General features: G+C 34.9%; 3 protein-coding genes and 1 long non-coding RNA gene across 5 annotated transcripts; 2 read left to right on the top strand and 2 right to left on the bottom strand.

Moving 5' to 3' along the window:
* Positions 1-11,205: 11,205 nt before the first annotated feature.
* Positions 11,206-24,024, bottom strand: LOC112691838 (protein lin-32-like). 2 transcript variants are annotated; one of them, XM_025566250.1, is made up of 5 exons: positions 23,826-24,024; positions 19,624-19,767; positions 16,094-16,391; positions 12,230-12,332; positions 11,207-12,083 (listed from the first exon to the last, which is right to left on the bottom strand). In XM_025566250.1, the coding sequence occupies exons 2-5, from the start codon at positions 19,736-19,738 to the stop codon at positions 11,940-11,942; spliced, it is 660 nt and encodes a 219-aa protein (XP_025422035.1). In that variant the 5' UTR covers positions 19,739-19,767; positions 23,826-24,024; the 3' UTR covers positions 11,207-11,939. The 2 variants fall into 2 exon arrangements, with proteins under 2 accessions (XP_025422036.1, XP_025422035.1); XM_025566251.1 differs by lacking the exons at positions 19,624-19,767; positions 23,826-24,024 and adding an exon at positions 17,308-17,551 and having other exon boundaries at positions 11,206-12,083.
* Positions 24,025-60,615: 36,591 nt separating this feature from the next.
* Positions 60,616-105,333, top strand: LOC112691839. Its single transcript, XR_003149355.1, has 3 exons — positions 60,616-61,167; positions 61,236-61,312; positions 105,199-105,333. It is a non-coding gene; the product is annotated as an uncharacterized LOC112691839 (long non-coding RNA).
* On the top strand, positions 100,957-102,541 carry LOC112691837 (phosphatidate cytidylyltransferase, mitochondrial). The gene is made up of 2 exons (XM_025566248.1): positions 100,957-101,150; positions 101,456-102,541. Exon 2 carries the CDS (start codon positions 101,461-101,463, stop codon positions 102,421-102,423), a length of 963 nt encoding a protein of 320 aa, XP_025422033.1. The 5' UTR covers positions 100,957-101,150; positions 101,456-101,460; the 3' UTR covers positions 102,424-102,541.
* Positions 105,334-109,621: 4,288 nt separating the features above from the next.
* Positions 109,622-123,224, bottom strand: LOC112691844 (ets DNA-binding protein pokkuri-like). Its single transcript, XM_025566257.1, has 6 exons — positions 122,681-123,224; positions 111,733-112,104; positions 111,156-111,605; positions 110,841-111,065; positions 110,521-110,770; positions 109,622-110,452 (listed from the first exon to the last, which is right to left on the bottom strand). The coding sequence occupies exons 2-6, from the start codon at positions 112,082-112,084 to the stop codon at positions 110,131-110,133; spliced, it is 1,599 nt and encodes a 532-aa protein (XP_025422042.1). The 5' UTR covers positions 112,085-112,104; positions 122,681-123,224; the 3' UTR covers positions 109,622-110,130.
* Positions 123,225-144,179: the final 20,955 nt, after the last annotated feature.

The following is a 144,179-nucleotide window of genomic DNA, read 5'->3' as shown; positions in this document are numbered from 1 at the left end:
CAAATTTGTTATTATGATTTCGGATTTTATTTCAATTACAATCGATATCTTTTAATTTTTTAAAAATATCCTTCGATGTTATAGATATCCATTATCAAAACGTACGTAGTTTTATATTAGATGTTTATGCGAATATACAATTAAATACAAGTGTTCTACAAATCGATATCCGTTTATCGTGGAATCGGGGAAGTTTTCATATTTTTTTTTCCGTGCAAAATATTTTAAAACGTGGATCGCGTCCCTTTCTGTATTCGCGTATAATATATTAATACTAATACATTATAATATATATATACACGTAGAGTTGAGTCAGCATGACGGCCAATGTGCATACGAACATATTACATATACGTATGGGTACGGTTTGTGTCGCACACATCCTTTGTCGATTTCGATCCATTTTATCTTGTACACCGCGGCGGTCATTACGGTTTTATTCAACAGCGCACCCTTCAGACGTCCTTTGCTCCGCAATACACAACATAATACATACGCGCGCACACACACACACACATGTGCATAAAGACAGAGTGTGTATATATATATATATATATATATATATATATTATATTGTACACGTACGTTTTGGGTGACACGCGCGATGGACCGTACCTATATACATGATGCATATAGTCATTTAATATATATATTTCAATATAAATGTACATAAATTGTATGTTCTCCGCGATATGGAGTACAACGGCAGTGTGCATGTAATACAAGCACCGGAGCACCGGGCGGTTGTACCAACTGGCCGTACTACTGTGCGCCGATCGTACGATGTCATACCGCGTTACAATGCATCGTTTGTCGCCCGAAATTTATCGCACATGACTTGTACGCCGTGCAGACCGCTCGCCGCGCGCGTTCTACACTTCATACGTACGAGCGCACAACGGCTTATTAACGACGCGTATTCCATAATACTTTTAGTGCGCATGGACAGGGGCGTATACAATGATGGGAGGGGTCAGATCACCCCTCCCCACCATAGGTATTTTTAAAATTGTATAAAATAGTGTTCTTAAGGTAAGAAAATTATAAGGAAACAAAAAAAAATATTTTGCGAGGATTTATTGTAAATTATTATTTTGACACATTCAATATATATATATCTTTTATTAATTATTATTTATATGTGCAGGTACTTAGGTTATAGGAATTTTCCTTCCATAATAGTTTGTTTGCAACTGATCCCTCCCCCCCCCATACAAAAGTTATGTATACGCCACTGCACATGGATCCGAACGACGGACGAGCGTAGTGCATGCATTGATATTAAGTTGTATTTTCGAATTTTCCACACGTTTATTGTACGGTGAAATACTAAAACAAAACCGCACAATTGCGCGCGCGATATGTGTAAATGGGTAAACGAATGAATACGTAATATCGATAAGTAATCAACGATTTCAGTTATTATGTTGTAAAAAATTAAATATTAATTCTGATTTTTAGAAATATTCCACGATTGGACTCGATAGAATTGTGATACTCTCTCAGTGCGCTCTTGGCAGAAAAAAATCCCTCAGTAATTTCGAGATACAGTTGTGTAGTGTAAACAATTTTTGTTTTTTTTTTGCGCAACTCGTACATTGTTCAAATCGGTTTTTCATACGAATGATGGTTGACAAAAAAAAATTAAAAAATATTAGCTTCGGAAAGCGATTGCTCCGTTACTCCCTCCCCTCAAAATTTGTTCTTGTTGTATATACATACTCGTGATCAACGTACGTGATTGTAGTGATGCGAGTAAATTTGAATTTTTAATTTTAAAATAATGATACTATTATTTTTAACGTATTGTTCGTGTTATTCGTTCGTGGTGTATAACGAAATTTACTCACACACACATACATGTACGTGTGTATACGTATATAATTAAACACATTTGTCGCGCGGACGAGACTTTCCTGACCGCGAAAAAAAATACACACAAATATATAATATACTATAACACACCCCTTTGCAAACGGTTTTAAAGGGATAACATTAAAATGGGGTGCGACCCTTTTGCGTTTTCATACACCAATATGCACGTATGTGTATTGTGTACAGGTATAAATCCCAAAATGTTATGCGCTGTATATGAGCGTTTCTTTGATTTTTCACATGCACACGATTTCAAAGGATTAAAACACGTAAAATACAATAAATAATATATTCATAATAACATAGTAAATAATAGATAAAAAAAAAGATTAATAACAACTTTGAATATATATTATATATTTCAAATTAACAATTTTTTCCATCAACTCTCAATACCAAAATGTCTGCATCATAGAACTATTAGAAAAAAAATATTTCCAAAAATAAGAAAAAGAAGTGACAAAAGACTTCTATAGGAAAAAAAATGAGTTAATTGTTATTGGGTTTAAATTATAAATCGCAATAAATATAACACGGAATAAATACTTAAAAAAGTAAATAAAAATATCAAACATTTCTAGAAGAAAATTCTTCAAATGTACTGAAAGCCAAACATGAAAATTATCCATCTGTTTCAAATGAAAATAATATGTGAACTGAAGCATTATATTCAGATTCAAAAATCAATATAACCAAGTTAAATTTATTAAATGTTAATAATAAAAACATTTTGGGAACCAAACTCAAATAAAAGGATACCAAATTTAAATTTTGTAAAGGAAATCGTTCAATAGTTATTGAAGAAATCAAACTTAATAAGCTGAAAATGATAACACTAGAAAAGAAATTGGAAATATTTTTTAAATAAAGTAAAAAGATGATACAATTCAAAATCAAAAATTAAATATGACAGTTAAATAGAAATAAATATTATAACTGAATATCCTCATCTTTAATTCTTTCAATATCATGTACCAATTCATTATTTTTCTTTTTTTGCTTGTCATTTTTGTTTTCCAATATATTTCTAATGGAAAAATGTTTATATTTTTATTCAAAATATAAATGTTCAAGTGTTGTATATCTTCCTTTAATGATTATTTCTAATTCATCGCAGTTTCTGAAAAAGATTTTATTTTTAATAAAATATTATTGATCATTTTTATTTATAAGTTAAACTCACCAAACAATTGATTATAATTCTTAAGAAGTTATAGGTTTTTAGTATGAACTTTATTCACATAGAATTTTAACTATTTCACTTCTTTGTCGTGTGTCTTAATAAGTTATTTTTACATTTTCTTAGTTGATGAATGTTTAGAATATTCTGCACCAATTTCTAAAAATTCAAACTTAAATGACCTTGTTTAATAGGTTTGTTCTCTCTTTTTATTAAATTGTGTCTTTAAGTCTTGCAATGCAGATAAATAATCAAAAGATTGAGACACAGTTTTTAATATTTTTTCTTCTATCCTATTTATCTCAATTTCTTTATCAATGAAACTGTGGTTTTCAGATTTTAGAATTTCTAATTCTAAACAGAATTTCACGTTATCGTTCTCTAATTGTTCTTGCCATTCTTTTCCTTTCTTAATATTTTTTTTGGAATCGTATAATTTGATCCTCATACTCTCGTTTTTCCCTACTATGGTCGTTAATTAAATTAGTTACAATTTGCTGTTCTTTTAACAGGGTCTTTTTACCATTTTTTAATTCTGAATCAATGTTTAAACTATAAAGAATACATTTTTTTAGAGCCTGGTTATGCTCTTCAAGTGTCATACATTGAATTTTCACTTCATTCAATTCACTATTTAATTTGCTAACTAAAGAATCTTTTTCTTTCAAATAATTTTGCATTAATGCTATATAATTAACTAATTCGTTATTCTTATTATATAATTTACTCACTTGATCTAGAAGTTCGTTTACGTTATTTTCTATATCAGTTTTAGTTTTAGGAAGAGTGTTTAATAAATCCGTTTTATCTTCCAAAATATCAATATTCAAATCAATTCTAATATTAGGAGATATTAGAGAAGATGCACAGCTTTCTCTTCTAATTTCATCATCAGCTGGTAATATATCTTCTTTAGCCGACATTATTTTTGTTCTAACAACACTTTGATTTCCAGATATTATAGTTGAATGAAGTTCAGAGAGTTTTAATTTAACATGAAGTATATAATCAATAAGTGGATCAAATAATTCATTGCTTACATCACAACTTTCCAAATCATTTTTATTAACTTTAACATTAGATTTTGATTTGAGACTACATAACTCATTTTCAATACAATTTATTTTAGTACATACATTTTCATATTCTTTTTTTGCACTGTACAAATTACTTTCAAAATGTTCAACCATACTTCTAGTTATTTGTATATGATGTTCTGCTTCATTAGAATAATATTCTAAAGTATTTTTAACATCATTACAATAATTTAATTCTGTTATTAAAAAATTAATAACTGAGACATAATCTTCTGTTCTTTTATCGTATAATGAAATTTCCTTGTTAAAATTGGAAATTTTTTCTATGAGTTCATTAAACTTACATTCAAGATCGATTTCTTTCTCCAAAAAATGTTTTCCGTACTTTTCTTTGTTTGCTATTTCTGATTTTTTTGAATCAAATCCTTCACTTATGTTCATTATCACATTATCTTCTGACTCATTAACTTTTGTTTGAAATGAATTATTTTTCGAAAATAAAATTTCAACATACTTATTATACTCTTCTATTTCAATGCATTGGGACTCGTCATTTATTTTAAGGAGTTTTTCATTTACAGTTTGGGTAAATAACATTGATTCAAGTTTTATAATTTTCCAAAGTGCTTCATCACATTGACTTGATTTCAACATACATTCTTGTTCTAGTTTTTCATATTCTAACTGTAAATTAGATTCATGTTTTTTTAAATATTCAATATCGGTAGATTCAAGCAGAACTTTTGCTCTCAAATTAAATTCCATATCCATACGCAATTTCCATAATGATTCAATATCGCTAGATAATTTAATAAATTCGCTATTTAATTTTTGGTAGTTACATACTTGTAATCGTAATGCATCTTCTAAACATAGTTTCATATCTTCATGATGTTTTAACAACTCTAAATATTTTTTGTTTGCCAAATTTAAATCGGTATTTTTTTGAGTAACGTCTATAAATTGATTTTGCGCATTTTCACAATCATTTTCCTCTACTTTCATGTTATTTAACATTGTTGCAATAACTTCAGTATATTTCACAAACGATTCAGAATTCATAGTTTCCAAATTAGTTAGTATTAATCTGATCTCATTCGGGTAATTCAAATTCAAATGTTTTCTGTTAAGATAATGATTAATTTTAGACCATTCTCCATAGTTACAACGTATATTTAAATTTAATTTCACAATATTCAAAATCATTCAGCTATATTGTCTTTTCGCAAACTGCCCGAAAGTGTATAACTTAATATTATGAATAATCAATAATAAATACATTTTCTATAAAATCTTAAGAAAATGTGAAATTATTTATTGTAGGTACACCCGGTATTTGATCACCACACCGCTAGGGTATGCCTCTGAAACAATTTTTGTCATTCGGAGCTGATTTTATGATATTACCATTTGCCAATAGACCATAAATAGCAATTTTTATGAACAACTATAATGAAAATATTTTTTTGGACAATTAAGTTAATATGACATCACTTTTCTTAAGTATAAAACAAGTAATTTTCCATTTGTTTTTATTTTTTATATGAATAATAATAAAGAACTACAATATTTTCCGTCCCCTAAATTTGGCCGTCCTAAACAACTACCAATTCTGCGTATTGGGAAATCCGCCTCTGCGTGTGTGTGTGTATGCGCAAAATCCGGTGCAACTCGTTTGCGCAAATTCAAAATGTGTTACCAGAAAAAAAAAATGGAAAAACGAAACCCGTTGTTAAATTAAATGTGATCGACTCGTTGACCGAGTATTATTAATACTATAAATAAAACAATGATTCTGAAATTAACAGATGGATATTTTTTTGGATTAAGTTATTCACCTCCTCGAAGAAGTTTTAGATGGATTTTGTAATTTTATGTAGATAACATTTAGTAAAAAGTCTAGTACTACTTCTTTATTTTCCGATTATATTTTAGAAAATTTCCTAATATCAGATTTTCTCCAAAATTATGGGCTTGCGAACCTATTAAAAATCCTAAGACAACTAATGAAGCGGAAAGTATTCTCGAATATTATACCAGTCAGTTTTACACAGCTCGTCCACGCATACCTACATCAAGTAATCGATGTGTAATTATTGAAATTCAAAATGAAACTGTTTATTCAACTCAATTTGTATTTTTAATTGGACACAGGGACGTATTTAGATAGGGGTCATAGGTCCTGTTGCCCAGAGCGGCACATTTTTAAAGATTTAGAGGGGCGGAAAATTTTTATTTCGTACTTTACACAATGATACAACTTACGCACATGATTTAACAACATGTTTTCTAAATGAGTGTGTACAATTTTAAGGCTATATAAAAAATATTGAAGTTAAGCTTACAACAATACAAATGTTACAGTTTATAAGAGAACATAATTTTACTAGTGTTTATCTTTATACTGGAGTAACTTTACGTATTTCGTTGTGTACACCATCTACAAATTATAGTGCAGAGCGTTCTTTTTCCACACTAAAAATAATAAAAAACTTTTTTTGCTCTACAATGACACAAGACCAGTGCTTGGCTTTAACGGTATTAACAATTGAAACTGAAAGAACCACTTAATTAGATTTTGAAAAAATAATTAATGATTTTGCTAGTTCTGAATCAAGGAAAACAAAGATTTAAATTTTGTATTTATATTGTATATCTACAGTTAATAGAGGTTTTAATAAATAATATTAATTAGTAACAAAATTTTTTTTTTTGACTGGGAGGAGGGGCAAAACATGTGTTGCCCTTGCCCTGAAATTCCTAAATACGCCACTGATTAGACATATATATCACGAGAATCAGAAATTTTATGCTCGCTAATACTATATGAAAAAATCGTCTGTCCGTTTATGTTACCTACTCTATTATTTTTGTCAACACGGCATCCGCTCAGCGTGACCGTATTTCCTAGTGTATTAGGACTTTGTACGCGAAAAATCCATAAACAAGTAAGTCCATAAATTGGACTGCATTATTATTATTCGCAAGCCTTGTACAATGAAATATAAAACGCTGTTGAAATCTCCCCGGGTTATGTTATTTATCGCGACGATAATTATTATAACCGTAAGGTGAACCCGCGGGACTTGTTGATGCACGAGCACCGATTTTTGTATTCTCCGAGGCGGAGGGAGTGTTGTCGTTTCACCGGCGCGCGCGTATGTCGCACACGTGACACGGGACGGAGGTGTTGGCCACGAGGACTGCGGATCCGTACGGTTATCACGCTATTTTTAGCCCGAATGATTTACGGTTTCTTTCACCGAGCACGTCTGTCGACCCGGGTAGAAAAGAAATCGAGACCAGACCGGCAGTCGTGTACCGACCATATTGTACACGTTTGTGTTGACGCGTTAAAAAAAAAAAAAACCATCGATATCCTCCAAATGGCATAAATCGTATCGGTTTTGAAAAACGTCTCGACACCGCAGCGGAAAAAGTCGCGCATCACATTGTTTTCTCGACAGTTCGGGGCGATTGGATTTTACGGCAATCAGATTTCCATGTCCATATCCTTTTTTTTTCAATATTGATTTTTTTACTTTCTGAAATACGCGTCGTTTGCGTAAGTCGATAAACATATAACAATATATATTTTATAAAAAAACCATCATTACATGGTTTTTTATGAGCGCCGAAAGTCGTTCTACATGACCTGACCTAAACCGTAACGAACACGGTAACCGATCTGTACCAGACGCACGTGTATCGCCAAGCGAGGATTACCTCCCAAGCACTCCCCTACGAAATACTTAAACGTTGGGAACGGCCCTGATGCACTTTTCGGGACCGACTTTTGGCAAAATTATTGTTTTTCCCCAGTTATAAACCGCTTATGCGCGCCTGCGTTCGGTTTCGAGTCACGTCGCACACGCGCGCATTGTCCTAGGTTAGTAAATGTGCGTAATTAACATTTTCATAATGGCGCATTATACTACGGTGTACGACGTATAATACCACGCGAGTGAGTGTGTGTGTGTGTGTGTGTGTGTGTGTGTGTGTGTGTACACCTATAGATCGTCACGTATTATATAGGAAGGGGGGATCAATGCTCCGTGTCCCTTATATAGTTTTCGGGAATTAATTCAATCTCCGAAAAAGAGGGCGATTACACTAGGTTGTATACTGCAGGGGCCGTTACGTGCGAACGTATAAACTCCTCTCTTCGTCCCCTAGCCCGGGTCGATTTAACCGACGTGTATTATTATTATTATTATTATTATTATTATCGTTGTCGTCGTCCGTTGTTGTAAAAAGAAATCCATTAATTTTTCGCGGTGCACACGACAAATTTATAAATTATTTCTACATGAGTTGCGCCCATTGCTCACGCTCGTCGATACGTGGTATTCGCAGTTAAATCTACGCGTGCGCGTTCATGGTGTACAATGCGTGGTAATGGTCCTTTGACCGGACTGGTACAGTATTCAGTAATGTAAACGTTGAATGCGTTTAATGCTGGTTCATACCGCGCTCGGTAACCTGCAGTAATATCGCAGTGCATGTTGTGCGTCTAGTCCTTCGGAATTGTTTCGGTTATCCTTTTAAACTTTACACCTCGCACATTATTGATATGCAATCGTTCCGTAATACGTACGGGAATTATTGATACTTTCGTAACGGGGTACATGGTCTTGCGAGTTCGCAGTTAGTGTTCGTTACACGCGCCATCAATACAGAAACCGTGGTGTACGAAAACGATCGGCCCGGTTAATACTATAATTGTTGCGATCAGTTCGGTTTCCGACGAATACCCGTCCTTCCGCCCTTCGTCAGTGGCACAGACTGATTGATTTATTCCCGTCCACACCGGTTCCTGCCATGGCAGCGAAGAACCGCAATAAAAACACACGCACTCGTGCAGTTCGACGGAGCTGTGATGAACCCCACCAACACGTTGGCGCGCGCAACACCTGCGTCAAGGTTTTTTTGAAAAACCGATTACGGATACGGAAATCAGCCGGTCATCATAAATACGTAGAAAGAAAATGATTAATTTTAATGGCGAAAACGGTAAAACGTTATCCGGGGTTCTATTTTTACTTTGAACCGTAATCGGGTAGTGGATTTTAATACAATTCCAGTTCGTTTAGCTAGGCAGTTTTTTGGTTTTTCGAAAACGCGCACGAGACCACAACATTTGCATTTGATACAGATGTAACTGAATGCAAATCGACTTTTCGTGGTTAAAGGAAAATAAAAGAATCCGTACTCAACGTATATTGTGACGAAAGCATCTAACATAGTATAAAATAATCTAAATCAATGTTTAACGATATTTCAACGTTGCACAACATCGGAACGAATAAACAATTACGAAACAATCGATATGATGTTTTTTTGATAGTAAAAAAAAAAAAACGACCTTCGTCGGACAACATCCACTGAACTGTTTATTATTTTTGCGCACGAAACCACCGATTGGTGGATCACCCCCACTTGGCTATTCCCTCCATTTTGTATTTATAATATGCATTTTTTTACACGCAGTTGATTATAAACATTTTATTATTATTAATATTACGACGTGGCATCAGTATTTCATATACGATCGTTAAAAGTATTCGATTTCATTGAATTTTGGTCCTATTTACTTTTGTGCTCGTGACCGTTATAGTATGTCGTGTGCTCAGTCGTCGCGGTACAATAGTATTACAATAAATTGTTGTGACAATCGGCATACTGCTCTGTGTTGGAATTTCATACCGGCCCGACCAGATAATCCTAAACGGAAGAATATAATATATTGGAAGAGACCCTAAAATAGTTAACAATCATTATACATTATTACGAATCCCTCGGCATTCATCCGATATATTGTGTACGTTTAGCGCGGGATTTCGTACGAACGACCGTTTGTTGTTGTCGCACAATAATAAACGTTCTGTTGTATAATTTCACTAATACGTATAGGTAGATACAATATATCATATAGAGTTTGTTGTGTAACGCTTAAACAAGCTTATTGTCGACAGCTGTAAATAGTTAATGGTACGGATTCACCATAAAGATATCGTCGATAAACTATTAAATCACTACGTAATATTTGAATTGTTCAACGAACGGTCTTCGACAAACAATGATGGTCACAACTTTTATTTTTTCTCTTCCCGGTCAAATATTACCCAACATAACGTACCTGTCACCTACCGGCAGGATTAGAAGACCCAGGGTTTTATAAACGGTCGCCAGTGGCCAGGGAAAAAGTTACGGAATCCAAATCCATACATATTTGCGCATGCACGAAATTCAGAACATGTTTATTATATTCACAGTTAGTGTTTTGTTTTGTTATTCAATCAGACAATCACGTGTAAGATATTTTTATGTTTTACGTCAGTACGGATGGAGAATGGTTTCAACACTTTGTTAAATTTACGGTCGTGTACTACCTCCTCACACCAGTCGATGCGGTCCAGGGTAAATTATTTTTCATTATTTGTACTTGGAAGTTAGGAATCAGAAATACATGGTGTAACCAGTTCATTTAAATCGGTCGACTAATTCGAGCTAAATAAACGCTTGGCAAACACACCTGAACGGCGCAAACCAACTTCGTGATACCGGCGATCGTCTTGAAATACATTTTTTGAAACGCAGTGTCATGGTTCATTCAAAATTTGGACAAACGAAGCGGAAACAGTAGACAGATTATCGGGACGTCAATGAATGATACGCAAGGTTTCGTTATGTACAAAAAAAGTATATTTTTTATAGTAAAAATATTTTACAATATAAACTTAACACTACAATTATAATAAGGCACTTAATAAATAATATTATGCCTTTGTATAGACAGGAGTGTAATATTAATCACATAAGTCAACAAGTCATTAAAAAAATATTTCAACTGTTTATATCCCTGTAAACGTGACGGTTTCAAAATGAGCAATTTCAAAAGTCAATAGTCATAGCCTAATCATATAATAATAATAATAATAATAATAATTATAATATGTATTTATTAAATACTTAGGTCGGTAACAATATTTTTAGAAAAGTAAAAAAATTCGTTAAAAAAGTTGTTTGCTAAACTTAATACGTAAAAAATTAATTTAAATTTCATTCATGTAAAAAAATAAGAATATTATAACTAAGAAATTATACATATATATTTTGTAATATATGTGTAAATGGTAAGATTTGGACGCATTTATACAATATATTATATTGAAATCTGTCTAAGACGGTTCTGAATAAGCCAGAAATATGAGTAAAATTAATTTATAATTAAGTCCAACCACAAGAGTTAGTTATATCTACGTTGTAGATATAATTATAACGTACTGGACTAGCTGGCAACTTCTCTAGAACGGAAAAGGGTTTTAAGATCCCACTCAATTCCGTCTTGGACAGTTTTCATCGTAGTTCGAAAAATAATGATGAAAAAAAAGAGAAAAAAGTGTATCTAATTGTAATCAACTTAATAGCGTAATGACTAGACTTTAAATGTACAAACAAAAGTTAACAAAAACATCATAAATATTATTAAGTTATAAAAATTTTTTTTTTTTTTTTGAAACTCGAATACAACAATTCTTAATCATTACAGCATTTGACCACCTCAATAATTATCTGCTTAAAGTGGAAATAACACGTTTAGAAGAAGATTTACCGTGACAAAAACAACGCAGTATTGTCTAATAATAGTAATAATAAAAATAATAATAATAATAATAATAATTGAAACAATAAATGAACCGGCATTCATATATTAATATGTTATCTGATCGTATAGATTGATTTTAAGTATCCACGCGGTACGAATATTTGTTATTAATGATTTAAATAATAATAATAATAATACGCTAGTTAAAATGAAAACTCCCGTATGTCGTTTTTAGGTGTCAGTTTTGATTGTCAGTCAACAGTTGTGAGTAGAAATTGGGTGGCATGCGGAATTGGAGTTCGCCGGGTTCAAGTTTGTACTGTACGTCGGAGAACAGATTGATGTCGGCGGTCGTCAGCAACTGGTGATGGTCGGGTTCAGGCTGTGAAAATAAAAAAAATCTACATTAATATACAATCGAATGGCTACAGAAAACGTCATATAATGATGACAAAGGATTAAAAGGACATGCGTAAAATATTATTTCATCATTATACGCATGGTTTATTTCGTTACATTGAGACTTACGTGATTGTGCACAGGGCTGTTCTGCAGCGAGAGCACGCCTTGCAGTTGGTTTATGTACTCAATAGCTAGTTGTAAGGTTTTTACTTTGCTCATTCTCTTGCTTCTGAAACATTAATAAACGATTGCGATTAATAACGGTTGTTACGCGTTTTCAGAACGTTCAATTGCAATAAAATATGATCCATAAGTATCTCCGAATAATAAGTACTCATACAAGTGTATACACACTTAGGACGAAAAGAATTCGTCCTGAGCTTAAAATCGAAAATTGAAATCGAACACATTCATTTGTATCGTTCGCGTATATTTTCTACAGGTGTGCAGAAAATATTAAACTCAGCGGTCGGTGAAACGGATTAAATCAAAACGCTAAAAGACCGGAGACGGTGGTATACTCTGCCACTAGGTTTTCCTTAATGTATTCACGTGTGCACGCAACGTGTGAGCACGTTTTACGCGTTGTTCACCCCGCGAAAACCGATCGGCAACGAGACGAGCGGTGGCAGTGGGGGTGCGCGTCGCAGACGGATTGAATTGGTCGTGCCACGCGAGACGCGCACAGGAAGCTCCTAACGAGGGTGCCGAAACACATCTGTGCGCCGCGAGGCTGAGCAGGGTAAATGGGCCGAGACAATATTTGGCGAACATGTGACACGTATCAGACCGTGTTCGGTTACCGGTCCCGGGTGCGGGCGCGTAAATCGTGCGCCTGCCACGTGAAACTTCCGTGTGCGCCCCCCCCCCCCCCGCCCACTTCGATCAGATTAAAACATGCACGTACACGACCGGCATAGGAGCAAATAGGGTTTTATCCCCCCCCTGGACCAAGAATTAGCCTCCCCCCGTATATATTCTATGTTATACACTGCATACTGCATACAGCGTACTTAACTCACAACAGTGTCACATACGAAAAAAGACACATTGCAGTAAATCTAACTCGGCTCTGAATCTAAAATATATGAACATGGTATACAAGAGTAGGGGTAATCTACAGGTTATTTTAAGTTTTGGTAGGAGGGCTGTAGCCCCCCCAGATTTTTTACCCTAGTCGCGCCTATGGTCGTACAACGGATTTTTGTTGTGTGCGTTGAAGTCTCCGATGAAAAATAAATTTTTTTGCCGTAATAAGACGATCGCGTGTTTTACTTTTATTAAACATTTTCATGGGAAATTCAAAACGAGAATCTCTTTTATTCTGGGAAAATTTGGACTCGATAAATCAACCCTTTCCCGTGCTTCGACAGGGTTAAACTATGGCCAAAAAGGTTGTATTTTAGTTTTATAATTATTTCAAAAACCAAAACATTTACAAAAAAAAAAAAAAATTGTAAATTATAAATGATGTATGCGTATAAATATATATGCACCATCGCTGTTATAAAGTACGAGCGGCACGTGGCCCGTTGTACGATCGAACGCGTTTTTGCGTATTATCATTACAGCACGAGTTGGCGACGAAGGGGTGAAGAGATTTCGGAATCCACGAGCCTCGGCATCACCCGCGGGTCGACGGAAAACGTGCGTGTACAGTTATCGAAACAGAAAAATATAAAAAAAAAATCAACGAAATCGAGCGAGGCACGCGCCCGACGCGCGTACTCGTCGTGTACGTATGAACCATTAATACACGGACGTCGTAAAGTAGGTGCGATCGCCAATAATAATTGACTGGTGTCGGCGGCGACGGCGGTCCAGAAGCACCTGTTTTTTTTTTTTTTATCCGCGTTTTTTCTTTGGTGGCACACGACTATAAGTGTAAAGATAATAAAAAATGAAAAAGAAAAAAAAAAACCAGTTTGCCGAAAAATTCTACTACGGCGCCGGCGGAGGGCGGAACAACGGCGGCGGAGATGCAATGAAAAGCTGGTCAAAATATTATAACGTGTACGCGCGCGTCCGTCGCCGCGTACCGGTTCCAGCCGAAATGTTTTTTAATCTCTTCCTCTTGCCCGGCCAACGCCTCTTAACGTTATATATATATACGTACATATTATACGGATGAGGCGTGCGGGTAATAATATTAATAACGGTCACCGGCGGCGGAGGAGTAGACACGCGATTAGGTCTCGTGTGTACTACGTATATACGTATACGTACAAACAGGAGGACTAGGACAAGGAAGAAGGAACGAGTCGAACGGCTACCGACGACGGATTCGACGTCGACGACGACAGTGCAGGTGCTTTTTTTCTTCTGTTTTCGGGCGGCTCGTGCCACGGGACACGCCGAGCCGCGCCGCATCACCTGCCCCTACGTCGTCTTCGTAGTTTGACCTCAAGTGCAGCCGAAAATATTACGTTATTTGTATAAAATAGCCACCGCACGCGCATACTAATTATTGCGACCAGTTTTTATTTTTATTATTATTATTTCGTTTTATTATCGGTGGCGGAAGATGGTTCCTTTTTTTATTTTTTATTTTTTGCTCTATTATACATAAAAATATATTTTTGACGACGGAAAAATAGAGACACGAAGATCGGGACAGGAATTTTCAGCAAAACGGTCGAACGCCTGTGTGGGGTCGTTAAATTTGTTTCTGATAATTTGGAGACGGCAATTTACTACAAGCGTTCTGCCGCGAAATCCCACAATTATTCGTGACTACGCACAGGTATTTTATAAAAACGCATTACGGGTTGCAAACGCAGTGCTACCGGCCTATATTCATATAAATGATATATTACAAAAGCGGAACACAAATTTAGGAAGAAATATAGAAAGAATAAAGGAGGGTGTTGGACACATATTTCGATTGCAAAAAATATGATTATGTTCCGGATATCCACCAACTAATTCGTACGAAGCGGTGACGACGATCGTCTTGTGTGGTAGGAAACCTGTCCGTCTTAACCTACAAGGAAACGAACTTCCGAGAATGAAGAGTACCGAGTAGAGGACGTAGAGGATTTATTTTGTTTTTTGTTAAACCGTTGTTTTAGATATAAACTGTTTTGTAGCGACAGCAATAAACGCTCCGTGAAACGATTTTTACAGCCTCTACATACCCTAATAGTACGTGTAATATTATGTATAATCTAAAAATATACTTAAATGTGCGGGAACGGTCGTGGCAGGGTAGATTTAATTTTTAAACAAACATTTCTGTCTACCGCATTATTCAGTGGAGAGGGTTAACGACGACGGTTAAGAGGGCCTTGACAACAAAAATGAGATATTATACATGCTCGTTGTGACGGGAAGATGTTCACTATTACGCTACTAGTTGCCCGTTTCGTATATGGTACTTGAACGACTTATAAGCACTTGACAACTGTCATTGAAACTCAATTAATCATTGTGTCGCATATTGGGGGAGGATAATACATTAATATAACGAACGTTGATTCAGATGCCGATTTTTGTTATTTTAGTTTTATAAACATAATTTAACTCGACCGTTTTGCGACCCACAGTCTGTACTTAAATGTTTGTAAGTTCATTTCTACTAAAATATGCATTCAAATGAATTTATTCTGTACTATGCTACAATGTAAATTAAAAACTCCGGTATATACTTGCTTGACTAACTCATATAAATTGTAAAGATAATATTATTTTAAAAACCGATAGGAAAAGGGTATGTGTATTGTGTTGGCGCAAAATGTCAATGGTTTTTTTCTGATTGATCGATGATTTTATTAGTATTGTAAATCACATCACTAAGGGTGGTATATTCGTATACATTGAAATACATTTCAGAATTAAATTGGAAACTTCAAATAAATGACAAATTTTTTCTTGGATTAATTCTCTGGATAAAAATTCAAAATATAATTAGATAGGAGGAATCGCGAGGGGTAAACGCATAATCGGATATATATGCAATTATATATAATTTACGCAATGGTAATAACTCACTTGTTTTCTTCTAGAGGAACGACTTTGCGGAGTCTGGAGAACGCCCAGTTGACCGCTTGTACTCTGCGTCTTTCGCGGGCGTTCCGCCTGGCGACCACTTGGGCGGGCTTCTGTCCAGCTGGCGTGTCCTTAGATCGGGCCGCGCCTTTTCCCTTGGACGAGCCGGGCTTTTGACCACCACCCGTAGACGTGGAACCCAACGAGGGTCCGGGAGACGAACTGGTTGTACTGCATATGATCGTGTTCTGACTATCTGAATCCGATAGCCAATCGGCCTTGTTGTTGTGCGCGAAGGCTTCTAAAAAAAAAGAAAAAAAAACGTCAAAATAATAATAACATCGCAGATAATAATAACTCGGTTTTTAAAACTCGCTGTAAGCATGTAGTGTATATACAGAGAAAGAGATAAGAGCCGCTATTGTGTCACTACTGCTATCTTTCCCATTTTGTATACGCGGCTTAAGAGCGGCGCAATATATGTATAAATATACCATATATATATATATATCCGTAAACGCTGCATTTGCATACAAACCGACCGATTAAGTGCTCTACTACAGTTGTTGTCGACGTCCCATTAGGAAACCACTACTTCTCCCAACCCACCTTCCACCTTTCTAGAGTACATCTATAACGTACGTGTATACGTTTTTATTTGGTTTTTTATAACGGGGCGAGTAGTCGTCGCCATCGTTGGTGGTTATTTAGTGAGCCCAGAAACAGGAAACGCGCACACGGCCCTTTTGCTGCGTCAAACAATAGGCTCGCACTGCGCATTCTCGTTTTATTCCATTGAAACGGCTCGCAGTGAAATGAAAACTGCATCCGTTGAAGAGTTAAAAAATAAAAATAAAATAAATACGAACGGAAAAAAAATTCCGGTATACAATATATGCGTATTGTAATGAACGCGTATGTATAAAACGGGGCGACGCGTATAATATTATAATCGTCCGTAGCGGGTAGTACGATTTCAGGCGTAACTGGTTTTATAATAATTCATCCAGTCGCGGTTGTTGTTATTATTCGATTGAGTGGTAGTTGCGAAATGATCATTATTTATACAACGTGTAGGTTTGTCAGTTAAAAACATCGCGTGGCAAAAATTATGCATACACATAATTCTAATCACATACACACACATAGAATTAAGACTTGGACAAAAGGGGATGACGGTTTTACATAATACACGCACGACACCGTTCGAAACTCACCCCGTTGTTGGTCGGACAAGTCGCCGCTCGGTGACGACTGCTGCAGCAAAGCACTCAGCCTTTCCATTATTGCAACGTTTTCCACTGCTCAGGTCGCGGAAAAGTTATTTTTCTCACGTTCGCGCACTATTTTCTCTGTCCAATTATACACGTAATAACCGTAGAATAATAAAAGCACGTCGTAATAACTGCAGAGCAAACGTACCGGCGAACAATATGGAGGCCGGTACGAAACTGGATCGGGTACAAGCGAGCGAATAGGTATTTGGGCTGCTCTGAAGAATTCCGAGATCGCATTTTATCGTACAAATATCGCGGGCCAGGTACCTACCTTACGTACCTTTTGTGTTTTTAAACCAGTTTTTTTTTTTGTGCGTTCCACCACCGTCGTACATACGCATATATTGGAAGGTACACTGCCGTACATAGGGATGATGTACTATATGTAAAGCCGCCTAAAGGTCTGGGCGTCGCACAATAGAGAGTACCTATGGATTGGTGTGCGTGCGTGTGCGCGCGCGAGTGTGTGTGTGTGTGTGTGTGTGTGTTCACGCGATTGCCGCAGGGATTCCGTCCCCATAAAGAGCGTCGGTTAAGTACGATATTTCATCGTATACATAATACACACGCCAGAGGGGTAAATGTAACAAAATTTTAGTTTTTTCCAAACGTGTACCCTTCGCGCAAGGGAATTCGAGATGGGCAGAAAAAAAAGAAGAGCACACAATAGACACACAAACGACCAAGCACCCCGATTACGCAACACCGACGTGCCATACCTGCAGCATCACTACCGGAGTTACACGTTTGCGTCGGCCATTATATTCTGTTATGGGCAGTAACTATATATATATATATATATATTTTCTCATTCTCGTGGACCTCACGTGGCTCTGAACACATTATTACGAACTTATAAACGTCCGGAAAAAAAAAAATAATAATAATAATAAATGTGGGCATCTCTCGAAAATAGAAATAAAAGAACTATCATACGACGGGTCAACCCGTCGGAATTCGTGAATTACACCGACGTATACTTGTATTGTACACTCGTTTTCGCCCCGATTTTCGCTCTCACGTAACATTATTATGTACTTATATCATTACGTTCTACTAACTTTTCGGACACATGAGCTGCCGCGTACAACATACAGTGTATATTATAATAATACACGCGCGAGATCAATAGAAACGTGAAAAACAATAGCGTCTAGCGGGTAGACGATTTTTTTCTTCTTTTTCTTCCGACGAAAGGCATAACATAATACATTTTATACATAGTAGATTACTACTCGTTCACGCATTCATACACCTTATGTCGTGGCCATATGACGTATATACGCGTTCGAATTCCTTGGGAACAGACCGCGCGTATACGCGGCCCATATGGTCTCCGTTGCAGCAGTAGACTAGACGCGGACGGTATAACGCGACGCGATGCGCGCAACATATGGTCGCCAAAGACGTTAATGAAAGGCGTTCACCTTTTCCACCCTCTTGATCTGTCTGGTAACGGTAATGTACAGTCAATTTTGCGGACCAACTCGCACATTTGGTCAAAACATACGCACCGTCTAAGTATATCCTATAATAATATATCGGTTTTGCCGGACCTTTTATACGTGTATATATAAACACACACGCACAGACGTGCAGACGTGTAGTATACAATACGTGCGCTATACATAATATTATATTTAAAAACACGTATGGAATACGATGTAGCAATGAGAAAACAAAAACAACAGTTGCACCAGTGGTGGGTGGTGCCACCTGAGCCGAAAAACTGACCAACCGTCAAATTAAATAATTTCACCCGGACCGAAACTACTTCCGGACTCGTTGGATAATCTCGATTTTACGCGCAGAAACCCTGTCGGACATGCATCTCTATCATAAAGCAAACCGCTATAAACCAACTATATACACAGAAGGGTTGTTGCGTAGTAATTGCGTCGCGCACCTGAGCGAATTATATGAATTTTTCACCCCCAAACAACGAGGTCCCTGCATGTGCACTGCACTAATACCGTGGAAAGACTAGAAAAACATTCACGGTCCGTGAAGCACGGTAACAACTCATTTCCTAGTGTGTGAGAACCAAACCGGGGGAAAAAAAAGAACACAAACCTCCGAGTTCCGGTGGTTGAGCGGTTGTCTCGTTATATATTGTGTTGTCGCTAGGCAAAACGGACAAATCTGTAACGAATTTTCGTTTCCCTCCCTCCGCACATAACACTCTCGTTTTATTACATTTTTATTCTACTAAAATGTATATACACTAGTATTATTATAGCGGTAGACGATCCTTACCAGCGTCGGAGCCGGTATTCCACCAGTCTTCTTGTACGTTGCCTTGATCCACTCTGGAACAGAATTGCATGAAGGACGGCATGGTGGATTTGAGTTCTTCGCCAATGCTCATCATTGCATAGCCTTTCGTCAGCAAAACGTGTTCTGCAACGATAAAATAAAAAATAAATAGTACTCAATGGACGAGATCTGACGGGCGAAATATATATCAGCGCGCGGTACACGATGTATTTTTTTTTTTTCATACTGTCGATGCCGCGGCGTACACCCCACACACACAAAGCACGCGGCACCTTGTTTCTAGGGGTTATACATTGTTTCGACCACCTCGCCGGGGCGCCACCGGTTCGGATTATTAATAATTATCGTCTTCAATCCCAATATTTGTACTGATAAACACGCGCGCGATACACGTTGTCGTTTCTTCTATTATATCACTACCACGCGTGCCGGTCGCGCATCTGCTTTTTTGATAAACAAAAATGGAATAATCGCCTGGCTTCGAAGCGCGCCTGTTGCTTTGCGCGCGCTGCAAGCTGTGTATGTGTAAGTCTACCCTCTCGCCGCCCGCACGTGGTTTTACGACGGTCGTACCATAAATCGATTTACTAGTTTTCCGATCAACCCTCGAGCGCACACGACTATAACATAACCCAAACAGTAATGTACATAGTACTGTAATACCTAACCGCGCGCGGCACTATTATAAAATTACATATATATATATATACACAGATATTTTCCTCGAAACACGCACGTACTATTTTATACGTATGTAAGATCTATATGGATTATATATATATTATAAAACACACCACTATTGCTGTGCGTCCGATAGTATATGTATTAACGTGTGTACGTCTTATCGCAAACCAAACAATTTGTCTCCGCGCGACGGAGTACTGGTTATACGTATACATATGTACGGTTTATTTAAAAAAATAAAAACCAATTGCCCAGTATACGTTATAAAAAATATGACAACTGGTTTGACAAGCTTTAGAAAAAAAACAAAAAAAGTTAATCATAAAGTTTTCGATCAATCTCCGTGCGCGTCGTATTTAAAACTTGACATTTTACTTCACGAGTTCGTTCATCGGAACGAACGGTCGTCGATGCGATTACAAATTTCGAAAACACTAATTACACGCGATTAGAACACACGTACACGATGTTCGTTGCTTAGTGACCGCGACGTGTAAATATATTTTCTGGGAAAGTCGACGCGACAACACACCCGATTGTCGCGTTTGATTTCGTCGGAATATCAACGAGACGATGACGGTTCTTTTTTACGAATGCGCAATAATTCGTTTTTCTCTTATTTTTTTCGTACACATATTATTATACATATTACGTAGGAATACGCGGCGGTACTTCGGCGAGTACGGGATTTGTGTGCGCGCCCCTCCGAAACCGGTTCTACGCATTCTACGGGGGGTTGGGCGTGCGTAAAGGGCTTATTATAATAGAGGGTTGGTTTTATATATATATATATATATTTTATTTTTCAGTTTCATGCTCGAGTGCGACCACCATCCACCGCTGCTGTTACCCTCCACCGCGCGCGCCGCTGCTGTTTCTTCGCTCTCTTTCTGTTTTTCTATTGCTCATGCACCAACGGCAGCGCGGAGGTAGAAGTAATATTACGGAAACCGTTTGGGGGAATTCACTAATACACACTCGCACGTCGTGCACATAATACACGCTCGCACTCGTACACTTGCACACACACACACACACACACACACACACACACACACACACACACACTCATACACACATACAAATACGCAAACGCAGACATTGCCGCAACCCCGCGACTCCCGCTTTTTGCAAGGGTGGTAGCTACATCGTTGTTCACGGCTGACAATAATATAATACTTAAACGGTTTGACGATATATACATGATGATTTCGGTTCTCGCACAGGTCTAAACTGCGTGCATTGTAAGTTTAATATATTTTTACGGTCAAAACCGATTTGCTGTATTGATACGATGCGTTAAGCGATGCAATTTCACGCGACAATATAAGATTATCGAGCGTTCGACAATTTTGTCGTTTAAAAAAATTTCGTTTCAGATATGTTATACCGACAATTAACCGGATACGATTTTAAAACGTACGAAACTGTTGTTGAAACTACCATTGGACGTATTTCGAACGGTAAATTCGACTTTTACGTCTGTCCGAAATAAGAAAATCATATCTCTTGGTAACTCTACTTCGTCGGTATGACGTTCGATAAAACCGAATCGTGGCGTGCACGTATATTATTTTTTAGTCGTTACAATTAACGTTATTCGCGCCGCGCGGAGGGGACACGGACATCGTCGTCGTCGTCGTCGTCGTCGTCGTCGACGACAACTGTTGTAGAACGCCAAATAACAATGGTAATCTACATGTTTAGCATAACGACTACCTGCATGGACTTGGAAAAAATGTGTCGACTCGGCGGTAACCCTATTAAAACGAATATATACCGCACATTATTATTACTATTACACTATATTTATATTGTTATTCATAACCGAACGTCTTACGTACCAGCATGAAACGTGCATATCACATATCTGGATCCCGTATCCTAAAATGTTCGCCGAAGGACATGATATATATATATATATATGAGTATGATAAACATTTGTATTTACATTTGTATAAATTTTTTTTTCTTTCTTTCCACGTCGCCGCCGGTTAAGTAGTCATCCCGTCGCGCGATCACATGTCACACACGGTACCGTTGTCGCGCACGCGTTATTAAAATATTTTCTCGGGCCAATAACGTTATTACGTACATGTCGATGTTTGGGCGTGCGCGCGCGCGTGTTCCGTGTACACGTACTGCGTATCATACGGGACGCACACGGGTAATTTACACATAAAGATAAATGCGATCTATAGCGAAATGAAAAAAAAAAAAAAAAAAGAAAAAAAGAAACACACACGTACATATCAAATACATAAATGTTAATGTTAACTACTAGTGATGTGTCTTCTGTTTGGAAGCCGGACCCGCATTGTGCACACAAAGGAACAGCCACTTGCGTACAGACCATCGCGCGCACGCGGCTCACGGCGACACGACAAATTACCCGAACGATTAACAACGCGCCGGGGTAACATGCGGCGATCGTCGCCACCGGAGAGCGAAGTCTCGTTGGGTCTCGTACGCGTTATTGTTATCGTTAGCCGACGCGACTTTGGGCGGACGGGAGAAATGGGAAACCGTCTCGCGCGCATTATTACGCGTCACGCGTACCACGTTGTAGACCCGTACGTGTCCGAGGGTGCACCTATCGAAGGTTTTACGACTGGGAATACGTGTCGCGGTATAAACGCAGCGAGTACATAACATAATTAAAATAATAACATGGAAAAATACGTATTGTCATTGTTTGTACAGACGAAAAGTTAATCGATCCGCGTGTTGCGGTGCAAGTGAATGCAATCCCTGTGAGAGGGGGAGAGGTACTTGTAATACGGTACAGCGAACGTGCAACTCTACATACTCGTCGTAAACGCGCAGATGCAGGGCAGAGCTATAAATTTCGCGTTTTGAAATAAACACCGCATAACGTTATTACAGCGCGTACGCGGTAATACGCTGGTGGTTCGTGACCGCGCATGACATTATTACGTAGGCTCCTGCGCGCAGTACGTGTCCGGTAGGCCCGCATCGGCCTTATACGACTTTTAAATCCGTACCTACGCGGTAAAACGGGCGGACGCGGTACGTTTTGTGCGACAACAATGCGACGCGCACGTACAAGCGTGTACCCTTTTTTCCACGTACCCCTTCCTCGGTCGCTCTTTGTCGTAACAACGCCGGTGGCGTGCTCGCCGTCGGAACACACTACCGGTTAATGGCCAACGAGCCGGACAACCCGTGTGAAGCGGAAATTGAAAAATTGCTTTTCGATGTTCGCTCGCCCCCTTCTCGTGCGCGGGGTCACACGATATACAATTATAACGAGTGGATAGTTCGAGACTACGAAATTGAAAACGAAAACATTAGAAAAAAGGGTTACCGTGTCTTCGACACAACGGTTTTTTCATCGTATTTTCGCGACTACCGTCCCAAATCGTTAACGACCAAGCGTCGTTATATCGACGGGAAAACCGCGCGAACTCGATAAACGGAGGTAAGAATAAAGAAAAAAAAAAAAAAAAAAAAAAAATAAAAATAAAAAGCCTTACCTCAAGTGTTGCGGAAAAAAAAATTCGCCTCTTCGTAGAGAGAGAAAGTGTGTGTGATAGACTGCTGCGGCGGTCCCACGTTGAATTGTATCGCTGGTGATCGACGATGGAAGCCGGGATGGAGCGATAGTGTGTGTGTAGCGTGCGACGGTGATGAGGTACGAAACACGACTGACCGTGGCCAGGGGTGGCAGCGCCGGTGTGCGTGCACGCGGCAGAGGAGAGACGATAGGCCGACCGACGGGGGTGAGCCGCGCGCGCGCGTACACGGGGGGGAAACAGCGTGTCGGCGGCGGCGGCGGCGGCCCTTGTCATCCCCACCGACGTCGGTGGCGCGCGCGCGCTCGCGCGACCGGACACCTGGAGACGCGGCGCGCGGGCTGTACATATCGGAGGCACGCGCCATCCCCACCGCGCGGCATCGGCAAAGAGCGGCTTGGTAAGAGCGAGACGGACCGGACGGCAGTGCTCGTGCGACGGAGAGAGAGTGACGGAGAGAGCGAGCGCGCGCGCGCGCGCGCGTGTGTGAGAAAAAAAACAACCCGATAGACGAGTGTATTTATTACACACGCGCGAGCACTCTACGTAGTTGCTGGCGGCGGGCAGCTCGTGGGAACTTAAAACGCCAACCGGTTTTTTTTTTTTTCCTTCCTTTTTTCGGTCGTTTTTTCGGCGCACTTCGCTCTAGTCGTCGTCGCCGCCGCCGCCGTCATGCCTCCGGTTACCAGACTACCGTCGAAGGCCACCGCCACCGTCTCGGTGTATACGTACGTGTACACCTCCTGTATGTATACCGTCGTCTTGGACCGGCGAAAATCCTTTGTCCTGGGCACGGGCCGCAAGACCAAGAGTATATTTATTATTACTCTGCTCCACATACGTCGTCCGAGAGAAAACGCGTTTCGCCGTTGACGTTCTTCTCGTCAAAGTGTCTCTCTCTTTTCCCCTCGATATTCGGTTCCATCGTCGTGCGGCGGCCTCCTACGCCGCCCAACGATTTATTTCGTGCGAATTTCTTACTCCGTCGTCATCACCTCGGGTCGTTTCAGGGCGGTTTTTTTTTTTTTTGTTTCAATTGCTCTTTTCCCGAAAGTGCAGTAGGCGTCATGAGACCCGAAGCGATTTCTCCTCGTCCGAAAACCATGTCCGTAATCCATTTTTTTCCCCAACAATACAACAATATTATTACTATAAAACGGTACACAGACGTAGTTGTCTTACGCTTCGTGATGATTTCAGAGTTGTACGTGAAACGATATAATATAAAATATGAATCGAAACAGTTGTCAGTCAATTATCGACGATGGACGAGTATAAATCGTTGAGTAATATGGTTGCACGTTATTATTATGGTCGTGACAATCACACATTTATATATGCTTACAACAGTTGTAGTTACTCTATACACTATATTTACTAATGTGTTATCAAGCTATGAATAAATATAAATACAAACCATAAACGTCCGTCCATAGTCCATAGATTTTCATCAGAGGTTCTGTTCATAATCACTTCTGGTGCTTGGTTTTGAAATCATTCAAACGGAACCTGTTTTTGTTTGCCTGTACAACCTCACGCTTGACATGCACTCCTCATGATAAATAGATCATTTTTGGATAAACATTAAATAGATCTTTTTTAGCAACCGTTTAGACCGGTTCTGTAACCAAAAAATTAGATTACAGTTATAAGCCACTTCATGGGTTAAGTCTACTAAAACGTTAAGGTACTAATTTAATTTTCCGAAACTAGTTGAACTGTACTGACAAAAGGATTTTACGAAGTAGATATACAACTATGCAAGATACAACTAATATTATTTTATGTTGGTTATTTGATAAAGATCTTAAAGTGCTTCTATAACAGCTCATTTTTGATCGAAAACAACACATTAGAAATACTAACCCGTACTCTAAAATGCGGAGTTCAACATTAGTACTTGTTGCATCGGTCAGAATAGATTTTTAACCGTCGTAATTAATATTATTTTAAAAACTGTTGCAAAATTTAAAAAATAACAATTTTTCAAATAGATATAAATAATTAATTAAAAATATTTTCTAAATAGGAATTTCTTCTAACCGAACTGTTACATGTGAAATCGTGTCTTGAGGATAACATTTAAAATTAATTTTATTTTCATGGTAGTGACATTGAGCTGTCCTACGAAGACTATAACAACTTATTAATACTAATTTTAATTTACGAGTATAAGTAATAGGTTATTAGAAATTGCCTAAATATTGATCGTTAAATAAAAACTAGTGTAGAAGCCATTGAACATGGTATTTTCACGATTAAAACAATAGATAAGATAAACAATTTTCAATAATTTGCAACTACAAAACACTTATGTACAGCATTAAGATGTAATATAGATATCTAGTATAATATTATGGAAATAATGTTTAAATTTTTAAATGATTCGAATAAAATATATGACAAAATGTTTTTAATAAACTAAGCTTAGTGGTTCCATTAATTAAAGTCAGATTATATTCTTTATATTTCATAATTGGTATGTACGTTTTTAAATTGAAATATTTTAATTTATATATATATTTATATGTATTGAATAAATTAAAGTTTCCCCGATTTCAAATTTATTTTAAATGAACATATAGGTATACATAGGTATACGTCCGTCTTTAAAATTAACATATCTGAACAATTAATCAGTGGAAAGTGAGTCCAAGGTAAATAATGGATTTTTTCTGTTTATAAAAATACAATATTGTATATTAATTTATTCCGATTATAAAATGTATTAATCCGTGAAGTGTACTTTTATGTTAAGCCTGTTAATAAATTAATTAAATAATAAATAACGTATGGCATTTCTATACGTATATAACGAAAGAATATAATAAATAATGGGTATTTTTGTCTATTTGATAATAGTACAACCAATCCTACCATCAAACTATGGATATTTTTGTAAATTATAAAAACAATTCGATTTTATCATTTTTTATTATAGTGTTTGTTTTAAGTTTATATCTCATACGCCGAACTATCTATTTATCGGAGATTGATCTAGCACTTTATACAGCATTGGCTTAGCTTATATTTTATACTTATACTTTTATTTTATACATTAACATTATAATATTTTTTTATAACGCTTTATTGCACAACACACTTTAATTTAGAAACTAGTGAAACTAGTTAAAAAATCGATTCATTGCAGATAATATGTTGATGCGACTTTTTTAAATTTCTTATACACCCATACGATTATTTAATGCACTTCTCCGAATAATAAAAAAAAAACTAAATTACTTAGTGCACGACATCAGTAGCGACAACGCCGACGATTTAATTGGGTCCTCTATCATAAAATTGATTCCATATCTAAATATATTCTGTACGTTTGCAGTAATCCCTTAATGGACAATGGTGAAATAAATGTAGTGTTATAAAATATAACGTTCCACTCACCGGGGTGTAAAAGACCCACATTATTTGGCCGGCATTGTTCAAAAACCGATCTTAAAATCTTAAGTAAATATCTTGGCTCCTGCAGTAGCTTCCCGTCGTGGAACACTTTTGATGCGAACAACGACGCAATCGATCCCATTAACGCCTCAGTATACATCAAAATTGTATTGTTCGATTTTTAGAAAAGGCCAATACAAATAATGACTACAACACGTACGTCAACAAGAGCTCATTGTTTATTGGGCTTTTTTTTTTTTTTTAATGAATCTTCAACAGTGAAATTGATTTTATCTTTTTGGTGGAGAAAAATGTATTCGTTAACCGCCATATTGGATTAAATCGTGAACAACATTTTATACCGCATTATGTCCCACGATATTGAATACGCGGTGTAAAAAATATTGCATCGGTACAATATTGGATACAAGATAAATCATGAAAATAGAGATAGGAAGGGGGTGGTTTCAGATATATATACATTTCTAATTTAAAAACACACCGATTACGATTTACCCTTAAACAAAACGAAAAACCATTTATCGCGTTCGTTGTCAAAACATTTTACACAAACAATTATTTCTCATTACTTCGTATAAAAAAATATTATAGATAGGTACAACATTCATATATTTTATGATGTTCAAAATGCATCTGCCCTGTTTCGGAAGAGTAAAAAAAAAACTACCTCTATATAAAACCTACCAACAACATGAAAAGCCCGGGGGGCGGTGGTTGTGGTTATTTTTTATACGTATATAATATAATATTTAATATACATATATATATTTTTTTATCAAGATAAATGATGATTTAAAATTAGAATATAATTAGAAGATGTATAAATGGTCATCTATATAGTGATGGGTTTTTTTTTTTTTTTTTTTTTTAGTTTAGTTTATTCACCCCGACTAAGACGCGGCCAACCGACCACCCTTAACGCCGGACCCATTTATATTGCTTACTACACGGATAATGGTCGTTGTTTTTATTATTTTTTTTTTTTATTTTTTTTTTTTTTATGAAGTCTTATAAACAAAAAATACACTGACCGCCGTCGCCGACGCCTATTCATTAAACAACGGACTTAATAAAGGCGCGTGCAGGAAATCCTTATAAAATATATGTATGTAGTGACTTGAACGCCCGTCGGCTGTGACAGCGGCAATGATCTGCTACATAACAATATTATAAGAGGGCGAAGATGGACAGGGATAATTTTTATAAATATTATCATAGGTATAACAACGTTATTAACCCGCGCATAATAATATAAATATAACTTACAGCATACTTATATTTAACGGTTGAATCAATTTAAAAAAAAAATCCTTTGGTTTTGGTCAAAAGGAATCTCTTTTATCGCGTGCAATATTACACTGTATTGTTTTTTCAACAACCAAGCGTTAAAGTCACCTCGAAAAACATTTCAGGTACTGAATAACACAAATGGCTAAAATCATGGTCGAACATAGCATGTATTTTGTTTTCAGATTTCCCAGATGATTGAATAGACCTCGTGTATATTGTTATTTCAAATCCTTCAAAACACTGCATATTTTTCATGCTCCTGTGCGTAACTTAAAAACGTAAACGGTATTAGTCATCGTCATATAGGATATATGCATTTAATTAAAGGGTTCTAGTGCATTGTACAGTCTATGTTGTTTTTTCAAACAAAATCATTGTTTTGGGAAAATCATTTTTGTACACGGCCGATACGTATGTACAGATATAATATAGTCCCTTTATAAACGCAATTTGAGGTTTATTTGTCGTCATTATGATCATCTAAAATCTAAAAAACAAAATGTACGACAGTTGAAAATATACATATACTACGCTGTCTTATACGCACAAGCACTTACAATACACTTGGGTATCATCATTTTAAGACCCGTCCGCTGTGTATTTTATTAAACTTATATCCAATATTCGTTTACATAACGCTGCAACATATTGTATTATACATATTATACGTCGTTTTGAAGTTGAATTCATCGTTTTTGTAACGGATTTTACCCTATCGTGTGTTTTTATTTTATTTAAATATATTACAATTATTGATCAAATACACCGGAAGAAATATTAATCGTAATACCTTCTCTAAATAGCGCATATATTATTACAATCAGTCATATGAATGCGCGCGTGTGCTCCCGACGATAATATAACACTACTGTACTTATAATCGTACGAAACAGATAATACATAAATACAGGTGTTTTTTCTTATTTTTTTTTTTTACTTTCGAACTACTCGAAATGCCATAAATCGAGAACATTAAAATGTTTCTTTTTTCATTTTTTTTCGAAGAAACCCGTATTGAACGTAAAATTATAAAGTAGTTATTAATGTAAGCATTTCGATGCAACGCACGGTTGCGTGCCGCGCGCGCGCGCGCGCTCATATTTGTGTGTGTCTGTAGAACAAGACCTCGATTAGCTTTGCCCCTATAATTTTCAAACAAGACCGACATTATACACGGGTAGAAGATGCGATCAGGACTCTATTCGAATGTGTGTACTTACAGCTAGAATATATGTATACACATGCGGAATTTCTGGACTCATATAATTATTGAATGAAATCAGAAGAATAAATTCTGATGTTTAAATCGCATATTGAAACACAATATTTTTCAGCGGAAACGTACAGATTGAAAGATTTAATCACCTTTTTCAAAATGATTATACTACTGAAAAAAAAAAATATTGATCCGCATACTTACAGTAAACTATATATTATGATTATACAAAATTAAATATTATACGTTTTGAGGGAGAAAAAAAACAATAAACAATTTACCTATTGTAATTGCCTTCTTTCAAATTGGAATACGAATAGGTTGTTTAAAATATTGTCTACCTTTTATGGATTCTTTAATTGGATTCACTTTCGTTCTTTCTGGGTCCTGTAACTAATTTAAAAAAATGGAAAAAGGGTTAACATCAATAATAAGTTTTATAATACCATATATACGAAATTTATTGAACCAAGATTGAATTAAAACCGTTCCAATACTCGTACAATCGAGAAAAATAATTAACTTTTTGTAAATGTGTTATTTTTTGTAAAACTCAACGCTTAAATCTGATATAATATATGTATTGATTACACGAAAAAGAAAAAATATACAAATTATATACAGCACGTATAAAAAATTAAATTGGTATAATTTGCTTAGTTAATATCAAAGTACCTACTTACAAATATCTAAGAAAAATTATACCTAAGTAGTTTTATAAACGAATAATTAATTAAAGCTGGTTAGGCAATGGTTCTTTTGTTTTGACCAATCGCATTTTTTCGTAGAAATTATTGAAATTAATAATAATAAATCATCAGATCCAAAAAATAATTCTGATATAATGATTAGTGTAACACATACTATTTATGGTAAATATAAGTTTTTAAGAAGGAAAAAATTAATATTTAGTACTCCAAAAATAAATCGGTTTTGCTGTACTTTCGTTATTAAATAGTCTTTATAAAAAAAATGTTAAAAAAATAGTTTATCTAGATAAAAATGTTTGCGAAATATGATCAAGTTATATAAAAAATAAAATAATAAATTTTATAAAAAAAAGTAAATACAATCGTTTACCGGATAACGATTAGTTCAAATTTTATTTCGGTTCTGTTGAATAAAAACTAAGTTCGAGTCTAAATATGACAACATGCGGTCTCCCTATATCGTAATATTTCACTACGCAAAGTATTTTAATCAACATGAAAATGTAGGAAGTGAATTTATACAATCTTCATTCGACTGAGTGGTACAGTATAGGTGGTAAATACAGTGGCGTATTCAGGGGCTGGTTAGGGGGTATAACCCCCCCCCCCCGAAAATGTTTAATGTATGTATATTGTCTATTGATTATAATAAAAACACACACAATTCAAAAAAAATTTAATGTTACATTTTTTATAATCCCCCCCCCAAAAAAAAAAAATTCTGGATACGCCACAGGTTAAATATATGCATGCATTAAACATGTGACGCCACTGTACGTACGTATCCACTACCTGTAGGAGTGTACAAATACTGTAGAATTTAGTAAAGCAATGTAAATACGGTTTTTACTGTATTGCCGTAAATCAAATCGAATCAACTCTCTCGGACATTTGACAATGCGTCGAATTTCCAAATACAAATGTGCACACGTATTATTATTATTGGTCAAACGTATTTCGTGTTTGGGCTATCTAAGTTTTTGAAAAGCGATTCGCAATCGGCCTACATCACGTGTACATACATAATAAATAGTCGGATTCGGTGCACTCACGTTGTACGTGCACACCACATGCAAATATTGCAACGATAAATCAAACGGGAAATGAAGTGTAACAGGAGCACTGCTGCTGAGCGGTACGCACTCCGAAAACCGGACGAATAATTAACATTGCGAGCACGGCCTAAACATTGACGTATCGTGACTCTCGAATAATAATACGAATCGGAGCTCCGCATGCTCGGGATTCGGTCATCGCGACTAGGAAACGAAAACCAACCGTTTTCACGATTGCCACGGTCATACCGCACCCGCCCCGTCCGACGACTGGAATATTATCGTGCGCGTTGAACTCTCCGCGTCCAAAGGGCAAAGCCGTCCCTGCGCCGCGGGACGAGTTCTGAAATTTTTTGTATCTCAAGGTTATGCTCGTTCGCGCAGTTTATCATGCATCGGTCGACCATGTATAACACGTATTATACGTGACGTCACGCGAAATACACTTCAAAACACGTTGAAAGCAGAAAAGTTTTAAGATAATAATTTTAAAACGTTTTTGATATTCGTGTACAGTCGATTGCTACTGTATAGCGGCGTGATGGAGTAGAACTGTGTGTATTTCGAGCTGTGGTTAACATTGTGTACGGGTCCGGATCGATTCCAAAAACAATATCCGAGTAAAATAATTACCAATCAACGTTGAAAACAGAAGCGTCGATAGTAACAACAAATGTACACGTATCCGCAGTATTATTATTGCTGGACCATGCCCCTACTTCAGATCAAACGGACATCACACGCGTACATCGACGTTAATATTGTGCATTAGACGCGCACCGATACGACGAATATCGGTTGGCCGAGTAATAATAATAATATTATTCCTGCATACCCGTTTGTTGGTCGACCTTGGTCGCGGTACGACTCGAACATGCTTACAGCATCACAGGGGTTGCTGTACGGTACACGTTTTACGGTCGGCCCATTCAACATTAATTATTATTATCGTCGCCCGGTGGTAGTCGTCGTCGGCGAGTCGCCTACCCAGAGAGAGAGAGAGACTGTACACGTTCGCCCCGGGGTTCGTGTTGCGCATCTCTCCCCTTCTGGAGCAGCACAACAGGTTTGGAGGCGGCTCGAACACGAATCCGGGCGAAGGGACCGCCGGTAGCTCGCGCCCCGTAAGCGCCGATACATCGCCGCCGCGTACGGACGGAATTCGATAACCGCTGGTCGGAACGTGCGCGAACAAAAAAAAAAAAAAAAAAAAAAGGGTCGTCGATTATCTTCCACCTAAACGGTCGGTCCGTCCGACGACGATCGGCGTAGTGTTGTACGCGTCGCAGGAACTCGTCTCGCGGAAAACGTCCGAAAATCGGTACGCCGACGGTCACCGCGCAATAGGACTGCACGCGCATTACTTTGTCCGCACGATGCGCGGTTTAATACGTAACGATGTTTTACACGAGCGCGCGCCGCGTTTCGTATTCACTCGCACGGGATCAGCACCTGGTTTTTTTCTTCTTTTTTTTTTTTTTTTCCATTCCACTCGGCGATGCCGACGCCGGCGCGGAGCAATGATGCCGCGGAGAAAGATCGCGGCGGCGCGCGGGGGTCCCGAGACGCGTGTCTAGCGCGTGCGACCGACGGTGCAGCGGCTCCTGCGACCGCGCCGCGCCCCGCCCCCGGTCCGTTCCCGCAGCAGCCGCACCACGCGCGCGCACACAAACACGTACACGCGCGATCTCGTGTAAACGAAACACACGTACCACGAACTGATATTATAATAACCGACCGCACGTGTGTACAAGTGTGTAATTAAACGATACGACCGATTCGGGACGATCGTGTGCAGTCGAAACACGAGCGAGCGCGACGGCACTTGACGACGGTTTTCCGCGTTGTTCCGTTCGCGCGCGCGCGTATTTGCGACACCGCGGTACAGGAACGCGGTACGTACCGTGTCGCAGGTTCGACTAGAGGGGCGCGATGGGGTTTTTAGCACCCCTCGGTTCGAATGTAGCTAACCTGGTTTTTTTTTTTTTTTTCTACCCACAACTATATAATCTATGTACGTAATCACGGTCGAATACGATTTCATTTTATTTTCAGCGATTTCAGCAGCACCCCCAATATTCGGGCTCCAATTGCGTGTGCGTCGATCGCCGTCATCGACGACGGCTGTTGGATACGAAACCGTTCGCAGCAATGCTACGCAAATAATCCTTTCGCGCACGCACCAGCGCTGGAATCATACGCAAAACCATTGACAGGTATACTCGCGTACGGATAGTAAAACGTAATCGTACGTAATATACTTATTCTTAACGGAAAGAATATATTCGATTAGTACGTTAAAGTTAGTTTTTTTTTTTTTTAAATTCTTATTGTTTATGTGTCGGCGTGAAAAATTACACGCTTTTAGAAGTTGAATTACAAACAACTTCAATATGTTTAACTCTACAGTTGAAATATATAATGTTATTTGAAATGTAGGAAATGATTTTCTTGAACAATTAACAAAGAGGGAAAGAAAATAAATCGTCTGGATCTCATGCAAACGGTTGTTATATATTGACATTTACCTATTTTTGACGGTGGTCTTGATACTTTTTTTAAATTATTAAAATTATCGGAAAACTAATTAAAAACACTGTAGTTTACTTAATATTGATGCTTAAACTTAAATTTTTGTAATCTAATGTTTTAGTTATAAATCATTATAGAATGTTTTTACCCTTCATTAATAATAATTATTATAAAATATAGATTTGTATCAATTTACCTGTAAATAATCACATCTTTCAATCAGTCTGAAAGGGTTCTAACGTCTAAGGATTTATAATATCTAATGTTATCTACCAACGTGATAATAATCTTCAAATTATTACTAATTATTGTAAACTATTACAACAAACAATTAGTAGTCGTAATCCTTTTACAAACAATAGTGTTTTGGAATACGATATATTTATAGTTCAGAATATTCTTATAAAAGATAAAAAAAATTAATAATTTTAAATTATTTAACAATAAAAGTATATCGAGATTTTTTTTAATTATAATCACTGTAATATGATTCATACTACCAGCATTGTTGGTTAAACCCATAAAACAACATGATAAGTTAAAATTACAATTATTTTTTGGTAAATTGTATTCGGTTACCAAAAAAATTGTTAAAATCACAATAAATTTTTATGTACCCAATATTTATAAAGTTGTTGTTTTTACAAATATTGTCTGTTGCAGATAGTTAGAAGTTTTGTTGCGACACATTTACAACATTTACAACTAGAGTGATTTTACCAAATGTGCTGGGGTTATAATAGAAAACCTTACATTTTATAAATACGAAACTCATAAATAATAATAATTATTCTCATCTATTTTTCCTAATTCTAACCATTTGAATTAGATTTATACATTTTTCAATAATTAATTTAGGTAATAAAGTTAGGGAAACTTAAAAAATAAATAAATAATAATACGTTGTAATAATTAAAATGCTGCTTCTGAATGTTATATATCTACATAAATTTGCTAATATACTCATGTTATTTGGAATATGGGATACCTATAACTATATAAAAATATACATCCATCATCATCTAGTTTTACTTCATATGAAAATAAATTATCATAAAATACAACAATTAAAAAAAAAAAAAACATAAATATATTTAGTATACATTTAAATGTAAATATTTACTTTAAAATATTAAGAAAATGTTAGTCCATACTTAATAAAAAAATGTATTTCTAGATTCACGTTTCAAAATGTGCTTGTTTCTATGTGAATTCAATTAATATACATTCTTTATGATATTTTGTCAAATAATTTGATGAAATATTGATAATTTATGGAGATCGATGAAAGATATTATTTTGTAGATATGATATTATATTATATATGCAACAATATTTACCTAAAACAAGGGATGAGACCTTTTATAATTTTAAGTAAAAATATATGAATTATTAAGATACGTACGTATAATTTTATGTGACAAACTCCCCAAAAAAAAAAAAAAAAATAATGCTTTTATAATTATGATATAAATTTAAAAAAAGTTATTAAGCCTTAAGTAACGTTCAAAATAAAATATTAGATAAGATAAAATCTAAAAAAGAGGGTATATTTTTATGTGTTATCATACATTTATACATTATATAATAAACCTACATAGTATAATTTAGTTGTACATTCGTTATAGTCATACAGTAATTGGGTTTTGTTTTTTGAAATAATGATACTCAAATTATGTATTTTAATTTAATCAAATTTATACTTGATTATACTTTCGAATATTAGCTTCATATACTTCAATAGTTACTTAAGAATGTATCAAACAGCAAAAAAATATTTTAACAACTATTCATTTCTAAATGTTTTTTTTTTTATTCCGATAAACTAAACTATACAATGTTGGTTGTCTCATGTTTGACTATCTTAATTATTTAAGAAATTACTACCTATATTGAAAATTAAAAAACAAAAATTCAAAAACTCACTGTTTACATATTATTCGAACAAGTAATTTTTCGAACAAACTTTATTAAAATTAGAGATATGAATACAATAAGCATTTTACACCGAAAACCAGAATAATTGATAACATTTTCGATTGAGATAAGAAGAGATGACGACAAACGAGAATTTCCGTTTAAAAACAAATTATAGATGTAAAAGTGAAATAGAATTCGCATAATAAAACACGAGCTATCTCCACTGTTTCACTGTTTTAAAATTGTTTCTTCAGCTGTCTTTATGCATGGGACATTTATATACATTCGTTAACACATACATAGAATTATATGTGGTGTATGATCATTTTCATTAAACATACCGAATAATAGTGTACTAACTTCATATAATAAACAAACACATAAGGTGTTTCTGGTAGGTTATTTCCCAGACCTAACCTGAACATAGATTAATGATTATTGTAAAATTACATGTTACTACATCCAGAACTAAATTTAAATAATTTCACTGCATTTAACCCCCCTCCCTTCCGGATCCGGTTGAAATTATTTATTGGTATTAATTATACCAAACAACCGACAGCTTTTAGTTCGCGACATGCGTCCTGCGTACCGCATTGCATAGCCGCAGTATTAATACGTCTGTAAATATTTTTTCTAATTGATTCATAACATAGGTAACTATAATCATACACATATATCCGTTAATAACAACTGCTCTAATTACACAGTGATACTGCGCTCCTCGAATATATCATTCGCGTATGGTAACTATAATTCAGATGTAAAAAAAAAAACAGTTTCATCAAGTTTCTCATCCAAGCTGGTGAAATGTGTACGCACGTTACAGTTCAAAGCAATATAGAAAATTTCAGTCGATCGGCAGCGAAAAAAGTGATTTAACAAAATATTGATGGGATAATTCGGTATCGCAGTTCCAGTTTTAAATAAACATAACATACGTTTAAATGCGTCTTAATAAGTGTTGAAAAAAAATTTCGCGTTGGTGGAGTTGTGATTATATATTTATAATATATGCAGTGTATGGATGCTTTTTGAGTGATAAAAGCACATTTTGTAATGCAATCAATGTTCAAAGTACAAATACACTGCAGTTTCGATGTGCGTTCGTCAATAGTAATTCGACTTATTCGAGAGTTTCGGACAAACATGTAATGGTATACTCGTATAGTACGGTGTACGCGGTTTTTAATGATGCATTCGTATTTTTTTATCCGATACAAAAGAATAATTGTTTACGACTGTTGAATAAATAACATCTTGCACGGTCGGCATAAATAAACAATAATATTAATTGTATGTAAATAACATTTTCGTAGCAATAAAATGATTTATAACTCCATATTATTTGTCGGAGTTTACGCGATCGAGAATCGCCGGATAGACGGATTAGTTTCGTGTACGAACGGATAGTTAACAAATTATTGTTATTATTATAATATAATAATATATAATGATATGCCTCGAGGAAATAGCTGCAGAGAACGGCGGTGCTACGGCTATGGTATTTACGCTCCTGTGACGATGCACTATTGGAACAATCGAAAAGGATGCGCTATTGGAATTAAACGGTTTTACGGAAAATAATTAAAGGACTAAATATTGACGGGATAACAAGATCCTGGGACGGTAGGAAAAAAACACGGACAACATGCGATGATTTATGAAATATATTAATACCCTCGTTATAGTTTCATTTTTAATTAAAAAAGGTGCAAAAAGTGACGAGTCATCTAATCATTGCTATTACTTACCACCCTTAAAATCAGCGCCCGTCGAACGCTTATTATACATACATGATGCAGGGTACGGAGAACAAAAATTATAGCTATTCCGTTATAAAAAATAGCCTAAAGGTGGGAAAAATTAATAAAAAATTTTCGTTTTCACAGGATTATCTATTTTTTTTCCACAACCGTGAATACATTGTACTGCGGTACATTCCGACAAATATATATGTATATATAAGTATGTTTACACGTATAGGCACGCACACAATAGGATTTCGAATAGCCGAAGAGTCTGCCATATTCAACGGTTTCCTTTTGAATGAAAAAAAAATAATATACATTAAAATACCGAACGCAATACCAAAATGAAATTTTACTTAACGATTTATACGTATATAATGTATATTACTCAAACCGGCGATATTCACATTATTATTACACTACTGATATATGAACAGAATATATATATATATATATATATATATATATATATGTAAAGACATTAAATTACGTAACTTGTTCGAATCTGTGATTTTAACAACGTGCATATATTTTCGGATAATACAAAATTGTAGAAACTAAATTCGACGAAAATGAATATAAATTCGACAAGTATATTTGGTATTAATATTACTATTTTCATTATTTCGTCACCAACAACATTTGAAAATAAAAATTGTTTGACATGAGTGTTATTTAATTTCCATAAATACATATATGTATATATACGCGTACATACAATATATGTATTCGAGGTAATCTTACATTAGCATTTTTTCGACCAACGGAAGGAATACGTGCACGTTCGACGTGTACGATATGCTGTCAAACTGGCTACCACAAGAACCAGTCGACAGTAGCGCGCGCGCGTTCCCTCTCGTTTCTTTGTAACGACGTCAGATACAAATCAGACACGTCACAGGATAAACTGACGGATACAATCGCACGCCGTTGACAATCAAGGGATTTGTATGTGTTCGTACATGTATACCGGTTCCACGACCGTAAAGGACGTGGTCGCACAATATTATCCATAACGCTCGATCAATTATATAATACGTTTCGTGCGTCCATTATTGCAGCGGGCGAGGAAAAAAAGAAGAAAAAACGTGAAATTACTGCACGTATCTCGTATGTTATACTCGTATGTTATGATGTACGACACACAAATGGTTATTGATATTCGGTTTTCGAAAAGACGTTCGACGGAATGTATACTTTGAAAACCATAGGGATCCGCGGGCAGATTAAATTGTTCTGTATAGCAAACACACACACACACACACTCACACACATACATATATGTAAGTTACAAGTTTGCGACAAGAAAAAATATATTTTCAAACTAGCGGTACTACGAAGTGGCACGTGATCGAATGATTTTTAAATTTTCGTCACTTTTCCCCGGATCGTTTGAAAAAAAATACAGTTCGGGAACCCGTGTGAAGCGAATATTTAATAATAATATTGGACGAATAATTGCATTGCTATACGTCTATTGGTGTTCGAAAAAGTTCATGTGGTGTCGCCTGAAGTATGAGGGGTTTGACGGTATAACGTAGTTGGTGGAACACTATAGAATCCAAAGCTAATAATCGTGTTGTAAATGCTCGAAATGAACTAAAACCACGTGTGACGAGTACGAAAATAAGAATCACATAAGACGTAATTGTCATAACGTACATTTTTCCCGTTTTATTTACGATAATATTTTCTTTGTTGTTCTAGTGCAACGATCGTTACATTATAATTAGCTTATACGCATAGTATGTCAATATATGTATTCGCTGATTAGGCACTATGTCCCTCCTAGTCTATATTACCAGTATAAAGCCTAAGGCCAATATCGAACATATAAGAAACGGTAGTTCGGCCACGATTACTATTCGGTGTAACCAAACTCCGTATTGTTCCGATATCCATAGCCAGGAAGTTGTGTTTATGTATTAAACCTTAATAATCTAGATTTTTTCGTAATATTAAGATCCTTCTCCTTCATGCTTTTGAGCTACGGTTTAAAATATTGAAAACGATCAGAAAACCTTCTCTGAATATCCTATGTTTAATTGGTCACCTCCGATCACGTTACAGTAGTAATTACGTTAGCGTAATAATATAGGTTATGTAGATATTGTCAACAGTGATAAACTATAAAAATCGTGTATTCGAACCATTCGTGTATTTCTAACCGCAAGATTTTAAAGTCAAGCGTTTATATTTTTTCTCGAAATCTTTAAATAACAATTATTCGAGAGGACTACCGAAGAAACTATAGCATAATGATTGGTAGAAAATGTCACTGCGATGTTAGGGATGTCGGGTGAAACGCGCTGTGCAAAGTGTCGTAAAACCATATTCCATATAGAGTCATCGCCGAGTTGCCAGGCGTCCGGGTTACATGCAGGTCCGGTCCGTTTTGTATCCAATATTAAAGGCTGGGAGAAATATTTACGAAACATCAACAATATTGAACAGCGAACGGTGACGTAGAACAAGAGGATAGCACCAAAAATGTAACCTATGTATAAATTATAAGTTAATACTGTTTTACCTTCTAACCGGCACGAATTCGTGATCAATTATGTTTATCGACGCCCGTAGGACCGATGGAAATTAGCGTTTAGTTATAATTAACCGTTATGTCAGTGATGGTAATGCACATGGACGTGTATCGATTATAGTAGGTATTTGAGATCAAGGAAAAAAAAAAAAAGAATCATTCGTCCCGGGATTCGGTGAACTCGTAATGTGCCTACCCAGTGCAAACGATAACGGTACAGCCGGAGGAGATTGTTTTTCGGGATCGCCGAATCAACATGCCGACGCCGTTGTTTTCGCCGTCGACGGATAGTCGGGAAGCGCGCGGTCATGTCGAAAACGGAGTCGCGTTTTTCGGTCATAAACCCGCACGGAGCAACGGCAGTCGGCGGCAGCTGTTCTCGACGGAAAATACGACGACGGTAATGATGGTGGACACGTACCACGGACGACACGTGATTCTCATTTATATAGGTATCCGCGATCCGTTACAGCGTTCGTTTTTGCCGGATGAACGCAATCACGATCGTTCGATGGTTTCCGTGAGCCCGCGCGGATTATTGATTACGAATCGAACATTATCGATTTCGATCGGAAAGCTTTGCGCGCACCGATCACCCCTGCCCCTCCCATCCGCCATCCGCCGGCGACGCGCGACAATAGTGGAGTAGTGCAACACAGTAGTAATAACGATAATCATGGAACACAGATCTCCGTCTCTCCGTCCGTCCGGGCGTTTGTGATTCCGGTGCACGCGGACCGCGCGCGTTCATCCGCGACACCGAGACGCGCGTGACGGAGACGAGCGCCGCCGCGGAGAGAACGAAACCGATCGGTGGTGACCTAACACCCCCTCCCTCCCCCACACACACACACACACAGGAGAACACGGTGTATTAACGCCGACGATTATACAGTAGATTATTATTATTATTTTATAGTTTTCGGGCTCGCGTCGAATACCGTACGGCGTAGCTGCTGCACCTGTCTACCGCGACAGCCAATTGACTAGCTCACGCATATATATACACGTATTATAACGCGTACAAGGATTATAATATGATCGCCGCCGCTACTACCGCACGTCCTCGCGGTGATCCACCGAGATCAGATGATATACATTCGTGACTCCGGGGAAACACTTCACGGTCCGTTTCCGACAACGACCGTCCGTCAGACGGAACCGCGGTTAACGTCGTCGTCTTCATATAATTGTTGATCCGTACACGCCCCTTTTGTTCGTGGCGTACCGTCCGTCGTCCTACCGTCTCTCTGTGCGTATAACACCATGCAGGAGGTACCGTCGGTAGATTTAAGTATCCGTACGTCGTACACACACGTGTGAGCTGCCCGCGCGTGTTGATTTCATCCCATCGAACCGATGGGTATGAAAACGTTAAAGGACGCGTGATCGCCAAGAAAACAATGCGACTAAACCGAGAAAAACGATCGTCCCTGTTCACGGGAAAACTATACGTGGTAGAAAAGAACGTTAAAAAGAAAAAGAGAAACGCACGATATGTTAATAAATATAAATTGTTTATTATTTTTTTTCACTGGTTTTTTTTAAACGCCGGAATCAATAATCTCTAATACGAACATATTAACGTCTTATTTATTAGACATTTTTTTTTTTTTTTTTGTCAAGGGTAACTTTTTATTGTACTACGCTATTTACTCCTTTAACTCCTCTTAAAATGCCATGTGCGTTTGTATATGATCGATCAATCAAGTTTGAAATTTTTTGAATACCTAACTCTTGTATTATTCTGTTAGGGGTGATTTACATACGTTACTGTTCTTTAATCTATGAGCCAAGAAAATTACAGGTTTTCAAAAATTTAGATAATTTTAATTTTATATGCATTTTATACATATGCATTGTATTATGGTTATTTTAATTTTCATATTAATGTAAATATAGAAACTTGTTTATTCTAGCTTAAACCATTGTTAAGTTTGTTTTTTCTACAAATACAGTTAATTTTTGGACATTTTTTGTGCTTGAACATATTTTCTTGAATACTTTTTTTCGCGGAAATTACTTTTGAACACCATGTAGTAATACTTATGATAGTGTGTGAGATTGTGTGCGTGTTTGCTACCTTACTATCCAACTATATGATGTTAAACGGGAGGAGAGGATGGAGAGATTTATGGTTATTGTTGTCGTTGAATGGTGTGCAGATCGTTTCTATGGGATGACAAAACGCGAATAAAATTTTTATGAATTTTTAAAATCGAAAAAATATTTTACGAAACTATACATAAATACATATAGATATATAAACCAGTTCGCAAGAATCGTTTTATCGACATTCCCGGGGTGGCAGGATAAATAAATCATTTTTTCCACCGCGGAGAATCTTGCAGCCTGCAGGTGGGCGCGATTTGCGACATTGACAATAGGGTCCGCTGGTCATTCTGAAAGAGGAAAAAAGCCGATCGAATAAGATGAATTCGGTGTAAAATATATATATATATATATATATATATATGTATATAGTTCGGGTCACGTCGAATGAGTCGATGCGTCGGTGGGTTTTGAAAGGATTTTCCACAGCACATTATTTCGAGTTCTCACACGATCAACCCTTTCTTTTCGAAACACATACATATACACACTCACTAGGCGTGCATACTTATATATGTATATAGGTATTACATGTATTGTATACATCAATTCGTGCGAAGTCGAACGCTCGATTAAGATTTATTGAAAAATGCACCCATATATATGTAAGTTATTGTAATATACTTTGGACTTAAGATTTACATTTTTCCCACACAACGATATCGAATCGAATATTATCATTTATCAATCAAATAAAAATAAATACCTAGTATTCATTTATATATATATATATGTGTGTGTGTGTGTGTATGGGTGGGAATCTTCGAAGTACAGATACAATAGAACTTAATGTATACGCGTAGTATAATATGTGAATGTACAGGTGTGCAAAGTATAGAGCGTATTGCGTAAATACCTACGAGAATTTATTCAAAACGAAAAATTATAAAACGGGAAACCATAATAGAATACAAGTGTCACAAAACCAAACGGGGTGACAATGTTTAAGAAATGAATGTATTATAATACTAATATGATACTTTAAGTGTATAATTAAAAATTGGTAAAACGGTGTTTCGCGAATAAGTTATATATCTATAGACTTTAGTGATGCAATGTGTTTTTAAGAAACGCAATGTGTTATCTCGAAAGTGGATTTAACACATTACGTTAATATTAAATGTTAAGTTTACATCTCGAAAGTGGACTTTGGTTATTTTTTATATTTTTTTAAATTGTTTTCGAAATTATCAACACGTTATTATATAAATTTACGATTGAATATCTTTTTTTGAGCATATAACTGTACATAATAACTATAATGCTAATAACTCTTGATGCAGATTCAGACGCATAATCAATCGTTTGAAACTGCGGTTTAGGTATATTTTTCGGTAAACGTGCAATAGGCATATAGATAATAATATATGCTTTGTCGTCGGTTAATGGTACGGTTAGTGTCGGTCAGTGATCTCAGAATTTAGTCAGCGATCGTTGACGGCGATAATAAAATAGTACAACATACAGTATACATATAGTCTGGTTTGTTTCGATTATGTCTGTTGTAAATGTGCACAACGCACAGTAGGGTAAAATTATGAAAATATGTAGAAAACTCATAAAAGTTTAAATAAATGTTTTGGAATAAAAATAATTTTAGTAATTCATTTCATTTCAGAAAAATAATGATTATAAAACAATTAGAAAAGCTTATTTTTTATTCAATAGATAAATACAAAATATGTTTAAATTATAAACCCATAAACAAACAATGGGTTTTAATATTATCTAAACATTTTAGCATTATAATAATTATCATCTTCTCTATCATTTTCATTATCATAGCCATTATCCACAAGGTTGCTATTTTTTTAAAGGTAGTTTGTACGCTGAATGAAGTAGGCAATTTAGTATTTTTTTTCTAAGGAAATTCTGGTATATACCTTAGTAAATCCATTTTTTAAGGTTTACAATACCTGGTGGAACCGGATTCAAGATTTTTCGAAACTAAATTAAAACTATTAAAAAGAGAATATACAACATATTTAATAATAGATCTTGGAAAGATTTACAAAAAAATGCAAAAAAAGTTTTCACTCGTTGTAGTAATGTTTTCATTATTAGATCTCACGACTCATATGCACTCTCCGCGTTAATAGACTGCTGCTGCATTTAAAATATACGGCGAATAATAATAAACTATGTGGAAATACGATGATTCTTTATTTCCATAAGATATGATTATCACCACCGCGGTTTCTGGCTGAAATGGATGAAAATTAAATCCGCAAGTAAATTTAAAGAACAAACGATGAACAATGAGGTAAAAAAAAAAAAAATAAAAAAAATAGGGTCTCGAATTATCAACATTTTAAGATTTGAACATAATAAAAAAATACCGGAAGTCTTGAAAAAAAAAAAAGAGAAAAGTTTTTTTTGCATTTTTGCTCATTATTGTCCTGTTGAAGGAAAAATGGAAAAAAAGTTCTTACGCGCCATAAAACATTGTTGTATACTTCAACAATGAGTAAAATCAAAGTAGACTGCGAAAAAAACGAAGGGTGACTGGCAAGGGGGCTGGTCGCGTCCGTATAAGATAACAAGAAACAGGAACAGGAACGCCTTCTAATCTAGGTATTATATGTGATTCAGTGCCGCACATTGTTTAGTTATATTTAAACATATGTGAAAGAGTCCATCTCACCTTACACAATACGTCTTCACCTATCTGTACTGGTCCTTTGTGTATGTCCATGAAATATATTATATTATGTACAAGCACTGACACACTTGGTCTAGTATGCATTTAATAGGTAAACGGTTTTATTAGCATAATCTGCCGTTCGGTAAATCCCGCTTGTGACGGACCATGTATAATCCGTTCATTCGTTTTGATGGACATTTCATCACATATTGAAATGTGAATATTATTATAATCCATCGACCTGGATCCTACAAATTTGTATTATTTGATGATTTTTTGTCCGTCTTAGACAAAATTCCCCATGTTAATTATATAATTACTCGTGTGTGTCGTACATCATAGCGCAACGTACATCGTAACACCGGACGGTGTAATAATTTTAATGTAGAATCGCCGAGTTCTGCGCACACGATATCGATACTCGATGTCGAACATCCAATAGGCGAGTCTAAGATATAAGGATCACGTCCCCCTCCTTGTTCCTGTCGGAACTATAAGAACATTCTCGTATTTCAATAGACGACTCTCCGTAAAAACATACAATCGATTGACTAAATAATAATCGGCTTTATTGGATCCTCAGCATTGTTAATAATAACACTATAATAGTAAAACGGCGTAATTGATTGTACACGGTTAATTCGTTTACATGGCTGTAACTGTTAAGCCGAGCTCACGCTACACCGTGCCATCATGTATTTTACCATATCGAGTACCCTTTGAAACACGTTCATCATTAACCAGCTATCGTATAATCTTATCGTGAAACCTATTAACAACTCAGCGATCGAACGTTCAAGTTTTAAATGAAACTAACTTCGCGGTAACGTGAAATATAATCGTTGGGGGTGTCGTGAACATTACAAAAATGCCTGGTACACCGCACGGTGTGCTGCAAATGTGATCACGCGGTTCGGCAAATCAATGGAAACGATTTTGCACGGCTCGGCGACCGACGACGAGAACCACGGACACGCTTCGATGTACCATCATGGTGCGAGCGAAACGAAAAACAATAAACGACAATTGATAATCGAACGGTTTTCAGGTGAAGAGGTGACAAAAGTCGTTTCGCGATGCAAATAGTTACAGGTCATCAAACTTAGTGTAAAACGTAGCGATAATCATTTTTAAAATATTCTAGAAAATCTGTAAAAATACGGTTCAAAGAAACGTGAAAACGGAATTAAATGTAATACCTAAAACAGTTGGGTTTAAGGTTCTCCCGAACAGTAGTTGCGTTTGACCAGTGCCGCTATACCCGTCCGACAACCGGTGGCGAATATTTTATTTTCCCATCACCGGGTCCGCGAGCGGTCGGCGGAATATTTGGAAACGCACACTGCCCGCGCGCCCACTCGCACTGCGCACATCCGTTGGTCCGTACACGCCTCGTACGATCGGGGGTGTTTCGCCACGGCCGAGGGTGGATTTTGCCATGTAACGTGTACACACATGCGCTCGTACACGTTACGCGCGGTCGGTAGTACGTGCGTTGAAATGTATGCACGCGCGGCAGGGACGGGTAAGGCGAAAAAGTGTGCGGCAATGAGTGCGACGCGCGATGGTGGTGCGGTGGGCCGAGGGCAGGGGGAGAAATAATAATAATAAAAGAGAGAAAGAAAGAAAGAATGGAAAAAAAATAAAAACCGGTTCCGCGGGCGCAAACTCCACTGCGGAATATACCTATATCGGTCTCCGAGCGCTGCAGAGGGTTGATCGTCGCGCCGCCGCGTTTTCGCCTCCCCGGCGGCACAGGACATTCTTCCGTCGTACTAGTCGCGCGCACACAACACGTACGCATAACGTGAAATCGCGCGGGGCGCAAAAAGGTTTTTATCATTGTTTATTTTTCTCCGTCACACACTTTTCCCACTCTTACCCCGCGGTCCGCGCATGTACGCACGCACACGTGCGCACTCGAATTTCGTTCTCCCCCCCACCAATCGATCCCCCCGCGAGCGTTGGTTCATACATTTTTATATATCGTCTCTCGTGTTCCGTTTCAATGGCAGTTGCAGCGGCGAGGGGAGAGTTCACGCGGACGAAGTGGCTCGTTCCCCGGGGGAGGGCGAGGGGGAGTGTGCGAGTACGCGAAATATCTCATTGTCCGTCGCCCTCGGACCCCAACAACTTTTCGGCGCGAACACGTCTATTGTTGCCGTCATCCGACTCACGAGGGGCGAATATACATAATATATATTCATACACGTACTCTCCCGTCGGTGTTATATGTATACCTATATATTATATTATTTTTATTTCGTTCATTTCTCGCGCTCCCGGTCCGCGTCTGCTTGTCTGTTCGTCGTCCGTGTCTCTTTTTCTCCGTTTCTTTTTTTTTTTTTTTTTAGTTCCCGAAAAATCGTTTCGGTCATCGGTAATAAACATTTTTAATTTTTTTTTTTTTCTAATAATAAATAATAATCACCATTTTTATACACACATACGGGTAGATTATATATCTACGCGTGCGTGGATCCATACGTATATATTTTTTACGTGCGTTAAATTCCAAAGTCGTAAAAAGGACCGGTTTTAACGCGTCGAAAAGTAAAGTCAACTATTATGTATAGACTCGATAATAATATAATAATGTTATACACATATTATAATAAATATAAATACGGTTATTAAAATATTTCTAAAGCCTCGATAAACGAAAATTTTAATGCGTTTAACCCGAATCAGTGATATACCGTCCGTGACAATGTTAAAATCGTTATTTTATTCAGACACATAAAAATGAATTCTATTCATAGAATTTCCATCTATCCATATTTTATAAGCCGCTATTAAAAGTCCATGCCTACGATTAAGTAGTCTCACCAGATGAATGTAAAATTAAATAATCAAATTAATCAGAAATAAACATAAAACGTAATTATAAACACCTACTATTACATTTTTCGAACATATCCATATTTTCAGCGTTTTAAATCCATTATGGTATCATTTTCAGAGCTATGTTTTCGGTTTCCTTGTTTCGCTGAGAATACTGAATACATGAATGTAACCGAAAAAATGTAATATAATATTATAATATTTTTTTTGTATTTTATTCTATCCATTATTTAAAATTATTTGTAATTGACATTAATTAATATAAATATTTGTAAAAATAAATTACAATTATTCTGACCTACAATTTAAATACTTTAAACGATGATGAAATTAATTAATTAATTAATTTCATTTGAATGGGATATTACTCTGTTAAATAAAAATTGAATAAATATAATTTTTATATAACTTTATAAAACATAAACCATAAACCCATCATTTTAATATTTTTTACTGTAGAACGTTAACTTATTACCTCACTGAGTTCTACGTCGTGCGGTACAAATATCGGTAAGCGTTTTCCAAATCGACCCAACAATATTTTTTCTTATCCTATATATGGAACCAAACTTGGTATTTCCTATAAACTAAGTTTATAAGAAAAACCTGTATGAATGACACTGTGCAGGTCAACTGAAATTTAATCAAAACTACAACTGTAATAAATAAAAATATTTGTTAGGTATTGAAATCAATTCGCACAGCATTCATTTAATAGCAAGGCCGTAGATAAATCCTAGATATATTTGATTTATTCGATTGAATGACATGGCCCTAGGGATTGGGTAAACAACACTTATTTTAACTAAGAAATATTAAAATGTATAATAACATCTTGTTTACGAAATATTTTCAACGTATAACAACTATGTATGTTGCACGCGTGAGATATGAATAATATTATAATATCTCTCGTCTTAAACTAATACATCAAAACTCGTTAAGATATCACTATTATTTTTGTTCAGTATTCATATTTGTTTTGGAACTACGCGCACGAATTCCTCCGAGGCTATTGTAACAAAGCCGTCATCTACATCTAGACGCGTATATCTGACTTTTACATTGTTTATTGTTTTAATAATTCACATACATATTATGTACGATTATGTTTACAATGAAATAGTTATAATTCTTTATTGTTGAATTTCCTAGTCAATAATTGTAATATATCGCCAAGATAATTTGTATACGTTCCGGCATTCATGATTGTATTATTATTAATAGACGATTCTAGAGCCGGAGGAGTTGTTACTATACACATAATCGATTTTTACGTTATATAAGTGAGTGTAGCATTATCAATATTTGATGTGTTTTAATATATTTAGTATACTCGCAATACGAATCTAAATGCGTAAAGTATTATAATTTCTTATTATCATATTATATACTAGTTGGTTGAGGCTCAAAAGTGGTAGGTCGTCAAACATAAAATAAATTTACGACTAGTATTTTTAAATTTTTTTTTAAATTACTTGGCTCATGTAGCGTATCACTTTTTTTTTTTTTTTGATTATGAATATGTTATTATATTTTATACAGTTTTTCATTATCACCATTTAGATTTATAGAAAATTGCTGCAACACGTTTTATCTTTTTACATAAAATAACTGCAAAGCAAAATATTTTTTTTATCCACCTCTAAAAAAGATTACTACGATTGAGCTCATTTTAACTTTTTTCCTTCATAAAACGCCACACGTTTGCACTCCATGAAATATAGTGGTTTTCCTTTTACACATTTTTAAACGACCCAATAAAATTAGTAACGTAATTAATACAAATTAAAATTTACATTTTCATCATATCATGTTTTTATTATTATTAATACTTTTGCTAATATAAAATAAAAGAAGTCATAAAATTTGTTAGTATTTCATATATATATATATATATATTATATATACTAATGAGTGTAATTGTGTTACGTTTTTTTGTGTAAAAAAGTAAAACGGGTACAATCTTGTTAATGGCCGTTAGAAAATATTAGCTGTTTTCACGAAGTGTCTTATGCCCAATGCATTTACACGTCGTATACCCATTAAATTTAGTTTTCACTAATTTGCGGTAGCAAGATTTTTAATAAATAAATTATAGCTGTGAAATATTCATGAAATATAAAAAGGAACATTTATAGACATCGAAAATATTATACATCGATAATTGTTTAATTTTCCCAAAACCACCATTGACGTGTTGCACTTATAACTGATGATTTACCGACATTTACCAATATTTAATGGTGTTTGATTTAGCATCGTAGAACGCACTTGTTGGAATAGGATTCGAGAAAAAGACGTACGCTGAGCGCCATAATAAATATTAGCTTTAAGGCGTCAAAACGTTCGATACCATTTCGTGTCCTGAACTGTACAGCTTGTTACGAGTGTACGTATGTATGTATTTTGAATGGCGGTACGCGATCGTAAAACGTACGAATAAGCGAAAAAATAGAAGAAGAAAAGGGGTTGAATAACATAAATACATGTGTAATAGATAGATATATAATATATATGAATGATGGTCATCGGAGTGGTTCGGCTCGTTTGTAGATCTCGAATTGTCAGTGGCGGCGGCGGCGGCGGCGAATGACGATTAACGTTTGAATGGGACGCACCCTTCAACAACCTCTGAGGGAAATTAGTGATATGCGGGTGGATAGGAGGAAGAATAAGAAAAAATCCGGAATGAGACGATGAAACAAGACAGGTGAGACGTCCCTGCGGGATTCCAGACATAATTATATTATTATTATTATTGTTATCATCATTATCATTATTATTAGTATTATATACGATGAGACGCTCGTGTCCGCCGACGAACTGCGAACGGGCGGCGAATGGACCTGCGGGATTCGTATATATAATGACAACCGGGCAGGGTATAACGTGTAATTTAGGGAGGAATTAGATAACACGTATAATATTATTTCGTGATCCGTACATCTATGCGTTATTATTACGTTCGCGCTGCTGATAGATGATGATTGCTTTCGGATTTCTTTTCGGCAAGCCGGAAACGTCGAATCGACGGTGTAATGTAGTTCACCGAGTAAGTGTCTGCTCGTATTGTACGCGCGCGAGACGAAACCATGTAAATCCGACATCCGGCCACCCGCGGTCAGCAGCACAAACAACTGACGGCGATGCGCAGCGCATGAGTATAGGGTTTCATCCTGGCATCGAAAAATAACATTGGTTTTTGCGAGAGAATAAACATATCGAAATTGACGTGCAATAACATTATAACACGCGGGAGACCTTATGTATTAGATATTATATTTTTATTTAGATGTACGCCCGAGCTCTTGTTAGACATCCTTCGGGCCGTGGGCTTCATCGCGTTACCGCAAACCAGCATAATATATATGTATATATATATATATATATATATATATTATATATGTACAAGTATTCTGTGTTATTTTGAGAGACGATGACGACAAACTAAATCATTTAGCCGAGAGCATTCGTAACTGATAATGTTTACAATAACGTTTGTTTAACTCTACTCCATTCCACTGTTTTTTCGTCTACCATAGCTATACAGCTGAGTAGTTCAGACAACAACAAGTGTATGAATGATATCGATTCACAATGCCATGCATACGACCTGATCTATTAGAAGTAAATACCTAATAGCATTGTCATTCAACAGTATAATAATAGGATACACTGAACTGGTTTATCAATTACACAGTTATTGTTGGTGGAAAAATTATATGATGTCTTAAAGGTGTAACTATTGTAAAAATTGAATTTTCCCTCTATTCCGACAAGGATGTCCTCGAGCAATGTTGATTCTTTGAAATTTTTTTTAATATTATGTTAACGAATTATTAAAATCCACCGGTCAACAAAATTATTGATTTTTTTATTGTAAACCGATTGAAACTTGACTGTTCATGTAAACGTGCATAAACGGATAGTCTTATAGGTTGGTACGAAATAGCTGCGAATGAGTAAAGTTTTAAAATTTTCCTAATTCAGAGAACGCGGCGAATACTATTTTTCTCATTTGGAACCCACGACCACCAGATGTACGGTAATAACTAACGATAATAATAATATAATATAGTGCGTCAGCGAAGGGTTTTCGTCACCACAAACACGCGTCGCGCACGTACCTAATATACGTACATATGCGTCTTCCTTCGGCTGGGTAGGTACGCGCGTATAGTGTAATATCGTGGCGGCGGCGTACGGTACGTGTACGCACGTATACATGGGTACCCGTTGCACGGGGATGACGGCGAATACGCAATCTCCGACACCTTCCAAACGCCCCCTATACACAGTCTTATTGCGGGGCAGCTGTCTCGTTAAGGGTGTTATTTATGGGCGCACGTAGGTAGTTATTACCGGGCTATTGTAATAGGACGTTATTATCATCGCCGTCGCCGCCACATACTATCCGTACACAATATAATATGTATATGTATATATATATATATATATATATATATTTACGTGCACACGTGGAGGAGATGGTTTTTGATTTTCGAATGCTAGAGCGCTTAGGGTGAGGAATATATAAATATTATATTTTATTTTTTTTATTTTATCAAATACGTCTATCTCGTTGCCCGCGTACAGACGTACCTATATCTATATGCTGTGTGTGTAGATAAATACATCTGATTGTTTTTTATTTATTATACGGTTTTTGCCGCCGCCGCCGCCAGTTGACAACACGATAATATTCGGTCGTAGCAGCCGGCGCAAAAAAAAAAAAAAAAAAAAAATTCCAAACGAAATTATTAACAATAAATAAATACTAGACATTTTTGCTGTGCACAAACGTCACCGGGTCGACCTAATTAAAGGTCTTTTCTTTTATTTTCCTTTCGTCGGCAGGTAAAACACTCGGGCGTTGCGAACAACCATCGAATATCGATAGATTTTATTCGGCTAGGGTTAAGTGCAAATGGAACTGCAAAAAAAAAATGTATATTTATATACGTATATTTAATTCGATCCATTAACTGAGTAAACAGCGTGTTTAAATGAAATCCTATACTTTATGCTTGTTGTTTGAACAAGAAACCGGGTTTCCTGGGCAACTTCCGACCAATTTTGGAAGGTAAGATAATATATATTACACCTATATAAATAAAATCGGTACACGTCCGCGATGAATCCAGTGTGAACACTGAACATAAAAGGAAAGAAAAAAAGAAAAAGAAAACAACTAGATCTTATTCCCTGGGAACGGGGCACACACAAAGCCACCGGTACATAATCCACATTTGGGTGCGAGCGGTTCAGGTATACATAATGCAGGTACGGGCGGGCAGGTAGTACAGGTAAAATGAAAAATATTATAATATAATATATATATATACACGAAATATTGCACGAAAAACATTCATGTCTTGGGATGTATAGAGCATAATTGAATATTCGGGGATTCAGCAGTGCCGTGCAATAAACGATTATGTGAATTCGCGTCGCTCGCAGGATAATACGAAAAACGTACGGATAATGGTGAATATGACGAAACCCGTCGATATAACACGCATGAATATATAATGGTGTCTCAATGTCACAATGTCAAATGTACAAGAATTTATTAAAATCAAGAACGGGTCGAATCATTTTCGGAATCACAACAACGAATTGAACCCTGCAGACTATGACTGCATTAAAGTTTTGTATTCTTATAGGTAACGGTTTACCTATCTGCAGAGGAAACTGTCAATAATACAAAATCTCGATAATACAAAAACTCGACTTTGGTGGTGGTTTTTCGATTTTCTGATCCTGTCACGAAACATATCGCATTGAACCGAATAAAATACTATTTGTCTAAAACAAACCTACACTCGCATTTTGTGCTACGTGATTCCGTCTCGAACAGCTTTTATTAATGAACCGATTTATTGCGAATCGCAACGTCTTTATACCACGTGCGAATCCTGAATGATCCGTAGTACTAATAATTTTGTAAATCGATGGTGAAACTGAAAATGTTATATGAACGCGATCTCAATTAATGTACACTTATTGTATGTTTAATCATTTTTCATCATGTTGATGCGTAGTTTATATTGTTTAATAGAATACGACAGTTTAGTATTTTACGTAAAGTATTTTCTATAAGGTTGCATAATATAAGAAAAAATAATCGTGAAATCTAATACTACCGAAAATAATCGTAGGAACACGGATTTATTATCAAATTAATTGCATTCACTCGGAAATTCTTTTTTATCTATTAACAGTGGATGAACCTGCTTCGGAAATAAAATGATAATTATACAGACGATTATATCTCAGTTTTCGTGACTGCATACAATTATCATTCGTTATAGCTCTATAATTGAAAACGTTCATAGCTATAGTTTTCTGTTCGAATGTTTTTCAAATACCGCATTGCCATTAAAACGCATTATTGCTCGTTATAATTTAACGCGATTACTGTAATGCATACGAAATTCAAATTAAAATTAATAATATACTTGTGGAGATAAGTATTACGACAGTAAATGGGTTAAACATTTTTGGGAACAATCGAGTATTGGTGTGTACACGTTACGCGCAGTATCATTGAAATTAACAAACGGTAGGTATTATATTACCTTTAATAGTTTCTTATTATTTTCATTTCCTTCTTAAAAAAAATTCGAAGATTCGAAGGTCGATTGTTGATTTTCATGTGATTATTCAAAAATATTTTATGTTTTGATTGATGTCACGGTAAAATCGTGATCGTTATTATCAATGACAAGTCAACGAATAGCGAACACCGATGAATGATGAATACATTTGGAAATTCGTACTAGAGCAATTAACAAATGTTTTCGCCAATTTATATCGTATTACAGCGGTACGATTCATTGATAAGAACAATATCCGTTTTCGACACAACGGTGGTCTTTATGCATCGTACTGTTGCGGGTCTTGTGCGCATTATTATTATTTTTTTACCCCGATTTTTCTGTTTCGATTTCGGTCCCCCGTATACTGCGGACGGGTTCGTGCAGACAGAAATTACTGTTATAACATATTTTATCACATAAACTATCTGTTCGGGGGTGGTAGGGGGGAGGGGGAGGTAAATAATGTCTGAAATCATGTCGTATTAAAATGCTCACGAGCCAACACCTCCTGCTGCAGTACGCGCGGCACCTTATGGAGTAATAATTTTAAATTAATTTAAATCGTTCCATATCCGCGGGCGAAGTCGTAAATGTGCGCACATATACTCATTGTTGTAACTAACCACCGTCGGTGGTGTCGTGTTTTCAATAATAATAATGGTAGTAAAAAAAAAAAACATTACAGAATAGTTTTATACACTAATAAACGGTAATTTTTTCGAGTAAAAGAATTAATAATAATGATAAAAACAAAAGCCATAAATCTAACACTTTCCTCGACTCCACCACCGGAGAACAATATTATTAAATTTAATGTTTTCCATCGAAAAACCGAACGATACGGGCACCTCCTGCGCCGCGTCGACGTTGCGTCCGACAACACCTTTGCGCGCCCGCTTAACCCTTAAAATAATAACACACGTCGTGTGCCGTTCGATTAATTTGTATTTTTTATATTATAATATTAAATAATAACACGTCAAGGCGATGATGACATATGCGGCTGATAAGCGGTTATGGCCCGCAGGTTAACATGTAACCTACTCATCATCCGACGAAAAACACACTTAACCGTACGTTATGTACGCGCGTACCTAGTTTTAAACCACCCGTCGGTCACCTCAACCGTTATGTCCACGCGCTACGAACGGCCGTCGATGGGTCGGATATTACGTGTTTCCAACAACACCCCGGCCAACCCCCATTCCCCTCCGACCATGTTTATTTCATAAAAGTGTATATAGGTAGTGCCTACTAGGTACTGTTTTTCAACGAGTTGCACCTTGACGATTAACGGGACTCGACGATAGTATTGTTGACTTGAGCGTAGAAAACCGTTGTACAATATCTGAAATACGAGCGAGCAACAGGATCGATCGAAAGCTCGCGCGATAATAGCGAGGTAACGGTGGGAGGCGTTCGAAACGATTCAACGTCTAGTACAGCGTTTCTGAATTCTTTTAACGTCACGTCCCCCGAAATAGGTATACAATAAAACCAATCATCACATGACCTCCCCAAGTTCCTTTATAATGAAAAATTAACTAAGCTTTTATCTGTTCCACCAGCTACAAAAAATCATTAACGAAACAAATAACTAATTCAATTTAACTTCAAATGACATCGATAACAATTTAAATTCGAAAAGTCCTATTCTTTATCGTATGTTTAGGACATCATGAAAATATATTTGAGATAATTGAAAATTCGGTTACAGGAGTATTTCTCAAGTGGCTACGATAACTTTTCGAATAGTTGGGTTTTCTTAATCTATTTGAAGATAACGTGGTTGTGGTTGCCAAATTACAAGTTGAGATTCACAAATAACTTACATAATTATAGGTTGATAAAGCACTACAACTACAATTTTCAGCTTAAAATTTAAATACGGTTTGGCTCGTTTGATGAAATTAATACAGAAGTCTAGTAACAGAAGTGTTAAAAATATTGGTTCCATTTGTCACATCTTATCTATGCGAAAAAGGCTTCTCTTCTATAGTAGCATTAAAGACTAAATACAGAAATTGCTTGTCATCATTAGAAAATAATTTACTTCTATGTTTTCTCAATGTCGATTCACAAATAGACAAACTTTTGAATATAAATACATCATAAATATCACATTATTTTATACTTTTTACTTCATTATTCATTATTTATAGTGTCATTATTCTATAAACTAACCTTTTAATTTTTTTTCATTTTGTTTGTGTATTTATTTTTTTATTTTTAGTATAAATAAAAGATCGTTTTTCTATAAAAATAATTAATTATTTCTGATCGATAAGACCTCTCGTCTAAGGGATCATGACCCACCCTTCCTCAGTTTAGGAACGCTGGTTTAGCATGTTATACGTTATGTAAAATGGCTGCTGTTGACGTTAAATGATAAGTTTGAAATTGATAAATTATTAATTTTATGCATTCGTGGTATTTTTTTTTAAATATTTTTATGATTTTTAGATCTTTACATTTTTGAAAATATTTTTTATTATATTTTAAAACTAATTTCCAGTATTTTAGCACATATTAAGTTATTAATTACAGAACGTTTTCGAATGTCTTAGCTCCCACGATATTCCGATTTTTATTATGTTTGTTTGGTTGTTCTAAGACATTTTTAGTCGAATGAATCGAATGTCATGCTTAAATATTTTTATTTTTATTTTTAAAAAGTGTATTTCTATACTGTGATATTAATTATAATGTACATCTTCTGTGTACTGAGTATTATGTAGTTCGAAATATGATTTATATTTAATTATGTAATAATCTACATAAATAGGTAGGGTTATTATTTACGTCGCATCTTGTTGCCACGATACGACAGAATATAATCTTTTGTCGTCGAACGTGATTTAATGTTATAAGATATTAAGCATAAAAATTACTTTTTGTGTGAGTCCACTGTCAGCGCCATAATGTTATATTTATATTGTTGATAGTATTTTCTAAATCCGTGTCGTGGCAACAGTCTTAATTATGAACTTGTATTTCTCAGATTACTAATATAACGTTACACTTGGCAACTGGTATTAGTGATGGGGGAGGGGGGGGGGGGATGAATAGTGAAAACTATCTAGCAAATTTCAAACGTGTATAAGTTATTAACCGTATACACTACTAGTTTTATAGTTGGGACGGGTTTTTGGGATCCATCCAAACGCATCTTAACGCCCCCATCAACAGATATTCTGTTTCCCTGGCACCGCTCTGACTTCTATTTTAAAACTTATAGTTCACTAGTTGCTCGATTAACAAAAATTGTTCATTGCTATCCAAATAAAGTAAAACGCGCAAACATTATCGTACACACGTACCTATAACACATAAAACATAGGCGTATGACCGTACCGTGTTTGTTTTATTCAATACAAACAACAATTACATCTGATGACTCGGCTAAACTAAATCGTAAATGCCGTTGACTAATTCATCTTTTTTACATTACGTGTTATAATATGCATGGAATATGCTGCACTAAACATATAAAAGCATAATTCATGGTTTTGCAGGAAACAATTATAATTTGCTATTATTTTTAAACAGTACTATTATTAGTACTACGTTCACGCAATACATATTTCCAAATAAATTATTTTTCTTACAACAATATTTGTCATAACTACTTTTGGTTTCGTCAATTTTAAAATAACTGTTTGAATTGTCGACTATTATGAGTTATCTTACGATTTAGGGATACATATTATATTAATTTATTCATTTAGGGTCGTAAATGCAAAAACACTCGTTACTTTAAAATCTAGGTACCAGGTGATCTAGAATAAAACGGACGGATCAACCTTACCTAACACGCATTGATCATCGTTAGTGATTTGATTATTATTTATTTTTTTTTTTTAAACGTAACATAATGAAATATTTTGGATCTCATTGTATGATTTGATCTTATTTGATAACCTACAACAATAGTGGATTTTCGATCGGAAATTCGATACCTATCGCGGCTATCTTGTTGATTTATTAAAAATTATAATGGAAAACTAAATATGAATAATACATATTATGCATATAAAATTGGGTATTGAATGAGGCCCCCCTATTGCTATTGATATTTTATAAATAATATTTATCTATTAATTTGACTAATAAATGTAATCAATTTCAAAAAATTATTCATAGTAAATTTTTTTTTCAGTTACAACTGCAGTTTGTCTGAAAAAAATTATTATAATAAAATATTGTTAAGCTAATTGTTATAATTGAAGTTAAAACTAAATTATTGCTAAACTAAAGTACTTTAAAAAAAAATATTATAACTTAAATAGAAAAATGTATCGAATTTTATGAGAAATCGCAATAAAATATACAAAAAAAAACGAAAAATTAAGTAGCAATAGTGAAGTTATATAGGTCTGAGAAACAAGAACAAAAAGGTTTAAAAAACGAATACAGTTGTTATTTTCCATTGATACGATACAATGACGGCTAGGAAGAATCGACCATGATGAATCGTGGCGGTAAGATGCGAAAACATGTATCACTGCAGACAAACTAATATAGCGCCTCAGATAGTATATTGGGTCTATAAATAAATCAGTAATATGTAATATGATTACAAATTGGAACTTAAGTGATAAGTAATAAACAACTATCCGTATAGGAACTTATTGAATTCCTCGCAGCGCACAGGTATTATAAATATATACCATGGGTGGCCACAACGACGCACGCGGCTTTTAAATCAGTTTCGTGCGGCTCTTACCAAATGTAGACTAAAATTATTAAACATAAAATTTTGTTAAAATCGTTAGAAACATTAGATAGTTTTTTTACTGTCGCCGCGTCGGTTTCGTTATCATTACAGTCGTTATTCGTTATAGATTGGCACGGCGGCTATGCTTTTAGTATGTGTAGCCAAAATATGTTTTCATTTTATAAACATCGCTCTAGTGCAGGGGTGGGCAACTGGCGGACCGCGAACATTTTTTATCTGGCCCATGCTATATTTTTAAATTACATCATACAATTTTAAAGTTTATCGTCTATACTCTAGCTTATGGATATTACAATTGTTATCTGGTATTAAACATTGTTAAATGTCTAAATGTATGTATACGTAATATGACATTTAGTTACATTTAGTTTACTATATTTGAAAGCTATACGTATAGTTTTCAAACATTGCTGTTTGTACCGTACTGTTAAACTATATCAGTTTCTTCGTATCATTCGTGTCGTGCTGTCACGCGTGTTGAATTTATTATTTCGATGTATATAAATGCTAATTAAAATTCATATTTTGAACGATCTTTTTTTTCCCCTATGCTTTGGCCCGCTGGATTTAAATTTTCTAAAAATTGGCCCTCTAGTAACTTTGAGTTGCCCATCCCTGCTTTAGCGGTTCGCCTAGAATTAGCTTTATAAATTTGTGGTTCCCGAAGTTAAGGTTAGAAGCCACCATTGATGTGTACCGTGCACACTTTGTACTCGATATCGAACGAATACGGGTTCGCGCGGTAATAGGGACGGCTTATAGGAGATGTATGTGTATACATAATAGTGTACCTATTATACGGTTGTATACGTGCAGCGGTACGTGGACGACGGTAGTATAACACTGCGAATTTTTCCCGCACACTCTTCGGCCGACCGAACAACGAGAGAAAAAAAAAAAATGAATACGGATACGCTCGCGCGTACATCGGACAATGCGAAAACTATAATGGGCACTGCAACCCTTTTGCTCGGGCCGCAACCGGTATCGTCACGGATTACAATATCGGCCTAGGACGTATCGCGCAGGGCCGAGCAACAGCGAACACAATAATAATGATAATAACGACAACAATGCGCGTCTACTCTCGTACGCGTATAATATATACGCGGGCACAATAACAACAACAAAAACCGTACGGTTATCGTTGTGCGTGCGCGAGCGGAGGAGACTAACGTTTGGCGCGCGCGCGAGTGCATCGTAGTGGGTGGCGTCGGCCGATCGGTGGCGTGCGCCGGTCGCGCGAGCTCTCCCCGCGCGAACCCGAAGGCGGTGACGGCTGCTGCCGCCTCGGGAGCAGGTGCAAAGTTTTTACATATTAAAACATTCTCGTCCGCGGCGGCGCGCACACGTCTCTCTTCCTCTCTCTCTTTCTCCGTCGCGTCTCCTGCGACGAGAAACGACTCCTGCAGGCTCCGTCTGCAGCCGTCGGCCATCGGTGTCCGCGCGCGCCCGCACACCGTACACGTCACGTCGTCTCGTTTCACTCCTTTCCTTTATCGACGGCGCGCGCGCGACACACGCCGCACGCCACCGCCAAATGCGGTATCGTTATCGCCGTTGTTACTCGCGGACCCGCGCGATCGGCAACTACGAATCGCGGGTAGAGGACGTCGAGGTGTTGTTATACCCAGCCCGAAAAAAGTATTCAAAATCAATCTAAATCGTTTTCCAATACGGAATTCAATTTCTTTCAAATGCATATCATCCCCGTTCCGCGATAATAAATTCTGTTGCGCCACTGTACACGATCATATCACGCACGCGTCAAGTCCCTCGAAAAAACAATCTACCGCGGTGGTGGTACACGTACCTTCAAACAACTTATTAACCCAACCTATCGTATTGTATTGTCGAATGTCCAGTCGCGACTCGCAACGGAACGTTGATTTTTCCCCTTTTACGATAAACTCCATACATACGCGTGGTACTGTATATTATCGTAAACCACATTTCACTAAATTTTCTAAACGATTTACGAAATTATTTCTGCAGAAGAAACCATGGTAGCTAGCAGGACGCGGATACTAACCTGCAGATACACACATTTCACGTGCTACCTACTATATTTTGTGAGTAATTAGATGTTTTATTTGTAACTTGTATATATGTCATGTAACACGTGGCATACGTATTTTGTCCAGTAGAAATAAGTAACATCATTAACTCGACAATGAAATATGATTGACATAGAATCTCAAAAGCATGTTGTATCAAAAAAAAAAAAAAAAAGTGCCTGTCCATAGACATATACCGCTTGACTACACACCATTACACAACATCCCCATTGTCCAAACTAAAAAACCCGCTATACTAAGACGCAGTTCCTTCGAAATTGTTATCCCTAAAAATAAATACAACAAGTAAAACATCCCGGACACTTTTTTTCTAGTACAATGATTGTAATAAATAAATAATAATTACACTTTTCATAAACGATTCAAATAATTGTTCTGATGTTACAACAGGAATTATATATTTTTCAATTTTAGATCCTGATTTGTTTTAAAAAAAGTGTGGTGCTGGTCAGGGCCGGTGATAGGGTGGGGTAGGGAGGGTTAGAGCCCCGGGACTCGTACGTCCGAGAGGGCCCGTCGTTTGTATACAATGTTTTTGTTGGTGCGTCTTAGTCAAACGATTGCAAAGGGGAGTGGGACCGGAACCCCCGCAGACCCGGGGCCCCTTCAGAAGTTCTCGCCGGCCCTGATGCTGGTAAGTATTATTAAAGTTTTCGACGTTAATTTGATTTCCATCATATATATCTTACGCATTATAAGTGACTTACACATGTGTACATATCAAATTAAAAATTGAAAAAAAGATTTAGCATCCGTTTAGTTAGATTAAATATGAATTTGGATATTTTATTAAAAAAATACAAATATATGTTATGTATACATAAGAAAAAATACATCTACGATTTAAATAATCCTTTTTCAATTTACAAGAATAAAACGAATAATTTATAACACTACATCGTAATTGCTATTTTAATAATTAATCGAAGGGAAATTGAAACTTTTTCATAGTCATAAATTAATTAAGTATAATTTATGTTAATTAATTTATGTTACGTTTATGTATTTATCTATTAATTAATTTATTTATATTTATGTATTATTTAAGTATAATTTATGTTCACTTCGTCTACAACAGTATATTCGGATACTCTTTATAGTATAATAAATACAATATTAGTACCCTAAAAATTAAGGTATTGTATTTTATAAAACATGCCTATATGATTATAAATTACTATTTTCCACGAATGGGCGTATCATAACTATTTACCGACCAATGGATATCATTCCCTCCATATCAAAAAACTTGTTTTGGAGTTTTTAATTAATCTAGTTTTCACACACCTGCCAGTTATTCTGTCAATTTTAAATAATATTTTTAGTTCTTCGTGTTTTTTAGTGCACACACGTATTTCAAAAATGTATATTATAATATCAAGGTACTAAATTATCTTACGAGAAATTTAAAGGAAACTTAATGCGTTGTATTATTGCTATACATGTTTAAATTACGTATTTATGTGATAGAGCCGACGATTTTTTGTAAGTATTATTGTTGTCATTTTAATGAATGTTAATTGATATAACATATAATACGTCATAGACTATGGTACATTACACATCGTCGTATCTATAAGTTAACCCGACTGTTTGAGACAATTTGAGAAAAAAACCGTTAAACGTTATTGTTTTAAAATTGATTGAATGGAAATGTAATTATTGTGAAATAAAGCTGACGCATTAAAATACTTGAACGAGTATGTATATAATATATAAACGAATATGTATATAAATTTTATATAATATATAATATACAGTAGGTATACGTTGTAGCTATATCCGTACGGTATCGTGAAAATAATGCAAGTCCAATAACATTTCAATTTTCGTTTATATTATTTAACATAATAATATATATCGAATAAAAATAAATTGCTTGTACCAACAGGAAAATTGATACTTATTGTTATGTATATTATCTACGAAGCGCAAAAATTAGCGTTCGTATTTGAAAATGTTATATGTATAACTATAGAGCAAAATACATAAATTATCCTAGTATTTGATTAATTCAAACATTTAAACATTTTTTTTTTTTTTTTAAACGATATTACCAACTATTTTTAAATGGGTGACAAAAACATACAATTTTTTGGATTAATTTGAATTAATTTGAATGTCGTACGTAACAGGACAATAGTGAACCGTGAGAAGAATATTAAACGCTTAGGTCAATTCCAACAACGTTAAGTGTTTGTTTCTATTTAAACATAATTAATTGAAGAACATCGAAATATTAAAGTTCTACGGGACCCAAAACAATCCATCGTATTTTTCGAAGTGGATAAAAGCATATAAACTAGAGCTCTTAAAACACGTGTCACGGAATTCACGTGTACACGTGAAATACGTGTTTATCCAAGTATAAATCCATTTTTATAATGATGAAAATTAGTAATTTTATGTTATACACTTGAAGTTTTAATAAAATATTATTAGTACAGTATTAAGTTAAGGATATACGTTTTTATTTTGAATTTTTCACGTGACACGTGACACGTAAATTCCGTGAATTTACGTGTATTAAGAGCTCTAGTATAAACTATTGTAAAAAACCGAGATTAATCAAACTTTTGTTGATTTAATTTAATAAATATCGGTTCAAACACATAAACTTCGCTCAATATCAAGTCGGTCAGTCGAAATCTGAAAGGTAAACAGTGTCACAGAATGTCTAGAACATGAGCGAATGGGCAAATATGGTTCAATGTATTACACGTCAACATTCTGTACACACGATCCAACGAAATTCATCGGACGCACGCTTGCCCTGTGGGACGCGCAAATATGCTCTCTCACGTATACTCCTCTCTCGTCTTAAGCACCCGTAAATGCAGGCGGCTCGTTGGACCACCTGTCGTGACAATCGTACTTGCCGTCTAGGTGAGTAAGACTCGTTTGCGCATGTTTACTTTTTTTTACGACTCGTTTACGCACAAAAGCGCAATTCGTTTGCTCACACATAATTTAGGTTTAAACAACAAAAAAACAGCTGGAGCTGATCCACGCACATTTACCATTCCACCAACGATTACGTCGGTTACTTGATGTACGTGTGGATGAACAGGAATGACTGTTTTAATGTTTGTGAAAACTTTCTGCACCATTAGTAGTCTTGGGATTATTAATAGGTTCACAAGCCAATCATTTCGGAGGAAAATTTCTGTCCGATGTTAAGTAAATTTCTTATATACAATATACAAGTGATTCCTAATTCTGTATTAGGTGCTATCGATATAAGAACATAAAATCCATATGAAACTTTTTCGAGGTGTAAATAACGTAATACGATAAAACATTTTATCCATTTGCCAATTTCAGAATCACTGTTTGCATGGGTGTCACTAAGGGGTATCGAGGGGTATTCTTGCTACCCCGAAGTTTTTGTGGTATAGCAAGAGTATCTTTTTGCTACCCCAAAAAAAGTCATAGGTTTTAAAAATATATTCAATGTTTATTATTCAAGTGTGTACGTAGACTATGTATATAGACTATATTATTGTGATTGTATCCAAAATAATTATATTTTGTGATAAGTCCAATAAAAATGATAAGGTAGTGTATACACTATACGTCATACCAAGATTTATGTAGAAGAGGTTAGCTAATTACCATATATAAAAAAATTTTGTGTGGACTCTATTGACGCCCATGACTGAACGGGTCTTTCGATTTTATTTTAACGGCGGGTTACGTTGTGCGCAAACGTGTCGTCAATTTTCATGTAAAACATTTTGAATTTGTGCAAAAAAGAGTTGCACCGCATCGCGGTGGTGTACTCGTTCAGCCGCATGCGTCCGCCGATCGTCTTGATGAACAAATCTACTAAACGGCCGCGGTGGTACTGCCGGTCGCGAGACCGTAATAAAATCATTGTTCGATAAGAAAATACATTGATGTAATCGATGCGAAACGGTTTTGACTATATTCACTTTATTCACGGGGAATTTGGAGACTTATATAAAACCATCGGTCATCAACTAAATTTGTTGAGGATATCGGATTCGTTTTACAAATACGAAAATGAGGAGCACTTTTTTTTGCAACGGTGGATAAGGTAATTAGTAAATTTCAAACATTGCTAGAAAGTGATTATTTCACTGGAAATGAAGAAACACCCTTCATAAATTATTTCGAAAGCACGTGAATCGGAAATTTGGATAAAAAAGCAAGACGTCGAGCTCCATTCTTTTCGATTGAAGTCTGTAACGGTTTTAGTTGTACTCAAGATGATCTTCCCGTGACCAACAATAATGTAGACGCGTGGCGTAATTCATTTTCGGCACTTTGTACAAAACCGATCATTTGGAAAAATGTATAGATCCTTAGAAAAAAAGATTCGAGCTTAACTATAATGGTAAAAGAACCATTACCATTGGACATGTAATAGAAAAAAAAAAAAAAGAAAAGAAAAAAGATGTATATAGATTCGTCAAAAAGAATACTATACATAATCAGGAATTTAGAATTTTCCACTGACAATAATAATAGGTATTGTTATACAAATTAAAACTGTACAAATATTTTCCCACCTTATATTAATTGTTGTGTTTTTACAGTTCAATTTTAATATTTAATTATTTTTTCAAGACATATATGTGTATAATATTTTTAATATCTCTGTATCTGTGTTTATTTGTTGTCACTGGATAGATATAATAATAAAATGCGTCGAAATGTAGGTAAGTCGAAATGACACGATCAATGTTTCTTTCAAACACTTCTTGGGAGGAATGGTTTAAGTTTAAACTATACATTTTCATATTTATATAGTTTATAAACCACCTTTACTCTACAAAAACTTTTTTAATATTTTTCCTGAATTTTGGGAGTAGTTGAAGCCTTAACCCCCACCTTACGTACTTATCAATAGCAACTGTGAATTAAAAATTTAAATTTAAAATGATTTGATACAAATTGTATTTGTAAATTATGAGAGGCCATCTTAACAAAGTGCATAATGGTAATATTTTTTTCGTTATTTATATTTTTAATTATGAAAATGATGAAATTAGGATATTTAAAAAATGTGGACGTATTTTTTCTGTAGAATTTCTCAAACGATTAGGTTTATTAACACTGTTTAATTGTATAAAGTAAATGTTTGAATGTTTAATAAAGGTATTTTAAAGTGGTGTATATTTGGATGAGTATTTTAAACATTGTGATAAATGAGAATGGAACGACTTGCATTCATTAGTTGTAAAAACTAAATACAGCACTACATCGAGTCAATATTTTTGGTGATTATAGTGTTTCTTCTGAAATTTAAGTTTCTAATAAATAAACTACGAATTGAAAAACGTAGGTATTTTTGGGTCTTATAGACATTAACTTATACGTAAAAAAAATCAGAAACAACTTTGAGTCTGAAAATACTAATCCAAAGCAAAATTTAAGCTAATCACCTACTTTGATGTTTATATTATAATCTTCTGTTAAACCAAAAATGTTATTGCTCTCCATCAACTTTGAGTAATATGAAATCTAGTAAATAGTAATCGTAAATATAATCGTAACTGTAAGTAATCATTTTTAAAATCAAAAATTTTTATAATTGGTGGAATTTACATGATATGCAAATCCTACCCTAAAATCGATTATCTAAAAATCGGTGGAATTCACAATTGCCCGCCGGAGCTACTGCTGACACGGACGGTGATCGAATTCACTAACTAACCTGTTATCCGGCAACAAGCAAGCGTGTCCGGGGGTCAAGTTGGACACGGTGTAACGCCTCTGGGAGAGATGGGTTTGTATAATTTGCAAGCAGAGACACTACTCAGAGATCACTTTGTCAAAATTAGTAAAATATTACTTGTACAGTTTTTGTTGTTGTTGTTGTAACACTGATGGTTATGGCGTGTTTTTTTCCCAAGCTAATGTTTGCAAATCGTGTAATTGTCACGTGAAAAACTATATTTTTATCTGCACAGCATGCGCAAACATAACGTAGGATTCGTTCAAAGTAGATGAAAAATGAAATATTATACGTTTACTCCTTCTTTCTCACACGTTCAAAACCGACAAGTAAAACCAATATTCGCATTTTTTTTTCAGTTTCTTATATTATATTTTCTGGCTAACCGATGAAACATACCGCAATATATTACTCGATGTAATTATGAAACACTTCTGAATCTATATGTGCCAAATTTGGTTAAATGAAGTTCGAAAAGTATTTTATACCTAATCTTAATTCATATCGTACGCACGTAAAATGTAAATGATACATTTGCACTTGTCAAAATTAAGACCGCGTACGGATTCATCCAACTCATCTACATGAACGTAATAACTGTATACGTTCGTAACCTAGCATGTATTAACTCGTCCGTTTGGTTAAAACCATATATCACGATCGGTAATATTTCAATATTTAATATTTATAATGTGCTTTATTTTATAAACGTCTATATAAATATATATATACATTTATATAATGTATATAAGACATTTATTATAAATGTCACTACTATAATAGTGTACTCGAAATTCTTGCGGACGAAGGAGGATTACAAATTAGAACTATATGTTTACGGTTAGGTTACGGTTATACGGTTTTAATTAATCGTGATAATATATATGCAAGATTCATGTGGTGGACAGCTGTTTTAACTTTTTGCGTTTTCGAAGCAGCTGCGTCCTATACCTATGTATTCACTGCCAACGTTACGTAGAGAAATGTGTGCATGGACATAAAAAAAAGAAAACAAAATAATTCGGTCAAATCAATTTTGAAAAAAAAAAAAATGAAATAAAAATGTTTTGCCCCTTTATTGTGGCTTTGACTTCGGACAATACATATCCCAATGGTATCCTGCTGATGTCGAAGAAAAGAGCCGTTGATGCGAAACAATAATAAAAAAAAATTAAAATTTTTACATTTTTGTGTGTTCATTATAATTTGGCACATGGTAAAAATCGATAAATATAAATGTATTATGGTTAAAATATAAAAATTGCTATATTCAATAAAATATGTATTAATATTTTGAGAGGACTCATATGATACACTACACTAGTAATTTCGAAGACATTTTCAACTGTATACCAAGAAAGTATACCTACATAAAAAGGTGGTTTAAAATAATATTTTATACCTGCAAGGGTATAAAATTAAATTTTAATTTTAAAAATACTGTAATAAGATAAATTAATAAATAATCGTGCATAATATATTGATTACATTTTCACTTTTTACTACACATCTTGTAAACCATAATTATTCCAATGATCTATTGCAGGTGTCAAGCAAAAATACATTTATAAAATGATAGAATAATTATACTTCGAAATATACAGCTATTATGATCTTTGTTTTGAAAAGACCTAAAAAAACTGAAGTAAAGCGAAGGTATTTTTTTTTATTATTCGTCAAATATTTAAAAGGACGTATTGATATATATTATAATATATATTAAATATATATATCTAACAACATATTATATGTATTCTTTTACAGTATACCATACCTATATCTTACATATATATTCGGAAATGCTATATTTGTCGTAAAACTGTGAACTCGAAACACTAATAACTGATATTATTTTGATTCTTTAAACTTTTAATGCAGTGAAATAATATCTTATATAGGGTTATATTATAACCCTATAACTTAATTAAAACGTATTTTTAACAGATATGGATGTCACTTATAAAAAAAATTGACAGCTGTTTTGTAACTCAGCCCAATCGGATAATTTGAGGCTTATAAGATTTAAAGTCAGTTTATATCTGGACCATAGATTTTAAGTTTTTTGTCGATAGGATTTGAATAATATTATTCTAATATTATTTCGAAAATTTCGATAGCGTGTATGCATTTAAGTCACTCACAGCATTCCTTCCCAAATTATTTACATCGTATAACACGAATAAATCTTAATAATATTATACTAAATATATATATATATATACTATAAGATATAGAAGTTTCTTGCCCTATTTGTGTTCACATCGTTGATTTACAAAACGAAGTAAAAGAATACTTAATTATGTGTATATATGTATATATATATAAAAAAACCGTTCAAAATAGAACGTTTATATACACGAGCAATTCACATGAATATTACGCGTAGACACGTGTAAAAAAATACATTTAAGTGTTGTAACTTGATGTCATATTTACTTAAATAACCTTAAATTATATTAAAAGTCTTAGTTGGATAATCATTTCGCCTTAAAATTAAGTAACAATGTTTTATGCGTATTGTAAATTCAGCATGTAACGTGTACATAATTGAGCGACAAAATAATTTACTTAATATTTTTAACAAAACATTATTCTCAAGGCAATAACAAGAAATAAATCAACGTCCAGGTCCGTAGCGCGATTAGAATCAACGATTCGATCGAACAACAAAAATCGAAACTATTTTTTTTTAATTTTAATTTTTTCAAGTTAATAGGTTTAGTACACGTTATTATGATAATAAATGTTTGCGTCGTTACGAGATGAAGTATATACGTCCGACGCAAGGACTTTTTGTTCGACAAAACCGATTGAATAATCCACGGATCTACACCTTACTGACGACGATTTGAAGAAGACCTCAACAACATTAGTAGCAACAGCAGCAGCAGAAAGAGGTGAACGAGAATAAATAAAAGTATAATGTACAAAATGATTAGCATTGTAATCCGCAAAAAAGTGGCAAAGCGATGAGCGAAAAAAAAAAATCAAACGTACCTATGGTTAGTTCGGTGGTAAAAAAAAAAAAATGCATGCCGAAAAATGAGTAAATAAATAACAAGAAATTAATTCATTCCAGATAAAAGCAATGACGACGAGCCGTGTAATAACACGACGACGACGACGACGCCGATTCGAGGCACGCGCTGGTCGGCGGCGGCTTCGGCGCGCACGGACCAAACCAGTTTATCGGAATAATATCGTCGTGTGCGAGACGCGCGCGCGAGTGGAAAAAAATAAAAGAAGTTTTTTCGATATATTAATCTCGTCCAATTTATATTCGGCAGTAGACACACGCGCGCGCGATCGTGTATATCTATACTTAACGGAATCCGATGGAAAGACGTTTTTATAAGATAATAATAATAATAATAATAATAATAATGTATTTGATTCCTGTTTTGCCAAAATTCTCGTGCACGTGTTACCGTCAACGCGGTGGACCGTCCGGAGGAGACGGAGTGGAGGGACGAAAGGGTCGGGGAGCGGGAATTGGGGGGAAGGAAGCTAACCGAAAACTGGATTTCGACGGTGGCGGCGCGCGCGTTTATTTCACACGCGTTAATGGACGAGCGGTCCGTAATAGATCGACCGGCCGTATGTAAATACATTCATGCGTGCCCGCGCGTTTACGTACAACGTGTGCGCACCCGAGCCTTACAGATGTGTCTCGATAATGCGCGTACGGTTGTTGCTCGTCGAGTCGTCACTCTTCTCCTGGGCAAGGCTCCCCGCATTCGGTGGCGGTTCGGGTTTACATTCAAATATGATGTTCGAGCCCGTGATAAAAAATATTAATCCGCCACCAGCATCGCAGCGTGTGGCGCGCACCTTTGCATACAGAACGATTCTTTTAACCACACCGAACAGAGCCGCGAGGCCGATCCGATTTACTGGGAAACCACTAAATACGAGCAATCCGTATACGTACTCTCTCTTGTTGAACATTTCGGACATCGAGTTTTACGCGCGCGCGATATTCTAAATACGTTTTCGCACTTGATACGCTTCGCCGTCTTCAAGTTGTTCGACTGTTTGACCGTCAAGTGCGGTTCTAATATCCTAAAAGAAGAAGGAGTTTTTCAGAAAATTGTACTGCGTCAATGTGGGTAGTAATATATATTTCGAAACGTAACCGATCATTGGTTTTTTTTTACATTTATCAGTTTTTTATTTATATTTATTTATTTAACCGAACAAAATATTATTGATTAAGTAGTTATTAACATTTGAAATAAAATATAGGTAAATAATTGGAAGATTATAAATAATATACTACAGGAATGCTAGACTTTCAGTAACAAATATGTCGATATTTATTAACTTATTGCATTCTCGCGTAATATTTAGGTTATTATTAGGGAGGACAGGAAAGAGGTATGTATTGAAGGACATGCAACTGAACTAGTCCGAGAAGCTCAGGACAAGATGTAGTTTTGTTTAAAAGTTTAGACATAAAAAGAATGTCATGTGCGTCTAGTAACTAAACATTGCACGTAGAGATTCTCTTGAATTATTTTCAGTGATGTAATCGAGGAAGGGGAAATGTCACCAGAAATTTTGAATCAAAACAGTAAAAGTGATAAAGGTGTTATTGTTGATTTTCACGTTGTACAACGTGTTTCGTGTTAAAGAAATCACTCTGCACGCGCGTATAGAGATGAATATCACGCACGACTTAATCGGTTCGGTATGGACCGGCTAAATGCTGACGCGCGCGTGTCACCACGGCCGGTGACGGTCACCATGGGCAGTAGAACTGGTATGATATTATAATTGCGGCGAATAATAACGACGACGAGGGTAAGGAAGAGATTAATCTTACGAATACTTCGCGAAGGCAATAAATCCGACGAAATAAATAATTTATTTTCGTTCAAACAGAAGAGGTAACACGGTAGGTATCCCGTTTGCTATAGATATATACTATAGGTGTTACTTGTAGTAATATATATCTGCTGTCGCCGTTATCGTTCACATCATGCGTCGATCACGAGGACAACGCCGATAGCTCTTAACGCTAATACCATATAAATTTCCAATCCTTATACGTCCGTACGGGTTTCAAGTAGATGCACTATGAATATCTTATGTACATTATAAATATATAAGATTCTAAAATACAGTATATTATATCTATTATCTTGACCGTATTATTGTGTAAGCAGGATTATCGTTAGGAAATCATTATTGGTCATGAAGATAACACACAGAAACACACGTAAAGTCTAATAATCGTTTATTTGTATGTTTTTATTGTTTAGTCAATATCAATAAAGAGGGTTTTTTTTTTTACAAATTTTAAGTTGTTATTTAGATACTCGTATAATCGTATGATAAAACGTTTTTTTTCTTATTCTGTTGTGCACCATGAGATTTATTAAAGAGAAGGCTAGAATCAAAAGTCGCATTATCCAAAAATCACTTTTTTCAGAAAACGGCAAAAACTAGAGAAAGGGTACAGTATAATTAAATAAAAGTAAAATACATTATTGTAATATATTTTATATTGAGATACTCAGATCTTTTAAAAAAATTATGACTTTCGTGGTTTAAATACTTTTTTTTAAGTTTAAAGTTTCAAAACTTTAGTTTTGATATCAGTAAATGGAACTTGTGTGTTTTGATTATAATTAAAATGGAGCATATCATTTATGATAAATACATTTATAAAATAATATAATAAAATTAAGTAATATGATTCATCCATTTATTAAGTATAAACTTTTATTTTTAAATTTGTAAACAATTTCTGTGACGGGTTCCAGCACTTGTTCGCAGTTAGGTTCTGGTTCATCAGATTGATCTTCAAAATTTTCCAAGCTAAGTTTGGTATAGAATTCCAACGACTGGTAATTTTTTCATTTGGGTCCAAAATGAGCTTCTAAAAAATTGTGAGCTCATTGAATTTGGAAATAAGTATAACATATGTTTTTCACGATATCTGCATTGAATAAAAACTTGCCAATTTTTTCTTCTCCTTCTTCTTCATATGAACTAATGATTTATAAACTACGGTATTCATTCGGTATGAACATTAATTTAAAGTTTTCGAGGAAATATGATTGATGAGAACGACTTAATTTTAGCAAATAATAATAAACATATACGTTTCTATCATTTTCCCGTTGGAATAAAGACTATTGACTATCGTTTAATATCATTATTAGTTACAAAACTCACATGTTACTTTTAATATGGTACATACAAGTAATTCCTAATGACATTTAAATAGTTGTCTTAACTTTTTAAATCTATTAAAATAGATTCCAATTTCTCGTCAAAAGTTCTATAAAATAGTATTATCAACTTATTTTACCATTTTTTGGAACAGATTCATAAAATGTTGATTCTAGCCTACCTACTAATTACATATGCTACTATTATTATATTATAATATATATTACTCCTACAACTATGTAGTACAATGTGTATACCGCATTTATTCGACTATATATTATAATACAGTTATCGAATCGTGTTTGCAATATTATTATTATTATTATTATGTTTAGTATTCATTTTACGTTCATAAGTACGTTTTATGATGGTATACATTTTTTATACCGTTTAAAATTAAAGTAAGTGCAATATTTATTATATACAAACGTATTTTCACTATGTAAATCATAATTTCATAGTTAGTTTGATAATTTCAAGGATGTATCGTATATTTTTACACCTGTTTCTATAATAAGTCCTTATGTGCGCATACATTTTGAGGCCCGATGCAAATGTGCTTGGACCCAGATATTACTACTTTCATTAATTTTTATTCAATATACATGTATAAAAATAATTTTTTTTTGTTTTCAGCGGTACGAAAATCCACTGGTTTTTCAGTATCATCCGTTTTTTAAACCTGTTTATTCTATTACACTATCGCAGCACTTTTTATTTAATCTTAATATTAAACCCTATTTTTTACAACTATGTAAAATAATTTTTTGTACGATTGAATGCATTCCGTTTATTAGAAAATTACTTATTCTTCTGGGAACAACACAATATTTGATCACGTTTATCGATTCAAACACATTGCAGGTTATCGGTACTTAATTAAGTCTTCATATTTTCACCGGTATTAATAACTTCATCGATCCAATATCGGCTTACGTTTTAAAGTAAATCGATTATTATACGGCAATTTTTGGACCGCGCTCTAATAGCATCGACGTTAATTTATTGCAGATTACCAACAACCAATGAATATTTGCATATACCTACTATGAAAATATATCTTGCATACTAGCGGCTAAAAATATGGAAAAATGTAGTATAGGCTATAAATAAATAGTAGTAGTACACATAAGTACTTCTAAACCAGTAGTATAATAATGATATAGATAAAAAATAATCTTTAATGTTATGAAATTCGATCATATTTATACAAATTTATATATATATATATATACGATGTATGTGTTATCAGCAGTAAACAACATTTAAAAACGCGTGAAAATATTAATAAAAATATTCGTCTACTGGATTCTAGCATATAATTAAAGCAATGACCTACCTATCTAATACTTAAAAAAAGGAGGGGGGAGGGAAATCGATTATTAAATATATGAAACTGTATCATAAAAATTAAAATGTCTGGCATATAATAATATGTTTGATGGTCAGAATGAATAGTAATCGTAAATAAATATTAAACGACCAAATTATACGTGCGGTACGACGGCGCAGCTTTCCAAAATATACCATATATTTAACTACACGTATATATTTAGTTATATGTGATATATGGCTTACTCTATATTCTATAATTGTCTGTAACTCCAGTATAATTTCTGTTCATTTGTAATGAACACTAAATCTTCTTCTAGTTTACCTAATCCTTTTTCATTGTTCAATAGAATACACATCAAAGGGGAAAATTTATTAGAAAATCAATATTAACACATAAAATTGCTATCGACGTTAAAAAGTAAAAACTAAATAATTGTGACAAAATTGTAGTCACTTTAAATATCGACGAGGAACAATGTTTGTGAAACTACGGAATATTTATAATGATAGAAGTGATTTTAGGAATACCGTAGATGAGCACTTACGGGTGTCTTACATGCACAATGGGATTGAATATTAAATCAATCTAGTATCAGTTAACAAAATTGGTCCAATACCGTTATCAGCACCGATACTGAGTGATTATTTGAAAAAAAAAAAACTTAGTTTCTTTTCAAGACATGGTGTTGTCATCTTTGTGTTTAAACACGCGAGTATGAAATAATAAATGAGCGTCAGTTTGAAATTTCACGAACTCAAGATACTGTACATGAATAAACATGTAGGGCTTACAGATCTAAACACAATTTTTTTTATCAGTGTCAGGCTACGAAATATTTACAATCCTTTAACACACAGTAAAAAAACGTGTTCGCAAATTTCGAAAATGTGCTCCGAGTAAAATCCTGTAAGAATGATCCGTTTGAGTGCCGTTTTGATTGATAACAATAATATACAATTTACATATATTTGAAAATTCGGAAACACACGTATCGAGCGAGAATTTCGCATTGTTTTCTTAACGAAGTCGACGCCACGACGCTGTATGTACACATGTGCGCTTTAATATTTATTAATACATGTGCTTGTGTGTGAGAGAGAGCGCCATAATAAAGAAAACGTATCTTTACGACGCGAAGGGGTCAATTTAGATATCAGTTGTGATTTAAACCGATATTTTTTTTTGATTTTTGTTTTTTTTTCTACCACTAGTTTGTCGATTATGATATATATATATATCGGACACGCGTGTGGTTTATGTCGAAAATAACGTTGTCGAGTCGCGATTTAATGCTGCACGCGAGACAAACAACTTATTATAATAATATATAATAATGTTATACGATCTTATAACGTTATGATGATGTCGAGGAGGCCGGTTTTTTACGGTTTTTTTTTTTAATTTTTTTTTTTTTACGCACACATCCTCCCACTGGACGTGTGAGCGCGCGTCCGCGTTCGTATCCCGGGGGGGGCAATTTGGCGAAAAACTCGGCGGGACCGCGGAGGAATCTCGCGCGCGGGGACGGGGACGGGGGTTGTCGGCGGCTGAATCCACCTCTGAAGACAATGACCCGCGCCCGCTCTCATCATTTCCCACCTGGCCCCCGCAACAAAAACTCGGTTGTTCCGTGTGTATTTTTTTCGGTTTTTAATATTTATTTATTTTTTTTTTCGATTTTTTTACCTACGACCCGAAAAAATAACGATGTTATCATTTAGGACGGGTTTCTTTTCAATATTTTTTACATTATATTATACTCTCTCGGGTGTACGTATTTCTGTGTACTACTCGGCTGTACGCGCGCGTGTGTGTACACACACATAAGTAAGCGGCACGTTGTACGTTATATTGATGCCTATATAATACATATACATATATGTGTGTGTGTGTGTACGTATATTCGTTATTTGTTAGGTTCGTATAGGTCGTTAACTCTGCAACGACAACGACGATTTTTATCCTCCAATCGCATTACCCACACTTGCACATACGTATACGTGTACATGCAGTTAGCCAGGTAAGTAGATGTACCCTTTCAATATTTTTTTACTATTATATTTTCGCCCTCCCTTCACCCACCGTGACGGATATTTTGGCATACGCCAATTAACGGTGACGCAATTTCGCAACGGACGCAGCCGTGTTATTTAAAAAATCTTACACGCATACACACACACATAACATATAAAAATATCAGATTTTTTATGTTTGTATACGGAGTGCGCTACACTAACTAATAAGAAGACTCTAATGCGATGATAAAAACGTTAAAGTTTCGATTTCCTTTAAGAATTATTATTTTTGAAATAAATAAAGTATACATTTAACATCTTTATTAACATGAAAGGTTAACCGAACTTGACACCGAAAAGCATCTAACGAGTTGCATCGACGTTTTATTGTCGTCTAGTAGCAGAGCGAAAAAAACTAAAATACATAAATGATACATTGATCTTCTTAATAGGGAAAAAATATATAATATAATGTGTATAACAACATGATTAAATCGAATCCAACTGTTTATACATAGGTATATTGCATTCAGAACTCAGATTTTAATGCTTCTGGGGACATTGACAAACGCACTTAAATATTTACTTTATTATTATTGCCGATTAATGGCTATAATGAAATATAAAAAAAAAACCTCGACGCATAGACGTTATCGAAAGGTAATATAACACACATAAACAAAATTGACGGTCACAAGCTGGTATGCAGTCGGTCAATACAATTATCTACCTAATTATGTTATCTTCATGTCAAGATTCGTTTAAATGCAAAACCAGTTTCATAAATTTAAATTAATTAGTGAGGACAATGTCAATGCAAAAGTTTTATAGAATCCTTAAAATAATATTAGATAAAACTAGATAAAATTTTTTGTTTTAATCTTAAATAATTAACAAAATATTTATAATTTTCAAAGTACATAAGAAAAAAAATGTTAAATTTTTCGTATGTGTTTTAATGATACGTGTAGATTGAAAAGCAGCGAATCGACGCTTTAATAAAATGAATAGATTGTAAGCCTTAAATTCATCAATACATAAATACGCATCGTTGAATAATGGATTAATTTTAATATTAAAAAAATATCTAACATGGGGACTGAAGGAATTAACTATTGCTGATTAAAAAATGTTTTGCCTTGGTAACGACTTACAATCATCGGAGCACACAAAAAACAAAATAGTTATCCTATAAAAATATTAGAACTAGATATTTCAATAAATTAAAAAAAAAAACACTTATTTATTATCCGCAAACTTTTATTGTTATTATTATTAAAGTAAAAAAAAAAACCCTAAAATATATAAGTATAATATATATTGTTGCTAATTTAATTGAAAAAGTAGTATGAAATTGTTATAGTGTAACGATAACCTTGTGAGGATTGAATTAGGTACATTTGTTTAATACTAAACTTAGGTACCAATGAAAATAACAAAAACACCGAATGTAAATATTATACACAATAAAATATTGAACAGTACAATACAGTTACAAGGGGTGCATAACGTTTGAATAATATTAATTTGCATTGCATAATATTTGAAAACAAAACAAATATTGAATTTACATAATTTACTGTCCTACGTTATTATTATTATAAAAGCATATATTAAAATTAATTAGTCGAAATTCAGTAAAGGTACAATGTACCAATAAAAACACAAAAGCGAAGCTTATGTTTGTATGTAAATATATATTTTATATTAAATAAATATGAACTACAATTAATAAATATGGGTATAACAAAGAAGAGAGGATGATTTTTATTTTATCTATAAGAGTATACAATTATATATTGATTTATATATATTGATAACGATGTCTCTCTAAGTTATCTCGATTTTTGTATGGGCAGTTAATATTGAATTTTTTTAGTTTTTATTTTTTCAATTGTATTTTTTGTTAGGGGCACTTATATACATAACTACTAATATAATTTTAATTTTTTACCTCTTAATCACTTTAAATAAATAATTTTTCAGTTGTTTTCATTATATAAATTTTAATACATTTACAAATAAATAAATTCTAAAAATTGTCTGTACAAATTTTGGAATTACAATTACTACAAAATGTAGTGTAAAAAGGTTAGCATATAATAATATATATAATATAGTAAATGTATTTTTAAGTTAGCACTCAAAAAAAAAAAAAAAAAAAATACTGGATCGGTCACTACGTATACGTATTATCGTTTTCTTATAGGCTAAATTATTATAACCAGTCACACGTTTAACTTGTTTTAGATTACAAGTTTAGAATTTAGAATTTAGAAAAAAATAATGTTCGTAGTACATTTGCAATCACTCCTAATTTTCAATATTGATATACATTAAAATGTCGAAATTTATATCAAATTATATCGCTTATTCAGGATGCAATTCGTGTGCGCTGATATATATATAGGTGTATTTTACATATTTTAATATTAATTAATATCTTCATTTTTATAAACAATTGCTTGTTTTTATGTGAATCCCATTCCATATACAAACATGTGTTACTTCTAATCATAATTGCGTAATTACAAAAGTGTATTATACAATACCTGTTATAAATATAAATTATCGATATAATACGAAGCATTAATTCAGAAAATGTAAAGATATATCACTAATTATACAAATATAGTTATAATTATGATCGGAATCAATTTTTTGTAATTATATTTGTGTGTTTAACAATTATAAAAACCATAAAATTTGGAAAATATTTTTAAATTTATTGAATATATTTGAAAGTATTTTTTACACAATATATTTGAAAATCAAAATAACGTAAAAGGGTTTCCAATGTAGTACGTTGATAAAATTTAAAATATTCTTAACCAAATTTCTCTGCAATTCATATTTTATGCTTTGTGCATATATTATTTATATTTTTATTTTTTCAATATAGGCACTGTTGATATGCGTTACTTGATGGCACATGGATGCTTTCATAATAAGCATTCATAATAGGTAATAAAGATGCTTAAATATGCTAAAGACCAAACTTAAAATAGGTTCATCAGCTTTGAAATATATTTACATAATATTTTACGCGTACGAGTATAAATATGTATAATTTAATTTTTAGTTCAATCTCTAGGTCATGGAAATTTGGCTGAAAACTTTTTAAACAGTATTGGACCAATTATCCGCACCAGTATACTTATTACGTAACGAATGCTAAAAATTTTCATTTCATTTTTGCGATCCTCGTCGTTTATTTTCTTTATCGTCCCTTGAAGCTAAACGCCGAACATAAAATAATTGCAAACAAATGTTGTACCATTATGTTCCACATAAATAATGTAGACACACGTCGACCGCGTGTTTATGCCCAAACCATAACTTTAATAGCAGTACTATTTACGCACAAATACCTATATTATGTGTACCATTCTCGTTATAAACACTGTAAACAACATCTTTAAAAAGACGAAAAGCATTAACCGATAGTAATTTTTCTTAAGTATTTCGTACGTAATTTAATTTGATTACATGTTACACGTTATACCTGTATAATATTTGTCCAAATTGAAATATAATTGCTTTGAACTAGGTACGTGCATACCGACCATAATAATTTGAATTAATCACTAACATTTATAGCCGATTTCCGTTTGAATAAAAAAAAGTAAATATATTTTACTCGATAATTTTTTGTGGATCCAAAATGTTAGTTTATCTTGTTATCTTTTTAAAACTTGCTAACGAAAACGATATTATGATTACCGTTCGCGACAAGTTGGTGGGTGACGCGTAAAAATCACAACTATTTTTCGTGCTCGAGATGGATACGAAAGTAAAGTAAGATATCTAACAAGCAGATATATACAAAAAGATATAAATAACAAACATATATTTCCAATGCATAGTAAAGTAAATAAAACACTGCAATTATACAGTCACAACACTTATACCATTTATTCCTTTAAGCATTCCTATTGACTCGTAAGGATACGCAACATATATCAAAGTATTGTAGTGTAACATGGGTGCAACTAGAGCCCTAACATTGAGGTGCTGAAATTGCTGAAAATAAAATTAAATGTTATTTAACTGTAATTACTATAGATTATATAGATCTGAAGAAAAAAACCTGAGTGCTACATTTGAATTCAGGGGTGCTAAAACCCCTTTTGCGCCCCCAAATTGCGCCTATGTAGTGCAATAAGTGTTTGATTTACAATTCTAAAATCAATCGAAATACTTTCTCGGAAATACCGAATGTATCAGATATTTGTAGATATTCAAAAGTACGTTCCTAAAACTAATGCTCTAAAGCCAAAACTGACTTGATCACAATCATTCCGATTTTGAGTAAAAACAACTTTTGAACATTTATCCAAATAAGTTGTTTCTGTTATAAAATAATATGTGCCTATTATAATTACCTATTTATTAATTACCTATTATATAATTATACTGCTTTATTTATTATTATTATTATAATTATTATAATACTATATGATTACAATCGGTTTAACTTCTAGTATTATTTCGAAATAATTTTGTTTGCTTACGTTAAAAAATAATTATTCAACAATAAAAGCTCATTATATTTTTTAATCGATGTACACAACTGCTTCAGCACGAAAGTCATTGATGTATCACAGCATAAAAGTAGTGGGTGTTCTATAACAATTTGGAGCTCTTATTATAAACGCCAGTGTGAAGTTTGGATATACACAAGAAAACAAACACAATTAAATGATTGTTATCACCTGTTATATTTCGTTCATAAAATCAGAATATTTGTGTAATAAAACTAGGTTGTAATCATACCGTAATACCAGACGTTTTTAAATATCGTAAACAAATAATGTATGTCGCTACCATTATTGATGGACTTGCAAAACGTGTAATCAAAATAACCAAATAACAATAATAAATAAAATAATATTTTAACAAGCACTCGTTTGATTTTTGTATTAACTGAATTTTCATTAGTACATAATGTGCACGACTTGTCTTATCCTATATCGACACATAATTTATTAAGGTTGTCTTTTTATTATAAAGAATTATAAAATATATATCTTAAAATATATTTATTGTAAAAACTCTGACTGAACACGTATATTCAACAAATATAATCTAGGTTATAGTTTGAAAAAAATTTGATAATTGTTTGACAGGCGTATTTTTTTATTTTTTTTTAATAAGAACGATTGGGGTGATTTAAGCAGGTAAATTTTTAAAACAAGGTTATAAAGTAATATTTGTATTTGCTATAGTTTTAGTGAATCGATTGTTAGTTGATAAAATGTAATGGAAAAGGAAATTAAAATGTTCTTCAAAATAAATTATCATTTAATTATTATAATTTTTTCTATAGTAGACGCAATTCATTTCTACATATATACTAAAGCATTCAGTATTATTATAGCCTAGAAAAAAATTAAAAAATAAAAATAAAAAATAAATTTTGGTACAACTCTTTTTCAATTATTAACTGTAATATATAATGTATTTGCCAAAACCATCGATTGTAGGCGATTTTATTTATTTTTTTTGAACAGTTAATTACATAGTTTAAAATACTATTTTATTAAAAGAACGTAGAACCCCAGAAAAAGAATTGTATTTTTACTGTATAATCATATACAATATAGTATAATTACGCACAGTTAAAACTGCGAAAATCAAAATTGCAGTACAACTTCGTCTTAAAAATGAACCCGTTGTAGGTACAGAATTACACCAAATCGTAATATCTGTAAATACTAATACGAAACAATACACGCGCAATTGAAGGTTATATCGGGTCGTTTTTGGGGACGATAATAAAAATGACCATATTTACTATTATACCGTATTATTATATTGTTGAAGTTTATATGTGGCAACCCATCTGTATACAAACGAAACGAGCAGTTCAAAACAATAAAGTATCGTGTAAACTATTAAGTAAGAATAATACGTGATGACTAATGACACTGCTGGTTTTTTAAATATACGTTCCGATACATCATTACACGAATGGGTGTTCGTCCTTCAATATTTCTACTCCGAAGTGTAAATTATTTTTAAGGAAAAGGTTCCCGAGACTTAGTCCGCATGCGGGTGAATAGAGAGTGGAACATTGCGGTTATTTAAATGTTTGCAGAATGGCTGCGTAAACGTAGAAATCATGAAATTGCATCGAAAGCAATCAATATATAGTTTACATCATAGTACAAAATCAATCAAATACATTGTTAAAAATAGAAACATTAATAATTTATTAAACATATTAAATATAATATTTATGTTACATAACAATCGCCATCTGAATGTTTTCAATAAAATAACTTTGATCAATTGGTCACTTGATGGATCAAAATGAATGGTATATATCAATACAGTAGACTTTCGATAACTCAAAATTTAGAGTTCTAAATACTCGAATTAAAGAGAGTTGAATATTTATATGTGTACGTATTTGATATTTAATTTATTTAATATAAATTAGCAGGCACATAATACATACGAGTACATATATTTAATCAGTGACGTGTCAGACTCGTACATGTGTGTCATGTGTGAAAATTATTTCAGACTGCAATGGTAATCCTAAGACATTTAAAATAAACGAATAATTTATTGTCTTTGTAGACATTTTAGATGAATCAGGTGCTGGCTTAGAAAAGTCAATTATTGATTACATTACAAGAAATAATTTAAATTTGTCAAGGGTATAATGGGATTACCAACATGAGTAGTGTATATCAGGCATCTAGGCTAAGATAAAATAAAAATAAAAATCAACAACATATATCCATTGTGCTTCACATAACTTGAACTTAGTTCTAAACGATGTTTGAACAATTTTCCCGTTAATAAATTGTTAGAATATTATGGTTTTGATTTATCTAATGCTCTTGCTGGTCAAAATGTATCATTGAAATCTTGTTTTAAAAAAGCAATTTCAAAACAAATATCGATATAAGCAACTGACTTCCTTACTATAAAAAACCCCATATTAACTAAATTTTTTTAAATACGTAAAGCGTGTATGCTATTCTTGATTCTCCCTGTAACAGTTGCTCCAGTGGAACGTACATATTTCGAATTAAAATAAGTAAATATTTACGATGTTCAATGTATGAAAAAAGATTAAACAAACTTTGAATTTTATCGATTGAAACCGATCAAACATATCAGTAAAATCTAACTCAGGTTATTTACAAATATGCAGAAAAAATACGGAAACGAAATTTCATTTATAATTTAATCTTATTTTAGGTATATGTAATTTAAATTTCAATAACATTTTATTGTAATTACTGATTTGTATACGATATTATAATATCGGGAAAAATACGAACTGTGAATTTTAAATATGTATTATTTAGAATTAAAAACGGGTCTATTTTATTTAGTTTAGCACATGGACCTGTCTTTGATGAAGACCACAACTGTATTTAACTAAATAAATGAAAAAATATAAATTATACGTTTTTAAATTCAAGAATTTATACACAACTAGTAGATTTGAATTATAGATGTTCTAGCCAAAAATTGACGAAGTTAAAATTGTTGATCGCTGTCTCGCACTAAATTTTTTTAATTTATCGAGGGAACCGAAATATATATGGTTTCTTCGTATTATGAAGGTTTTCTCGGGAGACCAAGCGTTAAGTTCGGTTTATGGAGATTTTCAAAGTATCGAAATATATTGTATGAATACAATGCACGCGCATAGGTACGCAACGAAAAGATGAAAAGGCCACTGCGAACAAGGAACAATGATAATTATTTTAATATCGATATGCCACCAAGCAGAACCGTCCCTAGGGCAGGATGAGCGGGGCTCTCGCCCTGGGCTCCGCGCTCTTACCACAGTTAGACAGGCCTTGCTTTCATAGATCCTTGATAGAATAAAAAAAAGTTAAATTGATGAGCAAAAAAAATGTACATATCATTTTTTTTTTTCATGTAAAATTGTTTATTATATAATTTATTTATTTACTAATTCATATTGTTATAAGTGCAAGATACTATATTTGTTAAGACTATTTGCTCACATTTGAGTTCCAATATGCAACTGACGCGCAATAGTAAAATTTTCGACATTTAAGGCCCCGCAATTTTAATCTGCCACGAGCCGCAAAAATCATCAGGACGGCCTTGCCACCATGTTCGAATGATGATTGTTATTAAATTTAATTCACATTTATAGTTTTCAGTAACAACCAGTTAAATCTTGGTAAAGTACACATAATAAGCGTTTAAAATACATTTATATGTGTATTCAATATTGTATTAGATTATTTGAAAATCATTTCAATCCTATACCATATTCGAATAATACGTCTTAACAGGACTTGAATATGTACATTCGATTTTTGTGTTTAATTTAGTCAAAGTGCATACAGTCTATGGGCTTTATATGTTTTCAATGAAATGGCCTGCTGAAATATATAATAATACGTGTATTACACGAATGTAAGGTCGGTTTACAAAGTATAAACACTGATATTATTATCTACAAATAAACATCGCTGTGTACAAATACAAAACCAATTGCACCTTGTAATGAAAAAAAAAAAAAGAAAAAACCAAAAACATTCATATACATGACGACGGTATAATTTGTATACTTTTTATCGTGTTATCTCGAGCAACACACCGTAAACAATAAGATTTCATCCCTTTCGTCGATGGTAAAGACAGTCAGACCGGGAGCACCTTATGCTGTCAATCGGTTGATTTTACTGATGGCAAGCGCTGAGGGGGTTTTATTTCTAAAGAAATATCGATTTTTAAGCCAAGATTATGTTAGGTTATTATAATACGATATAATCCCGTCGAGAACAGTACAACTTTTTATTTATTTGTTTTGGGTGTTTTTCAACATGTCATTCGTCGAGAAAGCCTGGGAATGATCGGCACTAAATAGATATTGATGAAAATCTATTATTGTTATTGAACAACAGAATGACAAAAAAAAATATGTCAGAATGAAGACGAATAATTAAATCCATCGAATACTATCGTATTTATAAGAAAACTTTTTTTATTTTTATTTTAATGACTGAAAATATTACTGTCAGCCTTAAAACTGGGATTTATTTTTTCCTTTAGTTTTTTAATTTGTATTCATACACATTATATAAAAATAGAAAATTTTATGAATGGTCATTAAAAATATGTTTTATATTTAATGTAGAAATAAAAAAAAAAAAAACAATAGCCCAAGATTTAAAAATTTTACTGTTTGTATAATATGATACACAGGTTTGTTAGAAACGCATTCACCTTGAAAAAATTTAATTCTATAAAAAATGTATACGATTATAAACCGAAAAACACGGCTATTTTTTTAGTCATTTATGTCTGCACGAATCTGGGCAATAAAAATACATAAAATGAGTATTATAAACATTCAAATGTTGAGTTATTTATTAGTACAACAGTTGATTTAGTTTAAAATTTTGCAATGGTATATTTACAATGATTGCTGATTTATACAAGGATTTGCTCAGAAATGTATGCATCATTAGAATAATCTAAATTATCCCATTAAAAATATATCTATTTATTAATCTAGTAAACTTAAACTTAAGCATTTTTATTTAATGTGCAACTGGAAGTAAAACGAACTCAACACGGAAAGTCGTAGATTGATAGCAAGCAACAAATAATAATAAAATAAAAAAAATGTAAAAACGTGAAAGGTTTATGTAGTTTGGAGATTTCCTCTCATTATATTAAATATTCAAAACAAGAAAATATTTTTTAATGTCGACATTAACGCTCATAAAAAATTGTGAGGTAAAAAATTACAAAAATGTATTAAATTCACACATACGCAAAATTTGATGACCCGTATAAATTATAATTATTACATAGTAAACAAAATACTTCGGAACTTTAATTTATTTATGACCAACGAAAAAGAATACATTTTAAATGTAGAATACGATAAAAATAAATAAACGTTTGAGATTCCTACAAATATATATTTGTATATATGTTATAACATATGTTATAGATAACCACTGATTATCAATAACGGATTTGTAGGAATTATTGTTAGGAGATTATTAATCAGTGTACACAATTTGAGTAGACTACCTGAATTACCCGATTTCGCACGACTTCGAAATAGTGTTATGTTCGGGAAGAAAATGATTCCAAAAACGGTCAAATTCTGAACTTCGCTTAGAGTTTTGTGTATTTTCGAACTTTTGGTCACTTAAATGTTGAACATTTACACGAGTGTACACTCATATAATAGACAATTAAAACTATTAATGTTGGCTATAATACATATATTATCGGTTAGTAATAATGTTGTCGAAAAATATGTTGGCTAAAATCAAACGTTTTGTTGTATTAAACGAATCAACAAAACGAAATTAGTTTCTTACGTTTTTAACAGTATGTACATTAAAACGTTGTTTCTGTTTTATTTAAAGTGTTTAGTGTTAGTAAACTATTTTTATATCTTACGATTATTTGTACACATTTAAACGTTGAGACAAAATAGTGAATGGTTACAAACTTATGATGGCCAGATTGAAAAATTACAGATAAGCTATGATGAAGAAAATTTGATCGAATCATGTTCCACGGTTACTTACAATTTTGTAGATAATAGTTAACAGTTTAACTTAATTAAATTAGTAAGTTAATGTAATATTTTTTTTAGTGGTAATTAATTAGAATTAGAATAATTTAGCAATATTTAACTGTAGTTAATATTAATTAGAATAATTTAGCAATAGTTATCAGTAGTTAATATAAGAATAATTTATCAATAGTTAACTATAGTTAATATTATTTAGAATAAATTAGCAATAATTAACTATAGTTAATATTAATTAGAATAATTTAGCAATAATTATCTGTAGTTAAAATAAGAAAAATTTATCAATAATTAACTATAGTTAGTATTATTTAGAATAATTTAGCAATAATTAACTATAGTTAATATTAGAATAATTTAGCAATAAGAAGTTAATTTTAGTTCAGTAGTAGTTTCATCATAATATTAAGTGTTTAACAGGCGCAGATCATCAGTAATTTTTCACACCATTTAAAACATAATAGTTCATAATAGGTACTTCATATTTTTAACAAAAATTAAACTGAAAAATGTTCATTAGAAATACATTTTTTACAATTATTTCATCGCATATAATGTAATAAATGAATAAATCACAGATAAGTGATATTTAGTGTCAATATTAAACTTTATAACAGGATGAATTACTCTCGTAAATCTTGACGCTCTTTTTTATATGAATTAAGCCTTCACGCGGACACCAAAATAAAAAAAATTAGTATTGTTAGGAAATTTACACGCACAAATATGATTATAATAGTGCAGTTTAAATTACTATGTATTTGAAATCCCGTACAAACATTTATTTTTATCAAACTAAAGTCGAACTTAAACAACGCGCAAGTATGCACATTATTATTGCTGTACTTGAACACAATTTTATGCGAATGTATGCTGCGATCGGTCAAATATTATATGAGTCGCGTGAGTGATGCGAAAAAAAATGCGATACTGCAAACACTGAAGGAAGTCCAAATCAAGTATAATGTCGGCATTTAGTGCATCGATACGGCGATTGCGGTCAATTGAACCTTACGAGTTGATATTGAAATCCGCAAAATGAACGGGCTATTTTTTTTTTAAATGCCTTCTTATTGCAAACCAAGAAGAAATTACTGTTTCGAATTTCAAGTTTACGCATTTTTTCGTTTTTAAGCATATCGATCAGTGAGTAATTTAGTGGTATTTGAATTTTTCTATGGGCATTTTGAAATACAAATATAAATTAAACATGAATTATTATTATTAAAATGAATGACTTAATTTTATACAATTAATTTTGTTAAGTAAATTTATATATATGGTATAGATACTATATTATATAATATATAATGAAAAAATAACCATAAAAAAAAATATCTGTTTTATTATTATTATAAGTTATGACTTTATAATTTTTAATACTATGAGAACGTAATATGCTGCAAACTTTAATTTTTGTTTCCACCATTTATAACTTGTTTTAGTATTATTGAGTCACAGTATTATGGAGAACGCACATCAAATAATTAATTGATTAAATTGATCTATATAATATATATATATATATATATATATATATATATATATTTGTGATGTCATAAAATATATATTTTCGTTTTATAATTTTTAAAAGAACGAATTATATAAAGTAGGTTTTATTTGAACGTGGCAGATGGTTTTAGTTGATAACAAATATTTTTCATCAGTCCAAAATACAGAAAATATATTCTGTAACAATATCTTGTTTCAGATGTATTATTCAAAAATACTCGAAATATGAAAGGTGCGTATTGTGTACGTGGACATAAAGGCAACTAAACCCTTTCGTTCGGTAGCATGAAAATGTCAACAAAAAAAAGTTATATATAATAATATATACTCCATGTACATTATAAGTTTCACAGCATATTATTCTTTTGAAAACAACCCACCGAGTCGTGTTACCGAATCCCTGCGGTTTTTCACGGGTGCTCCCGTCGCTCTCTAATACATACTTTTTTCGGAAATAATAATTTCACCCCCAACTCTTTTTATATTCATCCAAACATATAATACATATAACATGAACAATGCTAATACACATATACACGTGAATCGGGGTTTGGATACGATTTCGCGGTTTAATTTTGTTTCAAGGAGTGTATAAATTATAAATATTTCTACTTTTGAAGAAGTGGCTCAGTAGTACCTATTGTAAAATGCGAACAACAATCTTAACGAAAAGAGAAAAATAAAAAAAAAATAAAAATTTAAAAGATCGTGGTACACCCAGAGATTGCTTGTGGCTTCCAGTTTGAAAACCACTGCTACATAGTAATACGATTAACACAAAAACAGAAACAAAACTGAAATTAATTTAATATTAAGACTCCATTAAAAGGTTCATAATCACGTGGTCAATGTATATAATCGAGATCCGAGTAATTATTTCAAGCACGTATACAAAAAAATATTTCGTAAAGGAAGTCTACAGTCAAGAATTTTTATATACATATTTATAATAACATATGATGCATACACACATATATATAATATATATATACATGTATATAATATATATATAAAAAATTTTAAATTAATTACAATGTAGCTACAACATTTTCTGTTGTTACATGTTCTATAAAATATGATTTTATTAATTTTATTTTCAATATATTTAATTAACTTTAAATTCGTTATGTTATACGCTTATTAGTTTTATTAGACACGAAAAAAAGTAATGAAAACATGTACACAATCGATCGAATACGACGAACACATTCTATATATATAATATTTTCGGCGTATGTTGTTTACAATGAGATGTTACTGTCATAATTAAACAAAAAATAAAAATAAAAAATCATATCAGAAACAATATAACTACATACAGTATAATCATTTTAGTCATGTTACTAGTGTTTCTCTAGAAACACTTTCTAAAAAAGTATGTCTCACGTGGATCAACAAATTTATTATTATTACTACTATTTTAAAACAATAAAACAACATAATATGATAACAGTATAATATCAAATATATTAATTAATTTTCAGTATTAAAACGAATGTAAAACTAGACTATATGGATAGATAAATATATATAATCTATAGTAAGACAGTCAATGAGTTCGGAATTATAGAAACATGGGAACTGTTAGACTAGTATAAATTAATATTATAAATAATAAAATCAAAATACATTACATGGAGAAATGGCATTAGTCTTTTTAGCTTTCTGGATTATAATTTTTAAAATAATCGAAAGACTTTGTTAGTATAGATATTTTTTAATAAGATAATATATCAAACGCATTCAAGTCTTCCTAAGCGAGTACACGACGTGACAAAGGTGCCAATACACTTAAATGTAGAGGAAGATGGAGTCATGAAACGTTTTGAAAAGCACATATAAATTAATTAGATGTAAATTCAACATATGTATCAATATTATTATTTCCCAACCAAGGCGAGTGCCCTTCTCGCCCTGCGGGCGTTCGCCAGCCATCAGAATATACATTTTTAAAATACAACTACCACAAGCAGATTTTGATTATCGGTCACGGAATATCGATTCTAAAAGTTGACGGTAGTCGTAGCCGATATAAGAACATACGTCATCATCCTGCATAAATAAAATGTGCACAACTGTGTAGCGGCGATGGTAAACGAATAATAAACGTAATTCATGTTTCGTTTGTGAATGCTTCAAATCACACTACAAATCATTTATTATTATGTTAATTATAGTTCATTTAGTGCTCGTTCGTACATATTGCAGTGTATATTTTATCCATTTAATAATTCGATGTACACTGCACAAAGCAAACGGTACGCTACCTGTATAATTACCGTATGCACAGCGTTGAAACGATTACGTTTTTCACGTCGAGCGAACAACAATAGACGAATATAAACTTATGTCGACCCCGGTCGGCGGACTCTCAGAACGTATTAATGCCGATTGAGTGGGTAGTAGATTATACGCAGTACTTTAGTACCATACGTCATGCGCAAGTACAAAAAATTTAGAAAAAGCAGCTAAGCTGTTAACAAAAATATGTACGTACTTATAAAGTACACATTCGAGGACTGTACAGTCATAATGGGTATGTACTACTACTACTACTACTAATTTACGTACCATACCGAGCACCAACATTTGTTAAACAAAATTTTTCGGTTTACCTTTTTCACATAGTATCGTACTACACAATATTTCAAGTTCATTAAGAAATGATGTGCTAACTATATTGCATGATATTAATTAAGTAGTAATCAATAAAATATATAGAAGAACAAATCTACAAGTATACGTATAAGTATTATCTATAAGTATAGGATTTAATAAGTACATTTTTTTTATTTGTTTGTTCTGTTAACGAAAAATAAAATTTCTAATTTTCGAACAAAATTTAAGGAACTGAATCAACTGAAAAAAAATTTAAAATGTGTCTGAAATTTAATCAATACCCTTAACAATAAATAATAAACAATCTATACAACTATTTTTATTGTCAATAAAATAATAATTGTAAATATTGAACAGTTATTATAACATGGAAAACTATAAATAACACATTGTCTAACTATGAAATTCTTATTTGTCTTATTTCACTTGACAGATATTCCAGCAACGTTATCAACAAAAAAAACAAGTAATTTGGGGAATGTTTAATCACGGTGATCTCGGCCAAATTTTGTCACAAAAAAAACCTCATCTCAACGGGAATCGATATGCTACCGTAGTAAAATATGTAGCTGCATATAAATTATTAAAATTAATTTTCGTGCATTTAAAACTATTTATGTAGAAAGCGAATATTGTATCTAAAAAACACTTGATTATACATTTATGAATATATATCTACTATAATTTTATTGATATGTCAAGTACATTAAAATAAGTAAAACAAAATCTCAGAGACTAGAGAAAATATACATAAATAATACGCACTCGAAAAATACTATGAAAAGTTCGTCACGGTTCAAATAAACAAATGCCTGAGTTATGATTGACGAGTAGAGCATAAGTAAACCTGCTCTTGGACGAAGGATAATACCACCGTTTTCTCTCTGAAATACGTCACCACATTTAGTGCGAGACAACATTGTTTACTTTCGAATAAAATAGGCGTATTTAGAGGTAGACCGATGAGGGCAAACGCCACGGACAGCAAATATCAAGGGGAACTCGATTTTAATTCGAAAAATAATGACTGAAAACCATTTGAGTGTACATAGTACATAGATACATTGTTCGGATCTAACTTTTTACTGTGAAAATATTTGACCAAGCTCGCTGAACACTAAAATTTTATTTTTCGGTTACCTATGTAGCTGCTAGAGAGGCCATTCTTCCCAGATTTTAAGGTACGTTACCAGTTAAGGAACTCATGTCTCGGTGTTCTAGAAAAGTTCTTCAGGATATGGTTACTGGATTTAGCCATCAATATAATTATGTCCCGGAATTTAACTTCTTTTCGATAATTTTTTTTTTTAATTATGCTGATTAACATGCTATAGCATAAACGTATACGTTTATAGTAATAAATGATCACTCACAAATACGCGTACAGACCCGCACAAATTGCAACGGCGGCGACTGGCGGTAACATTTGCGATAACACCGGTTAAGTATATAAAATACAGTAAAACTCGCTTAAGACGCTCTTTAAGGGACCAGCTCTCTAGAGCATTTTATACGGGAAAGCGTCTTATGCGGGAATGAAAAAAAAAAAGTGATTGAAATATGGAGTTAATTTTTTTATTATTGTACATAATTTAACGGGCAATACACTAATAAATTATGTATGTATATGTAATTACATACATGTGTACATATATTTTTTACTATTGAATTTAATTTAAAAAAAATTATTATTAAATATTTTATTATTGTTTATTAAAAAATTTATATTTTTTTGTTTATTTACCATGCTGACAATGCGTTTCAGCGAGAAAGTTTACTATTTTGTTTAGACAACCTAACATTTCTTCAGAATTTTCTACAGAAGATAATACTTTTCGAATTTCTGTTAGGTGTCGCAAACCAGCAGTAATTGTAAGAGTAGATACTGGATCATAATAATAGGTAATGATAAAATAGGTATAGCGATAAAATAAAACGATACAACAATAAGAACACGTAATGAAATAAAATTTCTATTTTTATTTCCACAAACCTACTAAAATTTATCATAATCTGCTAAACAAAAGAGCGTTTTATCTAATGGGAAAGAGAAAAACCGAGCGTCTTAACATGTGGTTTTTACATTGACTAGTATAGGAAATGCCTAGGGATCGACAAAAAATTAGCGCCTTATGCGGGAAAACGTCTTAAACGGGGGCGTCTTATGCGAGTTTTACTGTACATGCAAAAGTGAACAGTGTTTAATCAAACACTATTGACTAAATAAAATTAATTACGTTTAAAATTAAAATACACCGTAATATGGCAGAATGCCAAGAACACATTAAATTATATTTCAGAATTCGTTGTAATTAATGAAGTTTAATCTATGATGAGTTTATGCCATTTTTAAATATTTTTCTAAAAAAAATTCGATTTAAAATATACAAAGAAAAATTTGTGAGCATTTCAAATCTTAAGGCAGTTTTTGAATTTGTACTGTATGCCAAGTTCAAACGCACTAATATAATGAGTATTTTCATTGATGACTTCCATCCACTTGGACCGACGTTCGTAATCAAATGGATAAATCATAAGTTGTTTGATAACCAAAACAAAATCATAAAAAAAAAAAATCTTTCGTTTCTGAATAATGTCCACTGCACGCAAAAATATGTGATGACAGTAGAAAAAAAAAGTTTAAAATTTTTAACATCTATGTCATTAGAAAAAACACAAGTTTTTAAACTGTATTTAACATTTTAAAATTCGGTTTCGTTTATAATAATAATGAGAGTTAAATGTTATAGAATGAATCCCACAAGTAGAAAACGGCAGGATAAAAATATTAAGTTACTTTTAGGACGGTTAGGTCAAGTTGGAAGTTTTTTTGTCCCGGATTTCTTTTAATTTAATCTGGCCTACCTAATGCAGCACACAAAAGCAGACGATCTTGATGAAAATGACTTTATCTATAATTACGAGTAGTGATATTATACTAGTTGATTGGAAATTCAGTCGAAACTGCGTCACCAAAATATGTTTTTATTACGACGACGAGTTCATTTCTATAAATCTACGCGCTCTTGGTACATCTTTATATTTCTTATCATTATTTACACCATAATATGTTCGAATTTGCAATTGACTAGGATAGAAGTACAATAAATTTATCAATTTTTTTTTGTTTTACCAATTGTATCTTTTATTCATCGAATTAGGAGTAGAATAATTTTTTACCTCGATAAAAATTAAACAACAAATCCAACCCTGTTTTACAGCGGTGAACGTTTACCAAACACGTTGGCAGAGCAGCAGCGCAACGATATAAGCACAGTTGCAGACACTGCGGTCAACACCCGGTATTGGACATATTATTATGTTTAGGTGCATGTTACGATACGTATACACGGATCGGTCAGTAGTTTATGCGATCGAGTGAGATTAAGCGAATCGTCGACTCATAAACGATACCGAGACGCACGCACAGGGGGTGCAGAGAGGGCGAGGAGTTAAGACTTTTGCCACATGAACGGGTTGGAGGTGTGTGCGCATATTATAAACGTCCAGTGGCACGTTCTATGCATTATGTGCTGTTAGTCGTAAGCACGTATGTGTGTTTATGTAAGTATGTTTAAAATATAAAATTAAAAACTGATCGTAGGTCAGGTCTGTGCAACAGAACGTGCCTCGGCCGCCATTTGCACTCGTAAAACAACGCCAGTGTAAATATAAAACAACAAATCTACTTACCGCAGCCGGTTAGCCAGTTAGGTTCTCACTCGTTGTTATTGCACCAGTAAAACAAAAGTTTACGAGAAACGCAATGTCTGCAACGACGTCGATCGCATTTTTCTTTCCCGACCGCTGCACCGTGATCACATATCTCGTACCGAGAAAATGAAATTGGCTTGACTACGGAGACTGCGATGGTTTTGATGTCGTCGTAGACACACCGCGAAACCACAAATACGTTCACTTCTCGTCGTCACCCTCTGCGTCGGGAAAAAATAGTCAACATTATTGTACATTAAATAATTCTGATAAGGTCGATGTGACACGTGTACTATGCGTAGATACGGAATATTTTATCGACAACAATTATTGTTCAATTACTGTTATAGTAATTCAAATGCATCACGTGATCAACGATCGCTAAATCGAACAGCTAATAGTCTTAAATGCACTTTATTATTTACACTGTCAAATATATTTTATTTTCCAAAAATCTCAGGTACAAAACAAATATAAATGGTCTAGAGACCGTTTTGATCGAACGAAGACGATCTTTTGCTAGTAATGCTGGCAAAACTCCAAAAATCACTAGTTATAAAGTACGCATCAAATTTAGATGTGGTTATAGTTTTTAATGAAATATTTTTCTGTACATGAAAAATAAATCGAGTTTAGAGTCGACACGTTTTATAAAAACAGAATATAGCGATTTAAACAGAACGAATAAAACGAACAGCCAGACGTAAAAGGGGTTATGAATGTTCAATTCCCCCCTCCCGAAACACCAGGAAAAATTTATAAAATAAATTGTCTAAACTACATACATAATAAATTATTTCAATGTTTCCGATGTGATTTTATCACTTCCAACCCATGGTCCCCGAAATTTTTCTATGCGTTCGTCCCTGACGTGCATCGAGGAAGAAAATGTAAGTTACCTTTGACAAGTTCACGGTTTTATTTCTATTCCAGTGCTTTTCTGTGTACCTACTGTAATTCTGGCAACTACCGAACAAAACAATATCTATCGAGGAAGCACTTTATTTAATTTATAACCTGTGACTATGAATCGGTGTGCACGTATGTAAAAAATTAATTTAAAACTGGACTTAATGTGTAAACTTGAATGTATGTATATTATAAGCACGAGCAAATACAATCGAGTGTCTTGGGTGTTACGAAACAGTATCGTATGCGCAAATATTCGGCATTCCCGATAGTCGAAAAATATTTATAAAAAAAAAAAAAAACCATACCAAATATTGAAGTTGATAGGAAGGCATGTATCGGCAAGTGTCGCACGGAAAAACAATATTAACAGAGTTCAATCACGATGCGTAACATCATTTAATATGGTTCACGGAGACATAAATAGGGCTACAACATGTTTGGGCACTAAAATGTAAAATGTATAACTAATGTATAAATGTAACCTTTGTTTAAAAAGTATATAAAATATGTAATTACATGCATAATATATATATATACAAATATACATATACATCAAAATAATATAGGTAAGTAATAGGTAAGTTATATAGGTAAAGTATATACTGTATATCTGTATATACCTTTATTATGGCGCGACGGTAGTGGCGCGAAGCTATGTAAAAAAAAAAAAAAACAGAGCGGTCACTACCGTAGTACATTACACGAGCACGATAATAATAACCACATTCCGGACTTTTTATGATAATTAATATTATAGTAGAAAGCGATAAAATGCATAATCACAGACGTTATTGAAAATATCGAAAATCTATTTACCTATAATTTCCTAAGTTGTATTAATATTATAGCAAAATGCAATAGGTTATTCATATTTATTTCACCATAAGTCCATATCAGACAATCAGTCCGTAGTCGCTTGTAGAATGTGTAGTGCTGTAGTCGCTTGTCGAGTATGTAGTGCTAAAGTAAATATTCTTACCATAGACTCCATAGATGATATATTTGTAACAAAACGAGGAAAACGAAGTGTTCTGATACAGGGATATAAGCTAAGTGAAAAAAAACAATTGAAGGACCGAAATTTTCACTTCAGATATGCAAATCGTAAATGTAACATAACAGCAATCATTGGTGAGAAACTTGATTTAATAATTTCACAAAAAAATGATCACAATCATCCGGCCACTTCTGAAAATATTTTAAATCAATAAAAAATAATGTCTAAACTTAAACGAAAGGCCATTGATGATGTGTTTACTAAATCAAATAAAATAATCAGAAAAGTACAGTTACTGTTATTATAAGTCATTCAGATGTGCGTTTATTTAGGAAATTTATGAATGAAGCTAGACGAAAACTAATATTAACTATTCCTAAATTAATAGACGAGGCTAAACTTCAACTGTTTTTAAATCAAAACGATATCATTGCTAATAATAACGAACAATTTTGTTTTATGAAAAATAATGAAAACCTACCAATATTCACTTGTTATACAAATTTAGTTATGTTATGTGAAGTACGTGAAATTTTTGCTGATGGTACTTTTATATATTGTCCGTCATATCATAATTGAGATTCTTTAATATTAAAATATAACTTATAAATGAAAATCGGTTAATACTTTTCTTAATTATCAAATTAAACAAATTATAACATAGTAAAACATACTATTTTCTTTTTTTTATTGTTTTATTTTTTTTTTCATTAGGTACATCATTTTTAAAATTAATTTTCCTAAAATATTTTGCCACCCCTGGACATGTACCTACCCGTGCCCCCTTTAAATACGGGCCTGATTACCATTATTTTGAAATAATTTACTATTGACCATAGATGGACTATTGTCGATCGTTATCACATGACCATACAACACAAAATTTAGAGAAACCCGTCAATCATAATGTACCATTGTAAATAATATTATATCGATTACGTATATGTACTTATTTTTACTTACTGATAATAAGCGACTTACAAACACGTATTATTTTTACGAAGTAAATATTTGCCATCATGAAATTTCAAAAATTTGAGTTTTAAGTAATAATACCTTTTAGAACGTTTGAAAAATTACAAATTATTATAAATTCACTTTTCTTAACAAAACATTTTTTTTCTAGCATATTTTAATTGTATTTTGAACAATTCATTTTTTTTAAGGTACATAAGGTAGGATAACTACGTTTGAAATTAATCATCCATTTATTTCGGGGGGAGGGGGGGTTGAACCCCCCAAACCCCTCTCTGCGTCCACCACTGTTTTATATACTTTTTAAACAAAGGTATATACATTTTACATTTTAGTGCCCAAACGTGGTATATTTTTAGGGATATAGAGTGCCCAAACTTTGGGTGGATTTTGAATACCCAACAGATAAAAATGCCCAAACGTGCTGCAAGGATAAACAGAAGGAATTCACCGAACGGATGTAGGAATAAAAAAATATCGATTGGGAAAGAAATGTCGACTACCAATAGTGTTTCCCCAAACATATAGGAGCAGAGGGGAGGAAAAACATCCTGAGTGGTCAAGAATGTAATAAACGAGTAAACATTTTAAATTGTTTGTATCCTTATCGAACCATATCATAAAAATGCCGAGTTCGGAGTTGTCGCGTTGACGGATGTTAACTATACTGTGTTATTATAAATATTGTATTATTTTTGGTTTTAACGAGTTTTCAATTTCGTTTCCGTTTATCTTAATTCATAGATGAAAATAATAATTATAATAATATTAATATACCGAACACTTCAAAGTAATTCATTGTAATAATCATTCGACAAAATTTAAAAAATGTAAGCACTACACGAGTGCCTGTAACGGAACCAAAAAAAACCAATCGTTCCAGAACGTTGTCAATGATTTCGTTCGTTCCGCCATCGTTTACGAGCCTCTTCGTAAAAAAAAAAAAATTCCGACCGATTCGTTTTGCATAGGTATACGAAAATGCGTCAACGGAGTTTGAATAACATAATACTTAACCAGAGCGTTGTAGCAGTAGTAAAATAGATTAGGTAGAATACCTGTATATTTGTTTTATTAAATCAAAACTGTTAACAAAAATGTTGCATTAGTGCTATGCGAAAATTAACACGCGTAAAATCAAGATAAAACTAAAACGAAAATCGTCTCAGGAATGCACGTAAAGTTTATGTTCGTAAACGAACTAGCAATGGGAATTTTGTTGAGATCTGAAAATCCTGGTTTTACTATAAATGTATACCTGAATCTAAGGTATGAAAATTTGCTCTAATCCGAAATTTCTTCGAATAGGGATTCTATTATACATTATTCATAGTTAAGTCATAATTACATGTTTTTTTTTAAATAAATTAATGAGTTTAATATATTTACAGTGAGTTTATTCGATTCAAAATCTAATCACAATTGGAACTGTATTTTAAATAATTTTATACATTCAACCAAATATCAAAACCGTTACAATAAACGTAAGGGCGAAACTAAGGGGGCAAAAAAGGGCAATTAATTTTTAAAGAAATTCTAAATTTACCCATATATGACCCAATATTTAAACTGCTTTTGGCATTTCAAATTTTTATTTTATAAATATATAAAAATATTTATATTTTAAATTATTTCCTACCCATTGCACAATTTTTTTTTTTCAAACACTAGTTTTAATTTAATATTTTTTTGTATTTAGGTACCCCGTAAGTTATAATTAAATATCATAAAATAAGATAAAAAATTTAACATGTTTAAAAAAGTAAAACTACACTTAATAAATAACACTAAACATGTTTTGATAATTGGTTGCTCCCTCTGATGAAATCGCCAGGATTGTTACCTGGGAGGTGAGAAGTGAGAGGTGGAAACTAGGAATTTTTACGCCCAGAGAAAATGTTAAAATAACGCCCTATCATAGACCAATAATCAACTACTCTTCTCGAGAATTGTTTTCTAATAATTAATATACAATCATACTAATTGAGTTTTAAACTAATATCAGTATTTAACAAAGTTAAGAATATATCAAATTAGTTGTTAATAATTACAAAAATTACACCCTCTAAAATTTTAATAATTTTAATGAATCCCCGTCTTCCTTCTCCTAGTTCCGCCACTGCTTGGGAAATACAAAGTATTCCAACACTAAAATTGAAGATAAACGAGTGCTAGTCAATCGTGCTGTAACTTAACCATGGTAAACGTAGTAAGATACGAACAAAATTTTTATTGCAGCAAACGCTAAGAAAAATGTATTAACAATGTAATCGAAAGAGTTGAGCAACAACCATAGGCGTGTGCACCGGTGTGGCTTATAGGGCTATAGCCACACCTAAGACTCTTTTTTAGATAGGTAGGTACTAAGTACTTAGGTAAAAAGGGCTAATAATTCTTTTTTTTGGAAAATCGAATTTTTTTTATCAATTTTATCAAATTACAAAAAAATTAAAAAATTTACAAATTTCCTGGACTGGCGTTCATTGATAATCAGATTGTACATCAGTTTTTCTAAGAAATTTTACTTCTACTTATGTTTTGTATATCTATTTTTTTTTTTTACGGTAGGGTTTTATAAGGGGGTGGGTGATCAAAATATATAAAAGCCACACCGGAAACAGGAATCTGCGCACGCCTATGGCAACAACCTAGCCAACGATTTCAACTGTTATAAAAAATATTTCGCGTAATACCTAGCTGATTAGATTACGACCAATACAATTAAGGTTTAAAAGATAACGTTTGTTTTTAGTGCACCTTTTTTTTAAACCTAGGCGGGTGCACAAGCATCCACCTCATTACGATTGTGTGCCCGCCATACAAAGGTCTTTAGTGCCAATGGTTGCACGCGAAAATCGCTATGGGAAGGGGTGTAGTACGAGCCACGTGCCTTCACATAAGGGTCCTGCGAACACACCGCTGGAACAATATCTCAGCAATATCGAGATGACGGGGTTAACTTACCCAACAGGTGCTGCCATCGGCTAACCGAACAGTTCTCGAAAACCATTTGGCCGCGTCGTTTTGAACAGTCTTCGGTAGATGGGGCGGCAATGCCGTTGCGCCGCGGTCGTAATAGCAACAGATAACGATAATTTCTTATCACACCATGTTATTGACGATCCGCCGTGATCGCAACTCAAGACGTTACTTGTGTTGATTACGAACTTCTATTGCATGCCGTGTTTGGTAACGGTCGAAATGGGGCTCGATCGGAAAATTTTTGGAAGGATCGAGCTTGATTGATCCCGGCAGTGGTCCACCGCATGAACTAAGAACATGTTCTGAACTATAACTCCCAGTAAGTATCGCAGTCGGTTCAAATCCGCAATCACTGGAAACAACACTATTTTACTAATAATAATCTACTTAACTCAATATTTAGATCATGCTTTTAAAGATTGTTTTTTGAACTTCGAAAACCAGGTACAGGTACAAGTGATTTGAACCTTTACTTCAAAAAATTGTTCTGACTTCTCACCTGATTTACATTATAATTGTTTTAACATTAAATTGTTAATTATTTTGCACTAAATATTTTCATGAATTAACTACTAATATGCCGACTAAATTTTAATTTATGTATTATTAAATTTTTGATACTAGGTACTATGTTGATGGATTTGAATCGAATCCTTGCTAGATTCCCATCTCGGCACTTTGTTTACTGTTTTGCATATGGATCTGGTGTGTTCCATCAAGCCGGCCGCACCGAACGTGCTATGGTTGACTTGATATTCGTTGTCAACAACACGCATGGCTTCCATCAGGACAATCTAGATGCTAATCCAGATGACTACTCATCGATTCGACTTCTAGGACCATCAGTTGTATCTAGTCTCCAAAAACAATTTGGTGCTAATGTGTACTTCAATACACTCGTATCAGTTGGTAATTTAACATTCAAGTACGGCATTATAGATGTTCAAGATTTCCGCCGTGACCTCCAATCTTGGCATACACTATATATAGCTGGTCGATTACACAAGCCAGTGTTGACGCTATATGACCAGGGATTAAGTGAATTAGTTGAATACAATCTTAAATGTGCTGTGCACGCTGCATTACTTCAATTACCCAATAAGTTTTCAGAAGAAGACTTTTATACAATGATTGCAGGACTATCGTACCGAGGAGATTTTCGCATGATCATTGGTGAAGATAAGAATAAAGTGTCAAACATTGTACAACCTCAAATTGAGAAGTTCAGATCATTATACACACCAGTCTTTAAATCAATGAGTCATAGATTGTCTATACATTGTTCGTCTTTTGAACAAGAGAATAGTTTAGAAAGCAAATGTTATCATTTACAAAGGTTACCACAAAATTTAAAAGATATTTTACACAGATCTTATAAATTTAATGATCTAGTAAATGATGAGAATAAAACTTTTCGAGAATTAGCCAAGCGGGAAGATGTTGGTAAAATTGTACGTAACGGTATTTTTAGGATAGTGTTTTATTCAGCCCTTATGCAAAGTATAAAAGGAATACCAACAGCTGGCTTACTTAAATCGATTGTCTATAGCTATAACAAGTTGAATAAAATGGTCAAATCTATGTTTTTATAGTCTGTTTATATAAATAAGACTGCGGATAGTATATTTTGTTGTTATATAATTGTAATTTTGTTGATTGAAATTAAACCATAACTTGTTTATGTAACCTTAAAAAACTACAGTATACTTATATAGAACATTATTTTTCTTTATAAGAGTATCACCTTATTTTTCATTAAGTTAAGATTATTTTATTTATTATTATTTTGTTTTTTAAATTATTTAATTTACTAAATTTTGATTTCATTAATATATTATTGTTACAAACATTTTTAGTTTTGGTACAGAACATCATTGAATCAATACGTTTAAACTTATATGGTAAAAATATCAACAGTTATGATGTGCAATGAAATAAAATAGTAGTTGTGAAGTGAAATATAATGAAACATCTACAGCTATGATATAAAATATAACTTAATATGAACAGAATTCATGAGTAATTAAGTTGATAATCTATTTAATTTGAATATTAGTAGTGTATAGAATATAATTTAATAATTTTATGCGGTACCGTAAAATTTGGCAATTTTTTGGGGGGGGACTTGCTCATATTTTGGATAAAATTAGAATTTGGAACAAGGACTTAGTTTCAAAGTTATAGACAATTTAAATTTAAATCTATACTAAAAACCTTACTCATTATGCATCAATACAATATAACTATTGAATGTAGGTATGTTATTAATCAAGAATCGAGTTATTTCTTGTTTTATTCTATTATTTATTTATTATTTAAGTATTTTTTATTTACTTGAAATTTAGGTTGCTTTGGACCTAAATTAATGTCATCCAAATCATCAGACTGTATATTCAAATTTAAAACATCCTTTTTCAGTTCAATTTTTTCATCATTGTTGTTATGTTCATACCGTTCATGGTTACATATTTTATTTATTTTTGAATCATTAAATGGTTCTTAACAGACATGTCAAAATTATTTATTTGTGTTTATGTTATCTGTTTCATTTTGTTTTTAATATTCAAAATTGAAGGACATTCTTAAAATTAGTCTAATTACTCGTCATATTTTTGTTGATTAAAGTAATTTTACAAAAAGGTGCTTTATGCTTATTTAGAATTTGCGTCCAACGTCAAATCGTTTTGGGACATTCTGTAAATGAACTATAGATAAATACCTACCTACTGTGTCTTGTTAGTAATTCTTAGATAGCAATGTAATTTAACTCTGTCCATAGTAGCACTTCCCGAAAATATTTTCTATATACGCCACTGGGTTAGTGTAAACCACTCACCAAAAATGACTATCAGAAGGGTATGTAAAAAAAAGAGTTCGTAGAGACAACGGCATACAAAAAAATAAGGAACGTCGGACTCGGTCAACGGATCGGTGGCGAGATTGAGCAAAGCTTTTTCGATCTTTTAAGACCGTGGTCGTAACCCTCGAAGTTCGAAACAGACAGGTTGAACTATTTTGACAACAAGGAACATACAACCATTTACAATGACAATAGTAAGATTTACGATATGGGGGAACAGTTGGAAGTATACGATAGTGGGCCTACACGCCGTAACACCACAGATATATCTAGTCTTCATGAATAAAACAATGAGCTTATTGATAATAAATTCTGTCGATATTAGAATGCGCCCAACATTTGAATTGAACCAATAAGGACACGATATTAAAGAAACGCGCTGTGGCGTCCTGGATAACTTAATACGCAACAGGGTCGCGAAAAGAATAAAAAATAAAAGAAAACCTCTTAAAATGAATATATTGGCAATACGAAGCGTAACAACTTGCTTGGATATATTAACGTAACGCATCAGGATTTTCAAAAAAATTTGAACGAGAAATAGTGCATCCATGTTATGAATAACAAATAAATCGCTATATTGATCCTTCTATTCTCGCACACGCTAAAGAAAAATAGTTAGAAATATTTAAAAATAAATAAATAGAAACGACATTCGAGTAAGGGTGAATAGAAACTATTAAACCCACAACAGATCTCAGTAGTAAGTCGGTTAATGTTTGTTTATGATTAAAATAAATTGTTGTACCTAAATAAAAACTTCTACATTTAAATAATATTCAACGACACACGGATTGACACACCGCGACGGAAATAACCATGAGTCTGGTAATCTATGTCCAATGTTATTTGTCTTATTCTATTTGCGTTTGTTAAATCATTTCATTCAAATAAATTACATTTTTAATCATTTCTGTCAAAAGTATATGAGTAAGTATTAATATTAACAAAAAAAAAAAATTAAAAAACTAAGCCTTTTTTAATGTACTCTTTTTATCGCGATTAAGAAGTATTTAATGTTAAAAGACATCATTTTTAATATATAATCCATATTTCAAATTATAATACAACATTATATTTGTACATGGTTATATTCTAACATGCGCTATAGCCTAATAGTTTTAGTAAAAATCGTTTTGAAACTTAAATGAGAGCGTACAAAAACGATTACACCTTTAACAGACATCAGTATTCCAATGGTTAATGTTTTAAAATAAATTGTTGTAATTAAAAAACATTTAAATTTAAATAATATTTTTTGGTGGCATACCGCAACGGGAGCAACGTTGAGACAGTAATCTATGTCCAATATTACTTATTGTCTTATTCTAATCACGTTTGTTCAATATTGTCATTTTCTTACAAATTATATTTTTTATAATTCCTGCTCAATGTATATATATATATATTAATAATAATAAAATAAAAAATGAACGATTATTTATTTTTCTTTAATTTTTAAAGTGTAATTAATTATTGAAATATTATATTTGTTTTTTTTTACTAGAGCTAACAGTCGAAATCTAAGAGCCGATCCAGAGTGAAATGAAACTATGAGTGACAATCATTTATCTACTTACTCCCAGGAATAACGGTTCGTCGTTTTTATTTTGAATAGCAACTGTAATTATAACAAAATCGATTAAATTTATGTTTTTAAATTTCGAACTATTTTTTTTACATTTAATCCATTAACTTTTTCAACTTTATATAATTAGGTATTCTCTGTTATGTAAATAATATTCATCCGTTACTTAAATAAATTTTTTTCCTTTCTATATTTATTTTAATTAATTATGCTCTCAAATTTATAAGTTAAATTTAAATTTATTTGAATTGGTACTAAAAGCTGTTTCGTGACGTTGGGAAAATGCATTGCAATAGCTCTAAAAGGATCTTTACTGACCTCCATGGCTGGTATTCCAGGTAGGAGGTTGATCGGTGGGCAAACACCTCACCATCGTAAAAAACTATTTTTTAGGAATTTATCAATCACCTTGAGCAGAGTAATGGAATCAAGACTGGTGTTATCTATATTTAAGTATGGTATTTCTTTTCTTATTTACTATGGATTTTCTAGGTAAAACGGAATAGAATTTGTATTTTGGCTTCCAATAAGGATTTAAAATGTTATAATTTTAATTTTGTCTGGTGTTGGATATTTTTGTTTTTTATTAATAACCGTGGTTTTTATTTATTTATTTATTTTTGGTTTTTTAATTATGTAGTGTTGAATAGTAATAATTATTATGTTTTGATTTTTAATGAGGGACTTTATTTTTACTGTTTGATATAGGATTATTTATTGTTCTTTGGCTGTTCTTTTTTTATGATTTTTGCTAGATATAAATTTGATGAATTGTTGGCATTTGGTGTTAGATATATTTTTTGTCTATTTTTATGTTTTGGTTCTCAGGTTCTTTTTTTAGGCATTTTTGTAGGTAGTATTGAATAGCCTTTATGTTCTGGTTTCAATTTAGGCATTATATTTTACTGTTTGATTTCTTGTTGATTTATGGTTCTTTTGATTTTTGATAGATATTTGTTTGCTGTACTGTTGGTGTTTTGGATTTGTATATATTTTTTTTATACTTGTATTTCTTATTTATATTTTTGGTTGTTTGAAGGTAGGGTAGAACCGCTGTTCATTTGTTTTGGTTTCTAATTAGAAATCGCCATTTTACTTATTTTATAATATTTTAAAAATCTGATAAAATATTTAAATTAAAATTTTATATTCAAATATTTATAAATCTTATTTAAGAATTTCAAATACATAAAATCACTTTTATATAATAACTATAATTTAATAATCAAATACAAATATTATTATTCAAATTTTATTAAGTTTCTTTTCAGAACTGGGATTTTTTATTTTCATCTATCTAGATCAAAATTGCTTCAGGAGTCAGGTAACCCCTTTTTATTTATTTTTTAATTTTTACCTCTTCATTTTTAATGGTGTAAATATGATAGTTTTGTAACTTACTTAAAAAGTTTTGAAATCTAATAAATTATTTAAATTAATGCTTTATATCTAACTATTTATAAATCCGGTTTAAAAATTTTAAATAAATATATAATCTTTATATAATTACTCTCATTTAATTATCAAATAATAATATTTTAATTCAATTTTTTTATAAATAATAATAATAATAATAATAATTATTATTATTATTATAAATAATAAGTTGTGACATAACTTTACTCACGGGAGTGGGTTCATGGGGTTTGAACCTTCCCCATTGGCCGTATTTTTTTAAAATTACCTATTCCAATAGTTTAATAATAATTGATTATTGATTTTATTGATTATAAGTTAGTGGTTTATACGTCATTAGTATCATGGTTATCAAGTTGGATTGGAGCACAACCATAGAAAATATTCTGACACGACCGCGCTATTTAACGATTTGGTGACAATTTGTGATAATGTGGTTTTTTGTAATTATTATGACCAAGGCGGGGTGTGGGGGGCAGAGCCCCCCACTTTTGTATTCCAGTAAATTTTCAGAGCCCCCCCATTGAAAATTCCTGAGAACGCCACTGCAGTGATCTATATAAAGTTGTAACAATAACCGTGGTTTTATTTGAAGAAATAAAACATTAACGTTATATTGTTATGTATAATAAGCGCATCTGGTTGAGGCTATGTGCAGGATCTAGTTTTTATTTCAGGGGGATAAATAGGTAGGTAAACTTTCCAAAAAAATGTATTTGTTTGTTAATTATTTAGTCCTATGGCTTACCACATACGAGAATATCCCCATAGAATATACCCCGAGAATTTACGATACGACCCTACCCAGATAGAAAATCTAAAATAAACATTGGCTGGATCAATCACTCAGTTTCGGCTGTCAGGCTTCAAAGCACTTACCAAAATGAAATAATAATATATTGCAATATTAGTATATAGTATAGAGCAGGGATGGCAAACTTTTTGAACACTGCGTGCTCAAAATGACCTTTTTTTTTTTTTATAGAGCGTGCCATGAAAAATATATCAAAAATATCGTATTTTGTTATATTATATAATTTGATTGTATAATTAATGTATTAGTATAAAAAGGGTAGTTTAGGTACATAATAATAATAATATATAGTAAATAATAATATTGCTTTGTAATTTATTTATATTATATTATAGGTCCTATATTATATATTATATAATATAATATATAATAGTAAAAATTTTCGCGTGCCATGGATTTTCCATTCCTGGTATAGAGTCTTATGAAAAACTTTTAAAATTCTCAAACTATTAACTGTACCAAGTCTGTACTTCGCGTGAGCCTAAACGTAAAAACTAACACATTCTAGGGCGGCATGAAAGAGTGAAATAAATCAATTCATTTATTCTCGACCGTTGCTGTTGACAAGAATAATAACTGATCTCGTTGACCACGTAGAGGTCAAGATCGTCGGCGCACACTGCGAAGCATAAAGTAATATTGCACCAAATGACAAATGCGTTGTGCATTGTGATCAGAAAACCTTGCAGCGCACTTCTATCGCTTGGATGGAATACCTAATACTGTCTTAAGATAATCATAGAGAGAGAGAGAGAGAGAACACAAAAACAAAGCTGAACAAAGAATGAGGTGAACATTTGTCGTTTCAAAAATATGTGTATATTTTAGATTTTCATGTATAAATTATTTACAACAAAATAATAGAACTTAATTTATTTTTATTTAATTGTACGCCACAAATATGTCAGGTCATAATAATGTACATATTCGTTAATAAAATAAAAAATAAAACATTAATTAATAATCAATATTATAATACGTGCTACGAAATAACTATTAAATACTATTTTTCATTTCGGTTTTATTAATTTTCAATATTTTCTTTTTTTTTTTTTTTAGAGATCAATAAGTAATAATTTTAAACCTCTACAAAACAACATACAAGCAATGAAAATCGTTTCTAAGAAAAAAAAACAAATTCTTAAAAATTTTACCCGTGAGTTTACAACAAGTGAGCTTAATGTACATAAACTCTAAAATAAAATATGATATAAATGTATTTTCTTTAAACCCTGTGTATGAGACCACATCTTATAATAATACTACCAAAAAATACAACGAGGGGAAAAAAAATTAATAATTAAAGTTATTAATACAAAATTTAACTATTCACGAGCAGCAATTGAATTGCACAATCGTGTTACAAATAAAATTAACATACATTCCTCTTTACTGACAAACATTGTACGACAAATTTTTGAAAAAAGAAAACATTTTTTAATTCTATTACATGTTAAAATAGTTTTAATGTGCACATTTTGCCATATACTCTAAAATATTAATACATAAAATGATCTATTTTAAGGATTACGAGGAATGTTAGCTTAAAACTAAAATTGTATTGAAGACAACAGACGTATATATTTTCAATATATATCTAAAATATTTTATTATATAAAATTAACATATAAACAAGTCTTGTTCTGGTTAATGTTTACCCAACACAAGTAAAGCTTAATTAACTTAATTTGTGTTTGATTGAACAAATTTGGGTATCACATTTTCAATGTATAATTATTTATAAATATGCACGGTTTTAGTCGTACGCAACTGAAAGACATTAACAGCATAGACAATTCGGACAGTTAGATAAAATTATTTTAATTTTTTAAAAGTAACCTATTTAGTAATACAACTTATGAGGTATTTGATTAAATTACACTTAAAAAAAACAATCATGTGTTTATATATTTATTCATCATAAATGTATAGTAATAAAATAAAATAATAATAAAAATAAATTTATTTAAATAGACATATTTACACGAATCAACAATTTATAACAACATATTTTTAAAATTACTTATATTTTTATCAACTTTTAATTTTCTAAATTGAGGAAGACATTTTTGTTTTTATCAATCACCTATTTGCTTATACATAGTAAAAATAAAAATTTTTTAACATTGGGCGATAATGTAACTGTATAAAAATATAGTCTAGTTTCAGACATGTTTTTTTATTTTCGCACACACTACAACTTGTCAACTCTTTGTAAAATAATGTCAGTCGATTTTTTTTTTAATATTAATAAAAAAAAAAAAAAAAAACCATAATATACTACTGGTAACGTAACATTCTTCAGATGCAAGCATCAATCGTTGCGCTATGTATATTTCGTTGTGCGGCAGTCTTAAGGGATGTGCCACTGGCGCAGTCAGAGACTGTTTATAACTCAATAGAACTATTACATTTTGTTTTTGGGGTACACTCAAATACCCTGTATGGATTGCACCCCAAAAATACCATTAGGAATTAGGTATGAAATAGTCCATATTTAACATACAAATTAAAAACATCCAACTTGGTAACATATTAAGAAAAATGCATTTTCTTTGATTAAAACTTGTATATGCTGATTAAATGTAGGCGCACGGTGGGTTGGAATTCAGAAGACTACATTAAGAAGCTTGTTCAAGTTTAAGGGCTGTTTTGGTTATTCCAGAAGACACAGGTGGGGTCATTGATGTAGACATATTAAGTTGTAGTTGCATCGAAGAACTTGTTGACGCTGTCGACAAGTCTTGAGGGCCATCCTGCCATGAGTTGGGTGGACATGGCATGCTCAGGTCAGTAGGTTTATAGTCTTCGTCGGACATGTCTCCGGTCACCGATTCATTTTTAGTAGTGGTAGTGGTTGGAGTTTGAGGCGAAGATGCCATTTGTTGACGCAACAACGATATATTCTTTATGCATTTCAGCTCGCTCGGATTACGCAGAAATCTGTACAGAGAACAAGAGAATTATATCAAGTAAGTCGTTGATTAAAAAATGAAATAAACATCACTTACTGGTAACAATGTCGTTCACCTTGCACCTTCCTGAGAATGTTTACCCTGTAATAATAACGTAAGGCTCGGGACATTTTGTCATAGTTCATGGACAAATGATTCTTTTGAATGCCCCATAATTTTGCCAGACCGGGAGGATCGACAATTTTGAACACACCCATTTCTTGATTTTTCCAAGCAATGAAGCTGGTGAACCGTTGATGGGTATCGTTTAGAAGTTGCTGGAGAAAATCCCATAAGAGACGACCATCTGTAAATTATAAGCCATTTAATAATCGGAACATTTTTTTTTTTTTTTTAATGAACTAATAATAACACACTAGTATTAGGTTCAATGGAGTTGGAGTCGCCGGACGGGAAGAAGATGTTTCCATTAGACTGTTTGGGTGTAGATGGGGAGTATGGCGGAGGTGACGTGGACGAAGACGGCGTGGTCGGCGTAGGCGGTGGTAGATTCAGTGTACCACTGCTGGCAGATGATTCTTCGGGATCCGAATCGGATTGATTGCTGCCGCCAGAGCTTGTGCCGCCGTTGTTTGAGTATCCTGGAAACGATTAAAATCATCAAACGTTTTACATAATGTGCGCGCACGGCAGCGAAAAAATATCGAATGCGCTCCAGGGTGAGAACGTACCAACTGTTGGAGTCGTCGGGAATATGGACACACTGGGCGTGAGGTGGTGTCCGACCGTGGTCGGCGGTTGTTGGTGGTAGTCCATGTGCCGAGGACTTTCCGACTGGCTGTCTATGGACGGCGCCGGGCTGAGAACGGCCGGAGAAGACGGCGCCGGGAGGCACCAAGTGGGGCTGAACGGGAAGTGCGAAGCGACCGGGCTGCCGGGCAAATGACCGGAACCGGTGGCGGTCAACATCTCGCCGCCGCGTCGCAACAGCTGCAGCACGTTGTAGAGCAGGTCGCCGGCGCCCGGGCACCGTTCGCCGAGGTCTTGTTTGGTCAACAGGCACAGCGCTTTGCCGTTCATCTGGAACAGTTCGGTGTCGAACCGCGGCAAGTCGAACTCGATCTCGGCCCATTGCACGAACGTGGTCACGTCCTCCTTGGTCCAAATCCTCGGGTCCGTGACTGCAAACACGGTAATGATCAATCACGTTTGCACGAAATCCGTGAACGCGTACTCCTGTGGTGGTGTCACACGCGTGACACGTGCGCAGGAGGAACACTGTCGCTTAAGCGGTACGTTAATACTTACTCAGGTTGGCCGGCAAGTGGTGTTTGAAGTCCAGGGGCGACGGGAACGGCGTTGGCGGCAACAGCGTGGGCGAGGGTGGAAAATTGAACGCACCGCCGTGGTGCGGGTGATGGTAACGCCAGAACAAATCGGCGGCGGCTGCAGCGCCGCTGTTGAACACGAACGCCGCGGCCGCTGCGTTGTTGGTCATCCCGGGGGTACCGTTTGTCGCAGCGCTTACTCCTCCACCTCCTCCTCCGACTCCTCCACCAAAACCACCCCCACCACCACCACCTCCGCCGCCACCGACAGTAGCTCCGCCGTGCCGCGTTAGTGTAGATACCTGACCCGGAGTCAGAGGCATCAATTTCATGATGCCTTTAAAGTTCGGTTCTGTAACAAAAAAAAATATTACGATTACTTAATCAACAGTGTTCCAATATTATTTCTTGTTAATCATTGTTCAGTGCACAAAGGACGTAGGAAAAATTGTGGAACAGTTTAAAAAAGATTCCGGGTTTCATTCGTGGTAACGACCATCTTCTAATTCTTCAGAATACGGTTATAATTTATCAAAATTTAACAATACATTCAAATATACTCCCGGGTAAGATTGTAGTCATTGTTCTTGCAAAATATGTAGAATTCAAAGCTATACAACGGTCGTTGTTAGTCTATTGTCCTGTGTTTTCAGACGGTTTTTTTTCAAAACATGTTTACTTGCTCTCGCTCAAAAGAGAAGTTTTATTGTTATATGTAGCGGTTTTTTCTCTCGACCTGCACCTACTGCCTACCTATATATATATATATATGTATATAATTCGATAACTGCTGAGCTGCTACTGTTATTAATAGTCAGGCGAACAACGAAAAGCATATCAAACAAAACTACTTGAAGATAATCTTAGGATTGGTCTAAAAAATGAAAAATAGTATATTTTTATTTCAAATCAACACTCCGCTTCACTGATCTCATACACGTCATGACGAGTGAGTAATTAAACATTCTATTAATAACGATAAAAAATATGTCATGATAATTGTGCAATTAACGAGACACTCGTGGCCCGCAAGACCCCGCACGCACATAGATACGTTAGAATTCTAACCGTTTTCCGTGTAGTAAAATAATTATTACGTTAGAGGAAATCTGAATCTAATCTGAAATCGGTTATCAAACGAGTGGATATGTCGAGATCTACGTAACGAGCGAAACAAATGAAACGTTTCTCATGAATAAATTACGCGTCGTTGCAATTTTATATGATTTCGAAAATGTTCCCAGTCGTTAGGTCGAACTGCTCAACGTCGTTTATAATGAACTATGAATTCATGGTAAAAATTGATAACGGAAGTACATGTCGTTCAATTTGTAGTACAGTAAATTCCAAGACCCGAGTATTTATGTAGAGCATTTACGTATACCATGCCACGCCCAAGACATTGCGCGTTCGACAATAAACTTATTACTGTGTTATCATTGCTACGCATAAAAATAAAACCTCTCGAACGGACGACGAATTTTATTTTAAAGCCAACGCACAAATCCTATAATTTTTTATTGATTTAAACAAGTCGATTTTCACATGCTTTTAATCGCTTTACACTAATGTTCGCGACTGTTCGTGTTTTACGGTTCGATCAGGTGTTCAAGTTTATAGCTTAGGTACTTCCCTCGTCCTCTGGTACCGACGATATAGATCGAGAGGAAAAAACGAATCGCACCATCACCACGCTGTATACAATTAGCACGTTAGATTATTTCGCGTACACGAGAAGCACGTGGTGTAGAATGTGGTTTCCGGAAAGAGTTGCACTACTGCGATAAACGCGTCGACAAAACAATAATACGTCATTAATTAATTTAGAACAGTGGGGGAAACGACTGTAAGGCGTCCGACAACAGTCATATTTCAATGTGTCATCATCGATTTCGGGTCGTACGTACACATGTTGCCGCTTATTCAGTAATATTATTATGACTTACGAGTAGGTTATGACGGAAAACCAGGAAACACGCTCATGGTAACCGTTTAGTTTCCTCGTATAACATGTACAGTACAGCACATTGTTTTTATTAATAATGTAAAACGTTGCATGGAATAACAATTTTCGACCAGGTCGAATTAGTATATTTCACATACACACATGCGAAAATATCGTCACGAATATTGTAGAACAAGTATACGTCACGTTTGTTTACTGCAAGCGCTCCGCTAATGTACGGCAATTAATTTTTTTTTTAAACGCGTCCGCAAGAACTCGTTACATAATTATTAGTCATGACGGCGTTTTGAAATTTTTTCGTATTATTCTCCGACTAAACCGTTCCGTCTAATCTTATCAAAAGAAGTTTATACGCAACACAGTTTACTACTTTTATTGGTCGTACGATGAGCAACGTAAATCGACGATACAAATTGTATTCAGCAGTACTCGTAATATAAAAATGGCAACAAAATAAATCTGTACGACAAAACGAAATAAAAAAAAAAAAAAAAAAAAAACGATACAATATTATCTAATATGCAACGGAACGAAGTCGATTATTATCTGCTAATTAAAGCGAACTAATGTAAACGTGTAGTTTTCGTTCACCTGGGTCACAGGCCAAAGTAATGTATTTGATAGTTGCTGTTGCGATCGGACGCCACTGCGGATGTTATCGATGCGCACTGTACATACAACGTACACAAGTGTAAAGGTCGAACACTACAATAATAATTGTGAGATAACAAAATATTATATTTCACCGCCGAGCACCATCCGTGTAAAATATTTGATATTCGTTTATCAAACGAGTGGGAGACAAGCGAACCGTTTCCAACGCGTTTTTTCGATGGTTAAAATAATCTGCAGAAGTAAATCGCACAACAATAAATCAAACACCTTTACCGCGGACGATTTCGTTGTAATACGGGGAACGAGACGCCTGTTCTGCGAAGCTTTACGCGGGTACTTGAAAAAAAAAAAAAAACACAAGCACATACACGTTCGGTATATGGTTCTAACCCGAGTCTGGATCCGGGTACACCCGGTAGGAAGGTCAAACGAATCGATTACCATAATAATATACACGTGCACGGACGTATGTATTATTATTATTATGCGCGTGTACGTATGGCAATGCGTGCGAGCGCGAGAAACGGGCGCAGCCGGAAACACAATTTTTTACGCGGCCGCGGCGGTGCGATAATTACATTCTTCCGACCTTTTTTTTTTCTTCGGTCGTATTTCGTTTTGAATTACCATAGTACAACGTCGGCGGCCAGACGAATGCGACGAGAATATTATTACCGAGCGTATTAATACGTACGTACATTACACGCGCACGGTTATTGTTTTAATAAGCTAATAACAACAATGTTAATACATCGTGATTGCACGTCCTGCGAGCAGCTGCGTTTTGTTGGCGCGCGTCGGAATTCGATGTTTTGAGAAACGTTGCACGCCACTGCCTTTTGTTTACGCGACATCGAACGATGACCGCCGTCGACACCGGGGAGACGACGATGGACGCGGTCCGGGTGTTTTACAAACATAACGCGCGACCGTCGGTCGTTACGGAAAAAACACGACGTGTTCGCCGCCCGACGTGCCTTACGTACGGGAAAAAGTATTATATCAACGACGATAAATAAAATAGTATTATTATGATAAACCGGTCTAAAAATAACAGATCGCGTAACCGACGTCGTTTCGCGCACAAATGAAAAAAAAAAAAAAAAAAAAAAAAAAAAAAAAAACGTTTATCAAGAATGAAAAACTCGTCCGTCCGTTTCGTCTCGGCCGAAATAATGTGTCCGAAATTACGTATATTTATTACGTTATTATACCGCTTGCGTACCACTGCTGCTGCTACGAAAATACGATATGCATTCGAAACGATCCGTCTTCTCGTTACCGATCAATACCATTACGTATTTTACTGCTGGAATCACACGCGTAATAACCGATATCTCGTTATATTATTATACACACGTCCGTCCGGAGGAGGAAGGAAAAAAAAAACCAACAACAAAACCGACGACGATTACAACACGGGCAGTCACCGACGACGCGGAGCGTTCCCGTCTCGTCGTCGTGTTGGACGAAATTATGTACACTTCCCGTTCGGTTGTGTGCGGTGTAAAAATTATCGTAGAGAAAGAAAGGAAGAAATAGTTACCGAGAAAGATTATTTTATTTTTTTATCGTTATCGTAACGATTTTACGTGCACGCGACATTTTCACGAATGGTCGACGTCGTCGCTTTCCTGGTTGAACGAGACGACCTCATGTGGGGGAGGAGAAAATCTGACGACGTGATTCGTCGAACGCGGAAATACGGTAGGCGCAGCAAAACTTTAGTCCATCGGAACCGACGGGAATCGTCCGTTGTACCGAATATTTTTCCTTTTCCGTTTTGCCTTAGGATCAACGCGAATGCTGTGAACGTGAAACGTTATTACAGGAACAAGTAACAGTTTAAAACGACTGAAATCGCTTAAAACGCGTTTACGTTGTTATTACGATATTTCTTCCGGGACCACGTCGGTGGTAAACATCGTTCGTATCTTCTGCGTTAGCAGCGCGAAAAAGTCGGTCGGCCCGTTGCAGGCTCCTCTCGATCGCCGGATGTGGTGTGTCGTCTAATCACCACAAATTGTTATGTTGTCATTCGAGTTTTGTCGGTTCCAACCGCGCATAAATGTACCCACCATGCACCGAACCGTCGTCGACACGACGATATTTTGCTGACATCGAAACCGAGGGGAGACAGTCTAACCATGTCTTCTCTCACTTCTGCTCATTCTACTTTTACAGAAAAATGTTGAAATTACTAACCGTCGTCGTCGTCGGAAACCATTGTGCGGTGTTTCCGTTCCGGTACTTCCGGTATTTATACACGCATTCACGTAATATTATGCGTATTATTAGTTATTTTTTTCTTCGTTCCCCTAATAAGATATTCGACGACCCGAGGTCGTCCTGTGTGGTGCACATCCTGTGCGCATCAAACGATAAGACTTCCGGAGCAAGAGGAGAGGTTTTCCAACGACGGCGCAAAAATTGCCCTCGAACTTAAAATCAAGAGAGGCCAGGCGAGGGGAGGAAGCGTTAACAAAATAACGGGATTTCCGGTGTTTGTCAAAATTAAGAACCTTCACAAAAAAAGCCTTGAACCATCGCCGTGAAAAGGAAATGAAACACGAAAAAAATAAAAATAAAAAAAATAGTGCATAATTTTTGTCACCCAAATACAAAACGAGTTTTCGTGTTAAGATTTATTATACACGTGTATACAAAGCGTAAAAATTATAATTATATGAGTATAACACACACAAGTTATTATTAATAAACGTCTGGCACAATTAATTAACTCCGTTTTAATTCCGTATATTGTACACGTCAAATTTTTTGGAACGTTAATAATTGTTTAATCTTCTGTAACATGTACTTTGTTGATTTATAGATACAATTTTTACAGGAAATACATACAATTCGGAAAACTTAGACATATCAATCTTATTATTATGTATTCTTAATTATTTTAAATTTTCCCGAACACCACACACATGACCGTGTTCAATTTACAAAGTCTCGTTTTATTATTTATTTCTATCTATATTATACCATTATACTTTACACCTAGCGAAAACTTTTAAACCGCAATAAAATAGTATAAACTGAATAATGATGTAAACTAATTAAAACTTAAACAAAAAAAATTTATATGATTTTCTTAAACCGAATTCTATTCAGATGAATATTTAAATTAATAATATAATTCATGTACTATCAGCTAAAGAAAATGATTTATTTTATCTAATTAAATATTTGGTTGGTTAAAAATAAAAAGTAATTTCTAGAATTAATAATATATAAATACAATAATTATTGAACCTCGAGTGGATGGAATACACTGATGAATACAATATTTAGTACGTTGTAATCGGTCGACTTTTTAGCTATAGACGTATATCAATAATCGTTTTCTATCATAATAATAGTATTATATAAATACGCGTCTGATAATGCCTCGTAATAAAAGTAGGTTAACTCGACGTATTAACAACCTCTACAACGCGGAAGAATGTACGCTATTTAAAAGATAATCTATAATTTTCATAAATATTCGAAAAACTACAAGTATAGAAAAATATCATATTTCCTATTTCCTTTTCAGACGTGCCAAAAAAATACATGTACGGTAGAAAGAAACAATGGACAAAAGACAACAACAACAAACATCGCAATGATTGTTTTACGGAGGGGATGGGGGACTGGACCTCCTCTAGATCCCGAGTTTAGGCTGTAACATGTAATTCGCTCGGGTGGCTTGAGTTTAAAATGCTATGTTATGATTTTTTCGTTCACATGAAAATTACATTTTAATAAATAAATCATGTACACAATTAATAGCCGAAAGACATTCCTCAGGAGAAATACCAAAAAATCGTAACAGGACCGACGGCCGTAGTCCATTTTTGACGACCGTATTTTACTCCCAAAACGTTTGATCATACACGGCGAAAACTTCAACAGGATCCGATATTAAATAAATTGTTTTTGTCTCGCCTATTATTACGGTCTGGTTCAGTGTACGCAATGAATATGGTGGCGCGGGCAAATGTAAACTGGGCCCGAGATTACCTTTTTTGTTGTAAATTCGGCCCCGAAAATTTTAGGTTAATAAAGTAGGTAGATTGTAAACTCGGCTCGGAAATTTTAATAAAAAACGTCGGTTGTAATCTCGGTTCGATAATATTTTCAGGTGAAATAAAATGTCGATGTATAAACCGCAAATGTACAACTTTTTTAAAAACGTTTGGAATAAATAATGACATTACGGAGAAAAATAACCTATCAGGGACCAAGTACTATAACGACAATATGTTACCACAGTGGCCAAACGCATAGGAACTGAGGATATCTGCAGTAGGCCAAACAAAATTTTTTTGTAGTGCAGTAAACAACGTACCTGACGCGCAAGATCTACAAGTAAGTGATATTCGGTATGTTAAAAGGAATATATACAACGCCTCCTCATGGTGTCCTCTGGGTAATGCTTAATGGTTCTCAAAAATATTATAAGAAAATTATCCAAATATACATTATTATCTGGGCCGAATTTACACCTAAATTATTTTTACCTGAAAAAAACATGGGCCAAGTTTACAATCGCCCGGTGGCGTTTACGAACGAACATCGCTAACACAACAATCCGTAACTCGGCATTCTCAGCTGCGTTATCACATTATTTTCATATTAATACTGTAATCAAACCTACGATAACGTCAAGAGGCCAACCGAACGTTCCTTAACCGTTGGGCGCGGAACCCGATTATAATTTTATTTATAGTCATTGTATACGGAATTTTCGCAGCGCTTTCGGTTTTCGACATCAATTATTATCAATCAAATCGAGGACCTATCTTATCTATTCGTATATTTCATTTCATCTGTCTCGCTATATATACCTACTTATATATATATAGATACATGTAAATATAAATTTAATTTTTTTTTTTCATTTTTACATAACAGACACGACGACGACGACGACGACGGTTTTAGACACGCACGGAACGTAAAAATAGAACGGTAGAACAACGGTGCCGTACAAACTTCTTGGCGTGCACTTCCCGTGCCCGTTGCGCCGCCGCCGCTGACACGACCGACGAAACGAATTCGTACGCGCATTACATGAACCGGCCGCGGCCGAAGACTTCCGGTCGTACGGGAAACGCGCGCGCGTACCGTCGCCGACATTAATAATATCTTTTTGACCGACCGCATAATGCCCCTGCCGCCCTCTTTTCATTCAACTGTTCCATCACACACTGTCCCGCGTACGTTTTAACGGAACATAAAAATGAATTACAATAATATTCATTGCTCTGATCACAACAACAACGTACCATAAGGATACCGTCACCGCGGTGAACAGTGACTAATAATAACGATCCGGTCGAACGAAATCAAATACTGGTGGAAAAATGTTGGTCGTAACACACGACGGACGGACACCATCGCACACACATGATATTGTTGAGCACACAGAAGGAAAACCGAGACGCGGCGGCGGTTAACCTTGGACGGCGGCTGTGGCGGCATCGTACGCGGTTCTTTGTCCTGGGCCTCGACACACTCACACAACGTGTACGTACAAAGACGTAAACCATAGTGTAATATACACAAACGCGCTCACTGGCATACACACACACACACACACACACAGTATAGGAACTTCCGCTCTGTGGCCTGCGCAGCAACAGGTCTTGTTACCCCCGCGCCATATGTCGAGAGAGGAGACCGAAACGGGTTTCTCTCGGCGTGTGTGCACCGCTTCTTATCGAAATGCGCGGTTGCGACGGAGCAGAAAGCAACGTTTTACGTCTAACGCGCACGCGTACGGGAAAACGCAATAATTTTTATCCGTTCGTCGTTGGACTATAACCGTTGCCGAACGTCGGGGTAGCGGCGGCGGCAAACGCGTGCACCGGAAGCCAGGACATTTACATTTAATGTATAATATTACAGTCGTCGTCGATTATTACGAAATGGAAAACTTGACCTTATTAACCGCGCGCGCGTCCGGATTCCCTACGTGAATAATAGCAAATAAAAATTAACAGCGGTGCGATATTAGCGATATTAGTCTTAACGAATATAAAAAAATTACACGTACCCGGCAAAAAGTCGAGTGCAGCTATCAAAACGAATGATGACGGAGACCCGAACGCAACACTCCGGCGCGAATACGGAACACAACAGTGTAATGGGACAATGAAAGGGAGAACGCGATAAGAAAGAAAAAAAATATGTCATCTCGAGAAGATTTTTCTCCCCTACGGTCCGTCAAAAGAGTGTGCGGGTTCAATGCGTTTACAGTGCAAGGGGGAGAAGGGAAGTCGAACGCGTCCCTTTTGTGTATAAACACACACACACACACACACACGCACGCACGCCCGAAGAGAGTGAGCAGGTGTTCGTCCGTCGCAGGGGTGCGGTGGCGTTGGCGGTGGTGATAAAGAGAAAAGAGAAGTGAAGAAGAAAAAGAAAGAAACTAGAAATCCCTTGTCCCCAACCACCGTCGTTCCCTCGGAGAAGAACGCACAGACGGGGCGCCCCAGACACCACATACCGTGGGAACGGGGCCGTTTCCTTTTTTTTTTTTCCATCGTCCCGCCGCCCGCACCGCAGCAGCCACTCCCCCGCCAACCCATCCTCGCATTCCACCGGCTGCGACGGCAGCTTCCCAAAAACGCACGCACGCGAGCGAGCGCACATACACAGTGCGTCGTCTTTGTCGTGTCTCCCACTTCCTCCGAAATATACCGACGGGCGCGTCGAAAAACAATGCAAACGACACGACGCACTACAATAAAATAATAATAATAATAATGGACGATGATGATGATTATTACTATAACAACGATCATCGTCAACTCGGAACCGAGCTATGGTTAACGGAAGCGGAAAAACGGACACGAGGAGAACGAAAAAATCTCCGTTCGCGAAAACGACAACGCGGGAAGTGAACACGGGCGCGACACGTTGTACGGGTACACAAAAGCCGGGAGCGACGGAATGCGAAAACAAAACCTTGACCCTCCCCCCGAAAAGAAAAAAAAAAAAACCTACTCCGGTACGAATACCTGTACGACGGACACGTCGTAAAATATATATGTTCGCGTTTATCATGCGATTATTATTATTATTCGAGAACAACAAATGACCGAAGCGAAGCGAGATAGAACGCGGGCGGCGACAAGCGCGTACGGTGCGCGGTGTCTGCGCGTCGTGGAAGTCCGTCCGGAATCCGGTCGTGTGCGTTGCGTAGTCAAGGTCAACCGTAGGACAATAGCGTTCGACGAGAAAGGGAGGCGGCGGCGACGGCGGTGGCGGAAAAGAACGCGCATCTCGTCGTCTCGGGAGCCCTCTCCCGCCCGCGCACGACGTTCGACGCGCAACATCTTCTACACGCGCGCGCGCACACACACACACACACACACCCCACACACGCGCACCTTCTACAACGCCGCCGCCGACGCAACCACACGCCGCGCGTCCTGTCCGCTCTACCGTCGGTAACCGCCTCCGGACGATATACGTACACACGACACAATCGTCGTTACGATCGCGGAACAGGAAATACGAGCGCCGCCGCCACGGGCCGTGTGACGTGCGTGACCAATAACCAGTGCGGCCAACCCTTTCGACGAGCCGCTCGTTTTATTGTCAGCGTATTTGCGTATCTCTGCTCGCGGCCCCCGTGTGTATTGGCGTGTGTGTGCGCGCGCGCGCGTCCGTGTATTAGCAGGTGTATGCGTGCGCGCAACTATGCCTTCGCGCAATTATTTCGTATCGGTATTCGTGAAGAATACGACGGGAGGGCGAAAAAAAAAAAAAAAAACAATAAAATATTCCGTAACGCTTTCACACAATCGCTTTTGGCAACCCTCGTACTGCCCTTCTGCCCTACACAATGGACGAAATCAGGACCCTACATCGCGGCGTGCCCGCAGGGGTGACACCTGTTCGACCTCCTGCGCGGGGCAAGGTGCGATGTTGCGAACAATATCGGGCAACGGTGGTGGCGTTTGATATTTAAATGTGCTATTATTTTACTGTTGGAATATTCGACGAACGATTCTCCGTCGCTGTTGTGTTGCACGAACACCGTTGGACCGTAGAAAAAAATCGACGATACAAAAAATAAAAACCCGTCGCGTTTTATCTCTCTTCTTTTCGCCGTGTTACGAACACGATGTTATTACATAAGGCGTGTTCGTGTGCCACCGACTGGCGCGACCGTTATGCAACGGCGTTTTATTCCCCGCGCAGGAGACGGTGTACAAAACAGCATTGTATTACGTTATCCGTTCAACACGGGAAACAACGCGAGAAACGTAATTCGGATACTCCGCGAACACCGTTAAAGAAATGAAAAATAAAAAATAATAATCATAATGTTCTGTACCTTATCGTCGGGCGGACGGTTGAATTCCACAGGATATAATGTTGGGGCGGCGTTCTCGTGTCAAGAAATCGGTACGTTTTCTGCGACGACGTTCGGACGACGGTGAAGCATTTACGTGCGTAACGACACGAGAGACACACACGCGGAAGCGGCGACGAGCACTGTCGAACTTTTTATTTCCGTCGTACGCGCGCACTATCGATGAGCGGTGTAAAAGTAAAAATATTTTCCGAGCGGAAAAACAAAAACCGTACGTACGAACTTGTCGGTTAAGAAAATATTATGTAAAAAAAAAAAAATACTAACGAATATTATTTCTCGGACACGATAAATTACGGACGCGACACGAACGTAAAAATATTTAACAATAATTTAATACGATTGCTGTGATGAGAACAAGGAGAAAAAGATAAATTGAATATGTGTATAGTGTGTGTTTATTATCACGTCGTCGTTGACGGAACGAAGGAACGGCACGACATGCTCTACCGGCAACCTGACGGCAACAAAACGGTACGCTGCTGGTTGATAATTGTACGGGGCACAACGCGTGATACGACCGACCGCGGCGGCGGCGGCGGCGAACATCAGTGTTGCCCCCTTCCACATGATGATTACCGTACGGGCGGTGCGCGCAACTAGTAGCAGCCGCCGCCGCAGACTGCCGTACTACTATTATTATTAATATTGAATAATGTAATAAAACGTTATTATGTCGTATAATTCGCGCGTGCACAACTGCGCGTAGTATACAATGTTCCGACGAATCGCGTATGTTTTTCGATTTTTCAATCGGACAACGTTTACGAACAATAAAAATACACTGTTTTATGTATCGATAAAGGCGTCGTTGCGTGCAGAGTAGCAGTTGCAGAATAGTAGACGCAACCGTCTTGTTATACAATCGGGAACCGTGCCGAAAGCCGTTCTGAAATCGGTTTTTTTTTTTTTATTTTTCGAAACAAAACCACATAATATATCGATTAGGACTCGAAGCAATTATTCGCCTTTGCATTATGCGCGCCCGTTAATCGACCGCGTTACGTACGATTCATAAAACGTATTGTTGTCGTACGGACGGTCGAAACGATACGATACGGTTGAAGAGGAAACTTTTCGCCGACGTGCGTTCGAAGCGTTTCGCGTAGAAAGAGAGAGCGACTGTTGTTGGACTTTAGTTCGAAACATAACCGATTACGTACAGGACTTTTAGCGTTACAATAATATAACGACGGCTGCGAACTCGCTTTGGTCGGGGCAAATGTAAGTTTGCAAGTGTTACGTAAATAATAATAATAATAATAATAATATATGCCGTACGGATCACAGTTCCTTCGCGTTTACATAATAGGTAGTCAACACTGCAGTGGCTGTGCCGTCGCGACCGCGAGACGAGTGAACGTTACAGTTCGATGTACAACACGCCGTGCGTTGCGCGCCGGATGTGAACGATGATGGCGAAAACCGCGCCGGGAGAATCGTTGAAAACGCAAACCGTACGTGTGCAAAGATTAATATTGCGCGTGAGCGCTACCGCACACGTTTATAGCCGTTCCAACGCGTTCGGGTCAAGCGCTGTTCGATTCCGAGACGTTATTCGACTCGTTGCGACGGCAGCGATAAACGGCCGCGTGCGTGCCGAACATATGTTCTCGTAACCTTTTGCCGGTCGCGGAGTCCTCTCCGCGAGCTCCTGACCCTACCATGTAGCCAGGGCGCGGTCAGAGAGACCCGGTCGCGGTGGGGTTCATAATTTTTTCCGCAGAGTTCGTGAAATTCTCATCATCAATAATTGTGTTTCATTTTTAACGATTTGCAGTCCCCGATTTTCGGGCCCCCGGGGTGATCATCCCTTTCCCTCCCACCGCCGAATTCTCGTCAGGCCTGTCGGTATCGCGTTCGACCGACCTACCGACGCGATGATATTTAACACCGCGCGTGTACACTCGCGATTACGGTTAACATTTTTCCGTACGCGAACGGAAACTCCGCTCGCCGCGCGACGCGATGGCCTAGATTTTGCCGCGCGAAAAAAAAAAAATAAAAATAATATTTGTTTTCCGAGAACGTGACATCTGCAATACCGACCGCTTGTTCGCAATACGTGTGTATATGCGTGTAAGTGTACGATTGCGTCGCGGCGAACACAATGCGTTTCGAGCGAATGCTTACGCGTGTAAAAAGAAAAAAAAAAAAAATACGGATCCAGATTAAACCGTCGGTTTCGCGGAATCGTAACGCGCACGTTAGCGTATCGTTACGAACGGGTCCGCGTGGATTTGCAGCACTGCCGTTTTAACCGGCCAGAAGGGACGGGCGACGTTGAACTTTCGTCGACCGGGTTATCAGGACGTCGTCAACCCGTTCCCGTACGGGTGCGCCCGTCCACACGCGTCACGTCGAACGAATTACACGCACCGGGGACGTGTTTAGACTTACTTCTTGGGTTGGGAGGGGAAGGCGTGACTCGAATTTTTTCTTTATTTCGGACTCAAAATTACAAGTAAAACTTTTGGTAAAATCTGGTGAATTCCAAATATTTGTGGATTTTTTTTTTTTATTTTTATTTAATGCCGGATCCACTTAGAATCGACTTTTGTGTAGTTCTTTTTTAACACCTATTTGCGTTTTGAAAGAAACGCTTGTGTTTTATTTGATTTTTCACTAAGTATGGACCCGACAAAAAGCCCAATTGAGTATTCACAGTAGTAGTGATGGGCATATTCGGATTTCATGGATTATCCGAACTATCTGGATCATTCAATTCAATTTTTCTGTTAAATTACAAATACTATTCCCACACCATATCTCCGCATGACACTTTTTAATACCGATAGATAGTTTTTATTTGATAATCGTAAGAAAACTTATCCGTGTAAATAATTACATCGATAACATTTATTATTGTATCATTTTTATATTGTATTGTAGTATAAATTCAACTTATCTTCAGAAAATTGTATTCAATGACCATTCAAAGGTTATGCAGTTAATATAAGGTAATCATAGATACAAATAATATTAATTTGTTGTTACAATAAAATAAAATAATTTTTACTAGAAATTAAAAATAATTATAAGTTATATAAAAAGCAAATTCATAAATCCTTATAATCCGGATTATTCAGATATTCGGATTTCATGCCCATCCCTAATTCACAGCCAGCCACACATGATTTGATTTCGTTATAAAATGATCCAAATTAAAAAATTTGAAATGTGTATCTTACATACAATCGGTTCCTTAAATACGGATTCATGGTAGGGAGAGGTGATTGCTACTTCAACCCCCTTCTAAAATACACCCCTGCGTCTTACATCAAAAGTGAAATGCCGCGAGTGCGGAAGAACGGCAACACGAGAACCATATGTGAAAACGACTGCGATATTACCCGCACACATCGTTATGATGCATCCGTTGCATACATTAGGTTTTCATTATTATTATTTACCACTTTTCGTCGACAGCGTTTACGAAGGTCTTAATAACACTGTACGCAAAACGCCCACGTCGACGTGGGAACATATTTAGTGCATTATGCACTGTTTATTATGTACACGTAGTCGCGAATCAAGAAAAAACGTTGTTGTTAAGTTTCGATGACGTTTAACAGTCACCGACAACGGTATACCCGGTGCCTGATTAATCATTCGTAGGCCCCTAGGCGATTAAACTTTGGGCCCTACAAAATTATTTTTTACATATATCTTTAACATTACTATCCAAAAGTTAAAATAAATAGCTTTAATAATAACCGACTATTGTCAATAAATAAAATCGTGTTTATTACATTTTTTTGTTTGCAAGAAAAATCAATCGTTTTATTTGTATATTCTACAATGTTTAAAACATTGTTTTAATTTTTTTCAAAATAATTTTATTATTATTACTGCGTATAACAACTTATTACTAACTTATTACAACATAACATATATTTTATAATGCCTTTTTTCCCGTCAATATAATACAGATATTATTGAATTAAAAAAATATAGTTTTCCGTTTTCACAGGGCCCCTTAGATGAGTGAGGCCCTAAAGCGTGAGCCTACCCTGTCTAATGGGTAATCCGGCACTGGGTATACCACTCGTATAATACGATTGATTTTTACAAAAAGTTCACGTCTCCACCCACTCCCTAGTCCAACAACATTGTCCGCTCGAATCGTATTGTTATGTAATGCGAACAATTTGACGTCGGTACATTATGCGCGTACAGATAAAGCAGAATTAAGGGGGGGGGTCTAGCCGGAGTGGTAGCCCCGGGGCCAAAACAATTTCAAGCCGGTACACATTTTTATCGTACTAAAATTAGTAGTTTTATAAACATAAATTTTATACACCTATTAATTTTATAATTTTATAATGCAATTGACAATTTGTGAAATAATTAAAAAAAAATGTATCGATCTGCGAGCGTAACGAGCGGCTATGTAAAGCATGTTTTGTCAAAAGGGCTCATATAAAATTTCAGTCCCGGGGCCTAATTGGTGCTTAATCCAGCCTTGCGTACAGATGATGCACGAACGTATAACGTGTAAGTGGTCGTACGCGTACGGTATGACGAAAAGGGACGAGACAAGATAAAAATATTGTGTACAAATCGAAAAACCAATCGAACATCGCGACGAATATAAAGGAAGTGGAGAGAAAAAAAATAATAAAAAACGGAGTAATTTCTTTCCTCATCCGCATCAAAACGCTAGAGTCCTTGGACCGGCATATAGTTTTCTGTCACGGTTTAACGATTCTCTCCGTTTCAAAAACAATTTCCTGGCCACCGCCGCCTGTCTTTATACCACTACCGCTGTTGCTATTACCGTACTACTACTACTACTGGTTATGTTATGCTACTACTACTACTACTACTACTTATACTACTATTACTATTATTATTACTACTACTACTACTACTACTACTACTACTCCTATAGATATAATGTAGTACTATTACAATAACCATTGCCATAAACTGCTTATTTTTTTTCATTTTATACACTTCGGTATGTACAATGTACAGCCGTATACGTATATATATATATATTCGTGTATGTTTTACACGCGTACACACAACCGATGCAATATCCTGACGCCTGGTCCGGAAGTAACATTTTTGTTTCGGCCTCACGTATATTTCGCCGGAATATTTTGCCTCCACGGCTGCAGGTGGGTAAACGCGCAAACACGCGCGTCGAGTACGCGTCGCGATTTAACCCCGGTCGTACCCTCGTGCCCGCTCGAAACCATCAGCACGTATGCGTGTGTTTGGTTTACACGTGTATACGCGGACCACATCCGTCGCCCGTAAATAACTCTGCTCGTCCGGGAAGCCCTACCCACGCGGCGTACGAATTCTTCACACTCGACGTGGTAATATTTGCACACCGGTCTTGTCACGTTAACGTCTCACCAGGCGCCCGAGTCTCGACGGTTTTCCGTCCGATATTTAGCGCTTAAACGGCGGCAAAAATTGACTGAATATATATATAAATATAATAATCAACACGCACCGCTGCGGTTCGGGGTATGATTGTTGCCACATATTTTTAGTGTCGAATTGTGAAGGCCGTTTCAGAAAAATGTGAGCATTTTAAAATTTGAAATCAGGATCAACGTTACATGCCGGATTGTTAGTCGAAAGATACAAAATTGAATTTTTCGATATCAATCTACGTATAAGATGGCGTCCATTTGAACGTATACGATACTGAAAGCTGCATGGCTTTTTTCTACGCATTCAATATCAAAATTATCGCGCAGGATGCGATGTCACGAGACCACCGATCACGGGTACCGTTTAATGAAAAAATGAAGAAAAAGATGACCGAAATATAATCAATTTCAGAAACGTATGCGTACAAATCGTCACCATCTCGATGCGAACATTATTCTAAGACATGGTATTTTTTACCTTTAGACTCTAGAACCCAAATTCTGTTTTCGATTACAATACTGTGTAAGTGTACAATTTTTTACTTCTACGAGAGTCATTTCAAACTGCTCCGTTTTTCTAGAACACCCTACAATCGGTCGGTGCTGCCGCCGCCAAGTCACGGGGCTGGTCCGTACTTATAGATGTACCCGTCGACCCGTAAAGGTCGAAGCCAGCTGCAAGTGGCGAGTTTGAGATACATTGATCCAGTGGCAAACCTACGTAAGACCCCAACGGCGAGCGAACAAGGGTGCCGGAAGTGACTTAAAGTAGACGGTTCCCGCGGCGGTAACATCGCCTTATTATTATGTTTTGTTACACGGCCTCGGCAGGTAAACTGCCAGCAACACGCCTCCTCGGCGGCACGAACCGGTGCAGTTACCGGAGAGCCGCAGGCTTTTTACATAAACAATCGCCTATTTAGTTTTGAGGAACGATCCGTCGGAGTACGGAAACCGCCGTGTATAATTGTCGTGTACGCGCGTCGTCCGAATCGAACAGCTGTTTGTCGATCTGGAACTAGTGTGTTTAAAACACTATGCACCGTAACGTTTACATCCGATCGATTCGTATTCTTTCGAAATAATCTTTGCAAACAATCGATTCCGTTCGTCTGATCACGAAGGAAAGAAAAAGAAAAGAGTGCGCTTATTACGGAATAACAACAATACAACCGCGGAGTGTCGATCGACCGAAATAATTGTCGGGACGGACATCGAAGCACTTCTCCGCCGCCCGACGCGTGCGCCGTTTCGTTTTGAAACGATCAAACGTCTGTCGGAAACGCACTCGACGCATTGATGACGCGGCGGAAGGACAGCGGGACATTTGGCGTTCGCGATTTCCGGCTTCTGAAAATAGGTGCACTGCGGACGACCCGTCGAGTGACGTCGAAGGAATAGTTTTCGAGCGCACTTATATTCACGATTTCTTTACACGTTCGACGTGTTGACAAGCGCCGGCGGAAAAACTCGAGCCAAAGACGCGTACCGGACGCTCGCCGGTATCGGTGCGTACTCGTTACGGTTATCCTCCTGTACAGCGTCACCAGTCCGCTACGTTTACGAGCTGACGCGGCGCGTACGAAAACGATAATAAACTCGCGGAGTCGCGCGTGACACACGATACGCACACTAATGATGTGATTTAGTCGCAGTACGCGCACGTGTTACGAGCTCGTTTTCGTACAAAACAGCATGTACGGTTACGTTCCACGAATCGTGTTTCGCTGACGTGTCCGTCGCACAGCACCACCGGAAAAGCCGGACTGTGTAATTTCAACTCGTTAAAATGCGTTCGATCTCGACTTGGTCACTGGTTAGCATTTCGACCTTGGTCGAAATCGGTTTGCATAACGCGCGGCGGTGGCGGCACGGTAAATAAGGAACTCGAACAAACGTTTTCCGGGCGGGGAAAAGACGCGTCCAACGATTTTTTCGTCACCACCGCCGCGTCAATTACGCGTCGAAAACGCGCCGAACGCGATGATACCTTCTCCTTCGCGCGTCGATCAAAGTTTCGGATTCCCTATTTCATATCCCCCCTCCCCCACCGGAAATCGGAAATTTTTCAATCGTCCTTCGATCGCGATCCTATCTGCCCGTTCCTGGCAACTTCGCGTGTTCATCGCACGTTCCGCGCGCGCTACGAGGTTGGCAAAACGGACGGTCGCCAACGGGGCAAGTTTGAACTGAATCAAATTGTATTTTTGCTCGTTTAAATTGAATTGGCAAAATAAAATTCGTCGCGAGAAAGGTAGTGCCCCGCGAGTGCTCGTGTACGAATACCGCGCACAAATAACATTGTGCATTACGCACGCACGCGTTTTTCGTTGTTTCCGGGACGCGTAGAAACGGTGCAACGACGTACGGTTCAAGCGTACGCGGATCAAAAATGTTTAAGCTTACGCGGACGATTGCAAAACGGGCGCACGGAACAAGCGTTGATATTAATGTGTATTTAAAAAAAAAGACGAATCCGTAACTGTTCGGTATAATATTTTTCAAAGGTCCGCCATATCCATCCGGGACGGTTCGGACGGTTACGAACGATCGGCCGTAGAACACGCTATACAACTCTATCGCGATCGAAACCGTTAGAAAACAGTACTGTTCAGGATCCGTGCCGTAATAGGCGAGGACACGTAATTTTCATAGATCGCAAATACGTTTTAAAAACAAAAAAAATATGTCAACACGTAATACATCTGCACGATCGCACGGTGTTGCCGCACGGCGGTTAGCACCGGGGACGACGGATCTCTGTGTAACAGGTTGGGGTTTATTTTTTCGGTTTTGTCCCCGGGCGGCGGACCGTGCAGAAATCGACAGCGAAGACGAACCGGAGGTAGTGGGTTTTTATTATTATTATTTTTTTTTATCACGAAAACCGGTTGCCTGGAAGACCTAGTGCACGACCGCGGCGCGCGTACACCTGGCGCAGTTTCCTCTTTGTCCGTCCGGAGACGGCGGCGGAATAATAAAACACTGTTACATCGTACGCGATACATAATACATAATATTTGTACAATACACACCCGTACGAAATAATATCGTAATAACGAGGCGAAATAACGAACCGGAATAAATACCACGTACGCGTTCGTGTGGTACGTTGTACGCGTTGGATGTAAAAATATTGTGTCCAAAACCTACGACGGATAGCGGTAACGGCCGACGGCTGCAAACGATTTCGAATCGTCGAGCGCATTCCGGTCCGTGTAAATGGAAATTTCGTTTGCGACGAAAACGATTATTTTTGTTATTTTTTTTTTCCCCCGTGTTTTGAATTTGAATAATTTATGACGGCTCTTCCTCCTCGACGACGAACGAATACGCGCGCGCGCGTAGTGTCGGCGGTAATACGTTGGTGGTGGTTTCCGTTCTGAAATCAGTAATCGTAAATTGTGCACCGTAAATCGAACGATAACACTTCAGGCTTGTCCAAATACGCATGAATCATAGTACACGACGATATCGTGTGATGCACGGGAAATGTCGATAAAATTACACCATGCAAACAGTTTTGGCTTATCACTCGATCGCATTAAAATAAATGATCGTCTGGCCGGCCAATACGGACGTAAAATTAATCTACCAATACAATATTCCGTTTTCGCTTTCGAACAAAACGCAATTATGCGTTTAATTAATCTACTAATAAATCATATATATATATATATACATCCGAATAATTTTGGTTTGTTTTATCGACGTCAAGTTAACGTTTATATGTTACTGAATGTCAACATATTATTAATCATATTACGTGTTATCCGCACATTATTATCCAAAAACGAAGTGTAAGTGAAACTTCTGATATTGTTTCGTTAGTAAATTATGTTATTTCGCTCCGATAATAATAATAAATTTAACCCTGTATGATTCGTTCACAATGTATCCATACGGACATTTTTGACGACCTGAGGTTAGAAAGAAATTAAAATTACTCGAGAGTTCAAAATAATACTTTTCGTTTTAAAACAATCGACTTGAAGTACATCTCACTCGGTTAGATATTTTTTGGAACGTGAATACGTAATGACCTATGACGAATGGTCGTTAAGTGTGAAATTAAATCGATTAAACGTCATTAGTAAGAGTCAAAGTCCAAACGAGGATTGTTCTGCAAATCGCCCTTTGTAAATATATATACGTACGACGTGCGTCATAAATGTTCGCTTAATGTTTCAGGAATTTATGTTTTTACTGATTAACGGACACGATTTTCGTAAGGGAATTTATAAAAAAAAAAAAAAAACCATTTGAACATTTGGACTATTCCTCGTATAATAATGTGCCATCAGAAATGTGTTTTAAATGTTTTATCTGCGTGCGTACGATGGCAGACGATGAGTTTATGCGAAATCGATACGTTGAATTTTTAAATGAAATTACATTTTTTAATCCATAAAATCAAGAATGCGTGCGTTTAATGTATATCCGTATAATACTCGAATCGCTTTTTTATTTTTGCATTTTCAAGCGCATATTATTACCCTCGATTACTGAAACACGAAATCAGATAGTACATTTAAATGCGTATAATATATAGGCATATATCTCGTTAAAAACCGATACCGCGGCGGTATATGTTGGTATACGGTAACGCCGAAACGCACCGTGGGCATAATATAAGTCCATGTATAAAACGTTTTCAAAAATGTGAACGTTTTATGTTCGGCGATTCGGACAAGGATATTTTTTACGGGTTGAACAACCTCGTTTTATCGCACTACCGCAACATTTTGGAATGTCGTCGAAATCTATAGACGTCCTGCGAAAAGAGAACAACGACAGAGCCGTGTGGCGGCAGTGGCAGCGACGGATGACTCATGTGGGTTTTGAAAGAGGAAAAAAAATAAAAATAAAAAAAGGCGTAAACGCGTAAAATATATTATTATAATATTATTTCTGTTCATATATACGAGTATTTTGCGCGAGCGGTACGAATGAAAACAATAACGTCGTGTAGTTCACACAGGTGTTTAGATTGTCTATAATATACGCGCGTGTGTGCGCGCCTAAAAATGCGGAAATCGGTTTGGAAATTTAAAATTACAATTCGACGGGTATAATAATTTGTTCTAGGTTGACTCACCAAACAAACAAAAACATACACATTTCATAGAAAATAATTTAAAATCGTGAATTTATATATATAACATTTCTGTTGTGTTGTTATTGGTAGCTAATAAAATAAAAAAATGAAAAAAATTACAAAACTACTTTCATATAAATGTTTTGAAATATTCTAAAATGAAAAAAATCCTTCAATTTTCAACATTATATATAACGATAAAGTATTCTAGCGACCAATACTTACTTCTAGTGTAGCAGATCGAGTACGGAATATTCGGTGTTCAGATCATTCGATTTTTGAAAAAAAAAAGAGAAAAATATTTTGAATGAAACAAAAATCCTCCGAACGATTTGAATCGTTTTCCTAACACATTAACATATGCTAATGACAGTTCCAATTTTGGAAAATTGGAATATAATTTTTGGAATATATAAAATGGTAATTTTATCGGTATGAGGATTTATTATTCCTTTCGAACATTTTACTAAAAAAAGAGATCCAAATATCTCACCGAAAAAAAAAAATGTCTGGCTTGTATAACAGAATATTGTTATAAAATATTTCGAATACAATAATGACAGCAAACACGAATATAAATGGAACGTCAAATGTCGTTCAACAAACTGAAGTGTGCAGCAAAGCAGTGACGCTTATACGTCTCGTTTTACGATTATTCGTGTTTGTTTGCGGATCACGTTCACACAATCGATGCAATTATAATAATAACAATATATGATATTAGTAATAATTATTTACTATACATATGATTTTATATCGGGGGAAGAAATTTACTAACCGAATCAGTGCACTTTTACAACAGTAATTCTATTAAAAACCGGAATCCGCGATTAAAATTAAAATAAAATCTAGAATTTTAATTTCAGGTTTCGGAAACCCGTGTTTTTTAAATTTGGGAAATCATTTCCATCACTAATTATTGAAGAATGGATGAATCGCGGAAAAACTATTGATTTGACAGGCAATCATGATCATTTACAGCTGTTGATGAATTAAATTACATAAAATTATCGAAATGTTAGTCCGAACATTTTTGCTATCGGTCACATCCCCATACACTGATACGTTTTCAGTTGAGACTTTTTCTTATTCGTTAAAGTACCTACATAATATACCGTACCATGTATAATAAATGATACCACACACCATGTAAGTCGTAATGATTAAATGAACATCATAAATATTAAATAAAATAACGAACCTAGAGTAAATCGTATCATCGTGATAAACCGTATCATTATGGGTACTGCTCAAATGTTTAACGTTCACAGTAAATAATTTTCTCTGCAAATTAAATTAATTATTTTTTTTTATTAACTGTGAACTTATTTCATAGTTTTATTGTATGTTCACTCGTTTCTAAATCATTATTTATTACCCGCGGTAATAAACAATGTTATTGTTAATATGTTTCTAACATATTTACACAAACGTATGTATTTCATCTTGAAGGCACAAGCGCGTAGGACATCCGACCGCACTAAAATATTATAATGCGTAATCAACGCAGTAGTCAAACACCAATAAAATGATTACGACGTAGCCGAGGATTAAGTTGCGGTTTGTGATATTTGACATTGCCGACATGGTTGTGGGTGACCACGTGGTTCACTTTTTGCCGGTCAAAGATTTATCCTTCGGGAATGACATTGACTAACATTTTTTTAAATCAATAACATAATGATTTTTTACCTAAATGCATTTGTACAATAAAGTTTCCGCACTGTTTAATTACAACCATAGCATAATATGACTGGGAGATTTGCAGACAAAAATAATATCCGTCTTCTCTTTCTTAAAATATTACAATAACTATGAACAGTTATACTTATAATCGTAATAATAGTTTATAAATAGTAAATATTTTTTAAATATCAGAAAAAACGTTTTTATCTCGTAGTATACAGTTAATTATTCACTTTTTTTTTTTTTAGTTTAGTAAATAAAATTATTAAATCTCCGTCTTCTTTACCATCGCGTTCTCTTCCTGTTGTAATTGAAGGGCTTCAACCACCTCACAGTCCTGTTTCCCAATTCTCACAACAACTAGCCGTCTTCATGTTATCCTAAATTTCATATAACTGAACTAACCAACTCCAACTCGTTCTTCCTCTACACAATAAAATGTTTATTAATGTAATAAATAGCAATATTTCGAAAAGTAATAATTTTCTTTATATATTTCTAATCATTTTTTGAACCACGCAATATTGTTTAAAGGAATAACCAGTTATAGTTAGTTGGAATAGATAGAATTAGGCTATTTTGAATAGTCGGTGTGAAAAGCGGGAAAAAGACAGTGCGGTGATTGAAGCCATTCCCGTTACACCATGGAGAGAAGGTGAGATTCAATAGTTTTATTTTCAATACTAAATAAAATTAATAAATTATTATTTGTATTGTAATAAGCATAAAAATGACAGACGTCTAATGAATCGGATTTCATATAAATGCCATATCTCATAATTCAAAACAACATAATTAATTTTTATTTAACGTAGTGATAGGATCTTTATGGCAATTATTTACTCACATAATGTTTATACATAGTTTTTATTTTTAAAACATACGAACGACTAATGATCACAGAATAATATTACATTTTTATTAATTATTATTTTTTATGTAAAGTTACTTTTTCGTGTTTTTTCTTTATTTTTTTAATTTTTTTATTTGCTATTCTTAATATAATTATTCCATTATGTATTGGTGATGTTCAATTGTAGTTTTCCGTACAAATTCGTAGCACTATGTTATTTACACGCATATTGTAAATAATGGTTAAAAATTAAAAAATGTTATTTTTTTAAATACAATTTTCGGTCATGATAAATTATATAAAAAAAAATATACCCATAAATCCGAGTCGCGAGGAATCGTGCACTATTTTCATTATTATTTTGATTATTTTAATTGTTAAAGCACTCATACGAACAATTCGTTTAGTCACTGTTAACCACGAAAGAACAACTGATGGCGTTACAACAAAAGCGGATGAAAAAAATATGATGTAAGTTGTTTGACTTTTGATCTCGGATTTTCTAATCAAAACAAGTTGATTATTATTGTCACTTGGCGGAGAAAAAAAAAATTAACGTTAATAATAATTTGACGTCACAAAACCCCAACGACATTCAACGGTATTTAGGTCATGTTAAACGATATTTTTGTTTCCAACTCGTGTGTGCATCGCAGCAGTAATTATTTCAAGCGTAATTTAAGCTCCCTTCCAACCCCACACGATCACTACACCGCGCAATATGTATCATATCGGTGTAAATGTTAAGAACCATCGACAGGCTCGGGAAGAATAATATTTCGTACTCTCGTTTGTATTGTATTCAGAGGACCACTGAAATATTAATGGCCCGTTCACAAGTATACGTGTCAAAATCGAACTACCGATGGAGTAGTTACTTTTGGTCCGCCCGCGCATCGATTTGAATCGTTGTTAAGTTATTGAAAAACCATCGAAAAATAAACAATGTCCGTTTAATGGGAAACAAAATCAACGTGAATCTTATGCAACGCGAAAATCCTTGAACCGTGTCCTAAAAAAAAAAAAAATTTGAATTGCATCGACGAGAAACGTATTATTATTATACAATACAATGCGGAAAAGAGGGTAGAAATTATATTTTTAACAAATTTAACTGTTTTTTTTTTTTATAAATTTTTCAGTTCAAGTACTGGCGCTCGCGTTCAATCTGTCAAGGTTAAAACTGTAGTATTATATCCCGAAAGAAGGGGATTTAACCCTCTCCACCATATCTTGAACAAGTACTGAGTGTTCAAAAGATAACAATTAGCCGCCGATTACTTTTTTCTCACGTAGGTCAATATAATTTCGAGAAAAAAAAAAGCCGTAGATCGCAGCGCAAATTGTAATCCAGGGCAACGTCAAGCGCACTTGTAGGATGCCGGATTCGAATATTCTTCCGTGTGCAAACGTCGGACGGGATTTGTACGGCAAAACGGGCGCGTCACATTACCGCAGCGCGTGCGTGCACACGATATTTGCCATGAATGTTGTGAAAATAAATATTGTTTCGCCCCTAGGATTGTCGTCGTCGTCTTTCGGTCGCACGTAAAATAATAATAAGTATAAATAATAAAAATAACAATAATACGCATAACATCGACGGCAACAACAGCACTGCGAAATGCATAAGTTTCGTGCGAAACAACGAAACGTGAATAAATAAAACGCAACGTTATGCGTCGGCAGGGCGCAGGGATTCGGCGGCGCGTCGGGCATTGTAGTGGAAACGGTTTTTTCTCGGGATCCGAACAGACGCACGCCCTGTGCGTACAATACGAATAGGGAACCGTTACCGCGCGGACGGGATCGATACAACGACGACAACACAACAGCGGTAATGATTTACCTGTGCGGTGCAAACGGACGTGTGTGTAAAAAGAACACAATATACATATTGTTATAATGGATGGGTTTTGAGATTTTTATCGTCGCGGCGGCAACAAAGACCCAGGGTTCCGGGGTCGGCGGGGGCGGTGCCGAAGGGTTGTGCGCGGGCAAACGTCTCCTATCCTACCCTAACCTACGTCGCCATGCCGTGTGCCCGCGGCGGGGGCGAGTGTGTTGGGCTAGAACGGCAGGGCCACGAGCCTATCCCGTTCGGAGTTCCTTCGGGCCCATTTGGTGTCCAGGAACCACTTGGCTTCGTTGCCCGGTGGACGCGATTCCAGATTTATTCGTTCGTTCATTTTTCACCCCGTTGTTTACTGTCGTCAACATTGTTTTTGAGCTGGGGACCATCACTATTGCAAGTCCGACGAAACAGTTTTGCCCGGTTCGCCACGTTTTAGGGCACCAAATTTAACACCGCAGGATTAGATTTGCTCAAAGTCACTGGCACTCGATCTTATAATGTGTCCACGTTATTTTAGCGAAAACCGATTTTGGTTTAATTAGTGATATTCTTGCGGTTTTTTTTTTTTTTTTCGTTATGAAAACTGTAGCCGTTTTTAAGATATTCTTATAAGACCGTTCCGGAGGTCGGATAACATTTTCAACTATTTTTTAATCATATTTTTTCATGTTTAAGTGCCTAATAACATATTCCGAGATAAGAATAAAACACAAAGGGTCAGCGAGAGGGTGGGGCACGGAGAGCCAAATCTCCGAAGTCCTGATTTATAATACAAGAAAATGTAATAATCATTTGTCATATTAAAATGAAACGGTATTAAATGACTTTATGAATGCAGTAAGCTTAGTAATATAATTATATTCTATATATGGCCATAAGAGTTATTATGTTTTTTATATTTTTTCCTTAATCAATAAAACATGTAAATCGAAACGAATACCATGTTTTTTTTTTATTATTCGCCTATTATTAAAATTAAATAATTATTTCGTATCGCATTAGTATATCTTAGTCAAATCAATATAAGCGAAAGAGGCCCAGAATGGATCGATCTCGGGCCCGAAAAAGCTCTCGGTGAGCCTAAAAAACAAGTACCTACAAATATCTTTTTATAGATACGAGTATACCGAATAGCTTGTTAGATAAGCATTAAAATAATTACTATGTTTACAATTTCATATTATTATTACTCATTGTTAATTGAAATAATATATATACATACAAACATACAGGTTATATTGTTTATAGATGATTTTGCACCGGATACAGGTAATGTTACACGCGTTCTCTTGGAAATCCGATTCTTGGGAAACCGAACGCGCGAAAACTGAATAATAATAATAGTAATGATAAAAATAGTAATTATAAAAATGTTAATTATAAAAACTGTAAGAGTTATAGTAATAATAAAAATAATAATAGTATAACACGGTAGCCTCAAGGATGCACTGCAGGCGGAATTTTTTTTCACGGTCCTGCTTGCTGTCAACGTATGTACACATAACGCTGGTGACGAATACGATGTGATGATGACGAGCTCCCTCAGCTTTTATTATATATTTTCAATCAATAGGTACTGAATTCTCGAAACCTTTTCTTGCAAAAAATTCGCGTACCTGTGAATGTTCGAAATTATTCAGTTTACGGTCTCGGCGACCCTGTTTGTGTGTGTTGATGTATTGAACATAAATTTCATACATTGCCGTAACGTATATATAATACCATTTAAATTTTCCAGGCTCGTATGTTTACGTTTATGTATTAAAAATACGTTTACATTTATGTCCGAATGATTATTTAAATGTGTGCATAAATTTAAAAAAATAAATATATGTTATCCCCAACACGATATAATATTACACTTTATTATTTTCCCCACATTTTTTCACTGCAATTTTTAAATAAAAAACCTATTTGTTAGATATTAAACGCGTTATTACAGATACATTAAGTATGGTAAACATTTAGACAAGCCTCCTAGATTTTTAATTTTTATTTTTTTTAAAATTACAATATTTCAGATCAGTCATTTTTTTTACACGGAATATTGAATATTTTGATAATAACCAATGAAATAATAATTTTAAGTATAACATTTTTGATTGTAATAAATTAAAAAAAAAAAAAAATTAATTAATTACTAAAATAGAAAAAAAAAACATTAATCTGGTGACATTTAAAAACGTTATTCAGTACGGACACATTAGTACCTTTTATTCATATTGATGTTAAAAAAGTAATTTAACCTATGTCTTATCGATCAGCTAATCAATTTATATTTTTGCTTTTCAATATTTTAGTAGATTATTTTTGTAAAGAAATTTCAAGTAAAATGATCAATTATGATACCAAATAAGATGGCAAAAGAATTATTTGTTATTTAAGCGCATAACTTGTTTAAAACACCGTTAAGTCGATTAGTTAATGTACGAGAAGAATCCTTTATGTATAATATATAAAATGATGCATTATGAATTTTCTTAAAAAAAAATAAAATATAAAAATATCGAAGAAAAATACAATTTCATACGTTTTATTGACGTAAATGAATTTCTACTTGTGTTTTGACATTAAATATGATGATAATGGGAACGCATGAACTATTACTATAGTAGTCCCGATTATATAATATTACAGATAATTGTCTAATAAATATAGCTGTTGATCACAATGAACAACGACGTCGTATAGTTTAATATATTTATAAACATATTCGTAAAATATAATTATGCATGTAAATAATACATATATGTGTATACGTTTATAATGACGTATATACTTGAATTTATGTTCGACCATTACGAGAGAGTACTAATGTTTTTACGGACTTAATTTCGTGATGAATTTTTTGTTTGTTTTTCAGATATTCTCCGTCAGGACCTCGTGTCGATGATGCAGAGTGTATCCTTGACACATACACAATCGATTGCGGTATGCAAATACCGCAGCACAACGCTAAAGAGAGAGCGAGAGAGAAAGAAAATAAAACCTAATGTTTACCGATAGCAAGCCTATTAAAGGATTGATTGTTATGTGCGTGGTGTGCGGATTCCGCTGATTAAGAACCGAACGAGAATAATGTTGTGGCAACAAAAATGTTTAACTTCTGACCACTAACGCACAGCCACCGCAGAACCACGTACCGTACGGTATGAAAAAAAAAAAAAAAAAAAAGCAAACAAATAACGTTGAAATGTCGTGGACCCGATAAGGACTCCAATGGAAAACAACTAGAGGCCGAATGAGAACAACAGTACGCGGACGGGAAAAACCAAAACAATAACAAGCGGACGGGTACGCGTCGTCGATTTCGTCGGTTGATCCGGCGGCGGAGAGACATTCGATACGTCTTGACATGTTTTCGAATAGGGTTTCGTGTGCACGACGGACAACAATACGTACATCGGATCGAAGATGAACACAATGGAAAAATGTTTTTACACCGATCGGTAGCCAGTGCACCTGAACAGGGTAGCGTTTCTGTTACTGTAGTGATAATGGCTCGCAGAAACGTTGCGAAGACTACGCGACAGAGATCGGTACGAATTTACATACTCACGGAATCGTGTTGATTTGCAACGATAAAAAATATATATATATATATATAATAGAAAAAACCTTTTAATAAAGCAACGCGGCGTAATATGCATACGAGCGTTCGTGTATAATATATGCGCGTACACACGCGCGCGGTCGGTATGTAGTTTTAAAACGGTTTCCGTGTACCTTAAAAAACGTCGTAGTTTAAATTTTTTCATTTCATATTTCCCAATCGGTTTTTTGGCAACGGTAACAGTTTTCCTCTCCCTATCCTTTCAACTTACAACCATTTGATCCGACGCCTCGAACGCTATCGCCCGATCGTGTAGTCGCACAACGTATTATACGACGATCCGTAAAATACCCACGAACGAAACGCGGTTCGGTTGGAATGTTCACTCCGGTCGTTTCTTGTTCGATGTCTCCGAGAACGACAACGACGGTACGGCAGTAATTCGTGACGTCGGAGCAGGGCCGCCCTTAGGGCAGGGCGAGCGGGACTCTCGCCCCGGGCCCCGCGCTCTCACCACGGTTGGACAGACCAAAGTTTTGCTTTCATAGATCATAGATACAACAAAAAAAAAGTTAAATCGATGAGCGAAAAAAAAATCTATATATCATGTACAATCAATACGCGCCGTATTTCCGCCTGGAGAGCGCACAATGTTGACGAACCGGAGCTCCGACAATCTGTCGTGATAATCGGTTCCGTTTTCCGTGATTACGTCCGAGTCTTTTTGGAGACTGTTTTTGAATTTTTTCACAACCTTTTCCGGTACTTTTTCGCCAAAAAGGGTAGAGAAAACGCAGCGAAACAAACGACGGTAACGTACAAAAACAATATCCCCGCGCAAACGTTTAATTCAAAATTATCTGCTCGGAAATCCATCAACCGACGACGAATTCCCGTTGTTTCGTGTGTTACACATTCGTCCGAAGCGCTCATTCTATCGTGAGGTCGAGAACGTCGTGTGACGCCCGTCGGAATTTGGCCAAATACATCGTATGCGTCAGGGGAGGGGGCAACTGGTGGCCCGCGAACCTTTTTTCATCCGGCCCATGCTGTATTTTCAAATTATATCATACAATTTTAACTTTACTATACCATACTATTTAACTATATTAGTTTCTTCGTATCATTCGTGCCATGCTGTCGTGTGCGTTGAATTTATTATTTCCGTGTATATAAATATGCTAATTAAAATTCATATTTTAAATGACCTTTTTTTTTATTTTTTATTTTGTTCTCCACGCTCTGGTCCGTTAGATTTTAATTTTCTAAAAATTGGCCCTCTAGTAACTTATGGAGTTGCCCACCCCATGCTATACGTCAAAGCGTATGTACAACCCCTGATCGCGGCACCACTCTGTGCACGGGCCTTCACGTCTGAACGGGGTTAATGCGTTGTACGTATCGCGTCCATCGCTGTAACTTTTCTGCGCACACGACAACCCGTCGGAGCACAATTATTAATTATTATTATTATCATTATCATCGTTTGTTGTCGACGCGTTTCGGAGCCGTGGGAGGATGTACGCACTGGTCCCCGTACGCGGTCGTATGTAGGACGTCGGCCGGAGCGAAGGCTCGCGAGAGAGTACAAAACCAAACAGCGTTTAATAACACGCGGTGTGTGTACACCGGTCACGTTTATACGTATGTGCTAACCGGAGAAATACGGCCGTTACACGTAGTATATTATTATTATTATTATTATTATTATCATCATCATCATCGTTATAAACACCATCGCCACAATCTTTTCGGACCACGAAGTTATTACATCTCGCCCGTGTACAGGATGTATCATCACACGGTGTTCGTCTAACCGTCGGCGACCGCTGACCGACGATATTTTTGTCCTCGAACAAAGTGTTCGTGATCCGATTGAGTTCCGTAGAAATTATTCACAATCCAGTTGTGCCGCGCGGTTAATGATGTTTTTTCGATACCAGTAATCACTGTATGAAATCAATATTTTGTAAGAGTATTCGAGGGTTTTTTGAAATTAAAATTACATTTATGAATCCGAAAGTGTGGTTTGAAAAATAGTAATAATCAACGAGTAGGTATAATGTAAAATCAGATTTCATAATTGTAATTTGGAAAAACAGTTATTGTAGGCGGAGAGACGTACACGAACACCCTGTATGGATGTGTAAATGTACGAGGCACGTACAATGTTCCATCGGATTACTCAACAGTTTTCCGAATGACCCGTCAACAACACACGGACGGTGACCTAGGGGAAATAACCGTCCACTAATTACCATACGGTTGACGTGTGACCACCGTATACCCGGTATTAGGTTAGTTGTTGTGAATATTATATAGGTAAAATAATAATATAGCAGCCGCAGCGGCTTGGTAATAGCAATAATAATAATAATAAATTTACACTGGCAGGCCGGATTTTATGCAATTTTTAATGTTGCCTCGATTCCCGCGACCTCGGCATCTTCTCTTCTGCCACGGCTGAATATCGAACGCGACTGGTGAGATATTATTATTATTATTATATCACAACTTGGCCGTTTTCTAACGAGTACACAACTGCCTCTCATCGGATCTCATGTATAGACCGTCACAATGTGCGTACGTATGAATACTCACACGCATGTTAGATTATTACGCGTATACTATCGCGCGCATAATTTAAAACCTATACGAGTTTTTTCCTCATCGGTAACGGGTTTCATCGGATTCGTTTTACAGAGATTACAATTTACTAGATCCGACAATAGTGAAAACCATTTATTAGCGTTTGTCGTCCTTATTCTACAACATATTTTGTATATTCATATTGCATTACGAGCATCAGGATCGAAATTATGTGCGTAGCGGACTTTTACGTGACTTTTATTTTTATTTTTATTTTTGCTGAAGAGGAGAGCTCAGATCAAGAAGCAAGTCATATACATTTTTTTGTGAAGTTATACGTATGAAATAATATAACTATATGCGTTATAAAAAATCTATATAAACATACTATAACATATATGTATGCATTTTTTTTTTATACATAATGTTAAAT

The sequence above is a fragment of the Sipha flava genome, unplaced genomic scaffold, assembly GCF_003268045.1.
Source record: "Sipha flava isolate LNK unplaced genomic scaffold, YSA_version1 67_pilon_pilon, whole genome shotgun sequence".
NCBI lineage: Eukaryota > Metazoa > Arthropoda > Insecta > Hemiptera > Aphididae > Sipha > Sipha flava.
Note: the sequence above shows the minus strand (reverse complement) of the source record. Positions and strands in the feature narration are given on the sequence as shown.

What these genes read in the sequence shown, in the direction of transcription:
- LOC112691838 (XM_025566250.1), bottom strand. Translation starts at nt 19,738, where the DNA reads ATGATGAGCATTGGCGAAGAACTCAAATCCACCATGCCGTCCTTCATG. An exon ending in GTTCCTCTAGAAGAAAACAA is followed by an intron (nt 12,333 to 16,093) that starts GTGAGTTATTAC and finishes TTAATGTTTCAG; the next exon opens with AAGCAAGAGAATGAGCAAAG. An exon ending in ACAGCCCTGTGCACAATCAC is followed by an intron (nt 12,084 to 12,229) that starts GTAAGTCTCAAT and finishes TTATTTTCACAG; the next exon opens with CCTGAACCCGACCATCACCA.
- LOC112691844 (XM_025566257.1), bottom strand. Translation starts at nt 112,084, where the DNA reads ATGAAATTGATGCCTCTGACTCCGGGTCAGGTATCTACACTAACGCGG. An exon ending in CCACTTGCCGGCCAACCTGA is followed by an intron (nt 111,606 to 111,732) that starts GTAAGTATTAAC and finishes CCGTGTTTGCAG; the next exon opens with TCACGGACCCGAGGATTTGG. An exon ending in CCCGACGACTCCAACAGTTG is followed by an intron (nt 111,066 to 111,155) that starts GTACGTTCTCAC and finishes AATCGTTTCCAG; the next exon opens with GATACTCAAACAACGGCGGC.
- LOC112691837 (XM_025566248.1), top strand. Translation starts at nt 101,461, where the DNA reads ATGTTGATGGATTTGAATCGAATCCTTGCTAGATTCCCATCTCGGCAC.